The sequence below is a fragment of the Xyrauchen texanus genome, chromosome 31, assembly GCF_025860055.1.
Source record: "Xyrauchen texanus isolate HMW12.3.18 chromosome 31, RBS_HiC_50CHRs, whole genome shotgun sequence".
In the NCBI taxonomy this organism is placed as follows: Eukaryota; Metazoa; Chordata; class Actinopteri; order Cypriniformes; family Catostomidae; genus Xyrauchen; species Xyrauchen texanus.
The window spans coordinates 40,491,021-40,635,199 of NC_068306.1; the positions used below are offsets into that span (position 1 = coordinate 40,491,021).

The 144,179-nt window shown below is 38.6% G+C and overlaps 2 protein-coding genes across 2 annotated transcripts; both read left to right on the top strand.

The window, feature by feature from the left end:
* Positions 1 to 993: 993 nt before the first annotated feature.
* On the top strand, positions 994 to 74,866 carry sra1 (steroid receptor RNA activator 1). The gene is made up of 5 exons (XM_052099372.1): positions 994 to 1,063; positions 34,120 to 34,236; positions 50,565 to 50,773; positions 53,856 to 53,964; positions 72,129 to 74,866. Exons 1-5 carry the CDS (start codon positions 1,039 to 1,041, stop codon positions 72,293 to 72,295), a joined length of 627 nt encoding a protein of 208 aa, XP_051955332.1. The 5' UTR covers positions 994 to 1,038; the 3' UTR covers positions 72,296 to 74,866.
* Positions 74,867 to 90,371: 15,505 nt separating this feature from the next.
* On the top strand, positions 90,372 to 141,467 carry ik (IK cytokine). The gene is made up of 20 exons (XM_052100784.1): positions 90,372 to 90,487; positions 102,196 to 102,262; positions 102,897 to 102,989; positions 103,136 to 103,195; positions 104,168 to 104,335; positions 104,785 to 104,899; positions 111,944 to 112,014; positions 112,088 to 112,134; positions 116,771 to 116,934; positions 124,647 to 124,755; positions 132,181 to 132,220; positions 132,303 to 132,486; positions 132,638 to 132,656; positions 134,832 to 134,910; positions 136,009 to 136,089; positions 138,774 to 138,831; positions 138,927 to 139,015; positions 139,100 to 139,208; positions 139,754 to 139,788; positions 141,084 to 141,467. The coding sequence occupies exons 1-20, from the start codon at positions 90,472 to 90,474 to the stop codon at positions 141,109 to 141,111; spliced, it is 1,632 nt and encodes a 543-aa protein (XP_051956744.1). The 5' UTR covers positions 90,372 to 90,471; the 3' UTR covers positions 141,112 to 141,467.
* Positions 141,468 to 144,179: the final 2,712 nt, after the last annotated feature.

The following is a 144,179-nucleotide window of genomic DNA, read 5'->3' on the forward strand; positions in this document are numbered from 1 at the left end:
GCTGTCTGTGTGAACTCTCACAATTAAGCTGGTGCTCTGAAAAGGTCTAAAAAAAAAAAAGAAAAAGAAGAAAAAAATCTGGATTTTGGAGTTAGTTGAACCAATGTTAAAATGATAAAGTTATTTTTCAATAGACATATTTTTTGTTTTTGTGTGAAAAGAGGGTGGGTAGTGGCAGTGGGGCTCATTGGGGGAATTTGAACTTGTTGTGTATGCATATGTGTTTTGTCAGTGTGTATGCAAGTAAAGTCTGATATATATCCTAAGTGGCTCATCATCTTTATCCACTAGTTTTTAAACACTGAATAAAAGGGTCTTAACAATACACTACATTTTGATTTCATTAGAAATTGTTAATACTTGTTTAACAGCTCTTGTTTAGATTAAACTTTTTTTAAAATACAAAAAATTAACATGTCTTTTACTCTAACGAGTTAATATTAATATTTAACAAGTAAAAGACATCAATAGGCTATAAAATTATTATTTTAACAAACACACAAACAGCCAACCAAACAAACATTTAATTCTTGAAAAAACATAAATATTGGTAAGTAGTGTGAAATAATTTTTTAGTATTACTTATTACAAAAATAAGCAATGAAACAATCTTGTCTTTAAATATTAATACTCAAAAAACTTTTTTCCTTCAAATTAAATTCAGTGTGGCATAAACAACACGCAGGAAGCAATTTCGTTATCATGCGATAAGAAAACCATAAAAAGACCCTCAATTATATTTCAATCAGATATTGTTTTTAGGCACATTTTGTTCATGTCAAATTGAGTTATTCTCAGTAACTTCTAGGTATTTATGACTCAGAAATGAATGATTTTCATTAAAATTATCTTTTACTTGAAATAGTTTTTTTTATTGGAATTCTCATCTCGGACAAATCTACACAGATAAAAATAGCTCTTACAAAAAAAAAAAAAAAAAAAGGAAAGAAAAAAAAAAAAAGACTTTTATTTTGACATATTTTGATTGTGGTGAAATGCTGCAAATTTCACACACCCGGTTGAAGAGTTGACGCCGTAATGAGCGATCAGTTTGTTAAACCAGGTAAGTGAGTTTTTTTTATTTTATTATATATATATAGATAGGTTATAGACAGTCTAACTGTAGGTTAATATATAAACTATTTAGGTTTTTACAAGCGATTGTCAATGCTGTATATTTATGTGTTTTACATTCGTTTCTCTGAAGTGTGAGTAAGCAGCAGAAGTTCCGTCCGGTGTCTGCAAAAGTGGAAAACAGGGAATTGATTACGTGGGCTCACTGGGCTGTGTTCAGTTTATTGAAATGTTTTACTCAGAACGTAGATCATCTAGATGTTTTGTTTAGATAATTTTCGTAACATTTACAATCAGACGACGAACAAACAGATGGGTGAGGCGCAAGTAGAAAAGTGTGATAGAATACTGTACCAATAGATGGTCATAACAGTATCTTACAAATAACTTTTTATAACAGACCGAATGTGTTCTATGATGGCAGCGACCATAGACGCGGCGTCCACCCCGTGCTGTTTTGATAATTCTTGAAAGATGTATTGCTCGTATCAACGAAATACACGGGCAAAGTCATGTTGAAACACACACACACACACACACACACACACACACACACACACACACACACACACACCACACACACAGTGGCCCCAACAAGTGTTTGGACGCGTAAACGGAACTTAAAAATGCATGCATTCCTTTGAATTTGAGAACAAAACATCAAACCAAATTGTATTTATTGTAAAGAAAGATAACATAAGCACACTTTTCAAGCAGAACATGGAACGAAAAAGAAGCTTGTTACGTTTTAAATGATAAGATATTAAAATTATATAGAATAAGAATAAGGTGACCAGATTTCTGAAATAAACAAACAGGAACATTTCTAGTTCACTGGTGTATGTAAATTTCACAGAACTTATCTATGAATTACAAAAGGGGGACAGTTTTAATGTATTTTGACAATGGTGAATGTAGTAATGTGATGAACTATGGTATATCATACTCTGTTGAACATGTACAGAGGTAAAGTTGATAATTTTTAATTGTTTTCTGTTGCATTGATTTAATTCTTTACTACACCGTATCCAGTAGGTGAGATTGTGACATAACAGTGAACTAAGCAAACATAAACAATGATTTAATATAGGAACTGTTGCAGCTGATTCCATAGCAAAGGGGCCCTGCCCTGGTCACACTCTTTGCATCAGTCTTCTTACATGAAAATACCAGGAGATCAGCAGTAACAGAAATACTCAAACCAGCCAATCTGGCACTAACAATCATCCATGCAATTATCTAATCAGCCAGTCATGTGGCTGCAGTGCATAAAATCATGCAGATACGGATCAGAAGAGTCAGTTAATGTTCACATCAACCATCAGAATGGGGGGAAAAATGTGATCTCAGTGATTTCGACTGTGGTATGAGTGTTGATGCCAGAAGGGCTGGTTTGAGTATTTCTGTAACTGCTGATCTCCTGGGATTTTCACACACAACCGTCTCTAGAATTTAGTCAGAATGGTGCCAAAAACAAAAAACATCCAGTGAGCGGTAGGGTTGGGCGATGTCCCCTAAATTGGCAGTTGACGATGTTGAAAGTAAAACATCGCGATGGACGATGATATCGTCGGTGGGGTGGGGCGGGGCGGGGTTATATAATTTCATATAATTTTCAAAAATTATATGACAAATTATAATTTCGTTATTTTACTAACCCAACTAATGACTCGTTGGCGCTTTATCAGTAGGTTGCACGACACGTGAAGCATTTTTTTTTAGCTTTCACTTAAGAAGAGTTGTGCACTTTTTATTTTAATATATCTCTTTACATAAATACTATTTTCCACTTAAAAACTATAATTTCGTTATTTTACTATCCCAACTGACTCATCCGCGCTTTCCAATAGGTTGCACGTAAGGGGGAAAAATATTTCTTCCACTTAAGAAGAGTTGTGCACTTTTAAGCACTATTTATTTTAATATATCTCTTTACATAGATGTTTTTTTTCTACTGAAAAACTATAATTTCGTTATTTTACTAGCCCAACTAATTAGTAGCCTACTCATCCGGGCTTTTTAATATATTGCGCCTAAGAAAAAAAAGTCGTCTTTGGGCAGCCTTCTTGCGAAGAGAGCAGCCACAGCCACGCTCACTGATGAGCAAAAGTTCAAGGAAGAAATGACCATGTACCTGCAGGAAATGGCCATTGATGGGGAAGAGGACCCGCTGACTTGGTGGAAAACGAACGACAAAAGGTTTCCGTTCATGGCAAGATTAGCACGGAAATATCTGCGCATATGTGCTACCAGTACTCCATCAGAGCGGGTCTTCAGCACAGCGGGTAGTGTAGTTACTCCAATCCGCAGCTTATTAAAACCAGATAAAGTGAATATGTTGGTATTTCTGTCCAGAAACATCGAAATTTAAACATGGTCTATGGTGAAAGATATTAGACTTCTTTACGCATTTTTGCCATCCGTTGCGGAGCTATTCGATTTTGCATATTATTTTTTAAACGTTCATTTGTGTAGTTCATATGACCACTTTACAATATTTCAATAACATAATTTATTTTGTAGCCTGTGCTGAAGTTAATTGTGCTGCTAATTATAAGTGAAATGTTAATGCCGAGTTTCGGTCTGAGTGTTGTTCCGTTTTCTTGTTCTTATTTGTTGTTCTTCTATGTTTTAATAAATGTGTGTTATTCATATTCAATTTGTTTCTTTCATTTGATTTGACATTATGGATTTATGGCCAAGGAAATTTTTCTTTAAAAGTATTAACTAGACAAAAGTTATTTGACGTTCGCTGGTCTGGGTTTATCACTGCCGCTTCAGTGTATACAAGAGCTATGTGACAATGAACAAGATATTCTGAGACACTACAACTACTAATAATTAATTAATAAAGGCTATTTTCTTGTAGCCTACAACATAAAATATTTTAATCTAAATGTACAGTGTAAGACATGTAAAAAAAAGACAAAGCTAACAATCAATATTTGTGTAGCCTGCCTGACATGGTATTTTCACAGACTAACACGTCACGTCTCTGGCATATACTACAGTATTTAAAATAGCATATATGCATTAGTTATATTCTCAATTTAATTTACAGAGCAATCCCTGCAAAGTTTTTAGGTTAACTATAGAAGAGACTAGGATTATTGAGTCACACTAGCAAGACTCGCAAAAGGGGGCGTGGCATCACGATGGTGGCTCTACATCGTGATGTTGGTCAGCCATCGTCCATCGGCACAACCCTAGTGAGCGGCAGTTCTGTGGATGGAAATGCCATGTTGATGAGAGAGGTTTAACAGAGAATTGCCAGACTGGTTCTGACTGACAAATGGGGCTTTTCCACTGCACGGTACAACTCTACTCTGCTTGCATTTTGGGGGTTTTCCACTGTGGATGGTACCTAATACTAAATGTGATGTCAAAATCCTGCAGATCACTGAATGGTCAGAGAGAATAGTCACTACCAGTGTCACTGGATTTTCGACACGAGACATCAACCCACTAGTTTTAAAGTAAGCTACAGCGATATCAGTATAATTTGTTCACTTGACTTTAGAATTGTAAATAGAAATGACTGTGTGCAAAACCAAGCTGTGGTCAATAAACGAAGTGCAGACCTTCCTCTCGTTAGCGACAAACGGAAAAGTCTTTCAGGAAGTGTCCCAGCTCTTGGCCTCACAGCTGAGACATGGCTACCACCGGACCTACCAACAGTGTAAATGGGAAAAGTAAAAAAAAAATAACTTAATAGTGACTACAGAACCATCAAGGAAAAGTGGAAGTGGTTCGACCAAATGGACGCTATCTAGACCGGCGAGCAATGGGAGGCAGAGTGTCCTGGACTCGGCCATGGCTGGAGTCCACGATGGAAGATGGTACCTTAACTCTATACTTTGCTTGAAAGCTTCACTTTTAGTTGACCAGCTACTGGAAAGCTTGCTTCTAAAACAACCAGGCCAATTTAACTGTTACACTTGTGTAAAATCACCATTCAACAACTGCTTTATGTGGCACAATGAGCAAGTAGCTAACAGCTAGCTGTCGTGTTCTTGTTTATTGTTTTGTGTCATATTTAAGATGATGTCACTGCAGTAGAGGCAGTGCAACTATGAGCCTTTAATCCTACCCACATTAAGGCGGCACTAAACATCAGTGGAAAAGCAAGCTCAGAAAAGTTAAGCGAATGGAATCGAATAGTAACATGCAGTGAAAAGTCTGTGATAATACATTTTATTTATAGGTGCCTTTCAAGACTCTTACAGACATAATCAAGTTTACAATAAGAGAACATAAATGATAAAAAAAAAACTAAAATTACATATAAAAATTTGTTTTATCATAGGAATATATACCTTCATAAATAAAGAGTTATTTGTAGTAAGATAATTTAAAAATGTGGGTTTTGAGGAGGGACTTGAAAGTGGAAAGACGATCACAGTTACGGATATCTGGCGGTAAAGAGTTCCAGAATCATGGAGCAGCTCTGCTAAAGGATCTGGACCCCATAGAATCTTGTAATCAATACAAAGTTTAACAGGGAGCCAGTGAAGTTGTTGAAGAATAGGAGTTATATGGACAGAGTTAGAAGTTTGTGAATTAATCCGTGCTGCCGAGTTTTGTACCAGCTGTAATTTATGCTGAAGATTTTGTGGTAGACCAAATAGAAGGGAATTATAATAATCCAAGCTGGATGTGACCAGAGCATGTATGAGAGTGGCAGTGATGTGATTTGAGAGGGAGGGACGAAGACGATTTATGTTGTGTAAGTGGAAATAAGCAGACCGAGTAATATTATTTACATGTGCTTCAAAAGAAAGAGTGCCATCCAGAATGACACCCAGACTCTTAACTTTCAAACAGAGAAGTACAGTGGAATTGTCAATTGTCAGAGCAAAACTTTTTGATTAGGCAAGATCAGACTTAGTACCTACAAGAAGAACCTCTGTTTTATATTACTACTGAGTTTGAGAGAGTTACAAGAAAACCATGATTGCATTTTAAGTAAACAGTTATGAAGTGAAGATGGTGGGAGAGAATAATTTGGTTTGGTGGACAGATTGGTGTTATCTGCATAGCAGTGAAAGTGGATTTCAAATTTCCTAAAAATATAGCCGAGAGGTAGAAGATATATTATAAATAATAAAGGGCCTAAGACAGATCCATGTGGAACACCAGTAGTAACTGGAGAACACTGTGAACGTACATTTTTCAATTTAACGAACTGAGTGCGACCAGAGAGATGAGATTTAAACCAAGCAAGAGAATACCACTTTTACCAATGGATGCTAATCTCTCTAAAATTATGTTGTGTGAGATGGTGTCAAAGGCTGCGCTTAAACAAGAGTGAGTATAGACAGAAGTCCTGCATCAGCTGAGATTAACAGATCATTAGTGATTTTGACCAGAGCTGTTTCAGTGCTGTGATGTGAGAGGAAACCTGACTGGAACTGTTCATAAAGGTTATTAGTTAGAAGATGTGTGTGGACCTGAGAAGCATCTATCCTTTCTAAAATCTTTGAAAGAAATGGTAAATTGGAGATGGGTTGGTAATATTATTTGTAAAAAAAGTATTTGTGGGTCTGAACCAGGTTTCTTCAGTATAGGATTGATCAGAGCAGTTTTAAAAGATGATGGGACACCAGAAATAAGAGATAAGTGAATCATTTTTGTTTTAATGGGGAGCAGGGAAGGTAAACAAGCTTTAACAAAATATGTGGGGAGAGGATCTAGCTGAGAAGTAGATGATTTAGAATTACGAATAATATTGGATATTTCGATATCTGTCGGGAGATCAAAACTCATAAGACTCATGAACCTCCCCAAATTAGAGATCGGGTAAAATGAACTACAAGCTACATTACTCATGGTATTCAATTGCTGGTGAATGCTAGAGATTTTATCCTTAAAAAGGTCAGCTTTAACTCAGATAACCACTCTGTACAGTTGTTGAGAAGGTGAGAAGAAGAGTATCTCAAAATGCCATTTTGAGATGTGAGTTGGCACGAGGGGGACCTACACAATATTAGACTGGTGTTTTTAATGTTGTAGCTGAATGGTGTAAATATAATTTACATTACACTTAAGGAATCCAAGGGTTGTCATTTTACTCTAAAAATATTTGAATTGAAAATGAATTGGACCACTGTTAAAAATAACTTGCATACAAGATATGTCACTTAAGTGTATTTGAATTCATAAAAACTTCACTTTGTGGATCGTGGGATATTTCTGACCTTTGGACTTATTTTTTTTGTTTGAAATGAAGTCACACGATGCACATGGTACTTAAAATACCATTTCTGAGGTGCAGGGCTCCAGACTAACAACGATTAAGGTTTCATAAACTGAAACATTATGGAGCCAAATCACAGAATTGCTAGATTTCGATTGCTGTTCAGAAACACAACTGTTCAGTGTGTGTGTGTGTGTACTCAGCAAAAAAAGAAACTTCCCTTTTTCAGAACACTGTAATTTAAAGATAATTTTGTTAAAATCCAAATAACATTACATCTTTATTGTAAAGGGTTTAGACAATGTTTTCCATTCTTGTTTTATGAACCATAAACTATTAATGAACATACACCGGTGGAACGGTCATTAAGACACTAACAGCTTACAGACGGTAGGCAATTACGGTCAAAGTTCTAAAAAATTAGGACACTAAAGAGACCTTCTAATTCTGAAAGACGCCAAGGGTCCGTGCTCATTTGTGTGAACGTGCCTTAGGCATGCTGCATGGAGGCATGATTAGTGCAGATGTGGCCAGGTCAATAAATTGCAATGTCTGTACTGTGATACCCCTAAGACAGCGCTACAGGGAGACAGGAAGGACAGCTGATCATCCTCGCAGTGACAGACCACGTGTAACAAAACATGCACAGGATTGGTATATCCGAATATCACACCTGCGGGACAGGTACAGGATGGCAATAACAACATCCAGAGTTACACCAAGAACGCACAATCCCTCTATCAGTGCTCAGGCTGTCCACAATAGGCTGAGAGAGGCTGGACTGAGGGCTTTTAGGCATGTTGTAAGGCAGGTCCTTACCAGATATCACCGGGAACATCTTCGCCTATGTGCACAAACCCATCTTCGCTGGACCAGACAGGACTGGCAAAAAGTGCTCTTCACTCACGAGTTGCGTTTTTGTCTCGCCAGGTTGAGGGTCAGTCTCGCGTTTATTGTAGAAGGAATTAGCGTTACACAGAGGCCTGTACTCTGGAGTGTGATCGATTTCAAGCTGGAGGGTCTGTCATGGTCTGGGGCGGTGTGCCATAGCATCATCGGACTGAGCTTGTTGTCATTTGAAGGCAATCTCAATGCTGGGCGTTACAGGGAAGACATCCTCCCTCATGTGGAACCCTTCCTGCAGGCTCATCCTGACATGACTCTCCAGCATAACAATGCCACCAGCCATACTGCTCCTTCTGTGCGTGATTTCCGTCAAGTCAGGAATGTTAATGTTCTACCATTGCCAGCGAAGATCCCTATTCGCAATCCCATTGGGCATGTCTGGGACCTGTTGGATTGGAGGGTGAGGGCTAGGGCCATTTCCCCTAGAAATGTCCAGGAACTTGCAAGTGCCTTGGTGGAAGTGTGGGGTAACATCTCGCTGCAAGAACAGGCAAATCTTGTGCAGTCCATGATGAGGAGATTCATTGCAGTACTTAAAGCGGCTGGTGGCCACACAAGACACTAATACTTTTGATTTTGACCCCCCCTTTGTTCAGGGACTCTTCTGTTAGACACGTGTCTGTGAAACTTGTTCAGTTTATGGCTTAGTAGTTTAATCTTTTTATGTTCATACAAATATTTACTAGGGCTGTCAATCGATAATTATTTTTTATAAAATGAATTACATTGTGTCCCAATTAATTAATCACATATACAAATATTTGCTGAGAAAGCCCCTGATATGACAATAATTAAATGTATAATGATGAAATAATTATACATGGTTCTCTTTAAATATTAAAAAATAAATTCATAAGTCAATCATTGGCATACAGTTCACAGCAATCCATTTCACAAGTTAATTTGTCAATCAATTAGAGATTTATTATGAGGGCTTGTTTAAGGACCTGTCAATGTACACCTGCGTCTGACGTTTTTTTTTTTTTTTTTTAACAAGCCAGAGGTATACGTGGTACGCAATACTACAGATATATTTTACAATAATGCCAAGACATTATATTCATTACATAGCGCAATGCTTTTCAATGGTTTGGAGTATTTCAATAATATTTTAAGTCTAGTTTTTTTGCACTAGTTTAAAACTAGTGCAAATAGGGGCTTTATAGACATAAATTTACACTTATGTATAAAAAAAAACTTGGCAAGAAAAATAAACTTATTAATCAGAAAATATTAACTTAAGTTATAAAAACTGTGAAAACAAAATAAAACATCTTTATAAAGTTAAAATAGAGGTACGTACAAACAAACAATATTTTCTCCAAAATACTACAGCGTGGACACATTTACAAAAAAAGGTGAGGGGCAGATTCATCTACAGCATTACAGAAGAAGCAAAGTGGATCTATTTCAGGGAGCATGTTTCTTAGATTGACTGGGTAAAAACGGTGTAACAGTTTAAAGGACCCCTCCTTAACCTTGTTGGTAATTAAATTTTTGTGAGGTAAAAAACATACGACCTGCGTCAGACATGCTTGTGTCGCGTCTCGGGTGTGTTGTGTCATAAACATAAAATGTTTAGGTCACTGTGTCAAGTTAAATATAGTTAATTCTCAATCTTTAAACACATCTTGAGATCCCTTGGTTCGCATTTGCGCTCCTTCAAGTGTTTTGAACGCAAGAATGTAACACACTTTGTGTTGTGTGTCCGCTGAAGGGTTGTTAATGTTTTGTTCACTGTAATAAACTGTGTGTTGCTCACACAGCTGAAATTTCACTTACTGCCCTCTGGAGTAAACAGGTGGTACTACAAGCTTGCATTTCTCAGGAAAGCATTGTGATTTAAATGTGTTAATCTTTTTTTAACGCATTTTTTTTATAAAATTAATCGCACGTTATTAACGTATTAAATCGACAGCCCTAATATTTACACATGTTAAATTTGCTGAAAATAAAAGCAGTTGAAAGTGAGAGTCAAGTCTATTTGTATAGCACCTTTCACAACACGCATCGTTTCAAAGCTTTTCAAAACAAAGATTAGGATTAACAGAAGATAAAACTGCAATATCTAGTATGTCTTGTAGTCATCATTGTGTAGTTTGATAAAATACGATTGTGAATTGTTTAAACATAAGTATTTAAATATGATTTGTATTTATTTACCCCAGTGAGCAAGCCGAAGGCCACTGTGGCAAGGCACAAAAAACGCGTTGTTGGTTAATGGAGAAACATAATCTTTGTAGAAATCAGGCTCTCTGTGAGGGCCAGTTCCCCTCTGACTTACATCATTAATATAATCCAATATTACTTCTTTATAGTGCATGTCATGGTTTAGAACGAGTAAACTAAGTGTTTAAACAAAGATTTTGTATGAACTAAGATTAATGACTAATGTTTTGAAATCCATCCTGGATTAACTGCAGAAGTTCACATAGATGCAGTTGTCCTTGTTAGTTGGAGAATGAAGGGTTTTGTTGGCAATTAATTGATAGTCTATGTATTCCATTACAAGAGTGTAGTCCATCATTAGACCGAGGTGATGCAGGCAAGGATCAGTTAGGTGCATCGCAGTTCAAACTGGCTGGTAATTTTGGTGAGGTCTATCCTAAAACCATATGAATTATCCCATGTCTTATGGTTGGAGTTGGCATCAGTTCATCCTCTGAAGTCCATCGTAATAGACTGAAGTGATGATTGGCTGGCACCAGTTGCTATTAGTCATCATTCATGTAGCAGTGGAATCCGACACCAAGCAGGAATGGAGCTGGATCCAGCCGGTTCTGGAGTCCCGAGGTTGAGACAGGGAAACAAATAAAATATTAGCATAGATGCCATTCAATTTATTGCAGAGTTATATATCATAACTGTTTCTAGTTCTGGCAGACCTAACTAAAGCAGCCTAATTGTGAGTTGAAAGATATATTGGTTTTATGCCTGGCTAAATAGATGAGTCTTTATTCTAGACTTAAACTTGAGTGAGTACGTCTGCATCTCGAACAGTGTTAGGGAGACTATTCCATAGTTTAGGAGCCAAATACGAAAAGGATCTACCTCCGCTTGTGGATTTTGATATTCTAGGAACTATTAACAGGCCAGAATTTTGCGATCATAATGAACGTGATGGAATAGCGTTGGTAGAAGGTCACTTAAGTACTGTGTAGCTTGACCATTCAAAGCTTTGTACATAGTTAACAGAATTTGAAATTGAGCAGGTAGCCAATGTAACGATGATAAAATAGGGCTAATATGATCATGTTTCTTGGTTTTTGTCAGCAATCTGGCTGCTTAATTTTGAACCAATTGTAGTTTATTTGTTGATCTTGCTGGACATCCTTCCAGTAATGCATTACAATAATCTATTCTTGAGGTCATGAACGCATTAATTGGTTTTTCGGCATCAGCAACAGAGGGAGCATGTGTCGTAATTTAGCAATATTTCTCATGTTGAAGTAGGGGTGTGCGATATGACGATATTTGATCGTGAACTATTGAAATGTCTCCACGATTCACATTTTCGGAAATATCGTTGTATCGTGCAACAGTGCACGTTCTATCAGATGCAGTTGGCTTTTCTACTTAACAACATGCGATGCGAGGCGCGCTAGATGTTGCCGTTTTAACAGGATCATAAACTTGCTCGTGAGATTTAGCAACACAGGGACGATGGAAGAAAACACAGAGGAGTTGATTCCTAAAAAAAATTCAACATCGGTAATATGGAAATGGTTTTGATTTTCCATAACAGACACGGCGCAAACAACAGTTATTTGCAAATGTTGCAATGATAAGATTCGCACGTCGGATGGTAACACAACAAATCTTTTTAACCACCTCAAAAGAAAACACCCTAAAGAATATGCTGATAGTCAAATTGTGAGGGGAACCCGTGCGAGTGCATCAGGTACATCCACAGAGCAGCCAGAGGCTAACGTTACAAGGCTTAAACAAACAACTCTAACGAAGGAGTTATTTGAGAAGGGAACTCCGTATGACAGGACAAGCGCTGGAAAGATGTAACTGATTCAGTGACATTTTACCTGGCCAAGGATATGATCCCCATAAAAACTGTGGAAAACGAGGGTTTCAAAAGACTGCTCAAAGTTGTTGATCCGCGTTACGAGATTCCCAGCCGCAAACATTTTTCTGCGACGGCCATTCCACGGCTGTATTCCGAATGCCGCAAGATGGAACACAAAGTTCAAAACGTTAATTTTTTTTGCCACAACAGCTGACTTATGGTCTAGCCGCACTTCAGATCCTTATTTAAGTAGTTATCTATATTTTTCATGCTAGATGCTACCTCAAAAAAAATAGAAATAGAAAAAAATGCTGACATGGGTTTTGCTCAGGGTCTGTTACAGCTGTTGCCAATGTTAGATTTTTTTTTTTAAAACAATGTTCATTTTGTGATGAGAAGTCTTTGATTGTAATGGAAGTCCTGTTGAATGTTCTTACTTTGCACAATTGCACTTCCATTAAATATACACTTGATTAAAATATGCTCGAAAACGTACTTTGACATAGTCTGTCATTTTTTTCCCTTTTATGTTTTGTTACATTGTAGGGCTATGTTTTTTTAAATGGGGATATAATTTTTCCTGTGTGGAGGCTCATGTAATTTGCAAAATAGTCTTAAAAAAAACATGAAATAGAATCGTGATAAAATCGTGAATTGTGATTTTTCCTGAAAAAATCGTGATATGATATTTTTTCCATATCGCCTACCCCTATGTTGAAGAATGCTGTTCTACAAACATTGGTAATTTGATTTTCAAAGGACAGATTGGTATCAAATATGAGATGAGTGTATGAGATGGATCTGGAAGATTATTAGTGAAGCTATTTTTAGTGGTCGAAATAATAGTTCTAGCTGAACATTAGTGTGATGTAGATTAAATAACATTAGCTGATCGCAGCATACAAGAGACAAGGTAATGATCAGAGATGTCATCGCTCTGTGGCACAATTTCTATATTATCAATGTCAACTCCATATGACCGAATTAAATCTAGCGAATGATTATGGTGATGTGTTGGTCCTGTTACATTTTGTCTGACTCCAAGAGAGTTGAGAATATCAATAAATGCTAATCCCAATGTGTCATTTTTATTATCTATCTGAAGGTTGGAAGTCCCCAACAATTAAAGCTCCCTCTACAGTAACTTCAAGATCTGATAAAAAATTAGCAAATTCACCAAGGAAATCAGAATATGGCCCAGGTGATCTATATATTGTAGCAAGGGTAAAAGACGGCAGAGTTTATTTATGTCTGGCGGTGTCACATTAAGCATTATTGGTTCAAAAGACTAATTTTATAATTGATATCCTGTCCTCTGAGTAAAACCAAAAACTGCACTGTAAATTGTAGCAAAACCTCCTCCTCGAACCTTCAGATGAGGCTCGTGTTTATAACCATAAACTTGGGGAGTAGATTGGTTTAAACTAATATATTAATCCGATTTAAGACAGGTTTCAGTCAAACAGGGCACATCCAAACTATGATCTGTAATAATCTCATTTACAATTAGTGCTTTGGTAGAAAGAGATCTAATGTTTAGTAACCCTATCTTTATATGATGTTTATCTTTAATGTGTTTGTTTGGTTCAAGTTTGACATTAATCAATTTTTTTCTAAATGATTTAGTGAGGGTATTGTGTTTGGTAGTTCGGGGAACAGACACAGTCCCTACATGATATCTAGGTGATACTGTCTCTTTGTGTTGTAGTTTGTGACCTGTGTGATGTCTCAAGGCAGCTAGCAGATGTTCGGATTAACCAGTTTGTCTGCTTCCTGACCTGGGCCCCAGTTAGTCAGATTCTATCATTATTAAGACAATGAGCCAAATTACTAGAGGAGAGCGGCACGTTCCCCGGAGGGATGCAGTCTGTCTCTCTTTAGCAGGTCATGTCTACCCCAAAAACTCTTCCAATTGCTTATAAATCCTATTGTATTCTCCAGCCATTCAGTGATCCTAATCTACTATATACCTCATCACAACGACGAGCATATTACAGTGTCTGACATCATTTTTGAAAATTCACACACCTCTAATATTATCTCTAGTGATTTCAGACTGTCAAAGCCGGACATCATTAGTGCTGACATGAATAACAATTTTTTTTTTAAATAAATAGTTTTGTGTTGCTCTCTGTACTGCCCACATCTGAAACGGTATTTGCTGGCTTCTCTTTCTCACTGACCTCCAATAGCGTTAGGATGCGTGTCTCTAACTCATTAACCTTCTCCGTCAGCCTGACTAATTCCTTACATTTATCACATGTGAATCTCTCACTGCTGACGGAAAAGGCTATTGTAAACGTGACATGCAATGCAGGAAGAAATAACATGAGTGGCGTTTGTTGTTTTTGGTTGTTCCTGAGCGGTGAGGGTTTGAGATCAATTTGAATCCCCTTACGCAATTGTTTGTTGATGTTGGTTGTTCTTGATAAGCTGTACTTTGAGATCGATGCAATAATCCGTGTGACAGAGGAAAAACGGGTGCACGCAGTTAAATACACGGTTAAATCAAATTTACCTGTTATGCAACAATAAAACCTTTCACAAACATATCACAACTAAGTTTTATTGCAGCATTCGTTAGGACATGCAGTTAACATATATTCATACTTCTAAGTTGAACACAAGTTGGTAAAGTACTTGTATTTAAGTAGGTGCATGCGTGAGCCTCATCTCTGGGAGTAACCGTGTAAACTGCTGTTTTTCCTTGATGCCTAACCACAGCCAATCACCAGCACTTTTAGATTTGGGCACATCTAGCATGCTACATGCTTATCACTGATGTTGACGAGATTAACCCCTTACAGTAGGTATCGAAATTTGGTACCGAACGACAAGACATTTTTGATACTCGATTGTTTAGAGGCAATTCGGTCAGTGTCTAAAATGTATGGAACTCGATACCCAGCCCTACTCTTAACTGACCTGCGCCATGTTTCCTTGGCTCTTCTATGGTTTCGTTTTCCCTGTTGTGTCCAGTGGAGTGCTGTCCTGGGCAAGGAGTTGGTAGGTTTTCTGCTGACTTGTCCATTCCATCTCTAGCAGCGCAGCTGCACAACATCTGAGATGGTTTGCACCACTGCTCTGCTCAGGAGATCTTCAATGGGGATGATGTTGGGCCAGAAGATCTTTAATATGCTCCGGAGGCATTTGGTTTCGATGACGTCAAGCTTGCGCTCTATGATGGTAGTGGAGGAGGATGCTGAAAATCTTGATCTTGGGGTTGGTGCTTAAGATGGTGGACATCCATATACTCCACTCTGCTTTTGAGTTCTTCATCAGTTGGGTCTTTATGGTGTTGATTTAAGGTAGATAAGGTTGATTTAAGGTGCTGGCTGTCTCTGAGAGGCTTTCCACCTTCTGCTGCATATCTTGGTGCCTGCTTGAAAATAGCCCTATATCGTCCGTGTAGACCAGGTCTTCCAGCACCAAGGTGAGCATGCACTGGATCCCCTGTCTCTTTCCTTTAGTCATTTCTGTTTTGAAACCAGCTTGTTTTTGGTTGAAAATGGTATCTACTGCTTCAGAGATACGTTGGATTATAATGTGACTTTGCTGGTAAGTGATAGCAGTGTGATACCTCTCCAGTTGTAACAGTTGTCAAGGTCCTCTTTCTTTGGCATTTTGACTATGATGCCGGTCTTCCAGATGGCAGTGTATTCTTCAATGTCCCAGATTTCCTGCAAGATGTCTTTGAGGATCTGTGGTATTTCTTGATCTTCTGCCTTCAGCATCTCAGAGCATATGCCATCTTCGTCTGTTGCTTTGATGCTTTTCAACTTCTGGATGGATTCATTTACTACTATGATTTTGGTCGGTCCCATGTTGATTTCTAGGTCTATTGCCATCTCTCTTCTTAATGTCAACTGTTTGTTGTTGGCTCTAGGCAGATCAATTTGTTCTAGAAATATTGTTTGTTTAACCTGTTCTTTGGTGATGACAGTTACATTTTCTGATTTTACAGGGAGGTCGTGGGTCTGTCCATAGCCACCTTGTAGTTTCCTGGTTATCTGTTAAACTGTTCTTGTCTTGTTACGGGGCTGTCTTGGCTTCATCAAATTGGTTGATGTATTGTCATTTGTCTCTTCTTGCTGTCAACTTGACTTCCTTGTCTTTATCTCTGTACTGTGCTGAGATTATTTTTTTTTTCTTTCAGCCTAAGTGAGTTTGTGTTCAGAAGTTTCTTCTACAGTTGTCTTCTTTCTTCTATGGTTTTCCACGTTGTTTCTTAAATCCATTCCACTTTCTTCTTCCTTGATCCTAGAATGGCATCTCCAGTTTCCCTCAAAGCTTGATTGAGATTGTCAATGGTAAGTACTATTTCTTCTTGGAGGATGTCGAACCGGTTCTTCAGGGTGATGCCAAACTCTCTCTGGATTCGAGGGTCCTTCAGCTTAGCTCCTTCAGCTTAGCTATTTCAAAGCATTGACAACGTTTTCACTCATAACTGAGTTAGCTGGAAAAACAGCACAGGCACAGCTGATGAATTAAGATATCGACCTTTTGTTTCTTTTGATGGTCTGAAATCTTCAGGAGTAAATTTTTCACTGGACTAGTACAGTCCAGATATCCAGGTTCGGCGTGATAAGCCAGAGCTTCAATCACTCATGATCATGTTTAAGCAATCGATGAGAAGTGTATATGTGTTTCCCAGCGTGCATTTTCTTTGGGGTTTCTTAAAGTTGAAGCATCCGGGATAAATACACCAAACAACCATTTTGAACAATATACTTCTACAAATACAAATATCCAGCAAAGACAATTAAACCTTTGTACAGCGCTCCTCTTGTAAACAATGACTTCCTGCCGCCGCCTCCACGTGACGCGTGACCTTACTGACGAGCTGACTTCATCCCTCTTACTCATTAGCGTCAAAGAGATGTACAGACGTGAACATTTGTAAATGAAGAGTATTAAAACTTAAGTCAAAACTTATGTTTGTCTAAAATGCATAAACGCAATTAATGGAAACATAAGATCGTGTTGATGTGTGTTCATGCAACAGATGCAGATTCATATAGAGATGGAGACTAGCTCATGTGATGCGAGTTGGTCAGTGTAAAGGGAACAATGGAAAGGAGGTGGCGAGAACCGGCTTGACAATATAAATAATATTTTAATGTAAAACTGAAACCAAAAACACACACACACATATGATGGACAGCTGCCTGTAAACGTTCTCTCTCTGTCGCAACACCGTCCGCAGCCTTTATCTCTCTTGGAGGTTTGATTAGCCTGATAAGGGACCGGTGTGTAAAATCACGACCCGGCCCCGCCCTCCACCTGTCACAATCACAAATGAAGGCTAAAACATTTTAGGAATCCCATTATTAAAAGGACAAACATCCATCCATCCATCCATGAAAAATTATTTGAATTGCTCTAATGCCTGAATTATTATGAATTTTGATAATATAACTCTTGAGGAAAATACCTGAGAAAATAAACTTAAATGGCAAGAAGGCACTGTTGTTTACAGTGGAAAGTAATGTTTCTGACATCTTATTTTTTATTTCCTTGATTATTGTAAAAGCCTATATACAACATTGTGATAGATGAGTATTACCCTCAGATAGATAGATAGATAGATAGATAGATTGATTAAATGTCAGGAACTGTGAAAAACTGAGTTTAAATGTATTTGGCAAAGGTGTATGTAAACTTCTGACTTCAACTATAGATAGTGTTTTGCCTGTTTCATGGCAAAACATCGAACTATGCCAGGCCGCCACGGACACGCCATTCAAAGAAAACTCAAAAGCTTTGCAATTTAGCATCGCAAAGGCCTTTAGATTAGACTGACCGAATATCGATCTGATTTAATCTCTAGGAGTTTGTTAAAGTACAAGGTCTGCAAATGGCAAAAACTGAGAAAAAATTGAAGAGAAAAATCACAATGGCTGACTTCCTGTTGGTTTTACGATATGGCTCTAAGATACTTTTTTGTCGATGTTGAGATGTTACATAAGCTTACCGATTTTCTTACGTGTAGGTGAAACCTGGCGTGAGGGCTGCTTTTTTTACTTTTGTTGGAGGCGCTATTGAGCCATTTAGCCACAATTAATTCTAAAACTAGTATCGGATGAAAATGTCCCCCACTTTTGAGATGTGTGCAAAGTTTCATAAGTTTTCGAGCATGTTTAGGCCTTAAAAATGTGACTCATTTCATATAGAATTTTGTCAGGCAGCCACAGACACGCCCTTCAAAGAAAACTTAAAAGCCTTGCAATTTAACATCACCAAGGCCTTTAGATTAAGACGGACTGTATTTAATTTTGATCTGATTACATGTCTGGGAGGAATTTGTTGAAGTACAAGTCCTGGAAATGGCTATTGCCAGTAGGTGGAGCTGTGACTAACTGAATATTGGCACATAGATTTATTCAGGCCAGGACTATTATCAAACATGTGAAGATTGGGGCAGATTGGACATTGTATGTATGAGTTATAACAACTTCCTGTTTCATGGTGAAACATCACATGTTCTCAGACCATCACTGCCATGCCGTGCAGTGAAAACTCAAGCTTTGCAATTTAGCATCGCAAAGGCCTTCAGATTAGAATAACCAAATATGTAGATCTGATGATCTCTAGGAGTTCGTTAAAGTACGAGTCCTGGAAATGGCAAAAACATTTTAAGAGAAAAATCTAAATGGCTGACTTCCTGTTGAATACAGGGAATGGGTCCAAAAGTCATTCGATAACGGTAAGGTTTATCAAGATTCTGTAAATAATTTTTTTGTTGCGAGTGCCTCTAGATGACACAGGCCAATTTTCGTTAAAATCGGTCAAACCAGTCTAGGATGAATTCTAAAAAGTATGTTTTTCAGAAAATTCTAAATGGTCGACGTCCAAAATGACGACATAGTAATTTTCCATATCGTTGGACTCACTATACCTCACTGAATCTAATGAGACCGATTTGATTATTCTATGACAAACTGTTCAGAAGTTATAAACAAAAATTAGCTTTTTTCATATCTCGTGACCTGTACGGGGCAGTGCTCAAATCGCTACAGGTAACCTCCGGGCCTACTGGTGATTACACATACCAGGTTTTGAAGCGCCATTCGAAAACCGTATGGTTTGTCTTGAGTGCCTCTAGATCAGGGGTGGGGAACCCTGCTCCTGGAGGGCCACTGTCCTGCAGAGTTTAGCTCCAACCCTAATCAAACACACCTGCCCTTACATTTTTCAAGTAATCAAGACCATGATAAGTGTCCTCAGGTTTGTCTGATTAGGGTTGGAGCTAAACTCTGCAGGACAGTGGCCCTCCAGGAGCAGGGTTCCCCACCCCTGCTCTAGATGATACAGGCCAATATTCATGCAAATCGGACAAAGAGTCTAGGAGGAGTTCGAAAAAGTAACTTTTCTAAACATTTAAAAGTGGCGGACAGGAAGTTAGCTCTATAGGCGGCTACATATATGAAAAAAAACCACCTAACCCTAAAAAAATTCTAACAAAAGGTTTCTCATCTGTTTTTTGTTGTATTAGGTGTCTTAAATAACATACTAAAATTTACCAAAGTTTGACCACTAGAAAGGTGTAATTTTCAAGATGGCGTCCAAGATGGGCAGGAATGCCCTTAAAAATCCTAACTCCTTCATTATTTGACCTAGCCAAGTAATATTGGTGTCTAACCCAATGTTTTCTGGGTCTATGAATCCATTGGACTTGTCTAAATTGCACTGACATGATTACAAACTTATGGAATACATGATTTTGTGAGATTACTGTAAGGTTTTATCTTTGTTTGCGGTGAACCAGAGATGTAAAAGATTTAGCCTGTCATGTAACTCCTACTCGGTACGTGTTTTTGGACACATACCCTTTTTTTGCTAAAACACAGACTTGGCATTCAATGTAAAAGTTATTGCACCCAAAAGTAACTTAAATTGGATTTGTATAACTCTGATCATAAAAAACTCAGAATTAGCCCGAACAGAGGCCTGTGTGTGAACCCCCTAAAATGGTCACTCATTTCAATTTGAATAAGGTAATACATATGTAATGCATCCTCTATAGATGTTTTTGAGTATAAAGGGGCATTATACTAAACCCAACAGAACAAAATTCACAATTTTCAGCAATTGACATTGTTGAATTAGCTTGAGGAAAAAGTACACTCCAAATGCACTTTTGACCATGAGTCATGTTGTTGTAAACCAAGAAACTTGCCCCATTTGCTGTAAAAACTTAAGAGATGGCTCTGATGTGGTTGAGGTTCATCAGAAGGGAGCTGAAGGAATCAACAATGCAAGTGTACAAAGAGGTGACGACGTACACATTTCCGCTGGTGAAATAGTACACTCAAAATGTCGACAGAAGTACATAAATAAAAAAGACATTAAAATCCAACAAGAGAATAAAGCTGAGCCACCGAAAAGAAGTGCCAGAGTAGCAACTGGTCCTTTCAACAGCCAAACCGATTGTCTTTTCTGTGGGACTACGATAACACATGGAAGTAAAGACACAAGTAGTGTTAAGACTGATATGCTCGCAGAGTCCATTCTTGAGTGTTGTGACAATCGTGCAGATCAATGGGCTTTCACTGTGAAAGGCAGGATTGAGTATTATGGCCGGGATCTACATGCTGCAGACTGTGTTTACCACCACTTATGCAGTAGTAGTTTTCGTAACGGATATAACATACCGATGCAGTTCCAGAAAGACCCAGAGGCAAAGCGCAGAAAGTCTGGCCGGCCCAAAAATGAAGATCAGGAGCAGGCATTCATGAAAGTTTGCTCTTACCTCGAGAGTAATGATGAGGAACAGTTGACAATTACATATCTTCGAGACAAAATGAAGGAATCTCTGACAAACCCAGATTCTGAACCATATGGATATCAATACCTCAAGAGAAAATTGAGGGAACAGTACCAGGACAATGTACATTTCACTGAAGGGGAAGGCCTCCATGACATAGTGACAATAAGAGAGAAGACATCATAAATACTACGATCTTATTTCAGCGAACAAGAAAAGGATGAGGAATCCCAGAAACACGCGATCATTCAAACAGATGCGCGATTGATCAAAAGTGATATCAAGTCCAATGTCCCATCCATTATGGATCAGTATCCGAGCACAAAGTCACTTGAGCTTAACTCTGCCCTTTTGTTTGTTCCTGAGACTCTTCGTACACTTTTGAATTGTCTATTTGTGGGTAAGGAGACAAGCCGAAAGGTTGCAGGAATTGGACAGGCAATTGTCCAGGCAGCACGACCACGTGCTGTGGTAGCTCCATTATAACTTGGCCTTGCAGTGCAGGCACATCATATGTATCGGTCACAATTCCTGGTGGATACCCTTCATGGAATGGGGTTTGCTTCATCATACAAGGAAGTTTTGCATTTTGAAAAGAATGCAGCAGATTCAGTTGCCCCAGATATGTTAACGGATGACATAGATGTGCTGGACATGGCACTTCTTTTTGCCGGGGACAATGTTGACCACAACATCCTTACTATTGATGGTAAAGGGACCTTCCACGGAATGGGAATCATAGCAGCAATCACTCCAGGGCGAAAAAAGGATTGTATCATTCCAAGGAGACACATTACCAACCTAGATTTTGCAGTGCAAAGTAAAATCCCAGTCATCGAATATCGCTTTGCGAAACATGTGCGCCAAACCATTGTGTTCAACGACCTCCCAGCACTGATCAACTGTGACAGAACAGTTGATGTCCTGTGGCTCTCACTGAACTTCAAACAACAAACCCCAGGGTGGCAGGGAATGATGCATATCATTCATCAAGGACTAGAACATCCAGGCCAATCATCAGTTGTGTTCCTGCCAATGATTGACCTGTACTCTGGAGACAAAACGTGTATTTTGTCCACCTTGGATTTTGTTTGTGGCCTGGCTATCAAACACAATGCTCCATCCATTATTACGTTTGATCAGCCACTGTACTGGAAAGCAGCAGAGATGATCATGGATGCACCACAGAGTAGTCCCCTGAAAAGCATAGTCTTAATGCTTGGAGGTTTTCATACTTTTATGAACCTACTTGGTGCAATAGGCACACTGATGGAAGGCACAGGACTCAGGAACATTATGGAAGTTGTCTATGGATCAAATGCCGTCCAGCACATGATGACTGGAAAGTCAGTGCAAAGAGCTTTTTGTGGACATCTCACCAAGCTGGAGAGATGTACTCATCCATGGTAATGAAAGAAACAAATTTGGAGAGTGCTGCAGCATCAGATATGCTGAACCATATCAAGGAAAAGGTGGACACGAAGAGGGCAGACCTTAGCACAAGGTCAAAAACCAGCCGGCTGTGGGTAAACTATCAGAAGATGCTGCAGACAGCTCAAGCTCTGATCAAAGCAGATCGTACAGGATCTTGGAAGATGCACTTGCGCGCAGTGTTGGACTGTCTGCCAATATTTGCCACCGCTGGGCACTACAACTACCTGAAATCGGCATATTTCTACCTCCAAGAAATGTGCCAACTCGAGACCAGACACCCTGATGTACATGAGAAGTTTTCCAGGGGTTTCCATGTGATCCGCCGCAGCAACCAGTACTGGGCAGGCCTTAGCTCTGACCTTGTCATCGAGCAGTGGAGGCTTGACCCATGGAAGTGGAATGACTGAAGAAATGCGAGCATTGTGGACCATGTCTACACCCATCACATCTGAATACAACAACGCCATGCAGGAATTCAACGACCTCACCTACATGACCAGCGAGCAGCACAGAGAATCCTCCGAAGCAAGAATGAAAAGAGATCACTCTGATCTAGTAAAGATCAAGGAAAAGCTTAACATTTACACACCATTCTCTTCAGACCCATCTCTGAGAAACATTGTAACTGGTGTTGTTGCCAAAGAGGAGGTGAATGTGCATGAGTTTGAGACTGTTGGCAATGAAAAGATGATTGGAAAACCAGTTTTTGGAATATCCTTCAAACGGAAAGACCGAGCAAAAACCCTTGCAGATGACTCCACCATCAAAGTTGCCCAAGACCGAACCATTGATCCTTCTTTGCTGTTCCAACGGTTCCTGATCATGTCGAAAACTGAACAGTTTTCACTGGAAGATGTAATGAGCTATGAGCTCTGCTCATTTCCTGCAGCCCTGTTCGAAGGAAAGGAAATCTTCCGTAAAGCCAATAAGCCCCTACTAGCGCAGGCAGTCACTGAGTTCTCAAGCAAGAAATCTAACAAAACTGTCCTGGATTCCATCCCACCAACTGAGCATTATGTCCTTGACGGTGGCTCTCTGGTTCACCGCTTGGCATGGAAAAAGGGTGACTGTTACGGTGCCATTGCACAGTCATATGCAGACTTTACCATACGCCATTATGGTAAAGCAACAGTCGTTTTTGATGGTTATAGCGAAGGTCCTTCCATCAAAGACAATACGCATCAGAGACGTGGTGAAAACACTCACCTCATTGTTAACTTCAATGCAGAGACTGAGTTTGTGGGAAGAAAGGATGATTTCCTTTCCAGATCTGGCAACAAACGAGAACTGATCAATCTTATGACTGTGGAGCTGGAGAAGAAGGGCTGCACTGTTATTAATGCATCAGGTGATGCAGACGTGGACATTGTCAAAGCTGCAGTCAAGGCCTCAGAACATCAGCCCACAACCTTGATAGGGAGGATACAGACTTACTCATTCTTCTACTCTACTATGCTGGGACGAATAATAGAGGCCTCTATTTTCGTTCAGACAAGTCCAAAGCAACTGAAGTGTACAACATCAGTGAGATGAAACAAGTCCTGGGTACTGACTTGTGCTCCCAGTTGCTGTTTATTCACGCCTTCACAGGATGTGATATAACTTCACGCATTTTTAGTGTTGGCAAACAGACAGCATTCCAGAAACTTGTGAATGGTGAATCAACCATCCAGTCCTGTGCAAATGTGTTTCTGCTCCCTCATCAAGCAAGGAATGTCATAGAGGACTATGGGACCAAGGCAATGGCAGTGTTGTTTGGCGGAAAGAGTACTGATTCACTTGCCTCTTTGCGCTACAACCTTTTTAGCAAGAAAATCGATACCGCCAAATCATTTGTTACCCCAGAACGTCTGCCTCCAACTGAGTCCTCAACCAAATACCACTGCCAAAGAGTTTACTTCCAGATCATGGTGTGGATTGGAAAGGAAGGTGACATGAACACAGTGGATTGGGGATGGAAACTGCTGGACAACCGGTTCCTGCCAGTTATGACCAGTAAGACTGCTTCCCCAGAAAGCCTCCTGCAGATGATCCACTGTAATTGCACAACTGCCTGCCGAACACAATGGTGCAGTTGCAGGGCATATGGACTACCATGCATGCCTGCATGTGGACCATGTCAGGTTGGGAATTGTGAGAATCACTATAATCAACCTCTATGGGAGGAAGAGTGTGATGACTAATGGTAAATCTAGTGAAGGTCACAGTACAAAAAAGTATAAAAAATAAACCAGAATAAGAGGAAACAACTGAATACAATAGAAAAGATATGTATAAATAAAAAATATTAAAAATATATAAAAAACAAAAGGCAAAAAAAAAAAAAAACGCATTATAAAAAATATTAAAAAAATATAAAAAAATAAAACACACAAAAATAAAAGGGGTTAGCGGTACTGAGCCTTCACGTGACAGCCCTGTTTTGACTAATTTTACAGTGCCACACAGTTCTAATGAATTTATTCATTATTGGAATCAAAAGAATGGTTATGAACCACAGGAACCACAGAAACCACCAACATTAGGCAAAACGATATGAGAAAGGAGAAATATGCAATTACTTAAGGGAAATTGTACTTATTTTTCACATATATATGCTTGTAACCAATTGCTTTAATATATAATTGTACTTGAAGTCACTTATCTACCATGCAAATATGCTATTTATAATATTACATGGCCAAAACATGTATCGGGCACCAGTATTCCTGGTCTAGGAGGAATACAAAGGAGTAATGGTCATTTTAAGGACCTGATGGCCGCCATTTTGAAAATGGGGCCTTTCTTGGAGTCAAACTTTGGTAAACTTTTAGTATGTTTTTAAGTATATCTGATATCACTGTAAACCACTGATAAACCATTTGTTAGAATTTTTTTGAGGTCAAGCCATATTTGCAGCTGACTACTATCATGACATAATTGGTTTCATTGTTCACTGGTATCAAGACCAGTCTCATTACAGTAGGCAAAAGGATTCAATTGCTATAAGCATTTATAGAAATGGCATTATAAATTTTGACCACGGTGGTGCTGTCCCGAAACTTTTTCAGTCCTTTCAGAGCATGGTGCCAAAGACACACACTGAGTTTCATAACGATATGCCAAGTCGTTGGTACGGTCTTATCAATATTTGTATATGCGATTAATTAATCGGGACACCATGTAATTAATTTGATTAAACATTTTAATCGATTGACAGCCCTAATAAATATATATGTGTGTGTGTGTATATATGTATAATTTTATATTTATATATATATATATATATATATATATATATATATATATATATATATATATATATATATATATAATCACAAATCTCCATCAACTGCAAGATGCTATCCTATCAATATGGGCCAACATTTCTAAAGAATGCTTTCAGCACCTTGTTGAATCAATGCCACGTAGAATTAAGGCAGTTCTGAAGGCTGAAAGGGGTCAAACACAGTATTAGTATGGTGTTCCTAATAATCCTTTAGGTGAGTGTGTGTGTGTGTGTGTGTATATATATATATATATATATATATTACACACATACATACATATATACACACATACATACATATATACACAGGTACTGGTCATATAATTAGAATATCATCAAAAAGTTGATTTATTTCAGTAATTCCATTCAAAAAGTGAAACATGGATATTATATTCATTCATTACACACAGACTGATATATTTCAAATGTTTATTTCATTTAATTGTGATGATTAAAACTGACAACTAATGAAAATCCCAAATTCAGTATCTCCGAAAATTAGAATATTACTTAAGACCAATACAAAAAAAGGATTTTTAGAAATGTTGGCTAACTGAAAAGTATGAGCATGTACAGCACTCAATACTTAGTTGGGGCTCCTTTTACCTGAATTACTGCAGCAATGCGGCGTGGCATGGAGTCGATCAGTCTGTGGCACTGCTCTGGTGTTATGAGAGCCTAGGTTGCTCTGATAGTGGCCTTCAGCTCTTCTGCATTGTTGGGTCTGGCGTATCGCATCTTCCTCTTCACAATACCCCATAGATTTTCTATAGGGTTAAGGTCAGGCGAGTTTGCTGGCTAATTAAGAACAGGGATACCATGGTCCTTAAACCAGGTACTGGTAGCTTTGGCACTGTGTGCAGGTGCCAAGTCCTGTTGGAAAATGAAATCTGCATCTCCATAAAGTTGGTCAGCAGCAGGAAGCATGAAGTGCTCTAAAACTTCCTGGTAGATGGCTGCGTTGACCTTGGACCTCAGAGAACACAGTGGACCAACACCAGCAGATGACATGGCACCCCAAACCATCACTGACTGTGGAACCTTTACACTGGACTTCAAGCAACATTGGTTCTGTGCCTCTCCTCTCTTCCTCCAGACTTTGGAACCTTGATTTCCAAAGGAAATGCAAAATTTACTTTCATCAGAGAACATAACTTTGGACCACTCAGCAGCAGTCCAGTCCTTTTTGTGTTCTGATGCCGTATCTTGTTCAAGAGTGGCTTGACACAAGGAATGCGACAGCTGAAACCCATGTCTTGCATACGTCTGTGTGTGGTGGTTCTTGAAGCACTGACTCCAGCTGCAGTCCACTCTTTGTGAATCTCTCCCACATTTTTGGATTGGTTTTGTTTCACAATCCTCTCCAGGGTGCGGTTATCCCTATTGCTTGTACACTTTTTTTCTACCACATCTTTTCCTTCCCTTCGCCTCTCTATTAATGTGCTTGGACACAGAGCTCTGTGAACAGCCAGCCTCTTTAGCAATGACCTTTTGTGTCTTGCCCTCCTTGTGCAAGGTGTCAATGGTCGTCTTTTGGACAGCTGTCATGTCAGCAGTCTTCCCCATGATTGTGTAGCCTCAGAACTAGACTGAGAGACCATTTAAAGGCCTTTGCAGGTGTTTTGAGTTAATTATTGAGTATAATAATTGAGCACCCAGTGTCTTCAATATTGAACCTTTTCACAATATTCTAATTTTCTGAGATACTGATTTTGGGGTTTTTCATTAGTTGTCAGTTATAATCATCAATTAAAAGGAATGAACACTTGAAATATATCAGTCTGTGTGGAATGAATGTATACATTATCCAAGTTTCACTTTTTGAATGGAATTACTGAAATAAACTTTTTGATGATATTCTAATTACAGGTGAAACTCGAAAAATTAGAATATCATGCAAAAGTTCATTAATTTCAGTAATTCAACTTAAAAGGTGAAACTAATATATTATATAGACTCATTACAAGCAAAGTAAGATATTTCAAGCCTTTATTTGATATAATTTTGATGATTATGGCTTACAGCTTATGAAAACCCCAAATTCAGAATCTCAGAATATTAGAATATTGTGAAAAGGTTCAGTATTGTAGGCTCAAAGTGTCCCACTCTAATCAGCTAAACACCTGCAAAGGGTTACTGAGCCTTTAAATGGTCTCTCGGTCTGGTTCAGTTGAATTCACAATCATGGGGAAGACTGCTGACCTGACAGTTGTGCAGAAAACCATCATTGACACCCTCCACAAGGAGGGAAAGCCTCAAAAAGTAATTGCAAAAGAAGTTGGATGTTCTCAAAGTGCTGTATCAAAGCACATTAATAGAAAGTTAAGTGGAAGGGGAAAAGTGTGGAAGAAAAAGGTGCACAAGCAGCAGGGATGACCGTAGCCTGGAGAGGATTGTCAGGAAAAGGCCATTCAAATGTGTGGGGGAGCTTCACAAGGAGTGGACTGAGGCTGGAGTTACTGCATCAAGAGCCACCACACACAGACGGGTCCTGGACATGGGCTTCAAATGTCAAACGTCTTACCTGGGCTAAAGAAAAAAAGAACTGGTCTGTTGCTCAGTGGTCCAAAGTCCTCTTTTCTGATGAGAGCAAATTTTGCATCTCATTTGGAAACCAAGGTCCCAGAGTCTGGAGGAAGAATGGAGAGGCACACAATCCAAGATGCTTGAAGTCCAGTGTGAAGTTTCCACAATCTGTGTTGGTTTGGAAAGCCATGTCATCGGCTGGTGTTGGTCCACTGTGCTTTATTAAGTCCAGAGTCAACGCAGCCGTCTACCGGGACATTTTAGAGCACTTCATGCTTCCTTCAGCAGACAAGCTTTATGGAGATGCTGACTTCATTTTCCAGCAGGACTTGGCACCTGCCCACACTGCCAAAAGTACCAAAACCTGGTTCAATGACCATGGTATTACTGTGCTTGATTGGCCAGCAAACTCGCCTGACCTGAACCCCATAGAGAATCTATGGGGCATTGCCAAGAGAAAGATGAGACATGAGACCAAACAATGCAGAAGAGCTGAAGGCCGCTATTGAAGCATCTTGGTCTTCCATAACACCTCAGCAGTGCCACAGGCTGATAGCATCCATGCCACGCGATTGAGGCAGTAATTAATGCAAAAGGGGCCCAAACCAAGTACTGAGTACATATGCATGATTATACTTTTCAGAGGGCCGACATTTCTGTATTTAAAATCCTTTTTTTATTGATTTCATGTAATATTCAAATTTTCTGAGATTCTGAATTTGGGGTTTTCATAAGCTGTAAGCCATAATCATCAAAATTATATCAAATAAAGGCTTGAAATATCTTACTTTGCTTGTAATGAGTCTATATAATATATTAGTTTCACCTTTTAAGTTGAATTACTGAAATTAATGAACTTTTGAACTTTTGCAAACTTCAGTCAAGTTGCCTGGGAAATTTTTTTTATCCAGAAGGCCACACTGCAGACAATATCAGGGTGTTTTTTGAAAACATGTCGCAGAAGTGGGGCATCACCAAAGAGCAGCTTGTCAGTGTTACAACCAATAATGCTACCAACATGAAAAAAGGCATTTGACACCTTCCCCTGCCAGTGCTTTGGGTGTTTTGGCCACAACTTGAATTTTGCAAAAATTCATAAAGTGGACACAGCTGTCCGATGCTGTTGACATTTTCCAGAAGCTGGAAGAGAAAAAGGGAACTCAGAAGCAAACAAGAGGCTTTAAGAATCCCTCAATATCATCCATGATGTAAGCACTAGATGCTGATGTATGCTGGTCCATCAACTACAAATGTAATAACCTCAAATTTACTCACACTGCATGGCAATGTATGTTTGCGTTGCGTTCCAACATGAACTTAATATTGAAATCACCATTGTCTCATTGCTATTGTTAAAGGACTTAGTTTTAGCTTATTACAGCTGTATTTTAGTTGTTACTAGGGATGCTCCGATCAGGATTTTTACAGCCAATATTGATAACCACTCTTAGCAATTACCTATATCACCTTTTATCAGGATCTCTGTCATAACTGTCTGTATGCAAGCTTTCTGTACACTGTCACTTAGGGCTGCACAATTTGGACAGTCATATTGCGATTTATGTATTTATTTATTTTTTATTTTAAAATATTATGATATGAACTGCGATTTATGATGTTTTCCACATGTTCAACTGCAAAAAGGCTACTGGGGATTTCACACTTGAGCCTCTTAAAAAGAAACTAACTGAGAACTTTTTTCAGTTCAACCACAAACATATAAATATATAAACAGTGAAACAAAGTCTATTTCATATCCAAATGTTATCATCCACAATGTACCTGTTTTTGTCCATTTTGTGACAGGATCTCAGCCCACTAATCATCATCATCATTAGTTTATGAAACACGGTCAACTTGAATATTAGGGATGCTCCAATCAGGATTTTAACAGCTGATCTCCAATTTTAATCTCATCAATCGATGCTGATCATTTAACTTTTATCAGCAGCTCTGTCAACACTGGTTATATGTATGCTTTCTGCTCAATGTCACTGTTAACTACATTTCCCTGTTGGTAAAACCATAGTTGTTGCCTAGTTTTTGCTGTCAAAAATAATGTTGGTTGATTGAATAATTCAGTATACACAACATATAATTTTAAAATATACTTTTTATTCCTTATTCTAGGGCTTAAACACTAGTAGGCTTATACAAACTATTCTTTACTGTATGTAAAATAGTCCTAAAAAAGTAGGTTTTATGTCAAACTGAAGTTTAACTGATAACACATTAGTGTAATTCAATTTAAAAAGTGAAAAGTTTGGTTAGTTTGTTACCATTTCATTTAATTATTTGTATTCATTATTTTATTATTTAATTTTAGCAATGCATTATATTATAGTTACAAATATTTGATATAGATGTATTATACAGGTGAAACTCGAAAAATTAGAATATCGTGCAAAAGTTCATTAATTTCAGTAATTCAACTTAAAAGGTGAAACTAATATATTATATAGACTCATTACAAGCAAAGTAAGATATTTCAAGCCTTTATTTGATATAATTTTGATGATTATGGCTTACAGCTTATGAAAACCCCAAATTCAGAATCTCAGAAAATTAGAATATTACACGTAAATCAATAAAAAAAAAGGATTTTAAATACAGAAATGTCGGCCCTCTGAAAAGTATAATCATGCATATGTACTCAGTACTTGGTTTGGGCCCCTTTTGCATTAATTACTGCCTCAATGCGGCGTGGCATGGATGCTATCAGCCTGTGGCACTGCTGAGGTGTTATGGAAGACCAAGATGCTTCAATAGCGGCCTTCAGCTCTTCTGCATTGTTTGGTCTCATGTCTCTCATCTTTCCTTGGCAATGCCCCATAGATTCTCTATGGGGTTCAGGTCAGGCGAGTTTGCTGGCCAATCAAGCACAGTAATACCATGGTCATTGAACCAGGTTTTGGTACTTTTGGCAGTGTGGGCAGGTGCCAAGTCCTGCTGGAAAATGAAGTCAGCATCTCCATAAAGCTTGTCTGCTGAAGGAAGCATGAAGTGCTCTAAAATGTCCCGGTAGACGGCTGCGTTGACTCTGGACTTAATAAAGCACAGTGGACCAACACCAGCCGATGACATGGCTCCCCAAACCAACACAGACTGTGGAAACTTCACACTGGACTTCAAGCATCTTGGATTGTGTGCCTCTCCATTCTTCCTCCAGACTGTGGGACCTTGGTTTCCAAATGAGATGCAAAATTTGCTCTCATCAGAAAAGAGGACATTGGACCACTGAGGAACAGACCAGTTCTTTTTTTCTTTAGCCCAGGTAAGATGTTTGACATTTGAAGCCCATGTCCAGGACCCGTCTGTGTGTGGTGGCTCTTGATGCAGTAACTCCAGCCTCAGTCCACTCCTTGTGAAGCTCCCCCACACATTTGAATGGCCTTTTCCTGACAATCCTCTCCAGGCTACGGTCATCCCTGCTGCTTGTGCACCTTTTTCTTCCACACTTTTCCCTTCCACTTAACTTTCTATTAATGTGCTTTGATACAGCACTTTGAGAACATCCAACTTCTTTTGCAATTACCTTTTGAGGCTTTCCCTCCTTGTGGAGGGTGTCAATGATGGTTTTCTGCACAACTGTCAGGTCAGCAGTCTTCCCCATGATTGTGAATTCAACTGAACCAGACTGAGAGACCATTTAAAGGCTCAGTAACCCTTTGCAGGTGTTTAGCTGATTAGAGTGTGACACTTTGAGCCTACAATACTGAACCTTTTCACAATATTCTAATATTCTGAGATTCTGAATTTGGGGTTTTCATAAGCTGTAAGCCATAATCATCAAAATTATATCAAATAAAGGCTTGAAATATCTTACTTTGCTTGTAATGAGTCTATATAATATATTAGTTTCACTTTTTAAGTTGAATTACTGAAATTAATGAACTTTTGCATGATATTCTAATTTTTCGAGTTTCACCTGTATGTATGTTCCTTGCTTTTCATTTTGTTGGATGTTGGTAATATTAGTTCCGCTTTTACTTGTTTCCGCGGGGAGTGTAATAAGTTCGACACACTCTCTCTCGTGAGGTAAACAAATGAGAGGAGAATGAAGAGAAGTTTCTGGACTGTACATGTGTCACTGTTAATGCTGTTTGCTCAGCAATCATTTCATAAAGATGTTTGAATTATACCCCATCTTGTATTCTGCGTCTTTATTATGATATCTTTGCCTTGCGGAGACTGAGGTGCTGTTACCTCAGATAATAATAAAAAACGCTTCACTCAGGACGCGTCAGTTTAGTGTAAATAAAGCGTTTAGCGCAAATAAGCAAACGGAACTGAACTCAGAGCACTTCTGTTACTCTAAGCATGAGAGGGAGTTGTGGAGCACAGAACCGCTCTGAAAACACTGTAACAATGCTCGAATTTAATATAGACTGAACAGAGCAGCGCAAATAATATTTGAAGGGAGCAGAATATTTATTTATTTAATAAAATCGCAGCCTTTGCAATTTAATAATCTCAAAAGGTCAAATCGAGGTTTCGATTAATTGTGCAGCCCTGCTGTCACTATTCATTGAATTTTCTTTGTCCCAGTAATATAAATTTTCCTAGTTTATGCTGACAAAAAAGTTTAAATGGCTTAAAAAGGTTATTTTTTTACAAGTATAGGTTAACAAAATATTGTCTATATTCAGATAGATCGTACTATAACATATCTTAGCTTAGTGTCAAACTGAAGACAAATGGGTGATTTGAGATCGATCTATATTTAGCCAACTGTCCAGGATCAAGCTTTGGTTAGGGTTATAAACGTAAAAGATATGCTTTCATTTTTATTATTTTTCCATGACACCAGTGTACTAATTTAAAAGGAATTCTAATATGATATAACACCGTAAAATTACAACTTTTTGCAAAACCATATGAATGGCTTTATTATTGACACAAAGCTGACAAACATTAGCAGTGCTCTGAGAATGGCAGATAATTGTTCAGTGAGGTAGACAGAAGATTAGGCTAAACTTATTAAAATCTGTTAAACACATCATCGTCCAGACACTTCATTTGAGATGAGCTTCTCTCCCTCCAGGAGCCATGGGCTGTATCGCAGCATCAGGACCCACACCTGCCGACTCCATGACAGTTTCTTCACCCAAGTAATCAGACTTTTGAACTCTTGATCTCTCACAATCAAAATACATCATGCACTTTATTAATCTTACACTGAACTCATAAATTATATAATCTCTTAACAACACATTGGCAACTGACTATCAACCGACAGCCTGAATGTCAATACAGCACAATACAACCTACTGTATATTTTATATATACTGTTTTTATTGCTTGTACTATTCTGTTTGAATTGTGTATGTGTGTTCTATATTATGTGTATTGTATACTGTACAATGTATGTTATTATTTGTATATTGTGTTGTGTGTAATTATGTGTACATTTTGATATGTAAATTGTGTTGTGTAAATCTGATGTTTATTGTAACTGGTATATGTGTCGTCACTGTTATGACTGCTATGTTGCTCGAAACTCCACTCAAGAATTGTCACCCACTGTTGCACTTGTGTATATGGTTGAGTGACAATGAAAGGGATTTGATTTTGATTTGATAAACTTAATTTAACAGGAAACCGAAGTTCACAAAACAACGATGTGCAGTATGTGGAAAAGGCGCGACATGACTTCACCTATGACACTTCAACTTAATGTGTTTTCATTAAAGGCACTTGATTATGTTGGTGTTATGGTCACCATTAAATGTTTAATACATTATGCAAAATTCTATGTTTTCTAGTTTCCATTGGCCAAAACACTGTCCTCTGTGCATAAAATCTGTCTTTACACGTAACAGCTGTACTAGAGCTGTCAATCGATTAAAATATTGGATTGCATTTAATCTCAATATCTTATCAGTTGTGCATGAAATCACACTCACTCACATTGTTCTTTTTTGGCATAGGCAATCAGGAGCGTGGATGGAACGACCCGCCACAGTTTTCATATGGCTTGCAGAAGGATTCATGTGGACAAAAGCGGAATGTACTCAACAAGAGGCTGCACTCACCACAACTTACAGGTCAAAATTATCATACTCGTTATAATATGTTATCTATGTCTTGATTCACACATTACAATGTTTTTTTACAAGGCAATTCAATTATCTTGTTTTTTCAAACCTGTGTACAAACTGTTTATCTTGTTTTCACATTTGCATTAATATTGGTTTAAAGTGGCCCATCTGTCATCATCAAGGGTATTTACTGGCTGAAGTTAGCAAGTCAAAAGCGTGAACTCGATTGAAAAAGTATACTTAATGATACAGCAAAAAAACAGTTAAAGGTTCATTTTAAGGATACACCAATCGATTAGTAGATATTAATCTTAAACTTACATATGTTATCGGTGCTTGGCCATTTATGCTTTATTTATTTATAAAAAAAAATTATTTACTCTAATAAAATGCTTTCTTAGCGCTCATGTTGAGGCCCCTGGAAGGAGAATAGGGTAATCGTTCTAAAAGATTTGGATGCCTTTTTTATGTTTTATTTATTTAATACATTCAGATAATGAATTGCTGGATAAAATATGTGAATTTTAAAAGATATTCTTTCTTTTTCATACTGTTTCCAAGCCATAACATGGTAAAATTACAACTTTCTTATTGTAAAACCATTTGAATGGCTTTTTTTTTTTTTTTTATCACTTTTGGAACCAATAATAAAAAAATTATCCTTCCTGAGTAATCATCATAGCGGACATATAAACTGGAGCACAGCATTTTATCAGAATTGTTTTCTTCGGGGTCTTGATTACATCTCTCATGCCCTGCAAGCACGAATCATTGCTTCTTCATTTAGAATTGCACACCTGAACAGCGAGTATATTATTTTCTTCTCCCTGTTTGTGCTCCGATAATTGGCTTATTCTTTTAACATTGTTTAGATGTAACAATCTTTACATGGTCTTTTTCAAGATGTGTTTTGTAAATATTTCCTTCTATATTTGTAACTAACATTAACAAAGATTATTAAATGCTGTAAAAAATATATTATTCCTTGTTGGTTCATGATACTAATGCATTAACTAATATTAATGAATGGAACACGCATGCATATATATATACACACACACACTGATCAGCTACAACCTTAAAACCACCTGCCTAATATTGAGTAGGTTCCCCTTGTGCTGCCAAAACAGCGCCTACATGCAACTCAGAATAGCATTCTGTGATGCTATTTATTTGTTTGTTTATTTTTAGGATCCCATTAGCTGAAAGTCTGTGCCATCAGCTAGTCTTCCTGGGTTCCATTCTAAAAAATTACATTACAACAACAACACATTTCAATCATTACTGTAAACAATATATACATTTTATATATGTACATACATACACAAACACACACTCATACCTACATACAATCTAGTTTCGATTCATAAAACTAAATATAAATACCATATTATTTACAATTACCTTAATCATAACATATAAAAACCTACATCGACACACAACACCTTAGACTTCTTTTAAATGCCAGCTTATTACAAAGCTGACGAACTTCAATGGGAATGTTATTCCAGATGACTATTGCTCTATGCAGAACGGTTTTCTTCATAAAATTTGTTTTTGGATAGGGGGTCATTATATGACCATTATTTGCCTTTCTGGTGTTATAATTATGCACAGAATTACAATACACTATTTGATTAAACAGAGAAATAGGCATTTTCATTGTCAATGTGTTATATATCATACTGCTTAAAGTAACTGTTATTCTTTGGTTTAAAGTGAGCCATGAAAGAGTAGAATACATCTGATCTCTACTTGTTTTAATTGAACAGGCTAGAACCAGTCTTGCTGCTTTATTTTGCGTAACCTGAATTTTTGACAAGTCCTTTTTAGTTGCAGAAGACCACACCTCAGTGCAGTTTGACAAGTGACATAATATTAATGACTCTGTTACTATTTTTAAAGTTTCCTGATTCACATAATGACAACATTTTTTAGTTAATGCAATGCCACATCCTATTCTGTTAACAATAGTATTTATGTGTTCTGTCCAAGAAAGACTACTATCAATAACCAGACCCAACAGTTTAGCCTTTTCTACTCGTTGTATTCTTTGCCCGGCTATATGTAACTTTAATTCCGATCCAAGCATCAATTTTTGTTTTGATCCAATGATCATACTTTTAGATTTGGATATATTTAAGACTAATTTGTTTCCACTAACCCACTTATACACCGAATCCAACTCTCCAGACAGAACATGATTAAGTTTGTCACATGAGTTTGAAGCATAGTAAACAGTTGAGTCATCTGCAAACATTGTCATTGATGCTTTTTGACAGCTAAGGGCAAATCATTAATAAACACTGAAAACAAAAGAGGAACCAAACAACTTCCTTGTGGTAAACCACAAACTAAACCTTTATAATTAGATAAAGAACCATTATAAAAACCCGGCTATGTTCTTTGTGAAAGATAACTTTTCATTAGTAAAATAGCAGAAGGAGAAAATCTGTAGATCTTTAATTTCTCAATTAAAATAGAATGGTCTATTACATCAAAAGCAGCACTGAAGTCCAACATGACCACGCCAACTAATTCAGAGTTATTCATACTTCTAAGCCATCCATCGGTCATTTGTGTAAGAGCTGTACAGGTAGAATGTGCCTTTCTATATGCATGCTGAAACATAGTCATCAAATTATTGTTCTGAAAGTAATTACGAATTTGTGTATGAATAGTCTTTTCCATAACTTTACTGAGTGCAGGCAGAATACTTATAGGTCTACAGTTATGCCCGTTATAAGATAATCGATTGTTTTTTATCAACGGAATAATTTTCCCTTCCTTCCACAAAGATGGATAAATCCCACTCGCTATACACTGATTAAATGTATAACACAACGGAGCAGCAATATATTCAGATGTTTTATTCAATACTAGGCTGTCCAAGTTGTCTGTGCCTGGACTACCATGTGTTGGAAGAGACTTTAACAGGGCCATCACTTCTGCAGTTTGCACGCGACTAAAATGAAAGTTACACATTTTATCAGCCATGATTTCATTTTTGATCAGTTCACAGTAATCAAAATCTTGTGTTCTAAAACCTTTTCTTAAATTATTTACTTTATTTATAAAATAATTATTAAAATAATTTGCAATGTCTTTAGATTCTGTTATAAAACCTCCATCAGACTCTACAAAAGAAGGCGATGCATTTCTATTTCTACCCATAATTTCATTTAGGACGTGCCAAAGCTTTTTGCCATCATACTTAACACTGTTTATTCTATTTTTGTAATACTCTTTCTTTTTCCTTTTATTTATTTTAGTAACTTGATTCCTTCATTTACAGTATTTTCTATTCTTCTCACTACAATTGTACAGAGGAGTTACCTGAGTTACTGTAGACTTTGTCAGTTCGAACTAGTCTGGCCATTATCTGTTGACCACTCTCATCAGCAAGGTGTTTCCATCCACAGAACTGCCATTCACTGGATGTTTTTTGTTTTTGGCACCATTCTGAGTAAATTATAAATTGTTGTGCATGAAAATCCCAGGAGATCAGCAGTTACAGAAATAATTAAGGCATACAGTCTAGACTTAACCTGAGTGTGTCTGCATCCCGAACAGTGTTAGGGAGACTATTCCATAGTTTAGGAGCCAAGTATGAAAAGGATCTACTTCCTTTTGTGGATTTTGATATTTTTGGAATTATTAACTAGCCAGAAATTTGTGATTGTAATGAACATTACAGAATATAACGTGCCAGAAGTTTACTTAAGTACTGTGGAGCTAGACCATTCAAAGCTTTGTATGTAGTTAACAGAATTTTAAAATGAAAACAAAATGTAATGTATGCTTGTGTTGCATGTTACACTGCTTGCTCGCCTGCTTGGTGTCTACTGCTTGCTACCGTCTGCTTACAGGTTCTCCTACTGACTAGCCCCTAAAAAGGGCAAAACGAGGAACAAAGTAAGATACTCCAGTGCGTCCACACAGAAACTTGGCACCATGCAGACCAAGGCAAAATCTTGGGGGATCTCGGAGCAGCTTAGGGCCCCAGAGATGTGGCTTGCAGACCCACCAGCAGGTGGACATTCCCTGGTGCCCCTCAACCTCTGCCCAATATATGGGTTATGTAGTAAAATATGGGTAGGTGGGGTTCGATGGATGGCAACGCACCTTGCAGAAGTTCACTCTGATATAATATGACATTGACCTATAGCTCTCTGTTGCCTTAACTGTTTCAGTTTTCTGAGCTACTAGGATTAAATGCTGGAACATTCACACAGTGCTAGATTCAGGTGACAATCAGCCTTAGAAATCCTCCGCCTGGTAGCAACAGAAACTGGCTATTGACATTGCAGCTCTCAGTGAAGTCCACCTTCCTTAACAGGGGTCATTGATTGTGCAGGGGGCAGGCTACTCCATTGTTTTCCAACCACTTTTCAAATAAAAAAATATGCAATTGTTTTTTCATTACTCTATTAGCAGTCTTGCCACCTGTGACCTCATTATACAGCATACCTACGTGACTTGTGTTTTTTGCAAAGCTGAATTTCAAACATTCGAGTAAGACGGACATAAATCATGGACAAGTTATTGAAATGAAAGCTATCGACAGTGGTTATAAGTGATAGTGGTGTGCCATGGGATTTATTTAAAACAAATTTATAAGAAGTGTGTTATGGCAGAAACATTTTTGGGAATCTCTGGGCTACATTCTACATTCAGTAACAATAGAGTTCCTCATACTGGAGGAATCTAATAATAATAATAATAATAATAATAATAATAATAATAAAACCGTCAATAACAATAGATTTCCTTTTACCGGAGGAATCTAATAATAATAATGATAATAATAATAATAAAACCATCAATAACAATAGATTTCCTTTTACCGGAGGAATCTAATAATAATAATAATAAACCCACCAATAACAATAGATTTCCTTTTACCGGAGGAATCTAATAATAATAATAATAATAATAATAATAATAATAATAAAACCGTCAATAACAATAGATTTCCTTTTACCGGAGGAATCTAATAATAATAATAATAATAAAACCGTCAATAACAATAGATTTCCTTTTACCAGAGGAATCTAATAATAATAATGATAATAATAATAATAATAATAATAATAATAATAATAATAATAATAAAACCATCAATAACAATAGATTTCCTTTTACCGGAGGAATCTAATAATAATAATAATAATAATAAAACCGTCAATAACAATAGATTTCCTTTTACCGGAGGAATCTAATAATAATAATAATAATAATAATAAAACCATCAATAACAATAGATTTCCTTTTACCGGAGGAATCTAATAATAATAATAATAGAACCGTCAATAACAATAGATTTCCTTTTACCGGAAGAGTCTAATAATAATAATAATAATAATAATAATAATAATAATAATAATAAAACCATCAATAACAATAGATTTCCTTTTACCGGAGGAATCTAATAATAAAACCATCAATAACAATAGATTTCCTTTTACCGGAGGAATCTAATAATAATAATAAAACCATCAATAACAATAGATTTCCTTTTACCGGAGGAATATAATAATAATAATAAAACCGTCAATAACAATAGATTTCCTTTTACTGGAGGAATCTAATAATAACAATAATAATAAAACCGACCAATAACAATAGATTTCCTTTTACCGAAGAGTCTAATAATAATAATAATAATAATAATAATAATAATAATAAAACCATCAATAACAATAGATTTCCTTTACCGAGGAATCTAATAATAAAACCATCAATAACAATAGATTTCCTTTTACCGGAGGAATATAATAATAATAATAAAACCGTCAATAACAATAGATTTCCTTTTACTGGAGGAATCTAATAATAACAATAATAATAAAACCGTCAATAACAATAGATTTCCTTTTACCGGAAGAGTCTAATAATAATAATAATAATAATAATAATAATAATAATAATAATAATAATAAAACCATCAATAACAATAGATTTCCTTTTACCGGAGGAATCTAATAATAAAACCGTCAATAACAATAGATTTCCTTTTACTGGAGGAATCTAATAATAACAATAATAATAAAACCGTCAATAACAATAGATTTCCTTTTACCGGAGGAATCTAATAATAATAATAATAATAATAATAATAATAATAATAAAACCGTCAATAACAATAGATTTCCTTTTACCGGAGGAATCTAATAATAATAATAAAACCATCAATAACAATAGATTTCCTTTTACTGGAGGAATCTAATAATAATAATAATAATAATAATAAAACCGTCAATAACAATAGATTTCCTTTTACCAGAGGAATCTAATAATAATAATAAAACCATCAATAACAATAGATTTCCTTTTACTGGAGGAATCTAATAATAATAATAATAAAACCGTCAATAACAATAGATTTCCTTTTACCGGAGGAATCTAATAATAATAATAAAACCATCAATAACAATAGATTTCCTTTTACTGGAGGAATCTAATAATAATAATAATAATAATAATAATAAAACCGTCAATAACAATAGATTTCCTTTTACCAGAGGAATCTAATAATAATAATAAAACCGTCAATAACAATAGATTTCCTTTTACTGGAGGAATCTAATAATAATAATAATAAAACCATCAATAACAATAGATTTCTTTTTACCGGAGGAATCATAATAATAATAATAATAATAATAATAAAACCATCAATAACAATAGATTTCCTTTTACCGGAGGAATCATAATAATAATAATAAAACCGTCAATAACAATAGATTTCCTCATACCGGAGGAATCTGATAATAATAATAATAATAATAATAATAATAATAATAAAACCATCAATAACAATAGATTTCCTTTTACCGGAGGAATCATAATAATAATAATAATAATAAAACCGTCAATAACAATAGATTTCCTTTTACCGGAGGAATCATAATAATAATAATAATAATAATAAAACCATCAATAACAATAGATTTCCTTTTACCGGAGGAATCATAATAATAATAATAATAATAAAACCATCAATAACAATAGATTTCCTTTTACCGGAGGAATCATAATAATAATAATAATAATAAAACCGTCAATAACAATAGATTTCCTCCTTTCGGCCCTTCGGGACTTGACTTCCTAATAGGAAAACTAACGAAAACAATAGGTGTCTTTCGCCCCATCGGGTCTTGACCCCTAAAAAATAATTAATATATTACAGTACTGCACTTCACACTTTTCAGTCCTCCTGCTGTATCCAAGTGTAGCCTACTTCCTTAAAGTTAAGGGTCAAGCTCACCTTGGGCTGACGTTTTGTTCTTTTCACATTGTTTAGAATGGATGAGAGGTGAATAGAGACTTCTGCCCTCACTTGTGTTCTTCATTGTATTTTCTGGCTTTTATGCCATTTGAAACACAAGTGCCAGCTTTACAGGTAACACAGAGGTTGCGCTACAAACATGTGATGGACTTAGTTGTACAGTTTCCATCATGGTCTATTTCATCTGTCACATTAGTTGAATGTTCCCTGATACTTGGTACATTTTATTCTGTCTCGATATAGTCAACATTTTCAGTTAGAAATTACTTTGCATAGTAAGCATGAGTCTGATAAAACAAGTTCTATTTAATAATTTTGCAGAGTTTTTTAAAGTGTACATTATTGATATTCTGGATGAGTGTGGCAGATCTCTATCCTGCACACAAATGTATGATAGGACTAACTGTAGAGAGCACATCAATATGAAGACAAAGACAAATCCTGGACATTTAGAGGTGAATTTGAAATCCCAGCAGGATGCTTTTTCAGGTCTGAAAAAGAGGACATGTCTGGGGGAAAAGAGGACGTATGGTCACCCTATGTTATTTTTGTTTGTTTTTCATTGCATCACAAATGCCATGGACTTAGCTGGACTCGGAAAAAAAGGCTTGAATCAAGTCCAAATCATCACAATGCTATCATGGGATCCTTCTAAGAGGCACTTATGTCAGTATATGGTCCCACCTATCATACTCGGGCACTGGTTAGATCCACCGCTGGATCTATCATGCCTATTAGCCAAAGATGCTATTATCTATCTCTGTGCAAAACATTTCAACAGTCTCTTTGGTGACAAAAGGTCAGTACAAGTGTCTTCCATCTCAAAACTACAACAGAAGGAAGTAAAACAGGAGCTTGACAACCCTGCAAATCGGAAAGAGGTACAGTGCTGTGAGAAAGTATTTTAACTTTCCATTTGAGCATGAAGTTGGCTCACCTAGTAGTACACTTTGCCAAGGTTGAATGAAATTCCAGAAATGAGGAGGAAAAAAGTGATTGAAATGCATCCGTCTGGGAAGGTTTACAAAGCTATTTCAACGGCTCTGGGTTTACAACAACAGTGAGAGCCATTATCTCAAAATAGAGAAAACTTAGCACAGTAGTGAACCTTCCCAGAAGTGGCCAACCTTCCAAAACCCCTCCAAGAGCACAGCAACAACAGCATTTAAGGAACTGCTTCAATTAAGATCACTGTCCTTGACCCAGAAAGACACTGACCAAAAATGCTATCCATGAAGGAGCAGCACGGCAAAAACCACTGCTAACCCAGAAGAACATTAATCTGAATTTTGCCAAAACACACCTTGATGATCCTCAAACTTTGAGAATGTTCTGTGGACCGATGAGTTGAAAGTGGAACTGTTTGGAAGAAAGGTGTCCCATTTACATCTGGTGTAAATCAAACATTGGTGTTAATTAAACATTAAGTTTAAGGGGGCAGTTTGTATTTTCACATGAGTGATATAGGTGTTGGATAACGTTTTTGCTTCAATACAAAATATATATATTTGAAAACTGTATTTTGGGTTTATTCAGGTTACCATTGTTTTATGTTATATCTCTTTTTTAAGATCTAAAACAATTTAGTTTGAAAAATATACAAAAATAGAAGAAATCAGGAAGGGGGCAAAAAAAATGTCACAGCTCTGTATCAACCTCCATCAGGAAGGTGAAAGCCCATGGGAACGGTATGATTCTTGCTGAGGTTTACAAACTTGGTGGGGATGACCTTCTGGACAGACTAACTAGCCTTTTCACTCTGTTGGGAGAAGGGAATGTACCAAAGGACTCTAATTGTGCCGTTAAGAAAAAATAAGGGATCAAAGTTTGACGGTTAAAACCATTAATCCATTACATGCAAAGTACCATCACTGTTGGACAGACCTATACCTACCATTGCAATAGAGATTCTTCCAGAGAGCCAATGTGAGTTCAGGTCAGGAAGGGGCGTATTGGACATGATCTTTGTCCTCCGGCAACTCCAGGCAAAGTGCTGGGAGCAGAATGTTTGCCTTTTAAGCTGCTTTCATTGATCTTACAAAGGCCTTTGACTATCAGCCGGGATGGCCTTTGGCAGATACTGGCTAAACTTGAATGTCCTCTGAAATGTCTAACTATCATTAAATGGTTAAACCAAGGGCAGAGAGGCCAGGTTTAGTTCTGCAGATGCCTCTCATATGCCTTTTCCATTGAAAATGGTATCAGACAAGTTTTTTTTTTTTCATTGAGCCTTTATTTAACCAAGAAGTACATTGAGATTAAATCTCTTTTTGAGGGAGACCTGGCCAAGAAATCATACTATTACAAAGTAACAAAATTATAAAATCAAGCATGACTAAAACCGACATGGGACAAAAATGTAAACATTAATACAAAGGACTGAAAAAAATCCAGCTTATGAATAGCAATTGCACTACATAATTTTTTATCAAAGCATTGGACTCTCTCAAGCAGACAAAATTATTAAGCTCTAGTGTGTTCTGAAGGTTATTCCATGACCTGGGCACAAAATAAGAGAAAGCCTTACTACCAAGTTCTGAGCAAATCCTGGGTACCCTGTAGAATAACCATCTAGAGGAGTGAGAATCATAAAAGCTATTGATAAGTAATAGAAATTACACAGATAAAAAGGGAGTTTACACAGTATACCAATGCTGCCGTCTCCTTAAGCTTAATGAAAACAGCAACTCATGTTCAACAGAATCAAATGCTTTAGACAGATCAACAAACAGAGCAGCACAATGCTGCTTTCTGTCCAATACATTGATAATATAATTTATCAACATAGCTGCAGATATGGTACTATGACCTAATCTAAAGCCAGACTGTATTTCACTTAATATATTATTGTCAGCCAAGAATTGCTTCAATTGAGAATTTACATGAGATTCTAATATCTTGGCAAGAGTACAAAGTTTGGATATAGGGCAATAGTTGTTTAAACCCGAAGGGTCCCCACCCTTCGGTAAAGAAAGAAGATAGGCTGCTTTCAATATTATAGGGATGGCATTAGTCTGGATACTCTGATTAAAAATATGAGCAATAGGCTGCAATAAAATCAGCTGCAAGCTTTAGGAGATAGGGATCCAGATTTCGGGTCCAGGCAACTTTTGTGGATCAGTAGCCAAAGCTTTACAAAGATTTACAGATCTCCACAATAGAATTAGGTCTAAATACAAAGGGGTTCCTAGGTAAGTCTGTATATGATCAAGATACCATTCAGTTAGAATTATAGCTCACCGACCCTACTACATATGCTTTAAAAATAGACCCTGCTGATACATATGTCGTGTCCTCGCTCCTAAATTTGTTGCCATGCTTTTAAGTGTCGTGCTAAAAGAAGCAAAAATCTGCATAGACTAGGGAATCTACATCCGATTCAGAACCGATGGGGGCCTATTACATTTTTGCATATTTCTTGCAAGGACAAAAACCTCTGAACAACTCATTGAGTTACTTTTTGCAGGTGACTGTGCCTTATTAGCGTCCACTGAATTATCACTACAGCATTTAGTCAGGTGCGTTTCTGTGTCAGCCTCATCCTTTGATCTTACCATCAGCCTGAAGAAAAGAGGATTTGTACCTACCACCACCACGGTATGTAAAGTCCACCTTAAAAATAAATAACTATTAGTTAAAGAGTGTGGACCACTTCAACTATCTTGGCAGTATAATATCAAATGACTCACAAGAGATGTTGAAAACTGATATACCAAGGCAAACTGCTCCTTTGTCCATTTACACATGGATCTGGCAAAACCACTCGCTCCGTCAAGGTACCAAGATAAAGGTCTACTGAGCAGTTGTGATCTCCATCCTTTTGAATGGTGTTGTGTCATGGGTGCTGTAAAAAAGACATGTTTGACTACAAGAGCACTTCCACCAACATTGCCTCTGGCTCATTATGGGCATAGTATGGCAGGACTGTTTTTCAAACAACACTATCCTGAAGAGAGCAGAGATCCCTAGCGTCAAGTCTATCATCCTTCTTTGGCAACTACGTTGGGCAGGCCACGTCTCCAGAATGGTAGAATGGTAGAAGTGGTAATCTACTCTGAATTTGCCAGGTCAAGCAAAATAGAATGTTACAAAGACCAATTTAAACATCAATTAACCTCAATAGGCAACTACATTTATGCATTTTGCATTTACATTTATGCATTTGGCAGACGCTTTTATCCAAAGCGACTTTCAGTGCACTTATTACAGGGACAATCCCCCCGGAGCAACCGGGAGTTAAGTGCCTTGCTCAAGGACACAATGGTGGTGGCTGTGAGGATCAAACCAGTGACCTTCTGATTAACGGTTATGTGCTTTAGCCCACTACACCACCACCACTCCTAGTAGAACTAGGTTATGGATTCTGATGGGAACAAATGGGGCTGCTTAACTTGGGAGGCAGCCTTGAGGACAGAGCTGATCAGGAGTGAAGCTTTAAAGGCAAAGAGGGGGAGAAGAAAGGGAAGTCTTTTCTCTAAGTGCCCCAAACAAGATCTCATGTTTGGTCAAATACTTCTCACTGGGTTGCAGCTCTCATTACTCTCACTTATGATTCTTAAGGAATACACAGTCCCTAAAATGTTAAGGTCTATTTTGCCAGGAGCATAGCCTCCTCCTTGGTGTCTGGAATGGCATTATGATCTACAATCCCCTTAGCTTCAGCTACTGACACAGTGCCTAAAGGGCCGAATTAAAAGGGAACATCTCCATTACGACTATAACCTTGGTTCCCTGAAATGAGGGAATGAGACTCTGTGTACAGAAGCCACACTACTGACTTCTCGCTGTTAAGAAACCAAGAGATGGCTCCCTTCATTCGAAACAATCCTGATGAAATGGCTTTGTGCTCCAGTTTACATGCCCGCCATGACACGCATAAAGGTGCGTACACACTGCGAGCGACATCGAGCGCGACAGCGACTCCATACCATTCATTTTCAATGAGAGCACAGCGACTTCCGGCGACACGAGCTGTCGCGACCGTTGGCGACTAGATGTGGGCGTGTCCAGCGACGCAACAAAGTTGAGACAAGTTCAACTTTATTCAAATGAAGAGCGACTAACGGAAGCGACAGCCAATAGGAGAGAAGACGGGAGAGCTCTCGTGATCCTTCTCTCTCTCTCTCTCAGCTCCTGCAGTAACGGAAAGATGGATGAAAGGCTAATTCTTGCTGTTAGAAGTTTTCCAGTGCTCTATGATGTGTCTCTTCCCACGTACAAGGACATTTTTAAGAAAAATACTGCGTGGAAAGGTGTATCTGAGATCGCAGGGATTTTATGGACCCAGACAGACCGGCATTTGCATTTTCGCCGCAGATAAATAGCCGCTATGGCAAACAGCACGCCTTGTTTCTCATTCATCTTTGATATAAAGCATTTTATGTACTGATTCCATTTAGATTGAGTCTTTTCCCTCCAAAATGTTTGTTTTTAGTGGCAAGAAAAGAGATACGCTGTCAACAGCAATGGAATGACATCCGTGAATGTCATTTATAAACATTACTAGGCAACCAGTAGTGGGAACACCCACTAGCAACTTCCCCAGCCACTGGCGACCTGCAGCGACAAAGTCTCTGGCAGTGTGTGCGCACCTTAAGGGGCATAGTGCAAGCAGCCAATGAGATTGGTGTGATTCTATAGGACCTCAGGTCTAGTCACTCCTGGGAGGATTTCCCATAGCATTAGCTACTGATGCAGTGTCTCATTTCCTCCTGTCAGTGAACAAAGGTTACAGTAGTAACAGAGATGTTTCTCAAACTGTTTGTAGCCCAGGACCCGTTTCTTAACTCCACACTATTCATGGACCCCACCTTCTAACTTCAACAGGACGTACTGTATCTAACATAGGGCCTACTACAGATAGTTTGGGGCAATAATAAACACAATAACAAAATGACCTAAATGCAAACTAAGGTAATCAGTATGAGGGATTAGAAACAATTACTGGAATAAATATATAGTGCATAATAGTAAACTGGAACAAACTTTCAATTGCTCCAAGATTTTTCATAAAACTAGAGACAAAATAATTTTCAGCTGTTGCCTGAATTCTGTTATTGCCCACATACATTAATGAAGGGAAGACTTCACCAGTCAGTGCTAATTGTGGCTGCTGCACCAATATATTTCTGTATTTGTGTCCAATTTTATCAGCTGATTTTAATGGAAATGTTCCCTATACAATTACCATTGAAAATAAAATGTTTAAAATGAAAGAGGCCTTTATGGTTTAATAATCACACCCAGACATAATACAATTGAAATATTTTCCGCAGATTAACATGATGAAGTTTGTACATCAGATGGTGTACTTTTTTGGCATCGGAGCATTTTTTATGAGTGCAGAATCGGACCCAAATCCTTGATCAGGAAATATTAATATTATTCAATGAATTGTATCACTGTACAGTTAGATTGTAAACAATTAAAGATTCTCACTTAGAGACGCTCAAATATTTACACTTTGGTAGAAAGTTATTGCCTAAAATCTGTGGTTAATATATATCTACCACCCCCCACCCTACGACTGTGCAATACATATAAAAGAATAAATGTAGATTATCTCTTTACAAAGGCATAAAAATAAAGAGTTTAGAAGGAAAAAAATTATAGATTACAGTGGTTATGAGAAGTCTACACACCGCTGTTAAAAAAGCAGGTTGTTGTGATGTAAAAAATTAAATAAAGATGAATCATATCAGAATTCTTGCACCTTTTAATGTAAAAATTACAACCTATACAATGCCACTGAAAACCAAAGTGACACTTAGAAAAAAAACTAACCACGTAAGTGTGATCCCTGAACTAATACTTAATTGAAGCCCCCTTTGTTTATTTACAGCACTCGGTCTGTTTGGATAAGAATCTATTAGCTTGGCACATCTTGATTTGGGAATATTTTCCCACTCTTCTTTGCAAAACTCTCTTGTGTACGGCCGTCTTCAGGTCCCCCACATATTTTCTATAGTATTCAGGTCTGGGCTCTGGTGGGCCATTCCAAAACATTACTTTTTTTTTTGCAGAAGCCATTCTTTTGTTGATTTGGATGTGTGTTTTGGATCATCGTCAGGCTGAAATGTGAAAGATCTCTTCATTTTCAGCTTTCGATCAGATGCCAGAATGTTCTGTGCCAGAATTGACTGGTACGTGGAACTATTCATGATTCCCTCCACCTTCACCTTCACTAAAGCCCCAGTTTCAACTGAAGAAAAGCAGCCCCAAAGCATAATGCTGCCACCACCGCCATGCTTCACCATGGGTATGGTGTTATTTTGCTGATGTGCTGTGTTTTTGCACCAAACATACCTTTTACAATTTTTGGGAAAAAGTTCAATCTTGGTCTCATCAGATCATAGCACATTTTTCAGCACCCACTACTTGCCAGAAAGAGCTGCAGCTACTTTAATGTTGCTGTAGGCCTCCTTGACAACCTCCATGACAAGTTTTCTCTGTCTTCTCATCAATATTGGAGGGATATACTGTTCTTGATGTTACTGTTGTGCCATATTGTCTTCGTTGTGTTCCATGGTATATCTAATGCCTTGGAATTTGTTTTTGTAGCTCTCCCCTTTCAACAATGAGATCACATTGATGCTTTGTAAGCTCATTGTGGCCCATGGCTCTTGTAGTAGCATGCAACCAAGATGATGTCAGAAAAATCCTTCAAGAACAGCTGAGATTTATTTGGAGTTAATCAGTGTCACTTAAGGTGAAGACAGGTGTACTATTTCATATGAGCTTGACGATTGTTTGATTCTGAACACAGCCACTTACCCAATTATAAAATGGTGTGCACACTTATGCAGTTAGGTCAAGTTTACGTTTTTTGTATTTTTTTCTCTGAAATGTGTCACTTTGGTTTTCAGTGCAATTTCATAGGTTGTAATTTTTACATTAAAACAGTAAAAAAGTCTGATATGATTTATCTTGATTTTTTTACAAGAACATCACAAGAACCTGCTGTTTTAACAGGGGTGTGTAGACTTTTTATATCCACTGTATATGGGTATGGGTCAAATCAACCAAATTTCATGATGATCAAAACCAAAATAGGAAATACCATTGATCAATATTTACTGAGAATTCCATTATTTTGTAGAGGAGGGACAAAATCACAATTTGCACCTATGATTTAAAGTGATATTTAAGGCTCTATATAATTAAAGCCCAGAAATATAGGTTTCCAGTATGGCTGCATGTGTAATTGTAAAATGTTACACATTTTCAGTAGTCAAACAATAGTGGGTCACATCAAATAAAACAAACATCCAAAGTAAAAATTCTCAAAGAAATTAACATAAATATGAAATGCCATTTATTACAGAATTTACAAATGGACAGGGGCCATAATTGTGTACATTTTCCTCTCCTCACTGTATTTTTTTAAACTGTTCGTCACACTAAAGAAATGTGTTAAATCGACAGCCTTCGTAAATATAATTTGGCAAATGTTGTTTATAACCATGTTTTGTTATACTAGTGCACACTAATTAAAATAAGATTTTCGTCCTTTTATTCATTTAGCAAATATCTGTGGAAAACATCCCTTTGATTATTTGAATTAGACTTTTGTTGTATTTCATTTCTTGCATTAAACTTAGTAGTTTTTTTTTTTTTTTTAATTTTTAAATTTTTGTTTTTTTTTACACATTGTTCACTGGTAGGACTGTTAACCAGAAGCCTGAAACTTTATATTATTTGAGTTTGAGACCACTGCATATTAAAATATACAGTATTTCACTAAAGTGAGAATGGTGGCCAGACAAAATATTGACACTTTGGGCCCAATTTGGACATTTTCAATTGGCTGTGTGTTGAGTTATTTTGAGGAGACATCAAATTTACACTGTTATACAAGCTGTACACTGATTCACTACATTACATTGTAGCAAAGTGTCATTTCTTCAGTGTTGTCACATGAAAAGATATAACGAAATATTTACAAAAATGTGAGAGGTGTACTCACTTTTGTGAGATACTGTACGTCATCTGCACCGTTTGCAGGTTTCTAGAATCTTATCGGCATGTTTTGATATCTAAACAGGTTCTGGATCAGGGTTCCCACCCACTCCATTGGACGGGCTACCACTTCCCAGAGACAGAAAGCCTCCTCCAATGGATGGGGTCACCCCACCTTCAATATGCCCCAGTATCCCCTCAGATGTAACCATGATGGCAGAGAGTGAGCCATGCATTGAAGATGTGCAAGCACCACTATATTGGGCATTGCAAGCATGCAGACATACTGTCAAGGTAAGGTCACTGTGTTGAAAATAAAGTTCTTCACCCTGTGAGGCTGAACTGACTGCTGAATGGGCTTTTCACTCTTGCCTTTGTTTATTCATAGCCATTCTAAACATTTGGTGTACATAATCCTAGGTTATCTGGGTTATGTAATTGTCGTTGTCTTTGGCACCACATTTTGGGGTTAACCCAGCAAGATTAATGCCAACCTTGCTCTAGAGCAAGGGTTCATAACCTAGTGGTGCAACCCCCCTTTCAATATTACAATTGTGAAGCATACCTAAACCTATGATTTAACCTAGGATTATGGGCAGTCCTATGCATACAAGCAGGACATTTCATAAAACATAAATAAAAAGAAAGATAGGAGATTGTTAAAGGGAGGACTTAACACAGGCTACGTTCACAATGAGTGTACAGTGCAGCATTTCTCTCACTGTACATGATGTAACTAACAACTAGTTGTCCAGTATGGTCCCATTCACACAGCACAGATTTACCAAGAATGTGGTTGTGAGTCCTGAAAATGTGTGGGTGTCAACTCTGTTATAGACTGTGGTTGTCACTCTCCTAAATAACCAAACTGTGTGTGAACTTAACTGTATTAAGCACTCAAAACAGGTCTGCCAACCATATTCTGCTACTGTGTGAACATGGCGACGTAGATAACTTGCATTCCCTTACGACTCGGTCCACTTGACATTTGCGTTTTTTAACGAATATTGGGAGTGCCTTCATACACGACCTATTTGAAATCTCTCTTCAATAATGCCAATTATGTGTTTTAGCGTGGAACTGACCACTATAAATACAGGTGCACAGACACCATTTCCTCAGAATAACTTCCTTCAAGACAGCGATCGTCTCTTGTCTCGAAGACCTCTACCCTTTGCCGTCGATACACGTGTCAACGGATGGAATATTCAAGACAGCAAGAAAACCCTCCGCTCCCCGCAGTGCTCCGGCGAACATCTCTCTGCCTGACACTTCGCTGGTGAACGGACCTCAAAAAATCAATTGTATTTGTGTGATATAAATATATATATTTATATAATATCTAAAAGATTCACTTATGTGTTCATGTCTTTCAAAATGTTTCTTAAGTGTTCCTTGTGCGAGAGACACATCCTGCCTTCAGACAAGCATGAGAGCCACATTTTCTGTCTGGGCCATGCCCACGCAGAGTCCGCTCTCATGGAGATAGACTGTCCATCCTCTTTAATATGGATAATGGGAAATAAAATGGTTATGCCCAATTACAGCAGCTTCCCGCACAGGCTATGAGACACTTTATGCCCAAACAGAATATATTACAGCTGGTTCACCCTTGCTCCGTTTCGAGCCAGCATCCTTCTGAAAGCCCCATACCTGCTGCCTAACAGGCACTTATCAGCACGTGCAGCAAAAGCATCTGAGACATTTAAATTGCGCACTTATAAAGCGCCTATTGAAAATTATTACTCAGAAATAGATCTTATTGCATGTACGCCCACATGATTGGTTTGCGTTGATAGATCTGAAGGATGCAAATTTCTTATTCAAATTGTGTGACATCACTGGATGTTTTTGAGATTCGCGTTCGAGGGAACAGCGTATCAACTCAAAGTCCTGCCCTTCGGACTGTCTTTGGCTCCTCGCACATTCACAAAGCCCATCGGTGCGGATCTCGCCCCTCTGAGACTGAGCGGCATGTGCATCTTGATCTACTTCCCCAATTGGCTGTTACTGCTACAATCAGATGCTTTGTTATGCCAGCACAGACTTACTGCTTCATCCATTCTACAGTGGCCATCTCAGTTCAAACTGGGGAGAACATTTCCACTGAAGCATTGAGATTTGTGGCAGCGGCATCCCATAAGGTCTCTTACACATGAGACCTCTTCAGTGCTGGCTGAAGTGCCGTGTGCCACGACGTGCTTGGCACCAAGGACGCATGCACATCACTATATCCCGCCGCTGTATAGCTGCTTTAGCACCATGGACAGCTCCTGCATTTTACCAGCAAGGTGTCACGCTGGGGCAAGTTGTCAAACAGTGCCTAAAGCCATCGACTGTATTTCTAGCTTTAAATGCTTTTCAATAAGCTATATCAAACTGTCATGTCCTGGTTCTCTCAGACAACATGGCAGTTGTGACATATAAACTGCCAAGGCAGAATTCAGGAGACTTCACCCTCAAACTGTATTGAGGATTTGGGAAATATCTGGCAAAGCAGAAATGTATCCATTTGCCTTGGTGGAGAATATCCACTATCCTCTCTGTTATTCGAATTCCCAAGCCCTGCTGGGAAGGGACGCAATGGCACTCAAATGGCCGGTGAAATGCAAATATGCATTTCCTCCGGTATGCCTGATCCACTCTGTCATATGCAATGTCCGAGAGGTCAAGGAAACTGTTCTATTAGTTGCAACAAAATGGCCCAACCAGCCATGGTTTCCGGAAATGATGGTGATGCTGTACATCTCACCCTGGGAAATACCACTGAGGAGGGATCTCCTCTCTCAGGAGCAAGGCATAATCTGGCATCTGCAGCTGTGGAACCTGCATGTGTGGCCGCTGAATTGAGCGCACTACACTCGCCAGAACTGACGCGTTCAATCATGAACACCATTTTACAAGCCAGAGCACAGTCCACAAGACGCCTCTTTGCACTAAAATGGAAGGTGTTCACTGATTGGGGTCTCTCGCACAGCAAGGACCTTGTAAACTGCCCCATACGTGAAATTCTAATATTCATGAGTGAATAGATGCAGGACTCACCCATGTCAACGCTCTGTGTATGTGGCAACTATATCTGCGTATCACGCACATGAAACCGGCGCCTCTATAGGCAAGCATGATTTAATCAAAGTCTTAAAGGAGCAAGACGAATAAACCCAGTTGTGTTGTCACTCTTGCTGGAAATGCAGCCACTTGTTCGCTCCCATGTCGCAAAATAAGGTTGATACACTGTTAGTTAATGAAATCCTCACAAATATTTTCATATTTAATTTGTAATGTATTAACGATATGCAAATATTGACAAGTTAAGTTTGTAATGCATTTGTATCAATATGTTGACTTTACTAGTTATGCTGTTTGTTTTTTTTAGAAACAGATCTGTGATGATGTAGAAAGACGCCTAATGCTTTTTGAGAACATGTGGAAAAGTGGGAAACTTTCTCCTTTGGTTAAACAAAGAATGCATAGATTGTCCCAAGGTGAGTCTTGTTTTCTTAAAATAGTTGTTTCTGTCAAGTAACTTAAAGTCAGCATAACTAAAGTATGATCGTTCCTAACCCAAATGTCTTTTTTAAAACATTGCCCTTCAGGGGTGTAAAAATTACTCTGAAATTATACTTTAATTATTGATAATGAGTGAAAAATGTTACTCAATTAGTAGTCCAATTATATAACCAAATAACTTTTTGGGTGAAAGTAAAAACATATTCACATTTAAATTGTACTTAAGAATTGAAAAAGTAACTTTTTTTTTTTCCTGGCTAGTATGAAATCAAGATAGGAGATTGTGAGAGAGGATGTTGTGGCCAGTTACACTTTACATGGATTTCATTAGCAGAATAAGTGACATTTAAATTTAATCAAATTAGGCAGGTTTGTTAAGTTGCCTTTTCACTGTCTCAGACATAGGATTGTTGCGATTGTACTGTTTCACTTTTAACCGTGATTGAAATTATATGGTTAAAAAGCATTAAATGTTTTATTTACACGTGGCAAAAATATTATGTATCTAGGGGTGGACTGGCCATCGGGAGCTTTGTGTCATATGTGTGTCGGTCGAGTAGTGGGCCACCCTCCACCATTGGACTGTAAAACGATTGAGTGTCAGAAGCTTTCCTCACTCTCATTTAGTAAGCGCTGCCATTTTCTGCTGAAACGCCAAATGACAATTATTCCAAAAGTGTGACTCAATGGTGTCACCCAATTAAACCGCTGAACGCATCTGCCGGCCAGAGTGCAACCAATGTCTCTCACCCACCCGCCCAGCGGTGAATAAACTGCATTGTGCCCGTGTTGCGTCCTTGCTACCCATTTACATTCGACACATAATTATCTTTTATACATATGATATGGAATCCTTAAAGGTTCTGTGCTCAAGCTGGTTCCCATAATAAACAGCCCAAACAGCAGTGATCAGGTAAATGGGAAAACATTGTTCCCTGCATAACAATAATTACAAGCTTTTCAATCCACACATCACCACCCTTATAGAAATTCACCTTGTAGTTAGTAACACCTACTGTAGAAACTATGTTGTTTGGGCAGAAATGTTGTATATTTGTACAATAAATGTTACTTTGTATATACTTAATGTTATTAAGATAAGTATATTAAATATCACCTTAAACTGGCAGATATTGCCAGTGATCTTACGATCGGTATTGTTTGCATTAACTATGTTATTAACATTCAATTCTTATTTCATTGTGACAAACTACATCATAAGAAAGGTCTAATACTTCAGCTTTTATATTTGCCAATGTTTCACAAATAAATGTTACTGCCTGAGTAATTTCTTAATTTATGTCAACATATCAAAATATCTAAGCGAGAGTTATGAAAATGAAATCGTTATAAAGACGCACGTAACTATTCAATGATGTGATCTTCATACGAGTTATCTTTAGCGGGCTTCAGAGAACAATGTCCAATAGAGCATTTAGTCCAACAGTATGCACATTTACAGAAATTTTAACATATTTACATAATAAAGAATTATGTCAATTTTCCACTATATTTTGCGATGTGATAAGCTGACACCCTGTAATTCTTTCATGAGTTGATATCCAAACCTCCACGAAGCTAGAATGAGCTCAAGTTCATTTCTCTGTCCAAATATGGTCAAGATAAAGAGGAAGTTATGACTTCATGCATATCTCCCAGGGGCCGGTTGCACCAGCTTACACGTAAGTTACAACTAAGCGTAGTTGTAGCGTAAATGGGCACTAAGTCACAATTTACGTACTACTAAATATTTGAGTTTTGCATCATTAAACTTGGGAAGTACTTAACATATAGCTAAATATTTATGGAAGCCTCCGACCAGGAGTAACGGATGGAATAAAAAAACAGACTCATTTAATGACATCAATAAGCTCATGTTTTGGTTGACAGGCTTCTCGACATATATGATGATGTTGCATAACACACGTTTAAATTAACGGTAGAAAACATTATGTAAAAAACGTCAGGATAAACCCATTCTATTGATAAACCCATACCATTTTCCTGTGTATGCCGCCCGGTGTCAAGTTTCAACATACAAAATGGATATAAAAATGAATAAATGTCTTTTTCCAGCCTGTTGTACAGTTGAAGACAGAATGATTAGCCCACGTTGAAATATTTAGTTATTTATCAAATAATTCCCAAGTGCTGTTTAATGGAGCAAAGATTAACATAGAATTTCTAAACATAATAGTTTATTTGGGCAACTAAGGGTGTTTATAATACAAATAGAAACAAAATTATAACCAAGAATAAAAAATCTACAGGTCAAAATTATTAGCCCTCTGATGTTAATAGTCAATAGGGTATCCCTTTTGTTTGATAACAGCCTTTAATCGTTTGTTGTAGTTCTCAACAAGTTTTAGGCTTTTCTCCTGAGGAGTCGCAGCCCATTCCTCCTCAGCAAATCTCTCAAGCTCCTCCAGATTTGTTGGTCTCCTGGCACGGACTCTAGTCTTCAGTGTGGCCAGACCAGGTTCTATGGGGGTGTTTGGGCATGCTAAGCACCCTCAAACAAATGTAAAAGCACCCTCAGATGAAATTATTAATAGTGTACATGCAAACCAGATTTCGTCGCCATAGACACATAGACAGACGCACACACATGCACAAATTCACAAAATGAATGCATAAAAACAATGCATCTTTCAAATCCGATCCGAATCTTAATTTCATCATGCTTCCATGTCTCTGATATCCACTTGTTATCCATATAATTCCATTTCATTCGTGTCCTCCTCAGTTTGCAAGCATAATGCGCATAAGTGTGCCTATCTCTTTAATTGTCCACTTGACTGTTGTGCGTCCCTCTCAGGAAATTTGTTAGCTGATTTTATGAGACTGGGTTTTACAGTAGCCTTAAAATATTCATCGTCCATGTTGCACGATGAATAATTCTTATTATGGATATAAGAAATTGGCTAAATAAAGCCCAAACCACCACTATGCAAGATGCTCATCGATTAAGCTGTCAAATAACACCACCTACAGATGACGGCGCACCCCGCCCTACAACCTCACTCGCACCGCCTGACACAACTGCACACCCGGGCGGCAAACCCCAGCAAGTGCCGCCGAGTGACCTAGGTGAGGAAGAGCCCTTACAGGTGATGTGCTTAGAAAAATTCCCCAGTCGATCATTTAGTGGCAGTGGAAATAACCGTTCATTTAGTAGCTCTTGGTTCAAAAATAGAGAGTGGCTGGAATATTCTGTTGAACGGAATGCTGCATTTTGTTATGCTTGTCGTAAATTTGGCTCAACTGGGTCAGATGTTGTATTCACAACCACTGGTTATAACAATTGGCGCCATGCCCTTGTTGAAAATAAGGGACTAAAAAGGCATGAATCCAGCAAAGAACATATGTTAGCGATGGTACTGTTGAAGGAGAGGCTTACTAGAGTCAAGAAAGGCACTGCAATTCTCACTTGTTATTTCAGCACAGCTTGAAAGAAACCATACCTATATATCAGCTATTGTGGACATAATCTAATTCATGGCTGTGAGCCAGCTGCCTTTTCGTGGATCTGTAGATGCAATGGATGCAAGCGGTGAGGAAAGCTGTGGAATTTTTTTAGCTTTGATTGACTACACTCTTAAAAAAAGATAAGGAGCTTGCAAAGATATTCAGCACAATACCATCCAATGCCACATACACCTCAAATAATATCCAGAATGAAATGATTGAAAACATGAGCAAAGTTATAACAGTTAAGATGGTCCGAGAAATTGCAGATGAGTGGCACACGTTAAAAGTGGATGGCACCAAAGACCCCACTGGATGTGAGAACATTTCAATTGTGCTGCGTTATGTGGACAAGACTAACTGTGTGAAAGAGAGGCTTGTTTCAATGGCAGCGACTCAGCACTGTGATGCTATGTCTCCTGAACTACATGGTCTTAACACAACTTAAAGATAATGTATTGAGCACTGACAAAATTCTTAGCCAGTGCTATGATGTGGCGATTGTCATGTCAGGAACACGGGGGGGTGCCATATGAGAAGTGCACAGAGAATTGCTATATGTGCATTGTTTCAACCACCAACTCCACCTGGTTATAGTGCATACCATGTCTTCTGAAAGCGCACTGGCAAACTTTTTCAATGCATGCAGCTCTCTTTAGAAGTACTTCAGAAAACCTACAGTGGCTGCAGTATACACTGGATAGAAGTTGAAGCGGTTACTAGAACAGCGCTGGTCTGGGCACCTGGCCACAGTCACTGTGATCACGAAGTCCTTTAACAGCATTCTTTCCCTGCTCCAGCAGATTTAAGGCATCCAAACGAGCAGCACAGAAGTGAGACTTGAGGCCACAGGGCTATTGATGGCCATCACACAGCCCAGTTTCTACTTAATAGCCTGTATGGCACACAAAGTTTTGAGTTTGCTGGATCCTCCTAACACTCTCCACAGAGTGGAAGGAGAAAAGACAGAATGTGAAAGACTATATTTTTGTATCCTGGATGCAGGAGTTGGAGAAATGTCCACCAGATTTAGTGAGAGAAATAGCAAGTTTATACAGGCCCTGAGTGCTCTACATTCAAGGAGTGAAAGTTTTATGGATGGAGACAAAGTGAAACCACTGTTGGACTTAACAGGGATGGAGTTTAAGGAAGCACAGTTTTATGTGGCTCAGCAGTTTTTGCAAGATGAAAACTGGACAACTGCTGGCATTTTGCAAAGATACAGTGATGCTCTATCAGCCATGCCTCTACTGTGTTGCAAACACTGAAGCTTGGTTTAACTTTTGGAGCATCAACTGCTACATGTTGAGTTCACTAAAGTTTTCAACACTAAAGAATGTGTTCAGAGAACACAGAAGAGTATGCTTCACAAAAGAAAAGAAAATCTGATTCAACTTGTCGTTGAGAGGGACCTCACACGTAAGTTCACTGGACAATGGAAGGAGAAACTACTGAGAAGATTCAGCAATGCATCGTGGAGGCTGCAGCTGTTCTGAATGATGAAAAGCTTTTTGTTGTTGACTTGTATGACAAATGTTAATTGTTCTATGATTGTAAATTTCTGTGCCTTCAATATTTTGTCAGTTATTTATGTAACATGTAATACTCTTTCATGTTGAATGAATAGTTTATTTAAAATCATTCCTGATTCTGTACTGCTCCTAAATAAATTGGCACTCTGACTAACCATTCATCTGTATTTCTGTCCAATTTAGGTGATGTGTCCCCTAGTCCATGGTCCTATTGACAGCCATACTTTGCATTCATCAACATAACTCAGTATTTTCAATAAACTGTACACTTTTTGATGTCTCCTCCTTTATGATCCAAGATGGCGGCGCGGTAGCACGCAGCGGCCACTCCGGATCCACAATGGTGCTATTTTTGTTAAAAAAGCCAGACTTTTGCAACACATGGACATCGGAGCAACTGGTGTTCGTGTCTACCATCGCCAGACACTACTGAAATATAAGACTCATGCAAAAACCAAGCTGCATGATGACCTGCAGGAGGCGCTACGCGTACTCTGCTTGCTGCGGAGACCAGGCCTCCAGCCCTCGGCGTCGCCTGATGCCCGTGGCCGGGAGAGGACGCCGTAGCGGTGTGCGAAAGCGGAAGCGGAAAGAGGGCGGGGTCCATGCTAGGCTAAAACAAACCCTAGCCGGCCGGCTCTCCCATCTATCCTGCTCTCAAATGTTTGCTCCTGGACAATAAACTGGACTATATCCGACTCCAGCAGGCTACGCAGCGTGAGTTTAGAGACTGCTGCGCCTTTGTTTTCACGGAGACGTGGCTCAGCGACAGAGTTCCGGATGCCGCCATTCAGCTAGACGGGCTCGCCTCGCTTCGTGCCAACAGAAATACAGCTCTCTGCGGTAAGACTCGCGGTGGTGGCTTGTGTGTTTACATCAACACGGAATGGTGCAAGAACTCTATGCTAGTCTCTAGTTACTGTTCATCGCTGTTGGAGCTTGTGACTGTTAGATGCAGACCTTTTTATCTACCACGGGAATTCACCACGGTTTGCATAACCGGAGTTTACATTCCCCCCAGCGCTAACGCTAAGGAAGCGCTCTGTGAACTGTATGGGGCTATGAGCGAACTGCAGAACGCTCACCCCGACGGACTGTTTATTGCAACCATGCAAATCTCAAGACAGTGCTCCCTAAATTCCATCAGTATGTGGACTTTGCAACGAGAGGGGCGAATGCGCTTGATCTTGTTTACACACACATCCCAGGCGCTGCACGGCGGAGCCCCGCCCCACCTCGGCTACTCAGACCACATCTCTGTTATGTTAATTCCAGCATACAGACCGCTCGTCAGACGCACAAAACCGCTTCAGAAGCAGGTGAAAACCTGGCCAGCAGGAGCCATCTCTGCTCTTCAGGACCGTTTTGAGTGTACTGACTGGCACATGTTCAGGGAGGCTGCAACATATGGCGTATTCTACCAACTTGGAGGAATACACAGCATCAGTGACCAGCTACATCAGCAAGTGCATTGATGATGTCACTTTCTCCAAGACCATCACCACACGCTCCAACCAGAAGCCGTGGATGACTCATGGAGGTGCGCACGCTGCTGAGGTCCCGAGACTCCGCCTTCAGAGCAGGCGATAAGGCAGCCCTAAGAACAGCTAGGGCCAAACTGTCACGGGCAATCAGAGAGGCAAAGCGCGCACACGCCCAGAGAATCCACTGTCACTTCCAGGATAGCGGTGACACGCAGCGCATGTGGCAGGGCATCCAGGCCATCACCAACTACAGGACAACATCAGTTGGCTGTGACAAAGATGCCTCCCTTCCAGATGCGCTGAACGACTTCTACGCTCGGTTTGAAGTGCAGAACGACGTGATGGCGAGGAAGTCCACCCCTCCTCCCAACGACCAGGTGCTCTGGTCTTACCACGGCAGATGTGAGGAAAACTCTACGTAGAGTCAACCCACGGAAGGCTGCTGGACCAGACAACATTCCTGGCAGAGTGCTCAGAGGATGTGCAGACCAGCTAGCAGATGTTCTTACCGACATCTTCAACATCTCTCTGAGCAGCGCCGTCGTTCCAACGTGCTTCAAGGCCACCACCATCATCCCCATGCCAAAGAAGTCTTCAGTGTCCTGCCTCAACGACTACCGTCCCGTCGCGACTTACACCCATCATCATGAAGTGCTTCGAGAGGCTCGTCATGAGGCAGATTAAGACCCAGCTGCCCCCCTCACTAGACCCACTGCAGTTTGCGTATCGTTCAAACCGTTCAACGGACGATGCCATCACCACAACCCTCCAACTGGCCCTCACCCACCTAGACAATAAGGACTCATACGTTTGAATGCTGTTCATAGATTTCAGCTCAGCATTCAACACAATCATTCCCCAGCACCTGATTGGAAAGCTGAACCTGCTGGGCCTGGACACCTCCCTCTGCAACTGGATGCTTGACTTCCTAACTGGGAGACCTCAGTCAGTCCGGATCGGGAACAGCATCTCCACCACCACCACACTGAGCACTGGGGCCCCCCAGGGCTGTGTGCTCAGTCCACTGCTGTTCACTCTGCTGACTCACGACTGTGTAGCAATGCACAGCTCGAATCACATCATCAAGTTCGCCGATGACACGACCGTGGTGGGTCTCATCAGCAAGAACGACGAGTCAGCATACAGAGAGGAGGTGCAGCGGCTGACGAACTGGTGTAGAGCCAACAACCTGTCCCTGAATGTCGACAGAACAAAAGAGATGGTTGTTGACTTTAGGAGAGCACAAGGTGAACACACTCCGCTGAACATCGACGGCTCCTCTGTGGAGATAGTCAAAAGCACCAAATTCCTTGGTGTTCACTTGACGGAGAACCTCACCTGGTCCTTCAACACCAGCTCTATCACCAAGAAAGCCCAGCAGCGTCTCTACTTTCTTCGAAGGCTGAGGAAAGCACATCTCCCAACCCCCATCCTCACTACATTCTATAGAGAGACTATTGAGAGCATCCTGAGCAGCTGTATCACTGCCTGGTTTGGGACTTGCACCGTTTCGGACCGCAAAGCCCTGCAGAGGATAGTGAGGACAGCTGAGAAGATCATTGGGGTCTTTCTTCCCTCCATCTAAGACATTTACAAAAAACACTGTATCCGCAAAGCAACCAGCATTGTGGACGACCCCACACACCCCTCACACAATCTCTTTACCCTCCTCCCGTCTGGCAAGAGGTACCGAAGCATTCGGGCCCTCACGGCCAGACTGTGTAACAGCTTCTTCCCCCAAGCCATCAGACTCCTCAATACTCAGAGACTGGTTTGACACAAACGTGTCCTGAGTTGCTCTTTAATTACTGTCACTTTATAACTGTCTGCTACCTCATTAACTGCTATGTGCATAGAACACTATCTCATAGTATGTTATGTTTACATTTTTAGAAACTGTCATCTTTTTGCACTACTGAGTACTGGTCGGCGCTGCACTGTCTATTGTCCTGTTCATTGTCAGAAATTTGTTGTACTGTCCCGTACTTTTTGCACTTGTTTGCATGTGCACTTTATATAGGTATATATAGGTTTTTTATATAGGTATTTTATTTCGTTGTGTTGTCTCATGTGGTCCTGTGTTGGTCCTTTGTTGTTTTTATGTAGCACCATGGTCCTGGAGGAACGTTGTCAAAAAAATTCCCAGTGGATAATTCCATGTATGGTGGCACTATTTTCAGACTGTTGAAGATAAGGAGCCATTTCCTACACTGGGACTCAGTGTGGCCAACAGATTTTCTATGGCAGGGGTTTTCAACCGGTGGTCCGCGGCGGCATTGCATGTGGTCCGTGACATGCATCCCAGCCTACGTAATTTCACTATTAAAATCACTTTTTTCCATAATTTATTTGCGCTTTGGTGTGAATACTAAATTTAATGAAAATATCTAAAATAATATAGAGGAGTTGAGATTCAAACTGACACAGGATAGGCTAGCTTTGCACCTATCAGGTCTATCCTATGCTTTGCTAACGTTGTGTTTTGCGTCCCCAACATCATATACGTACACACTTATCTTGCGTGCGAAATAGACCAGCATCTCGGAATTAAGTAAATACATAATTGAGGTATCATTGAAAAGACGCTTTATATTGGTGAATTTAAATTTGGAGTGGAGTGGAGCTGTTAGCTAACGTTTCTAACTAAGGCCAAGTTTGCTAGTCAGCACCAGCATGGATCGCTTTTTAGTGAGGAAAGTGACAGATGTCAGGACAGATGGACAGGCTTCTGCTGCATGCTCTTCAGACAAAGCTACAACTTTGGAGGAAACGGGGAAACGTAGTGGGAAACGAAAAAGAAAATACAGTGAAGATTATGTTAAATATGGATTTACAGTTACAACTGACAAAACAGGAGAGGAGGTACCACTGTGTTTCGTATGTTCAACGTTGCTTTCAAATGAAACCATGAAACCGTCGAAACTTTCTCGTCATATGGAGACACATCACAGCTTCTTGAAGGCCAAGCCTATTGAGTATATGCAACAGATGTTGCGTGATTTGAAATGACAGCAGACGCTCATGAGAAAGAGTGCAAAAGTCAGTGAAAATGCACTGAAAGCCTCATATCTGGTGGCTCTCAGAGTTGCACAATGCAAAAAGCCTCATACAATAGCAGAGCAGCTGATTTTGCCAGCAGCTATAGACCTGTGTAAAACCATGATGAACGAAGAATGTGCTAATAAATTAAAAACTATTCCTTTGTCAGATAGCACAGTCGGACGTCGAATTGAGGAAATGGCAAATGATGTGAAAGAGCAGCTGATAGAGAAACTTCGATCAGTTCAGGGATTTTCCATTCAATTAGACGAGACAACAGATATAACAAATGACGCGCAACATTTGGCATTTGTGCGATACGAGGATAATAGTGCGATGTGCGAGGAATTTCTCTTTTGCAAACCACTGCCAGGGCGAACTACAGGTGCCGAGATCTTTTCAGCCCTTGATGACTTTTTCAAAGAACACAATATTTCGTGGCAGAAGTGTGTGGCGCTATGTAGCGATGGAGCCAGAGCAATGAGTGGCAGCCAGGCTGGATTGATTGGGCACGTAAAGAAAGTAGCACCGGCGATAATTTGGACACACTGCATGATTCATAGAGAAGCTCTGGCCGCCAAAGATCTCAGTGTTGAGTTCAGCGAGGTGTTTGCTGTTGTTAAAACTGTAAACCTGATAAAACGAAAAGCATTAAATACACGCCTGTTTGCATCCCTATGTCAAGGCTTAGGAAGTGAACACACCTCTCTCCTTTACCATTCAGAGGTGAGATGGCTGTCTCGCGGCGCGGTGCTCGCCCGTGTTTTTGAACTACGTGACGCTATCTATACTTTCTTGTGCGAGAAGGAGTGCACTGAACTGGCTTACATGTTCAAGGACAGCCACTGGTTAACTAAGCTGGCGTATCTCACCGATGTTTTTGCAGAGCTTAACAAGTTGAACACTTCAATGCAAGGGAGAGATTCAGACGTCCTGCAGCTCTACAAAAAACTAGAGGCATTTGTTAAAAAAATGTCAAGATGGATAGAAAGAGTGGAGAGTGGTAACTTGGCTATGTTCCCTTCAGTTGAGGAATATTCTGACAGCACTGACATTAAAGACATTGTGTGTGAGCATTTGAGGAAGCTTGTGCTTCAATTCTGAAAGTACTTCAATGATTCTGATGAGTGGCGCTGTGACAGCAAATGGATCCTGCTCCCATTCAGTGATGATGCAGCAGCAGGTTCAAGCTTAACTACTGTAGAAGAGGATCAGCTCATAGAGATGTCCACAGACTCTGTCAGGAGGCATATGTATGATACGCAACCCCTTGTGAAGTTCTGGATAAGTTGCCAGACAGAATTTCCAGAGCTTACAGTAAAAGCAGTGAGGTGTCTTTTACCCTTTCCAACTACATACCTCTGTGAGAGCGGTTTTTCCACACTGGCGTATCTAAAGAACAAGTACAGGGCAAGGCTGGAACCAGAGAATGATATGAGGCTGTCACTATGTACCACTATATCACCATGAATAGACAGACTGTGTGGAAGTCAACACGCCCAGAAATCCCACTAACAGGTAAGGAGTTACCCCCCCACCCACCCACACACACACACACACACACAATAGTGGGCCGCTGATTACTTGTTAGTCAGAATGGTGGTCCCTGGCACAGAACCAGTTGAAAACCCCTGTTCTATGGGATTCAAATCTGGGCTTTGTGGAGGCCAGTGTTGGGCCTCATGTATTCAGATACAAGACAAAGGCATGCCTAACAAAGTCGTAAAGCCTGACTGATAAAAAACTGTGCCAAAATCAAACAAAGGGAGAACAAAACAGACTACAAATCCCAAAAAACCTTGCTCACTTTACAACAGTGAAATTCCAAAGGATTGAACTCTCAACTCCTATTGGATGAGGCACTCAACAGAACACCCCTCAACCATGATGTCATCAGGAGTAGAAATACCTTCGAATTCCTTCTGAGCATTGCTTCCAGTGACTTTGCTTGCCGTGCGTAGACACAGCTCATCGCTGCTCTCAGGCGTTGCCTCATTGCACAAGGAAGTAACGTACGACTTGAAACTGCGGCCATACAATCTCTATCTCGCTGGATGAGTTCTCTGTGTTCCACCGAACAATTTCACGGATCCGAAGGAGACTGCCGAGCAATCTGCATCTTCATCCATTTGCCTGCAGAAGTGAAGAAGATTTCTCATCCCTCTTCAATCAAGTTGACGTCGCAGATTTCTCCTCCAGCCCACCAAGAATCAGCAGCCGTACCGCCCGCCGACAGAGAGAGGAAACGTCCTCCCGTCATCACCCGAGCCTCGAGGAACCGAGTCAGAGTCAAACGACAGATGAAAACAAGTTCTACATGCGTCCTCACGTGATCCAAGAGGTTAACGTCTGGGCAGAGATAGAGTAGTTAGGTGTGTTTTTCTTGTGGATCAAGTTTATTGTTTGTACAGTTTACAGACCGCCGAGTCCACTCGTTGTTGCTAATAATACTCAAGGTATTAATGTGACATACTGTTATCACATATGAGATTTGGACGTTGGACTGTTGTGTATTTACGCCATTGCGGATGAGACCGGCACACTGTGTTTATTCATTAAAGGACCAAAGACTGGCTACGAGCCGTTCACCGCATCTCCGAGTGGTTAACCAACAGTTGCCTTCTCTCCCACGATCGCTAAACCGACTTCGGCGCCGCCACTTTGTTCTCTCTCTCTCTCTCGTATTAACTGCACACACACGTGACCCCTCACAAACATTTGGCTAATAGATAACTTTGTGATTCAACTCAGCTTTGTCCCCAAGTTATCGTACAAGCGGATACACGCGTTAAATGGCATGACGCCATTAACCGGCTTCTCTCCGCCCACGTTCACGGCCATACTCTCTGGCCGGAAATTGTCATCATCCAAAAGCCCCTCTGAAGCAGTGATGGAAACAGTCATCTTCCGGTAGGACAGTTGCAAACTGTTCAATCTCCATATTGAAAACAAAAGGGTGGATGCCACGAGTGAAGAGATGTACAATGCAATTTTGGGCCAATGTTACTGATTAGATAGGGAAGAGGTGGGGCACTGGCCAGCATGATTACAAAAGGCTTCATGGAGATTTCGATCGAGATCGAGTTGACAAAGAGAACCACACTTACCCACAGCAGACTGCGCAAGATGAGTCTCAGTTTCATCCAAAGTGAGAAGCTCCTAAAGCTTCTGTTTGACCCAAATGTACGTTGAGGCGTCCTTAGAAAATCCCTTATAATTAATCCTGGACAGATTGACGAATTCAGTTGCAAAATGTATTAATGTGGACTGTAGGTCAATGATTGGCTTATGTTCAATAATTTGGAAATATTGGATTTTAAAGCCATTTTTTGTCTTATTAATGCTTTACATCAGGGGTCCCCAAACTACGGCCCGCCCCCACATTTGGACCGGCCCTCTGAACAATGCCATGCAGAGAAATATTTTTACAATTTAATTTTAAATATGTTTTAATCATATCATATTTGTATTTGATAATACATATTGGCTTTCAAAATAAAATTTCCCTTAGTTATAATTATTAAAGTAGCCAAATTATTTGTTAGATTCACCTGGATTAATGTTCCATCGTGATCGAGTGGGTGCACGCGATCCAGCAAGAAAATTTAAAGTGACAACAAAATGGCCAAACAGTTGGGAAAGAGAAAAGTTGATTCAGAATGCAGGGTATTTAACCAAAAGTGGATAAGTGACTATTTTTTTGTTCAATGCAAAGAAATGGCTGTTTGCCTCATCTGTCAAGAAACAGTCTCAGTGTTCAAAGAATACAATCTGCGCCGACACTATGAAACCTGCCACAGAGACAACTATGCGAGTTTACGAGGCCAAATGAGAGCAGACAAAGTGTCGAAGCTAAAAAGTGGACTATCTGCTCAGCAAAATACGTTTGTACGGCAAACCCAGTTGAACCAGTCATCCATTCGAGCTAGCTTTCAGGTAGCTAAACTGATTGCAACCTGCGGTAGGCCATTCAGTGATGGTGAGTTCGTAAAGAAATGTATGAATGCTGTTGCGGAGGAGGTGCGCCCCGATAAGAAAGACGTCTTAAATGCGGTGAGTCTGTCCGCAAGTACAATCACCAGACGAATTGAAGAAATGGGGTATAATGTATATGCCCAGCTGAAGGAAAATGTGAAAGAATTAGATTTTTTTGCATTAGCGCTGGATGAAGGTAATGACGTGCAGGACACGGCACAGCTGCTCATTTTTCTTCGCGGAGTACGACAGGGGAGGATATTTTTGGTAAGTGTGCCAAACGATAGAAGAGTTGGATCTAGACTGGTCTAAGCTGGCCAGCATCACGACTGACGGAGCTCCTAGTATGGTTGGCGCGTCAAGGGGACTGATAGGACGCATGAATAGAGAAATGGAGGAAAGAGGTCTCATGCCCCCTTTACAAGTACACTGCCTAATTCACCAGCAAGCACTGTGCTGCAAAGTTCTGAAGTGGGAATCGATTATGAAAGTGGTGGTGTCATGTATAAACTTCATCAGAGCAAACGGACTTAAACACAGGCAGTTCCAAGTCTTTCTGTCCGAGCTAGAGTCTTCTCACGGAGATGTGCTTTACCACACAGAAGCCCGATGGTTAAGCCGGGGCAGAGTTTTGAGGCGTTTTTACGCCAAAGGGCAAAACTGTCCCAGAACTGATCGACACAAAATGGAAATGGGACCTCGCCTTTTTAACAGATGTGACAGAAATGTTGAATTGCCTCAACGTGCAGCTCCAAGGCAAGGGCAAACTAATATGTGACATGTATTCCCACATAAAAGCATTTGAGGTGAAACTAGCACTGCTTGTGGGACAAGTGCAAAAGCAAGACTTCACCCATCTCCCTGTTACCCAAAGCCTCTCAGCTGAGAAACCAGTGGTCCCATTCCCAGCTGAAAAGTCAGTGGAAGCGCTGGAAATGCTGAAGGCGGAGTTTGATGTGCGATTCCATGAGCTACATGTCCACGCTAAAGAAATCCGCCTTTTTCAGAACCCTTTTGCTGCTGACATTGACGAAGCCCTGCCTTCTTATCAGTTTGAGTTGGCTGAGTTACAGAACTGTGATGTTCTGAAAGACGCGTTTAAGCCCAACAGTCTCATTGAATTCTATACTGCCCTCCCTAACGAGACCTACCCAAACATCAGAAGGAATGCAATGAAGATGTCCACACTTTTTGGCAGCACGTATATCTGTGAGCAAACCTTTTCACGCATGAAACTGATGAAAAATCCGATGAGATCAAGACTCACTGATGAACATTTGCATCAGTCTTTGAGACTGGCTGTGACAGGAATGGAACCTGACATTGGACTTCTCACCAGCCCAGAAACAAGCCCATAGTTCACACTGATTAGCCTAATACGCATGAGTAAGTAAATAATTTGATTTCAATAGCAATGAATATGAAAAAATGTCATTACGATAGTAATAATGCTCTTTTAATATGCTATATATCACTTGATATGTATGGTGCATAAATAATAAATTAATCTAGCATTAGGAGGCATAATACTGTAAATCCATTTAAAATCATAATAAAATCTCCACAATAAATCACTCCGGCCCATGCCATTTTCTGTTAGACTATGGCCCTCCATTATAGAAAGGAAAAATGATGTGGCCCTCATAGAAAAAAGTTTGGGGACCCCTGCTTTACATATACAGTGTATATTATTTATAATAGGGATGTCCTGATACGATACTGGTATCGGGTCTGATTCCACGCTTATTTACTGGTACTCATACTCGTAATAATGCTCCGATGCCAAAAACTGATAGCATCTGATGTATGAATGTCATTACATAACCATTCAGCCCACATATGAAAATCATGCTGTGTCCTAGTGAGATTGTTTAAACGCAAAAGATGCGATTTAATTAGATAAATGTATAGTTTGCATATAATTCCAATGTGAGCACTTGTGAATGTGCGGAGACAGTGTTGTGCTTACCCTGGCTGCTTATACCTTTTAAGGCTCATACAGGGAAAACCCCATCATCAGCATCGCACTCTGTGTCAGATGGCAGTAAACAGAGTGCAAATTCAAGTTGTAGCATGAGGCACATACAGAGTACATACTATATATATATATATATATATATATATATATATATATATATATATATATATATACTATATTTAATTAAATGGCACCGTTTTGCAGTTTATTGATCACTTTGAGTCACGTAGTGACTGGCTTTTCCAGAGTGGGAAGTTGCCTTCATAAGTTCAGAGATCCTTGGTCAAAATAACACAAAATATATCACTATTGTGAAGTTATGAAATATTCACTGTACTACTACTACTACTACTAATAATAATAATTAATCTGTAGTAATTGCGTTATACTTGAGCAGTATCCAACATCTGTGATTCTCTGTTATGCAGCACTTTATTTGACAAAATATAACTTCAGTGTGGTATTTTGGATTGTGCTGTGAGGTTCTGTATACAAGCTCTTCATTTGATAATAAATAATACAATATTATGTTTAAATTAGGGCTGTCAATCGATAAAAAATGTTAATCGAATTAATTACATGGTGTCTCGATTTATTAATTGCGATTAATCGCATGTACAAATATTTGCTGAGAAAGCCCCTCATATAACAATTAAATATATAATAATGAAATAATGATACATAGTTATCTTTAAACATTTAAAAATTATGTATGTATTTATCTGGTCTATTGCACTTTTTATTGTACTAAAACTGAACTTTTCTGTGAACAACTGTGTACATTTGCACATTCTGTGGTTCATATTCTGCACATATTTTGCACAACTGTACAGCTCCTTTATTAAAACCAGTCAGTTCTCTCTCTCTCTCTCTCTCTCTCTCTCTCTCTCATATATATATATATATATATATATATATATATATATATATATATATATATGTATATATATATGTTTATTCTTTATCTTACTATGTTTATTGTTATTGTATGCATCAAACTTCAAGGCATATTCCTTGTTTGTGAAAACTTGGCAATAAAGTCAATTCTGATTCATATTTTTGCTAAATGATTTTACGTGGCTCGTTGTACAGATTGCGTCAGTTTCCAAGTGAAATGAACAGTAGATGTGCTACAACAACGACTTTTATTCCCATTAATCGCATGTAAACTTTCTGGTTCATAAGCAAGTACTTTTCACTCTGGTCTGTCGGATGCCGTAAAATCACGTCTTCAGTCAAGTAAGATGAAGGAAAATTATCTGAAATAATTACACTTTTCAAGGTGTAAAAAATACTTTAAATTTTTTTCTTTGGAAATTGAATTACAGTAAGTATAAGTATGTGTTCTGTTTAAATTACAAATCCCCAAACTTTACACACTCTAACCCAGAAAACACAGTACATTCTGACAATGTAACCAGTTACTAGTCCTTTTGTAAAAATGAAAAACAAATGGTTACATTTTTAGAACCTTGGCTAACGTTTCAGACGTTCCGTACTTGGTGTCCTTACTGACGTTGCCAGTTAATACCATGGAAAAATGTATTATAGCAACATGTTACCCTGGTCTCCTGAAGAACTTTTACAAGTTGAGTTATAATTTTTATTACCTTTGTGGAGACATTCAACACTATAAAACAGTCTGCTTTTGAGTAACTCTGGATTAGTACCATCCTAGACATTGAGAAGGACACGTTCCTGCTATTGCCTATTCAGATTAGTGGTTGACTAATATTGGTTTTTAGTTGATGTACTTGTTGTAAGTCATTAAAGGGTAACTAAACACCTGCTCAGAGTCTGACTCCACCCACTAGAAATATTTGAAAATGCAGGAAAAGTGGGCAGACCCCGGCGGGGATAGAGGGAACGAATCGAGGGGCTGGGCGGGCGGGGGGCACCTGAGACTCGTAGTGACGGATTCATTGACAGCTGCTGTCAGACTCTATGTTATTATTATTCCTCACACGGTCGCAAGACGACATGTACATGAATCTGGCGTGGTGAGCTGGAACCTGCTTACGTCAGCTGTCACCGCTTACGTCACGAAGTACCGCAACAGCCAATAGGAAAATTCAACTGCAGTAGCCACCGTTCAACCTGAAGAGGGCAGCACTCAGACGTTTTTACAACATATATTGTAGAATTAAAACACTTTATACACAAATGTCAAAAAAATTACTTGAATCAATGACCAGTACTAATAAAGCCCCATGCTTACAGATCATTAACTAAAAAAAGTTGGTTTAGGGTTTAGTTACCCTTTAAAGGCTTAGTTTCAATTTGCAGACAATAAAGGGAAACATCGATTAAGTAGTTAGTCTCAGCCTTGTATAGTATGCGCACTGACACCGTATTGATGTAGCACACAAAATGGAAACAGCTGGAGGAAATCATGAACACTGGTGTTTTTGAACAAATCTATTTTGTTATCAATTCAATCTTATTAAACATAAAAAGAGAACTGGTTGCCACCTGCTGGTATAATGATTTAATCTACATCAAAATTCACAGAACAAATCTGAACATTTCTTTTTGGTGAACATTCAAAATAATCACTGGAGAAGAAAAAAAACCACTAATGTTTTTAATCTATCTTGTACAAGAAATGCATTTAGACTGTAATACAAACTTTTATCCTAACTATTATTATGATTTCTTTTCAGAGCTAAAAAGCAAAAATTGGGATACAGCTGATGAGATCCATAGAGGCCTGATGGTTGACCATATCTCTGAAGTCAGTCAGTGGATGGTGGGAGTCAAGCATCTCATTGCTGAAGCTCGGAACCTGAACCCAGAGCTGCTTCAAACTGGTGATTTGGGTCAGAATTAAATAAACAACTTCCCTGATCCAGGATCATGAGGACGGAGACCTTTTTACCTGCTTTGTTAGGATTTGCACAATACCACCCAGATCGGGTGACTTTACAGCTCATTGTTTTACATGCATCAAGAAACTATAAAGAGGAAACAAATCCATAGCAGACTTCAGATGTTATTCTAAAAAAGATTTTTTCTTTGTAATGTGTAATAAAATGGGTGTTGAAATCAGGCTCCAAATTCTTGGCATACAGTATGTGCTCTGAATTCAGTAAACCTCATGAAATATTTACATTTATGCATTTGGCAGATGCTTTTATCCAAAGCGACTTACAGTGCACTTATTACAGGGACAATCCCCCCGGAGCAACCTGTAGTTAAGTGACTTGCTCAAGGACACAATGGTGGTGACTGTGGGGATCAAACCAGTGACCTTCTGATTAACTGTTATGCGCTTTAGCCCACTACGCCACCACCACTCCTAATATGAGGAGAATCCGATCTCTTGTTTAAATAAAATTTCTAGCCATTTCAATCTTGATATTTTCATGTTTCTATCCATTTCTAACAATGCCCTGTCACAGTCATCAGAGCTGTGTGCAGCAGAATTGTGCTAAGAAGTCATACATCTGTCTCTGTCACATATGGTAGTATTTCATTTATGTATGCATGTATATTTAAGAGCATGGTGCGCATATAAAAAAACCCAGTGTGGAGTTTGATCAATTTCAGAATGCTCTGAGCGAGAAAGGGAAATTCAGTCCACTCACTCACATACACTGCTTCTGTGTCTCTGTGTGTTTGTAGACAGAAGAATTCAATGCTAGTGCCATATCCTCTCAGAAATACCGTAATACATAATTTTTCTGAAATGGTAGCACAATATTTTATTGTGTCTATATAGGGCCCCAAATATTAGTCTGGCCCTGACCACATGGTTGTTATTAAACAACTTTTGGAGCAGTAAGCGTGGCGAGCTTTTTTTCTATTGATCAACTGAAGCCTGAAGCTGCGTACACACTGCCAGCGACTTTATCGCTGCAGGTCGCCAGTGGCTGGCGGTGAAGTCGCTAGTGGGTGTTCCCACTACTGGTTGCCTAGTAACGTTTATAAATGACATTCACGGATGTCATTCCATTGCTGTTGACAGCGAATCTCTTTTCTTGCCACTAAAAACAAACATTTTGGAGGGAAAAGACTAAATATAAATGGAATCAGTACATAAAATGCTTTATATCAAAGATGAATGAGAAACCAGGCGTGCTGTTTGCCGGACGGCTGTTTATCTGCGGCGAAAATGCAAATGCCGGTCTGTCTGGGTTCACCGCCAGCCACTGGCGACCTGCAGCGATAAAGTCGCTGGCAGTGTGTACGCACCTTTATGGAACAATTCAAAGATGGCAAAGGAGGAAGCTGGGACCAGCCTGACCAACACATAGACATTTAATAAACACTATTCAGTGTGTAACAAAACAAAAACACTCACTGCTTTTCAGCCAGCTACATCTGAACATAAAAAGACACACACAAACAGACTTTATGCATCTCTCTCTCGTTTGCTGCTGTCTCCTCTCCTTAAATACTCCCTCCACCCCTCACTGGAATGCGAGACCGATTCCACACAGGTGGAACTCATTCACCACATATCTTCAGGGCTCTACAGTGCGAGTATTTCACTCGCATTTGCCCCTAAAAATAGATATGTGTACTGGAAAAATGATTTACGAGCACAGTGTGCGAATAAAGATTACAAACGTAACCCCCCTTTTTAAGATATTTGTTTAAAAATGACAAAACCCACATTCCACAAGCGGAGTTTTCTGTGATGACGTGGTCCAGTCAGAGAGAGAAAGGTGAACAATGGAAAAATGTCGGTATAGGCGACATCGCATTTTATTTTAAGCGAAAAAGAGATGAGGAGAAAGAGGAATTTGGCGAGGGGGATTCGCAAGGTTCAACTAATGAATTCTCTTCACAAGGTTTACCGGAGACGGCTAACATTAGGGATGCTGAGAGCAAAGCTACCGTGACCACAGCTGTCACTTCAACGTCCACTGTAGCTGGTGGAGGGAGAACATATAGATTCAATTCAAATTGCCTCAAAATGTTCCCATGGCTAGAGTTCGAAAACAACGTCATGTTCTGCAAATATTGTAGTGGGCAGAAACAGGTGGACATCACGTCCTTCGTGTCAGGAAACCCGCATCTGAAATGGTGATGGGTCGTTTGCGAATGAGTCGGCTCTTGTAAGTGAACGTTGGGAGCCGGCTCGCATATCAGAATCTATTTATACAAATATTATATAAAAAACACAAGATATGAATAATCAAAAGATTTAAAATAACGGAAAAAAAAACCAAATAAAATAATATTAGGCCTAAATGCTCAAGCGCACACATTAGTTCTGACTGTCTGCTCAGACTAACAGCCTCACCTGTTGTTCCTGTCAATCAGAAACTCAGTGTCAACCAATGAACCAAAGATGCGTGAGGGAGGGCGGAGCCAACATATTTCGTTCAGATTGTATTTGAATTGTTACATTTATAGGCACTTTATTTATATACATTGAAAAGTTATACTTTAAATGCACACGTGAAATAGCATCCTTCTTTTTTACATTTATTTCGATTTGTGTGATGCTGCAGTTTTGCAAATTATTTATTTTTCTTTGATATGGTGCATTATTCTATTATCAGTACCGCAATACACAGTGTTGTATTCGTTTTGAATGGTTAGATTTATATGCACTTTGTTTATATACAATAAGTTATACTTTAAATGCAAATGTTTAATAGTATTATTTTTCTGAACAAATCAATGCATTTTTAAATACATTGTGGTTAAGGTAGAGTATAATTTAATTTAATAATTTAATTAGAATTGGTTTAACACCAATTATGAAAAGAGCCGGAATGCCCATCGCTAATCTGAAAAGAGATAGTGTAGCGAATCATAACATCTCATGGCGGCATATCCAGTGCTCTGGATGAGACAGGATAAACCATCAGGCTCGGTGTCAGCAGCCTTGTAGGAGGCAAGTGCTGCAGTCTGAGGAGGAGAAGTGGAAGCAGCTGAAAATAAAGATAAACATAACATACTTCATTGTGAAAGAAGAAGAACCTTTCGTCAAATTTGGGCCGCTTATCAGACTCCACCACAAAAACTGAGTTTACATGAATCCCACATACGACAATGTGCGGAGATGATCGGTCAAATTGCTGACATAATGAGAGATCGCTGGCTGACCTCCAAGTATGCCAGACAGTCAACATACAAAAGCAGCTGGACAACTGATATCCTTTTGATTTTAGTAGGCATGGGTCAATGTGTGATTTGGGTGGTATGTGCTGTTCCACAGATGTGTGTCCCTTAGTACACGCACACACAATCATACACGCAGTATAAATATGTATGTAATAAATTATTTGTTAATAAACTCTGTATTTAATTTTCACTGTGCTCCTAAATTTCTTTGTGTGCTCCTACATTTTTTCATTTAGGAGCCCATGTACTCCTTGGGAAAAAAGTTAGCGTAGAGCCCTGATCTTGCCCAGTCTCTGCCCCACCCTGCTCACCATACATATCAAGCAAGAATAAGAAAAATTCCAAATCGGAAAAACTATCATTTGTGTCCTCAGTTCCTTACCAATTGCTGAGTAATGTTAAAAGAAAAGGGGATGTAACTGTAGTAGACAAGCTCTTTCCCAATTTTCTAGAATGATGTTGATTAGTTCAAACATTCATTATCTTGTCTTTGTGCTATTTTTTTTTTTTTTTTACATTTTATTTAATGCAAGTAAAAAGCATGTGCTTTTTACATTTTACAGTTTCAACATTTTTGTAAATGAGTTTTGCATTTTTGTCACTGTCAATGTTGTTACAGGCATTATTTACAACCCCAATTCTGAAAAAGTTGGGACAGTATGGAAAATGCTAATTAAGTCAAAAAGGAGCAATTTGTACATCCTGTTCACCCTGTGCTTGAAAGGAAAAGACATTATTTGATGTTTTACCTTGTGAATTACATTTTTTATACACTCGTTTTAAATCACATGTTTGCAACACCTCCAAAAACATTTGGGACAGACTAGTATTTACCACTGTGTAACATAATTTATTTCAATATCAATCGCATTTGGATTGCTCTTTTGGGGGCATAAAGTCAAATAATTTTATGCCATGATTTTCCATGACGTTTTTCAATTAAATTTAAGTCATTACAGCATAGCTTTCAGTAAAGCTGCTTTCAAACGATGTGTATTGTGAAAAGTGTAGCAAATTAAAATGACTTGGCTTTATTGCAAATCATGCTATAATATATATTTCTTTAAGTCAAGTCATTTTTATTTGTATAGGGTCTTTCACAACACACATCGTTTCAAAGCAGCTTTACAGAAGATCAGTAACAGACGATAAAACTGAAATATCTATAATATATTAGTCACCATTGTGTAGTTTGATAAAATATGATTTGTGAATTGTGTTTAAAAATAAGTAATTAAATAATAATTGTATTAATAACCCCAGTGAGCAAGCTGAAGGCGACTGTGGCAAGGAACACAAAACTCCATAAGATGTAGATTAATGGAGAAAAATAAGCTCCTCATTTTGGGGGCCAGTTCCCTTCTGGCTAACATCATGAAAATAATGCCAATATTACTTGTGTACAGTGCAAGTCATGGTTTAAAATTATTAAACTAAGTGTTAAGGGTCAGTGTTTAAACATCGATTGTGTTTGAACTGTAAGATTAATGACCAATGTCTTTGAAGGCCATCCTGGGTTAACTGTAGAAGTTCACATGGATGCAATTGTCCTTGTTAATTGGCTGATGAAGGCTTTTGTTGGCAATTCATTGTTCATCTATGTATTCCATTTCAAGGGAGTAGTCCGCAGTGATGCAAGCAGAGATCAGTTAAGTGCATTGCAGTTCAACCTGGCCAGTAATGGTGGTGAGTTCTATCCTAAATCCAAGGTTCAGACAATGGCATATGAAGTATCCCATGTTTGATAGTTGGAATTTGCATCAGTTCATCCTCTGAAGTCCATCATAATAGACTGAAGTGATGTTTGGCTGGCTCCCAAGCCGTGGAAGACTCGGGAGGCGGAGCCGAGGGAGGCTCTGGAGTCATCATCACTCAAGAGAAATATGGTAGTGGAGTCCAACACGAAGCAGGAATGGTGCTGGATCCAGCCAGTTCTGTGACCTCAGGATAGGAGTCCCGAGGTTGTGACAGGGAAACAAATAAAATAATATTAGCATAGATGCCATTCAATTTATTGCAGAGTTTTAAATCATGATCAATGTTTCTGGTTCCGGCAGACTAAACTAAAGCAGCCTAATTGTGGGTTGGAGGATAAATTAGGTGTATGCCTGGCTAAATAGATGAGTCTTTAGTCTAGACTTAAACTGAGTGAGTGTGTCTGCATCTCGAACAGTGTTTGGGAGACTATTCCATAGTTTAGGAGCCAAATATGAAAAGGATCTACCTCCTTTTGTGGATTTTGATATTCTAGGAACTAGTAACATTCCAGAATTTTGCAATCGTAATGAACGTGATGGAATAGCGTGGTAGAAGCCCAGCTAGCCAAATTACGTGACCATTACGTAACGGCAACTTAATCACATTACAAATCTTTCGTCGTGACAACCGGAAAAGTGAAATTCTTGGATTCGTAGCCATGCTATTCAATGTCGTGAATCAATAGTTGTGTGTTGGTGTTAGGAATGCAGACGAGGGTAGACGAGGAGTGGGGATCTAATTGCGGGTTCTTTGATTTATAATAGAGTGAGAACAAAACAAACAGGAACATCTGAAACATCCACGGTGGGAAAACAAAACCAAAACACGAAAAAACATCCAAAGAATAAACAGGCTGGGGAAACATCCACGATGGGCAAAGGTAACATAGAAACATCTGAAACATTAACATTCAGTGAAGCATACACATGCAACGATCGACCAGGAGTGAAGAAACAGCAGGGTTTATATACACAGGAGACATGATGATAACAAACGACAATCAGGTGAGAACAATGACACAGGGCTGGCAGTGATGAGGGCCAGGAATTGTGGGAACTGTAGTTTTTTAACAAAGACTAGTGAAACACAGGGCAGACAACAAGGGAATTGTAACATAACCCCCCCTCAAAGGAGCGGCTTCCAGACACTCTTAAAAAAAAAAGAATACCCAAAAAACAAAAATCGTCAGACAGTCCAAGGGAGCACAAGGGGCAAACAGACAGTCCAAGGGGCCACAGGGGGCAGACAGGAAGTCCAAGGGGCCACAGGGGGCAGACAGGAAGTCCAAGGGGCCACAGGGGGCAAGAAGGCAGTCCAAGGGGGCACAAGGGGCAGACAGGCAGTCCAAGGGGGCACAGAGGGCAAACAGGAAGTCCAAGGGGGCACAGAGGGCAAGAAGGCAGTCCAAGGGGGCACAGGGAGCAGGCGGGCAGTCCACGGGGAGCACAAGATGGGGACTGGGTCAGGTGGCCTGGGAGCTGGCCACAGGGCAATGACAGGTTCAGGAGGCCTGGGAGGCGGCCACAGGACAGGGACAGGTTCAGGGGGCCTGGAAGGCGGCCACAGGACAGGGACAGGTTCAGGGGGCCTGGGAGGCGGCCACAGGACAGGGACAGGTTCAGGGGGCCTGGGAGGCGGCCACAGGACAGGGACAGGTTCAGGGGGCCTGGGAGGCGGCCACAGGACAGGGACAGGTTCAGGGGGCCTGGGAGGCGGCCACAGGACAGGGACAGGTTCAGGGGGCCTGGGAGGCGGCCACAGGACAGGGACAGGTTCAGGGGGCCTGGGAGGCGGCCACAGGACAGGGACAGGTTCAGGGGGCCTGGGAGGCGGCCACAGGACAGGGACAGGTTCAGGAGGCCTGGGAGGCGGCCATAGGACAGCCATGGGTAACTCCGAGGGTGGAGCCGAGGTAGGCGGAGCCATGGAAGTATCTGGTAGCGGAGTCATGGAGGGCGGAGCTGTGGAAGACCCAGGTGGCAGAGCCATGGGTGGCTCAAGAGGTGGAACCGTAGAAGGCTCTGGAGTCGGAGCCATGGGAGGCTCAGGAGGCGGGGCCGAGGGAGGCTCGGGTGGCGGAGCCGAGGGAGGCTCGGGTGGCGGAGCCGAGGAAGGCGATGCTGCAGAAGGCTCAGGAGGCGAAGCCGCGGAAGGCTCGGGAGGCGAAGCGGAGGGAGGCTCGGGTGGCGGAGCCGAGGGAGGCTCGGGTGGCGTAGACGTGGTAGGCTCGGGTGGCGGAGACGTGGTAGGCGAAGCCGCGGAAGGCTTGGGAGGCTCAGGAGGCGGAACCATGGAAGGCTCTGGAGGCAGAGCTGAGGGAGGCTCAGGAGGCGGAGCTGAGGGAGGCGGTGCCGTAAGAGGCTCTAGAGGCGGAGGCCTGGAAGGCTCTGGAGGTGGGGCCGAGGGAGGTGGCTCCGTATGAGGCTCTAGAGGCAGAGGCCTGGAAGGCTCAGGAGGCGGAGCACTGGGAGGCTCGGGAGGCGGAGCACTGGGAGGCTCGGGAATTGAAGCCATTGGAGGCTCGAGGGGCGGAGCCGAGGAAGGCTCGAGGGGCGGAGCCCGGGGGGGCAGAGCCCTGGGAGGCCCGAGAGGCGGAGCCCTGGGAGGCGGAGGCTCTGGGACTGTCGAGGCTACTGGCGCTGGCTCTGGGATGGACGAGGCTACAGGCGCTGGCTCTGGGACGGACGAGGCTACAGGCACTGGCTCTGGGACGGACGAGGCTACAGGCGCTGGCTCAGGGACGGTCGAGGCTACAGGCGCTGGCTCATTAATGTTCGGGGCTGCAGGCCTTGGCTGGTTGGCCGTGGTAGGCGGAGGCTGGAGAGCAGAAGCCTTTCCTTTTCTCCTCCTCCTCCGGGCAGACGAGACTGGCAACGCTGGATCGCTGACCGTGGCTGGCGTGGGCTCAGGCTCGCTGACCGTGGCAGGCGTGAGCTGGGGAGCGGAAGCCTTTCTTCTCCTCCTCCTCCGGGCGGACGAAGTTGGCAGCGCTGGCTCGTTGACCAAGGCAGGCATGGGGGTTGGCTTTCTGGCAGGTGGGGCAGGCGTGAAAGGACGAGCCACAGACGACTGGAGGGTCACCACTGTGGGAGGAGAGGCAGGGTCCTCCTCAACAACGCCCACAGTGAACGAGCAGAGTCTCCTCCACGAAATCGCGGAGTGTCCAGACGCGCGTTGCCGGTGGCAACCGCTCCTTGAGTGAACTGGTCAGGTTGTCCTGGAAGAAAACCACCAGGGAGGAGTCTGGGAAGTCCGTGGCACTCGCTAGCTCAAGAAAGTCATGAACATGGTCCTCCACCGGACGGCTTTCCTGCCTCAAATTCAGCAAACGACAGTTTGTCCGAAGAACCGCTAGATCCATAGTGGTCGATCATTCTGTTAGGAATGCAGACGAGGAGTGGGGATCTAATTGCGGGTTCTTTATTATAAATCAGTGTGAGGACAAAACAAACAGGAACAACTGAATCATCCACGGTGGGAAAACAAAACCAAAACACGAAAAAACATCCAAAGAATAAACAGGCTGGGGAAACATCCACGATGGGCAAAGGTAACATAGAAACATCTGAAACATTCAGTGAAACATACACATTCAACGATCAACCAGGAGTGAAGAAACAGCAGGGTTTAAATACACAGGAGACATGATGATAAGAAACGACAATCAGGTGAGAACAATGACACAGGGCTGGCAGTGATGAGGGCCAGGAATTGTGGGAAGTGTCGTTTTTTAACAAAGACTAGTGAAACACAGGGCAGACAACAAGGGAATTGTAACAGCTGGTAACCAGTTGGTCATTTTAATCTTAATTAATATTCTATGGGCGGACTTGCAGTACCAATCTAATTTCTGTCCTCATTTGCCCAAAACTATTGTAGAGGCTTTTTCAAAATATATATAAAAATATATTTGCTAAAATATTTGTCTAAATACATTTACATAGATACATTTTCTACAAATACATTTTTTGGGCATTTTTGAAAATATATTTTAAATATATTTTAAAAGCATTTAAAAATATATTTTGCCCTCCATATATTTCAATACAAGAAAATACACACACATGTAAGATTTGAAGAAAATCTTTCTATGATGTCTAAAACATGAACATGTGTAACACATTTGAATAAAAATCAAGCAACAAACATATTTTACATTTCTAAAAATTAACTTTTTTTCAAGGCATCTCAGTTCCTCCATCTTAGAATTCACTGCAAACCCCAGAGCTCCTCTGGACACATTGGGAAACTTCTTCACTGCCACTGTAAGAGACAAAAATCACAGCTATATTTTAAAGGGATGGTTCACCCAAAATGAAAATTCTGTCATTAATTACTCATCCTCGTGTTGTTCCAAACCCATACAACTTTCGTTCATCTTCGAAACACAAATTAAGATATTTTAATGAAATTTGAGAGATTTCTGTCCCACCATTATCAGTCCATGCCAATTTAACTACCAATTTAACGCTTCAAAAAGTGAATTCATAACAAAAACAAATCTTCATTTGTGTTTTTGAAGATGAATTAAAGTCTTACAGGTTTGGAACAACATGAGGGTAAATTATGAAATTGTTAAAATTTTTTGGTTGAACTAATCCTTTAACTGAATTAACTTTTCAAGTAAATTTTCGTTTCACCAACTCTGTATCCAAAATCAAACACTTATCTACTATACAGTATTCAAAAAACAGTATGCCAACATGGTAGTATGTCCAAATTCAAAGTATTTAAAAAATAAATAAATAAAATTCAAAATGTAATTCATATAGTACATACATTTTTAATGGTTGTGAAGTAAATTCAAATACAAATGTAGTACCTACTCAAACAGCATGACGCACAGCAACTCTTGACTTACCATATTGCTGCCATGGTGTCCTTGTCAAGGGCATTCCTTCTCTCTGCACCACAGTCAGTTTTACTCATTCCTCCTACAAAAGACAATACACAATACATGAACATTTGAATAGGGTACAGAGGGCATGCACCATTGTCTTCAAACTAGTTTTAAATTTCCAAATATTTTTGTTCACCTTAAGAGAGGTTAAAAATAACTATAGGTATGGTGGATTTGAAAGATAGTTTTATGGGTATGTTTTGGACAGTAAAGAAAATAATGAAAGAGAGGTAGAATTAGCCAATTTTTAAACTACTCACCCAGAAATGCATAACAAATCTGTATGTACAGACCTAAATCCTCAGCAAAAATACTTGCAGAATTAGCATCACTGCAACACTAATAAAAGTAAAAATGAAAAACATTATGTTATTACAGACAGACAGTTTACAGACAGGAAGAGCTTACCTACAAATATTTACACACTTTATTAAGAATTAACAAAGCAATTACACTAATGTAACTGCACCACATATTTTTGCAAGGTGAAAACAAAATACTTACTTTGGCAGAACCAGACAGAGAAGCCTTGGATGGAGCCTTTGGCACCTGTGAAGCAAAATATTGATAGATTAAAAACAATACACATAACACTGAGCATCATAAAATCTTTGTAGAAGTATCAGAATATCAGAACTTTGCCCAACTATCTAAACATTACTGCTTGTAAGTCATGTGACTTATATTTTGATGGATGTATGACCTGAATACACCCATAAAATGCAAGTGAATAGGAGTTTCATGTTCTGAAAAAGACAGAAAAAGCTTAATTGTAACCATAAGACTCCAGTAGTTTAATAAATGTGTTCTGAAGCAAAGAGAACAGACCAAAACATTCCTCCAAAATATACCTCTACTATAAATCTTGACATCAGCAATCAACTTCATGATCATGATTAATTAAATAACTTCCTGGTTCTACCTAGTGCTCTGTGCATGTGTGAAGCACTAGGACTGTATGACTACAGTGCATCTGGAAAGTATTCACAGCGCTTCACTTTTCCACATTTTATGTTATGTAACAACCTTATTACAAAATGGATTAAATTCATTATTTTCTTCAAAATTCTGCAAACAATACCCCATAATGACAACATGAAAGAAGGTTGTTTGAAATCTTTGCAAATTAATTAAAAATAAAAACCGATCACTTGTACATAAGTATTCACAGCCTTTGCCATGACACTCAAAATTGAGCTCAGGTGCATCCTGTTTCCACTGATAATCCTTGACATGTTTCTACAACTTGATTGGAGTCCACCTGTGGTAAATTCAGTTGATTGGACATGATTTGGAAAGGCACACACACACCTGTCTATATAAGGTCCCACAGTTAACAGTGCATGTCAGAGCACAAACCAAGTCATGAAGTCCAAGGAATTGTCTGTAGACCTCTGAGAAAGAGGATTGTATCGAGGCACCGATCTGGGGAAGGGTATAGAAAAAAAAAAAGCATTGAAGGTCCCAATGAGCACAGTGGCCTCCATCATCCGTAAATGGAAGAATTTTGGAACGACCAGGACTCTTCCTAGAGCTGGCCGCCCGGCCAAACTGAGCGATCGGGGTAGAGCGATCTTAGTCGGGGAGGTGACCAAGAACCTGATGGCCACTCTGACAGAGCTCCAGCGTTTCTCAGTGGAGAGAGGAGAACCTTCCAGAAGAACAACCATCTCTGCAGCACTCCACCAGTCAGGCCTGTATGGTAGAGTGGCCAGACGGAAGCCACTCCTCAGTAAAAGGCACATGACAGCCCACCTGGAGTTTGCCAAAGGCACCTGAAGGACTCTCAGACCATGAGAAACAAAATTCTCTGGTCTGATGAAACAAAGATTGAACACTTTGGCCTGAATGGCAAGGGTCATGTCTGGAGAAAACTAGGCACCGCTCATCATCTGGCCAATACCATCCCTACAGTGAAGCATGGTGGTGGCAGCATCATGCTGTGGGGATGTTTTTCAGCGGCAGGAACTGGGAGACTAGTCAGGATCGAGGGAAAGATGAATGCCGCAATGTACAGATACATCCTTGATGCAGAGTGCTCTGGACCTCAGACTGGGGCGAAGGTTCGTCTTCCAACAGGATAACAACGCTAAGCACACAGCCAAGATAACAAAGGAGTGGCTACAGGACAACTCTGTGAATGTCCTTGAGTGTCCCAGCCAGAGCCCAGACTTGAACCCGTTTGAACATCTCTGGAGAGATCTGAAAATGGTTGTGCACCGACGCTCCCCATACAACCTGATGGAGCTTGAGAGATCCTGCAAAGAAGAATGGGAGAAACTGCCTAAAAATAGGAGTGCCAAGCTTGTAGTATCATACTCAAAAAGACTTGAGGCTGTAATTGGTGCCAAAGGTGCTTCAACAAAGTATTGAACAAAGACTGTGAATACTTCTGTACATGTGATTTTGTCATTTTTTATTTTTAGTAAATTTGCAAAGATTTCATACAGACTTCTTTCACGTTGTCATTATGGGGTATTGTTTGTAGAATTTTGAGTAAAATAATTAATTTAATCCATTTTGGAATAAGGCTGTAACATAACAAAATGTGGAAAAAGTGAAGCGCTGTGAATACTTTCCAGATGCACTGTATATGCATATATTCACCATATCTACATCAGAAAATATCTTGCTGTTATGCTGAAGAAAAAAAGTCATACAAACTTGAAACAACACAAGGGTGAGTAAATGATGAGAGTATCTATTTTAGGTGAACTATTCTTTATCTACCACAGTCATGTTCAAATCACTAGGATGCTATGAATAATGTTCCTAACTTGTACAAGTATATTTATAATAAAAACAATAGTTACAAATGCAAAACTTAAATCAAGGAAATCTGCATTTGATTCCAAAGGCTAAAATTAATACAGTAAATGGATAGCAATAGTACTGGACAATTGTTGTTACAATATAAGTTTATCTAATGATCTCAAGAAAACAGTCATTATTTTAATAGTTATGCTTCGTATGTGACATAATAGCATGTGACACAGACGTTACATAAAAAGCAGCAAATACTTACTTTAGGAGCATGTGAGATGGGAACATGAGATGGAATCTTTGACATTTGTAAGAGAGAAATTCATATATTAGAAACAAGTCACTTAATACTGTACATCAGAAAAACATTTACAAAGCAAACTATTCCTTGTTCAGATGCAGTGTACAAGAACAATCAGGGACGTCCCAGTGCAAGGGCCCCGCCCCATCCATCCGTTCGTGATCGTGGTCCTGAGTACAATGCACAAGTTTGTTTTGTTTTTTATCTATATCATATGTTCATAGATATGAACAACATGTAAAATGTACATCATGAACATCTGCAACAGATTCCACAAGCTATTGTAAACTGCACCAAAAACAACAACAACAACAACAATATTAATTATAATGACAAACAAATTAATGAATTAGATTTCAATCTTATTTCAGGGACATCTGCATTTGATTTCATGGGCTGAAATAAATAGGGAGAAATATTACTACTAAGCAAACAAAAAACTCTAAAGGTCTTAAGTTTAAAAAGGCAAGGAAATGTGGAACATTGTCATTAGTAACTGTACTTTATATCATGTAAACAATTCTAACCTCCCTAAGTGGCCAGAAGGAGAGATGGGATTTCTGTGAAAGTAAAATTAAATGTGAATATATATATATATATATATATATATATATATATATATATATATATATATATATATATATATATATATATATATATATATATATATATAAAATTAAAAAAAGACCAAACTGTGGTTAGTAAGCAAACACACACACACACACACACACACACACACACACACATATATATATATATATATATATATATATATATATATATATATATATATATATAAAATTTTATTAATACAGTACTTATGTTCAAGTATTTCATTTTTCAGCCTCTCATTCTCTTTATTTAGATTCGTGTTCTCTTCTCTCGGCTGATTTATCACACGCTGTAGTTTTTTTCTTTCATTCCATACCTTTAGATCATTTGGTAGGTCTGTGAGGTGTACCTTAAACATACATCATTGACTGTAAACAAGTACAATTATATGTAATTATAATTATGTAATCTATATATATGTGTACACACACACACACGTTCTGACCAACACTAACCTTTTTCTTAGCCGCTGGTTCCTCTCTCATTTCTGCGGCCTCTATGAGATTCATTGAAGGTTTACTCTTTCTCTTCAGTGTCTGACTTGGGTAGCTGTTCTTCAGTTTCCTTAAGTTTCATTTGTAAAGTTCTTTCCCTTTCTGAGGAGGTAGAATAATGCTAAGGAAAAGGCTAATTGTTGTAGTACGTCACAACTACATACTAACTATTAACTGATGTTATCTAAAAAAATTAAAATAACAAAATGAATAGTTTACTGACGTTTTGTTATAAATCTACAAGCGGTATACAGAATAATAGAGGATAATATAAGAGTATTATATTGGAAATAGCATAATAAAAATAGGCACCTGCTATCTTGATGATGGAGGCCTCATAGGCCGGCCACCCATCCCCCTTTCGGCTCTTTGACGCCTTGGCGCCACTCCACCAAGTAAACGTCATTTTCCTCCATATCCGCTGTGTATTCATTCTCATAAAATGTTCTAATATGTTCAGTGGGCAGAATTGTGAATTTTTCATCCTCCACCCATTTAATTAACGGGAACATAATCGGCTTGTGTGGTCACGGTCTGAATTTGCGCCTCAGGCAATAATAATAATAATAATCCTATGTCAGTATCTTGCCATGCTATTGGCTCGACTGATATAGTGAGACATATCCAGCTGCAGACCCGCAGCACCACCAGTTTCAGAACCCCAGTTTCAGAACCCCAGCGCCAAAACCTGAAGTGAGGGGCGGAGTTATTGACAATGAGACAAGCATGGCGGAGTGCATGGTGAGTTGTGTAACGTTTTTGACATGTTGTGAAAAATTATCGCATATATTAAGTTCAGCATTTATCTGCTAAATATTTAATTTGTGCATAACTTTATCATCTTAATGAAGCTTGAATATGTTGTCATACTTTACTGTATTAAAAAAAAAATTCTACGGATGGTTCGATACATCTTTGCGTGTTGTAAATGAGCCTTGCGGTGACGTTTTGAAGACATCTTGTGAAGGTGTTAAAGTGTTTGTTCCACGTTCCTCTGTTATATGCATTGTTTGTGAGTTAATGTTACCTTATAGTTGAGTTTTTTTTTACGTTGAGATTATTGTGTGGTGCTTTCATCTCTTGTAGAGACATTTCGAATGAATGAAGACCACAAGGAAAAGGCCTGCAACAATCTCCTGGAACAGTCAGAAGCTTCCAGAGAGCCCTTTCTATTTCATTTTGTGTTCAGGGATGACATGGAGTTATTTTAGCAAGAATGTAAGGACAAAATGGGCCTGAGAGTGAATTCCTCATTTGATACATTTTAAGTTTAATTTATACAGGATTGTCATGATAAAATGGGCCTAGGGGTGAATTGGTCATTTGTTGTATATATTTTTTATTGTTTCTTTTAAAATTATGCTGAATTTTCTCTCTTTTTAGTTTTTTGACATGTTTTATTTTACATAAAGAAAAATGCATGCTGCACATGTTCTTGTGAAATAAAGTATATTTTATATAAAATGCCCATAAGTTTCAAGCATTTTTTTCACCATCATGATCAGGAAGTAACTCTCATAATACAATGAAACGGATAACTATATACAATTATATTACACAAGATCAATGTTTTAAAATGCTTATTGTACTGTACCTTAAAGAATCATTATAACATACGTATAAAGTATGATGTTTCGTTTGTAATAAAAGCAAAGCACTCTCCAAAACGTTAGGTGGCGCTACTCTGTTTCGAACGTAAGCTCCGCCCCTCACTTCAGGTTCTGGCGCTGGGGTTCTGAAACTGGTGGTGTAGCCTACTCTCCAAAACGTTAGGTGGCGCTACTCTGTTTCGAACGTAAGCTCCGCCCCTCACTTCAGGTTCTGAAACTGGTGGTGTAGCCTACTCTCCAAAACGTTAGGTGGCGCTACTCGGTTTAGAACGTAAGCTCCGCCCCTCACTTCAGGTTCTGAAACTGGTGGTGTAGCCTCCTCTCCAAAACGTTAGGTGGCGCTACTCGGTTTAGAACGTAAGCTCCGCCCCTCACTTCAGGTTCTGAAACTGGTGGTGTAGCCTACTCTCCAAAACGTTAGGTGGCGCTACTCGGTTTAGAACGTAAGCTCCGCCCCTCACTTCAGGTTCTGGCGCTGGGGTTCTGAAACTGGTGGTGCTGCGAGTCTGCAGCTGGATACTATTGGATATAGTAGGCAACCGCGTTTGCCTGCATATTTACGGTCGTGCGTTATGATTTCGGGGGAAAATGTGCAATAAATGGGAGTGGCAACACTTTTCATATCGTTGAGAATAAAACAACCGTCCCAACTTTACAAATTCAGGTTCTCCCTCCATGGGGATCATCCATTTCGAAAAGTAAAGCAGATACGGGCCCTCGGCCCACCATCTACAACGGTTATTTAAAAAAAAAAAAAAGTTAAACGACGTAATCAAGCTGCTTTTTTTAATGAACGGAAATTGTGATATTTTGTTTTCCTTTACATTACATTACTTTTTTTTTTTTTTTTAGGATTCTTTAAGCATTTAATGTTTTATTTTTTAAATCTAATTATGTCTCTAACATAACAAGACAATGCGCATGCGCAGACTGTGCTGCGTGCGCGCATTACCGTACGAATCCTGCAATCATTAAAGTGTATCCCTTAATTAATTAATGTCAAAAATTGAAGTGTACATAGCAATTTTGTGCATCGTGGTTCCTTTTCAAAATGTCATATCATACAGTACACTTACTGCCTTGTTATCATTAAATGTCCTACTGTATCCCTGACAGTTAATGTCAAAGTCAACTTTGTTCCCCCACACAAAGTTAATGTGTGGGGGAATGCAAAAAATGTCAGTGGGCACTCTTACGTGTGAAGATCCTATACATTGCCTAAATTTAGGTCAGACAATAGGGGGTTCATTTTTACAAGTTACTACAAAGCATTACACAACAGTAGCAAATTAATATGTGGATCATATCAAGTGATAAATATATTGCAACCTTTAAGAAGCCTGTTTGATACAGAAAGTGTGTATACTGGTCTAAATAAAGTGCCTTCATAAAGTTGAATATATGTGTGTGTTGTCTTTATCCAGAGGACCTCCACATAGCATAGGAATTTGACATGTCAGGATCCCAAATTGTGGTTTGTATTATGTTGCAGAGGATTCAAAAATGTAATTTCCAAATAATTAATCATCTGAGACTGTAAAGCAAACGAATACAAAACAAAGAATGCATGAAATACTATTAACTATTAATACTATTAACATTTTATTTCATATGACTCCTTTTTGTCAAATGTAACTGTCTTCCAGATGTACAACACTTGGTGTTATGCAACTGCTACAGCAACAAAAACAAACAAACAAATGCAATTTGTCTTGAGTTATTACGTGAAAGGTGGTAAAATTAGGGGCCTGGGACATTGCAGTCTCATTGCCAGTAAGTCATACAATTGCGCACAAAATTACGAATATATTACGTAACTGGAACGTTCTTGGTTATCTTGCAACATTAACAGCCCGTAATGACAACGTTGTGAATTGGTCATTTAATGGTAATGAAATTACGGGCCTGCGACGTTGTAGTTACGTTACCAAAATTACGTAACTGGTACGTCGTGTGTTAGCTTGGGAGGTCACTGCGGAGCTAGACCATTCAAAGCTTTGTATGAAGTTAACAGAATTTTAAAATGAATAAGAAATTTAACTGGTAGCCAATGTAACAATGATACAATTGGGCTAATATGATCATATTTCTGTGGCATGGAATATAAATTTATGTTATTTAGTGGTGGAAAAAACCTTGGGCAAAACCTGGGTTGGAATATTAACTTGAAATATTAACTCTCTTTCGGTTCTATATGCTATATGTATGTTTTCACAATAAAAAGGCAAACAAAATGCTTGGTACTGTTTTAGGGCCACTTTGATATGGAATGTAAAATCTGTTTCTTCTGGAAGCAAGACTGTTGAGAAGCGAATATATTCTAACCCAGCTCGACAGGTGGCGGTAATGTGCTTGGACTACAGTTAGCGCGATACAAGTTGGGCGGATGTGACGTTAGCAGATGTACTCTCACTCTATATTGAACCCTTGGTGAAAAAGAGCGTGCGTCAGTCAGTTGTGTTTAAGAGCGATTTGTTAGATCCTATCATGCCTGAGCGCGAATGTAAGTATTGAATACTGTTTATTAACTCTGAGTTCAGTGTACGAGTGAAAACGTATCTTAATATGTTAAAATATGCGCTTTTTTTCGCGAGCGAAGCGACCCGCTTGTGACGAGAAATTATTCTATCTAAACTGCATTTTGTTCGACAAATATAAGATATATAAATGTACAAATATAAAGTATTCAAGAACAGCTATTTGTGCAGGTCTCTGACATAACAGTCTGAAAAGCATGAACACGCATTCAAATGCTAAACTTCTGCATTCAATCTCTTTGTTTACAAATGTGCAAAGTCGGGAAATATGTATGTGCAGAAATAATCGTTTGGATGACATTACATACTGTAAATTCTCATAAAAGATGACTTCGCAGGGCACTTCTAAGAGAGAACAATAAAGATAGCGTTCCAGTATTCTGCCTAAAATAATCTTTTTCAATTAACATTTTTTATTCCTTCGTAGACCTATAACAAAAAATAAAACACAACATATCTACATTGAATTAACATTTAATCCCCGCTATTACCCCACCCTAACCCCCAACGAACACCCCTGTGCTCACAAATAAGAATACACACACACAAAAAAGAAAATATAATAATAATCATGTATAATTAAAACTAAACTTCTCTCTAAAGCCCCTCCCCAAGAGTCCCCTAAAAGCACTTAATAACTGCCCCATTTCCTATCAAACAAATCCTGAACCCCCATCCTTCTGCTGGACATCTTCTCGAAAGCAGCCACCCTCCCCATCTCCGCACACCACTCCGGAAATTAGGGCAACACATCCAACTTCCATCCCCTTAAAATAATTTGCCTGAAAATCATAATACTGGTCAGAACCCAATTTTTTAGGCGTTTATCCCCCAAATTTATGATCGCCCAAAACACAGATTCTGGGGCAAAATAAAATTTAAGTGCCCAAAACGTCACATATAAAACTCTGACAGGGCTACCGGATGGCCCGGGGCCAGTGTGAGAAAGATTCGGGCCAGAACTGTCACTTGCCCGATTGGGCCAGTGCTGCATTTAAAACATTAGTGCAAGAGAGCACAAAAATTACAGGGAGCGAACAAAGTCTTCTAACCGAGGAGCATATTAATCTCATTAATATAATAGCATATAAATACTAACGAGTATATTAATCTCGCAAAGACGTGCAAATGCATAATATACTGGACACGCCAAGATCGTGCAGACACCGAGCGCACTCTTCTAGCACTGTCATCACTCTTTTCCAAGTGTCTTAGTAGCAGCTATTACCAATGTTTAGAAAATTGCAGGAAAAACCCCCATTTAATGAATTTAGTAGTAGGATTTAATGTGTTTTGCTAAATTTCATGTATCACCCGCTCCGTGTTCACAGTGCGAGACATCCCATCCCATTACATGTTGGTGAAAATTAGTAATCCACACAAATTGGAACAAAAGAAATCAACAGTTTCTTTCTATAGGACAGAAAATCCATGTCTCTCCATGCATCATCATCTCTCTCCGTGCAGCGTGTTTAACATGCATGTGCTCTTGTAAAGGGACAGAGCGTTAGTTTTATTCCCACTGTAAAAAAACAAACACATTTTCTCTCAATAATTTGCCTTTAGAGATGAAGCGCTGAATCAGATGTAATAAACTTTGTTAAACACGTGTCTGGGGAAAAAAGATGCTCAATATCCAAAATGTAATTAGGCCCTACACATTTAATTAAGTAATGTTTCAAAACTTAAACAATTAATTCGACATGGTGGTGGCGTTTGATATGAAAAGAAGCAAGATAACTAAAGCTATTATTATCATCAGAGCTGTTCAGCTGCTGGGTGAAGATGAATAAGATGTTTACTTCATAAAATCCTCATAATACACCTGTTACATGTATCATTTCTGGACTATACAGGTGTTTTTGTTCTTTGTGTATCAGTCAGTGTTGGTCTTGTTTGGGTTGTCTGATTTCATGTTATATCTGTGAATTAACAATGTGTATTAGGCCTAATATCTACAGTACCTACTGTATATTACACATTAGGGCTGCACAATTAATCGAAATGAAATCGAAACCTCGATTTGACCTTTTGAGATTATTAAATTGCAAAGGCTGCGATTTTATTAAATAAATAAATATTCTGCTCCCTTCGAATATTATTTGCGCTGCTCTGTTCAGTCTATATTAAATTCGAGCATTGTTACAGTGTTTTCAGAGCGGTTCTGTGCTCCACAGCTCCCTCTCATGCTTAGAGTAACAGAAGTGCTCTGAGTTCAGTTCCGTTTGCTTATTTGCGCTAAACGCTTTATTTACACTAAACTGACGCGTCCTGAGTGAAGCGTTTTTATTATTATCTGCGGTAGCAGCGTCTCAGTCTCCGCAAGGCAAAGATATCATAATAAAGACGCAGAATACAAAATGGGGTATAATTCAAACATCTTTATGAAATGATTGCTGAGCAAACAGCATTAACAGTGACACATGTAGAGTCCAGAAACTTCTCTTCATTCTCCTGTCATTTGTTTACCTCACGAGAGAGAGTGTGTCGCCCTTATTACACTCCCCGCGGAAACAAGTAAAAGCGGAACTAATATTACCAACATCCAACAAAATGAAAAGGAAGGAACGTACATATAATAAATCTAAATTAAATATTTAGATACTATACGATAATGCATTACCAAATTAAATATAATAAAATAATGAATAAAAATAATTAAATTAAATGGTAACAAACTAACCAAACTTTTCACTTTTTAAATTTAATTACACCAATGTGTTATCAGTTCAACTTCAGTTTGACATTAAGCCTCAATCTTTAGGACTATCTTATATACAGTAAAGAATAGTTTGTATAAGCCTACTAGTTTTTAAGGCCTAGAATAAAGAGTAACATTTATATTTTGTGTATACTGAATTATTCAATCAACCAACATTATTTTTGACAGCAAAAACTAGGCAACAACTATGGTTTTACCAACAGGGAAATGTAGTTAACAGTGACATTGAGCAGAAAGCATACATATAACCAGTGTTGACAGAGCTGCTGATAAAAGTTAAATGATCAGCATCGATTGATGAGATTAAAATTGGAGATCAGCTGTTAAAATCCTGATTGGAGCGTCCCTAATATTCAAGTTGACCGTGTTTCATAAACTAATGATGATGATGATTAGTGGGCTGAGATCCTGTCACAAAATGGACAAAAACAGGTACATTGTGGATGATAACATTTGGATATGAAATAGACTTTGTTTCACTGTTTATATATTTATATGTTTGTGGTTGAACAGAAAAAAGTTCTCAGTTTCTTTTTAAGAGGCTCAAGTGTGAAATCCCCAGTAGCCTTTTTGCAGTTGAACATGTGGAAAACATCATAATCGCAGTTCATAATTTGACTTTTTGTCCAAATCGTGCAGCCCTATTACGCCTCACAGCGATTAAGTAGCAAGTCTGTTCTCTCAGCCAATAATCAAATCTTTAACTCTGTGAATAATCTTAGATCCTTCTTGTGAAAACACTACACATGGGCAAAAGTTGCATGACTAAACAGGTTTTGAAAACCCATCATCTCCTCCCCAGATCTCTTGGCTTAAAAACCCATGTGTAAAAAGTAGGACGGCTGAGGTTAATATGATTTATTTTTGAATTTATATCTGAAAAAATTAGATTTTTTGTTTTGGCCGAAAGAGAAAAAAGTCTGAACATTTGAGCCGATATATATGCCTCCCTGCCCCTCAGTGCTCAGGTTTCACTCTCGATCGATCTAATCATAATCACGGCGCTGCCAAGCAAAGGCTGATATCAGCAGTGTGGAAATACTATATAATACTTCTAAGCAGTACCGCCGCAACCTATACGCATACTACGCAGTCTGTGTAGGGCACCAACTCCCTAGGAGGGCACCATCTTTCCTTAGGAGGGCACCAGAAAGTCCACCGGGTGCCCTTCCTCGCACGTTATACGTTATTCAAGGACCCGAAAGCAGCTGCGGAACACAGTCGATCGCTTCACGCTCATATTGCGAACGCGACAATCCTCTTGACTACTGGGGCATGAATGAAGATCGCTTTCCATTGCTTGCGCGGATTGCACGCAGGTATTTATCTGCCCAAGCACCAGCACAGAGAGAGAGACTCTTCAGTGCAGCATCTCATTTTCTTGAGTTGCCAGAAAGCTGAGCAACTTTTGTTCTTGAAGAGAAACCTGACACTTTTACTTAAATAGAAAGCAGTCCAATTTGCTGTGTATAGCAATTACATTAAAATAGTAATATCTTCAATGGGTGAACCATGGCATTGCTCTGTCCCTGCTGTCCCCAGTCCAAATAGACCAGTCGAGAAACACTGCTTTAACACACACACTCATGTCAGTCCCCCTCGCCTCGCTTCTCTCTGACATTTTCTCCGCTGCATTTGTGTGTGTGACGCAAGTTGACGAGTCTGACAGGCAGACAAGGAGGAAAGGAGATGCTTAACGCATGTGAGATTCTCTGTCCGGTTGATTAGTTTTTTATTTTTTTTATTTTTTATTTTTTTCTCTCAATACCAAAGATAAGCAAATGTACATGGTATGATAACCATCAAATTTCAAACCGTGGTATACCGTGAAACCAGTATACCACTGCAACCCTAGTTATAATCAACTCAAAATCCACTCTGACCAGCAGAAAGGGGACTTATTAATACATAATTTAGGATTCTTGAGGCGATATTGAACAAAATGTCAGAATTATACGCTCTGGACACTTTTGTCCATACCGAGTGCAAATGCGAGATAACGGGGTGTAACTTCTCCGATTAGTTTGATAGTAAAACAGGGGCAATAACTTTCTTTCAATTCCAAAAAAGGAAAGGGCTCCCTCAGGTGGAAGTGACCAATGAGCTAAATGTCTGAGACCGAATGCATAATAAAAAAACTAAATCTTGGGTAGGCCTTGCCCACCATTGTCAACTGGCCTATGGATCTTATTGAATTGTAGCCTGGGACGCTTTCCATTCCAAATGATGGACTTCGCTATCAAATTGCTTGAAATAAGAGAGGGGAACATCTCTGTGGTTAGTTTGTAGCAGGTACAGTGGATATAAAAAGTCTACACACCCCTATTAAAACAGCAGGTTATTGTGATGTAAAAAAATCAAGATAAATCATATCAGACTTTTTTTACTGTTTTAATGTAAAAATTACAACCTATGAAATTGCACTGAAAACCAAAGTGACACATTTCAGAGAAAAAAATACAAAAAACGTAAACTTGACCTAACTGCATAAGTGTGCACACCATTTTATAATTGGGTAAGTGGCTGTGTTCAGAATCAAACAATCGTCAAGCTCATATGAAATAGTACACCTGTCTTCACCTTAAGTGACACTGATTAACTCCAAATAAATCTCAGCTGTTCTTGAAGGATTTTTCTGACATCATCTTGGTTGCATGCTACTACAAGAGCCATGGGCCACAATGAGCTTACAAAGCATCAATGTGCATTGTTGAAAGGTATCGCTCAGGTGAGGGCTACACATTTTTTTCCAAGGCATTAAATATACCATGGAGCACCGTGAAGACAGTCATCAAAAAGTAGAATAAGTATGAGACAACAGTGACAATCAAGAACAAGACATCCCTCTACGATTGATAAGAGAAAATAGAAAACTGGTTAGGGAGGCTGTCAAGATGCCTATAGCAACATTAAAGGAGCTGCAGCTCTTTCTGGAAAGTACTGGTTGCTCCATATATGTGACTGCTATCACCTGTATCGTTCTCTGTCTGGGCTATGGGGCAGGGTGGCAAGACACCAGCCTTTTCTGATAAAAAAAAAACATTGAAGAACCGTTAAACTTTGCAAAACATATATCCAGTCTCCCAAAACATGTGGAAAAATTGTAAAAAGTATGGTTGGCGCAAAAAAACACAGCACATCAGCAAAAGAATACCCAAGGAGAAGCATGGTGGTGGCAGTATCATTCTTTGGGGCTGCTTTTCAGTTGAAACTGGGGCTTTAGTGAAGGTGGAGGGAATCATGAATTGCTCTAAGTACCAGTCAATTTTAGCACAGAACCTTTTGGTGTCTTGATAGAAAGCTGAAAATAAAGAGAGCTTTCAGCATGACAATGATCCAAAGCTCACATCCAAATCAGCAAAAACAGATTCATGTTTTGGAATGGCCCAGCCAGATACAGAGACCAGACCTGAATTCTATAGAAAATCTGTGGGGGGACCTGAAGAGTGCCGTACACAGGAGTTGCCCTCGCAGTTTGACATCTTGAACATTTTGGCAAAAAGAGTGGGTAAATATTCCCAAATCAAGATGTGCCAAGCTAATAGACACTTATTCAAACAGACTGAGTGCTGTAATAAAATCAAAGGGTGCCTCAACTAAGTATTAGTTCAGGGATGTGCACACTTATGCAGTTAAGTTATTCCAAGTTTTTTGTTTTAGTTATCTGAAATGTGTCACTTTGGTTTTCAGTGGCATTGCTTAGGTTGTAATTTTTACATTAAGGGTGCAACAGTTCTGACATGATTTATCTTTGTTCAATGTTTACATAACAACCTGCTGTTTTATCAGGGGTGTGTAGACTTTTTATACCCACTGTAGTTCAATTTTGGAATGCAACTCTTTTTAATAATATGAACCTTCCCAATCGTAGATAATGTAATGAAGCCCACCTGCCCATATCTCTCAAACTTTTGTATTAAGGGGTCCAAATTAACTAACAAATTTGCTGGGAATAAAATGCACAATTACTTAATGCCCTGTTTGGGCCACTGGAAAGTGCCCATCTGAAAAGCCATTACTGGGCAGTATGCTGTCCGAGACAAAGCTTTGGATTTAGACCAACTGACTCTGTATCTTGCAGATTTTGAAAAGGAATGAATAATTTTGTGGAGGCAAAGCATAGATCTAATGGGGTAGGATACAAATAATAAAATATAATCTGAGTAAAGCAAAAACTTATTTGCCATACCTCCCGCCACCACCCCTGGAAAATCCTCTTCCCTTATCGTGGCTGCTAATGGTTCCAGGGCAAGACAGACCAATAATGGGGAAAGAGGGCAACCCTGCCGGGTGCCCCTATCCAAAATAAAATAATCTGAAATTAATCAATTTGTTTGTACCGCCGCTACAGAGTGTCTATAAAGTAACTTAATCCATCCAATAAAAGTATTCCCAATCCCATTTCCAAAATCTTAAAGATAATCCCATTCTTCCATATCAAATGCCTTTTCAGCATCAAGTGTGATAGCAGCAACCAAAGTCTGATCATTTGCCACAGACCACGTGATATTGATGAAATGGCTAATGTTATTAGAAGAGCTGCTGCCCCTAATAAACCACACGTGATTTATGTTTGAGAGATGTCATAACTTTATTTAGCCGGTTAGCCATTTTGCAAAAGGCATACATTTAAAGCATCAACTATATGATTTATTTTTCTCCGTATGTGGCAATATCTCTAAACTCACCAGGGTGTGATCTGAGACTAAAATGTTTCCAATTCAGCAATCAACAACCAATGAAATGAAGGACTTAATAATCTATTCTAGAATAAATCATATAGACTGATGAAAAGAATGTTTAGTCCCTACCAGATGGGTTAAAAGTCTCCAAATATTTGTAAGACCAACATTTTTACACATCCTGTTAAGCGTCAATGTTGCTCTAGGGTGCTTACACACTTTTGCGTCACTATAATCAAGGACTGAGCCCATCAAAAGACCAAAGTCTTCTCCCAATATTAAATCATGAGGAGTGCCAGCAGCTTGCAGAATCCCTTCAAGATCTATTAAAAAAAAGCCCTGATTAAATCAAATGGAAAAAAGCCGCTTGGTGGAACAGCACAGAAAGAACCAAAAAAAGGCGCCCAGTTTCCTCGGCCAGTCAAGTGAATATTCAGTGAGTCAGGCCCATTCAGCTGTAATGTGAGTATCAAACAAATACTTACTCCTTTGACTTTATGATGGACAATGCTTGTTGAGGACATGTAAATACTTTGCGGCTATCCTGCATCTATTCTCAATTTGGCCGGGAACATAAGTGCAAAAGGGACCTTCCGTTGATGTAAGAGTTTCTTGCATTCCTTGAATCGATCACCAGGGTTGGGACGATTCATCAACGTAATTGACGTCATCGATTACATAAATATGTCGATTTGCATAACACGTGTCGCAATGAAATAATTAAAATGGCAGCGCCCGGTTTAAGCATGGATTCCCCCGAAGAACAAGCTGCAGATAAAAAAAACTTGCCCACGGTCATCTAAAGCGTTGGAGTATTTTAGCCAGAGACTTAAAAATGTGGTGCTGTGTAAGCTATGCAAATTGGAAATGGCTTATCACAGCAGTACAACCGGCATGAATGAACACTTGAAGCGAAAGCATCCCAGAGCGCTTGTCAAGACGGCAGCACCGTAAGTCCTGTTTACTTTTTGTCCCCACCCAAGCATGATATATATTAGTATTACAACACGCGTTTCTGTTAGTAGTAGTCACTTAAAATAGATTTTCTAAATGTTTCTTCATCGCCCCATGTTAAAAGTAATTTCTGCACCGCTGCTAACGTAACTTTGCACCATGCGTCATCTAATTTGGTTGTTTTATATTTTCTGTTTATTTTAACGGTCATGTATGAGTGTGAAAATGGCGTAAACTGTGTGACTGTTACAGTCTTTAAATCGTTTCAATTATATTCCTTGCCCCACTGAGATTTAATTCAGATTCTAATAGTTTTAGTTATTCCTGCACTTTTCTTTTACTCGAATTGAACAAGTTATTACTTAAAATCACTCCAAAATAAAATTAAAGTAAATTAAAACATTTAGCAAACCAACAACAAAATAAATGAAACCAATGTAAAATTCAAGTCTCTTTCAGGAGGAATATCAAAACATTGTGCAACCTGGAGTTAAGCAGTCCAACATAAAATCTCTCCAAAATAAAATTAATGTTGGACTGTAAAACGGAGATTACATTTAAGACAGGGCTATTTTTGTTGCAGAATAATGCCCTGCAGTGCACAATTAGTTTCTTGTACATTTAAGAGAAGATCATTTAATAAAATATTGAAATATTAATCGGACAAGTTTTTTTTATATTTATTTTTGGTTAATTAATTGTTATATTAATAAAGTAATAATACAAAATCTTTATAAAAATCGACAAATTAGTCATTAGATTAATCGACTAATCGGAAAAAGAATCGTTAGATTAATCAATAAAAAAATAATCGTTAGGTGCAGCCCTATCGATCATGTTGCTCTCTTGTCGAATTTTCAAAGTCTGGGAACAAAACAAAAAAATTTTGTGGTTCTTCCAAGAAAGCCTTCCTTTACACCTCGCCTCGTGTAACAGAAGATCTTTATAGGATTATCTCAGAAATTTGGCCAGATTTGATCTCCCTTAGCAGATCTCCGTGCCGGAACTCTGAGATCCCGCTCGATTTTCAGCTTATGGCCTGTTATGTCAAGCAGACTCTGAAAGATCCAATCCAGAAATTCCACCATATTCTGACCCTCTGCTTGCTAAGGAATTCCAATAATTTGTATATTCAGGGTTTTTCCTGCATGTAGAATTATTAGGCGACGCCTTTGTCAAATTTCGTGACACCTCCGACTGTCAGGGTAACATGCCACTGCTGTGAAATTAAACCACTATAAAATAATCTCCATAGAGCCAGCAGAACTTGCACAATAGCCCTCCATTAAGCTTAACAGCAAGCAAGCTAATCCGGTGTTGGCTCAAAATAGTGGCGTGCAGGGTCAGAAATGCCCCCAAAATTCAGTATTTGAATTGCTTCTGCTTGTTGTTATTTTATATTGATAACACACTCTTATCTGTATGACCAAAAATTGACTAAGACATCATTCTATGCTATAAAAGCTTTTATTTGTGTACACTTACAATAACAGCAAAACGTTGGGGTTTTATCAAATAAAGAAATCCTAAAGCATGCACTTTCTGCTGTCTCGGTCTCTGTGAACTTCTGTCTGGAGCGCGTCATGAAAATGAACTGGAAAAACTCTGCGTATACTTGCCTCGCAGACATAAGAAATATGTCTATAGAAAGCTTGAATTGTCTAGTTTTTAATAAACCAACAAATTGAAAACAAATATTCTCTGATTGTATAAACCATATGAAACCAATGAGAGGTACAGTCTTTCCCGTTTGAGTTCATTATCGTTTTTTGGAAGAAGACACGCTGTGAATTTAACTCTGAAGAAGAGCGTGATCCAATAAGGGAATTTTGTGAGTGAAAACTGGAGTCTGCAAAATCTATTATGTGTTTCATGGTCTTATTTCAGTGACTTAAAAATGACTAACAATGTGTAATCTTGATTTTCTCAAAAATGTAAACATGTACATCTCATGTTTGGAGGCTCTTATGTTACAACACTGCTAAGAAAGTGAGGCAGTTTATTCATTTAGTTAATTATTCATGATTGACACAATCATGGCAAGTGTATCTGGGCAAAATTTTGTATTGTTATCTCAAAGCAAGTAATGGCATTTGGAACCAAGGTAACCTTTTAGTTTATAAAATGTCCAAAAAACTGAGGGTTTTACTTAACCTAAGAATTGCTTACATTTGTAAATGCCACAATAAACCAGAAACTTAATTTTATATAAGAAGTAACAAGTAATAAGATCCAGCACTATTTCAGTTGTGCACATGGTAAATCAAGACTTGTCAGTCTAAGCGATCAGTCCAATACAAGCTGTAAAACAGTGGCCAATTGGTCTCTACACATTGTCCTTTCCCACCATACCACCCACATACCTGAGATCAGAGATGAACTTATCGGTGTAAGAGGTTAATCAAGTTTGCTGTTTGAGAACTGTAAATGAACACATTAACTGTTATGTTGTATTTAATTAATTTAATGTTGAACAGGTTAACTTTTTTTTTTAATAGTTGATAATTGTCATTTTCTTCATCTAATTATTAGAACTCCAAAAATATGTTGCTTGTAAGTGTTTGCTTAAGCCAGGGGAAGGCATGGTCCAAGTGTATGTGTGCACATGATCAGGATGGTACCACCTCTGCCTCATTTTGAGCCATGAAAAACCCTGATGTTGTTCCGCCGACTGCAATTTTCCATATCCACCAACTTTTCCCAGACATGCTCCCAAGTCTGCTTAGGTCGCTAGCAGATTAGCAGCTAATTCACTCTCCGATGACTCCAGATAATCGATCTGATTCTCGACATCCCCAACTCTTGTAACCATCTCCGTAAATTTAGTCTCCATGGCAGTGATCGATTGATGTATTGCAGCATTGACCTTCATCAGCATTGCTGAAATGTTCAGCAATTCACGCTAAATCTTTCACATCTTTGGCCAAATTAACTCCTTGGTCTGAGGCCTCTGGGGGGGCATCAGCTTGAGCACGTGTCTTTTAATGTCTCCAGAGCCTGATGATTTTTAATGATTTGACATGTCTTCCTAGAACAATTATGTATCTGGGTGTACTAAATCTCACTGGTTTATATAATTAAAAGTATCAAAACTAGCAAAGTGCACAGAGCTTGCCATTCACACATCTGAACCTAACATGGCTTCACATGACTCCTACCTAATATAATCTTTTGTGTCCCATAGCAGAAAGAAAGTTGATAGAAGAAATAATTGTAATTTGGAGTTAACCAACTCCATAACCATGCAGTATGTGGCACAGAGGAGAACATCAGGATATATTGGAGATTAATGGCTCATATATTGTGTCTCTTTCAGCTGATGTGTACTCGAATCCTCTGGCTCCAGATGGCCATGAGGTGGAGGACCATCGGTCAGCGCTGCAGTAAGTTATCTTCACCTTCACTTCTTATTAAAATTGATATTAATTCACTTCTGTCCACATACAAATTGCTGAATAAAATAAGGATTTTTTGTGGTAATGATTAACATTACGCAACAAATGGTGTCGATTGAGCTCAACTTGAGTGGAATCGTAACTTGCTTTTTATTGTATTCCATGTTACAGTTAAATATTTTTTTGTATATATTTACAAGGACCACACTCGTTTTCTAAAATACACCTTAATAAATAATTAAAATATACACTACCAGACAAAAGGTTGTCCACTCATTCCTTATGAGTTCTGTTTTTCCACATCTTAAAATAATAGTACAGCAATTAAAACCAATAAATCACATGAACTGAAGTCTGGACATTATACAGTATTTTGTTGCTAAGCAGAATCTTTAACATAAATTGAAATATAAGTTAAACTCTTAATGTTATCTAATAATTTACATGAAGTCACTCTTTGTAATGTCATTGATGTTACCACATTGTAAATGTACACAGGATGATGTGAAGAACTTGTGTTTCTACATGTTTTACATGTTTGCGAGTTCTTGAAGGACTAAGCTGTTTTGTCAATGGTTTTACCCTCTTAATCAGTTATGTCTTATCTGTTTTTGATACTCAGATCCAAGCTGACCAATGATGACTTCAGGAAGCTTCTGATGACCCCTAGAGCCACCCCATCCTCAGCGCCACCCTCTAAATCACGGCATCATGAGTACGCTCATTTACATTTGGCAGCACTTTATTCAGATCAGTTTATTCAAGTGTTGTTCGAGTTTCTCATTGAGATGTGGAGTATATGTGTGCAGCTTACGTTTGACTTGTCTCATTAAATCAGTTTTCATGTGATACATTTTTTAGGATGCCACGGGAATATAATGAGGATGAGGATCCTGCAGCGCGAAGACGGAAAAAGAAAAGGTTAGTTGAGGAACAGTCATTTAATAGTGAATAAAGCATCACTTTGTCTAAGGCACTTTGATTTCTGCAATGTGCAAAATATGGACAGAATTGCAGATTTTTGTCCTAAAAATGTGTTTGAGAGAGCGAACGCACTGTCAGCTAAGTAAAAGTGTGAAAACGACAACTTTCAATGCAAAAATAAATTATGCACTAGTTTTACAATTAATTTTCCCAAACTCTGAAAATAATTTAGCTGTTTCCCCAGACTTGCACTTGGCAGTTGTCCATGAATGTATTTTTTTTATTCAGTGAGAAACTGTGTGTATCTGTGTGTATGCATTGTGAGATGCATTAGGGAGTTTTTATCATGATATTATTGTATGAGTCCGATGTCACTTATGCATTTCAATATTTTTTGCCTTAATTTTGATTTTATTGTTTTTCAAACTTTTTCTATTGAAAAAATATTGAATGTACTAAATATTAAATAATTCTTCAAAGACAAAACGGAGCATGATTTCAATAAAGTTTTCAAGTGAATCTGACTTTTCACTGGGGACTTCATGACTTCTGTAAGGTTACAGACATTACAGTGTGATTTTCTGGGCTGCTTTGAATCATTGTGTATTGAGAAAGCACAATAAAAATAAACATAACTTACATGATTTGACATGCAGACTGTTGCAGTGGTCTTAATTGCATTTTATTCTATATATATCCATCGAAAGGCAAATGGAATTGTCATTGCATTAAATATTTTAGAAATTTAATGAAGTATTAGTTTGTCCCATATGTTTTCTGCCCAAATATTTCTGTTTCTACAAAAATATTTGCTTACTGGCCTTCCTGTTAGTTCCAGTAAGAAGTTTACAATGTAACAAGCTTGTATACATTTCCAAATGTCAGTCATAAGATGTTAAATTACACCAAATATAATAGAGAATGTTAAAGACCATGCTCTTTTTTTTTTGTTTGTACTTCTCTGTGAAGTTACTACGCTAAACTGCGGCAGCAAGAGATGGAGAGAGAGCGCGAATTGGCAGAAAAGTATCGTGATCGTGCTCGAGAGAGACGTGATGGTGTTAATAAAGACTATGAGGAGACTGAGCTCATCAGCACCACTGCCAACTACAGAGCTGTGGGGCCCACCGCAGAAGCGTGAGTTTCCTTGCCATGCATATGTTTGACATAATCTGCAGGACTTACATGCAGCACAAGGGCTTACAAAACTTCCAAACTTATGTGTTTTTTTTTAAAGGTGAAGTGCCACCAACATTTGATTTTTGCCAGACACCACTGTCTATAAAACACATTTTACTGGAATGTCCTAAGTTTATTGCCACCAGGCAATGTTTTTACGCCAAAGTATTTTTGTGGATGTTTTCAAAAATGTCTCGCCATGGAAAATGTTAAAAAAATGTATCAGATATTGAATGAAAGGTTGTATATAATGTTCATTGTGTATATTACTGTATTATATACTATATTGCACATACTACCTTTTGAAACTACCTTGATCTTGCCATGAAAATAGCCAGTAATGCTGCTATGGCAATACAAATAAATAAAATTATGATTGTAATCCGTGGCTGTGTTTTTTGGTGTAGGGACAAATCTGCGGCGGAGAAGAGGCGTCAGTTGATCCAGGAGTCCAAGTTCTTGGGTGGTGACATGGAGCACACTCACTTGGTGAAGGGTTTGGATTTTGCCCTGCTGCAGAAGGTAAGACACCATGACTGAAATCTAATACATTTGTAAGAGTCAAGTTTGTGTTAATTTAGTACAAAAACAAATAATGCATTTAATTATGCCCCTCACCCCTACTTTAATTCAATAATAAGTTTTTTTTTTCCCTTTTTTCCAGTTTACGACTATCAAAAGAATAATAAAATGGTAGTTCAGCCAAAAATTTGAATTGGGTCATTTATGCAGAACACAACTAGAAATTGTAACGAATATGCTCTCATGTCTTATTTAAATGGAAATTGATAGTGGTTTGCTTCAAAGTATTTTAAATTGTAGTTAATTTACAATAGCCATGTTTCCATCAATGTTTTTTATGCATATTTTGGGATATCCCATTAAAACATCTAGATGAAAACACAAGGTGCGAATAAATGTCCAAAATGCGCATAAAAAAATTATACGCTCACTTGAAGTGGATATATATTTTTTATTTGATAAGAAGAAATGCACAAACTATGATGGAAACTGATGGATTTACTGAATAAATTTGTTGTTTCTCCCCAATTTGGCATGCCCAATTCCCAATGCGTTGTAAGTAAACGTGCTTAGTGACTTGCCTCAATCTTTGTGGCGGAAGACAAATCTTATCACTTGGCTTGTTTGCATTACTGCAGAGACATAGCGCATGTGGAGGCTTTGCTATTCTCCGAGGCATCCACACACAACTCGCCACGTGCCCCACCGAGAGTGAACCACATTATAGCGACCAATAAGAGGTTACCCCATGTGACTTTACCCTCCCTAGCAACTGGGACAATTTGGTTGCTTAGGAGACCTGGCTGGATTCACTCGGCACACGCTGGATTCGAACTTGCATCTCCAGAGGTGGTAGTCAGTGTCTTTACTAGCTGGGCTACCCAGGCCCCCTGAATAAACTCTTATTGAATTTGTTAGGAATAAAAGCTGTGCATCAAAAAGAACATGTAACTGAATAACTTGTTCATTACTGGACTAACTGGCTGGCCTATCATTGCATCTGAAATATTGCTCTGGTCAGCCTGAAATAATGGTGTCTAGAAAATTCAAAGCCTACAAAGAGTTTTCAGAGCAAATAAGTAAAAAACAAACTTGAACTGTCCGTAAGAGAAGGTATGTTGACTCTTTTGAAAAAGATCTTCTAGATCCGCATAGTAGAGTCATACGGATGGAAGAACACTCGTATATAGCACTCCCAGTCGTTCCCAAACATGAGAAAGTTCTTTAGAGTGTTTTGTCTGTGTGCTCTAAACCGGCAGTATTTTATTAATAAAACACTCACAATGGCTACAATTTCTCTGGAAGTGATTTAGATTCAAGACGCTGCAGTTTTTTGTTTTTGTCACTTATTTCGGTGTTTTTCATTCTGGATGTCATTTGTCTTATTGCCTATGATAGACAAATGCAAACCAGACTTTTAAGTTCCTCAACGCCTATGCTTTACAAACACTGCATCGGAGCCCTTTGTCCGACCACAACCTCGAAAGAGGAAAAAGTGTAGGAGAGTGGCGTCCTCGTCAGACTGAGCTGCCACGTTAGCCGGTCCCTGCTCTGCAGCATTTTACTGCCGAATGTTGTGTCCTAGGACAACAAACTTTGAGCTATGGGCACAAATCTCCTTCCATCGAGAGACTCCGGACTGCTGCATTATGTGCCTCACAGAGACCTGGATGTCGGTGGAGGTTCAAGACTCCACTATCAAGCACTCCGAAGACTGAGCTAAAGACCTTTCAGGGAAAAGCAGAGGAGGAACTGTATATTTCATGATCAACAACATGGTGTGACCAAAGGAATGTGTGCACTATCGAGTCCTTTTGCTCCCCTGATCTGGAATACCTCACGCTAATGTGTGACCATTCTAGCTACCAAGAGAATTCACATTTGTTATTACAGCTGTGTACATTCCCCCACTGACCAGGCACTCAAGGAACTGTACAGGAATATAAGCAGACAGGAAACCGTGCACCCTGAGGCCGCGTTAATTGTTGCAGGGGATTTCAACAAGGCCAATTTAAGGACTATGACAGGGCGGAGGGTGGGGCCGGGTCGTGATTATACACACCCGGTCACTTATCAGGCTAATTAAGCCTCCGAGATGGATAAAGGCTGACTGCGGACGGTGGTGCGACAAGAGGGAGATCGTTGTGTGTGTTTGTCTTTTTTTTTTGTTCAGTTTTATATTAAAACTATTATTTATATTGTCAAGCTGGTTCTCGCCGCCACCTTTCCATTGTTCCCTTTACAAGGACAATAGCACCAAGATAATTTCAGCATGTTACATGCAACGCACAAGGAGAACTGGTTTCTGACCACTGTTTCTCTCCTTTCCGGAACGGTTACATATCCCTCCATTCGGCAAATCGAACCACTCTTCCATTCAGCTTCTGCCCACTTATATGCAGAAACTGAAACGGTAGCACCTGCCCTCAGAACGATCCAGTGCTGGTTGCACCGATTTGATTCTATGCTACAGGACTGTTTTGATCACGTGGACTGGATGTTCTGGTCCGCCTCTGATGATGACATCAATGTCTATATAGATTCTGTAATGTGTTTAATTTGAAAGTGCAATACAGATCTACCTCAACAGAAAACCGTGGATTAACGGCTATGTCCATGCAGCACATAATGCCAGGAATGAGGAGGAGCAAAAACAAGCCAGTTATTCCCTCCGTAAAACCATCAGAGCAGCAAAACATCGGTACAGGGACAAAGTGGAGTCACCGTTTAACACCAGCGACACTAGAAGCTTGTGGCAGGGAATCAATAACATCACAGACTTAAAGAATAGACACTCCCAAAAAAGCCACATCACAAGGCCGTTTGACCAGACAGTATCCCAAGTCACGTCCTCAGAGCATGCACAGGCCAGGTGTTTTCACAGACATTTTCAACCTCTCCCTGTACAGTTCCTACATGCTTCAAAATGTCCACCATTGTGCCTGTGCTGAAGCAAACTAAAATCACCTGCTTAAATGACTGGCGTCCTGTTCTTCTGACTCCCATAATCAGCAAATGCTTTGAGAGACTAATCAAAGATCACATTTGCTCTTTGCTGCCTGCCTCTCTAGATCCACTACAGTTTGCTTACCGTGCCAACCCCTTGACTGATGATGCCACTGCTTTCACTCTACACACTGCTCTCTCCCACCTGAACAAAAGTAATGCATATGTGTGAGTGCTGTTTGTGGACCACAGTTCAGCATTCAACACCATAGTGCCTTCGAAGCTTGACGTTAAGATCCGGGCTCTGGGCTTGAACAGCTTGCTGCAGCTGGATCCTGAGTTTCCTGTCAGGCAGGCACCAGGTGGTCAGAACGGGCAGCAACATCTCTACTCCACTGACCCTCAACACTGGAGCTCCACAGGGCTGTGTTCTCAGCCCACTCCTGCACTCACTACACCCACGACTGCATGGCCACTCAAAGCTCCAATGTCGCCGTCAAATTTTCAGATGACACAACGTTGGTAAACCTGATCACAGATGATGACAAGATGGCCTACAGAGAGGAAGTTTGGGATGAGTCACAACATCCTCAGAACATTCTACACATGCACTATGGAGAGCATTCTGACTGGCTGCATCACCATCTGGTACGGGAACGGTACTACTCTCAAATGCAAAGTGCTGTAGAGGGGGTTGTATGAGTCAAGTCGTTTTTATTTGTATAGCGCCTTTCACAACACGCATCATTTCAAAGCAGCTTTACAGAAAATCGTGCATTAACAGAACATGAAACTGTAATGTCTATGTCTTGGAGTCATCATTGTGTAGTTTGATAAAATATGATATGTGAATTGTGTTTAAAAATAAGTAATTAAATAATAATTGTATTTAGAATCCCAGTGAGCAAGCCGAAGGCGACTGTGGCCAGGAATGCAAAACTCCATAAGATGTTGGTTAATGGAGACAAATAACGGAGATTAATGGAGAAACAAGGCATACTGGGGGCCAGTTCCCCTCTGGCTAATATCATGAATATAATGCCAATATTATTAAATTATGTTTAATGCAAATCATGGTTTAAAATTGTTAAACCAAGTAAGCGGTCAGTGTTTAAACAAAAATGTTGTAAGAACTGTAAGATTAATGACTAATGTCTTTTGAAGTTCATCCTGGATTTACTGCAGAAGTTCAAATAGATGCAGTTGGCTGATGAAGGGTTTTGTTGGCAATTAATTGATAGTGTATGTATTCCATTTCAAGAGTGTAGTCCATCATTAGAACAAGATGATGCAGGCAGAGATCAGTGAGGTGCATCGCAGTTCATCAGGCCGGTAATTTTGGTGAGGTCTATCCGAAGTCCAAGGTTCAGGCAATGGCATATGATGTATTCCATGTCTTATGGTTGGAGTTTGCATCAGTTCATCCTCCTGAAGTCTATCGTTATAGACTAAAGTGATGTTTGGCTGTCACTGGCTGCATTTAGTCATCATCACTCAAGAGAATGATGGTAGTGGAGTCCAACACAAAGCAGGAATGGAGCTGGATCCAGCCGGTTCTGGTGACCTCAGGATAGGAGTCCCGAGGTTGAGACCGGGATACAAATAGAATAATATTAGCAAAGATGCCATTCAATTTATTATAGATCAATATTAGTGTAGAGTGGAGGGCCGGGCTGGAACCGCGCACGCCCGGTCCCAATCAGCCTGATAGGAGCATGCGAGGGATAAAGGTGGCAGAGGACGACTGTTCGAGAGAGTGGGAATTACAGGCCGCTGCCCTGTATGTGTTTGTGTGTGTCTTTTATAAAATATTATTTATATTGATAAGCCGGTTCTCGCCACCTCCTTGCACATCTAAACCCCCTTACAATTAGTTATAGATCATGATCAATGTTTCTGGTTTAGAGCGCCAGACTGTGACTAAAAATGATTGATTTTGACAATTTAAAATCTAGTCACCATCAGCGACAGTCAGTTTGTGTGCGTTCATGGTGATGACTTGGTCCTGTCACATTTTGTCTGACTCCAAGAGAGTTGAGAATATCGATAAATGCTAATCCCAATGTATCATTTTCATTATCTATGTGAATGTTGAAGTCACCAACAGTTAAAGCTCTATCTACAGTAACTACAAGATCTGCTAAAAAATTTACAAATTCACCAAAGAAATCAGAATAAGGCCCAGGTGATCCATATACTGTAGCAAGAGCTAAACACGACTGTGTTTTTTATTTATTTATATCTGACAGTGTCACATTAAGCATTATATGTTCAAAAGACTTTAACTTATGTCCTGTCCTCTGAGAAACACCAGAATCTTCACTGTAAATTGTAGCAACACCTCCTCCTCGACCCTTCAGACAAAGCTCATGTTTATAACAATAACCTGGGGGAGTAGATTCATTTAAACTAATATATTCATCCAGTTTAAACCAGAGGGCATCCAAAGTATAATCTGTATTAATTTCATTTTCAATTAGGGTTTTGGTAGAAAGAGATCTAATGTTTAGTAGCCCTGCCTTAATATAATTTTATTTATTTATTTTTTCAAGATTTACCTTTTTTAATCAGATTTTTTTCTATATTATTTAGTGAGTTTTGTATTTTTGGTATTTCGGGGAACAGACGCAGTCTCTATGAGATATCTAGGTGATACAGTCTCTGTGTTGTAGTTTATGTGACCTGTGTGGCAGCTAGTAGATGTTCGGCCTGGGCCCCTTTTAATCAGATACTATCATTATTAAGAATATGAGCCAAATTACTAGAGGAGAGTGGCATGTTCCCTGGAGGGATGGAGTCTGTCTCTCTCTTTAGCAGGTCAGGTCTACCCCAAAAACTCGTCCAATTGTCTATAAATCCTATTGTATTCTCCAGACATCCAGCAATTCATTGACACTAATCTACTTATAAACCTCGTCTCCACAAATAGCAGGAAGGCCAGAGCATATTACAGTGTCTGACATAGTTTTTGCAAGTTCACACACCTCTTTAACATTATCTCTAGTGATCTGTGACTGGCGAAGCTGGACATAATTGGTGCCAACATGAATAACAATTTTAGAAAATCTATGTTTAGCATTAGCCAGCACTTGTACATTTTATCTGATGTCAGACGCACGAGCCCGGAAATGCATTTAACAATAGTGGCTGGAGTCTCCGTTCCTTAAAATAGAATCACCAATTATCAGTGGAGAAACCCCCCGAAACGTGTGGTAAAATGATGAGGGATAAAACGATGAATGTATGAAAATAAGAATAAGCAATGCAGAGCAGGCTACAAACACTCGTGCAGCGTGTTGTCAGCAACAGGAAGTCCAGTGACAAGAACAGTCAAGTTCAGCGAGCATCTACAAACATCCCAGCACAGAACTGGAGCGGAGCTTCCCTCCCTCCATGACATTTATACCAGGCGATGTATAAATGAATATGGAGGATCATTGGAGACTCAAGCCATGGACTACTCTGATGCTGGCACTGCAGCATCAGAGCCCGCACCAGCAGACTGCAGGACATCCTTTTCCCTCAGGCCGTCAGACTGCTGAACTGCTAACAACATACCTTAGCACATAACACAGGACCTTAGCACTAGTTTCACTGGACTCAGTGTGTGTCACATCTATCATTATTAATATTTACCCTTTCACACATATCTGAGAATTATTTGTATTTACATGTGCGTGGTCCAGACATTGTAGTCATACAAGCTTTTCACACATCATTTCACTTGTGTAGTGGTGTAGTGACAAGTGAGTTGAGTCGATTTCATCCTTTTTGAAAAGCTTTATTTTGCATGTTTTTTCACATTAATTAAATTCGCAACTTTGGTGGAAGGATGGCTAATAAGAATCTTGATGTCGTTCACAGAGGGTTGTGTTTTCATGAGAAAATGCGTGCTGTTTATCACTGAAAACAATGCATGTTTTTGCATCAGCATGTGCGAATGAAAAAGCTTCTGTAAAGGGAAGAGAACATGACCCATGGCATCAAGAAAAAGTAGTGTGGTATTGTGTAAGTTGTGTGGTATTGATAGATCTATCAATAAAAACCATGACATGGTTGCATTTTTAACTTAATGTAGTTCACTGTTTTTATTTTCAGGTCAGAGCTGAAATCACTAGTAAAGAAAGAGAAGAGGAAGACATGATTGAAAAAGTGCAAAAAGAAGTCAAGTATGTTTCAGTATAACCTCGTCTCTTCATTCAGCTAAGTTCAGCGTGTCTTTAACATTTTTGTGTTTGACAGGAAAGATGAAGATCCAGAGCAGAAGATTGAGTTCAAGACTCGTCTGGGTGAGTTCACTGATTATCAAAACTTCGAAAATGTTCCCAATTTTTATGAGGGCACTAAAGGGCACTTATTATTGGGGCGAGGGTGATTAGGATTGAGACACGTCCATTCTGGACTCATGAAATGTACGTGAACTTTGCAATGTTTTTCAAGACTGAAATTGCATGCTTCATTACACATTTGGCTGGAGTTTGCAAGTGAAATGTCCAGCTGGGGGGGGCAAAATTAAGCAAATTGAGGTTGTAACTAGAAGAGGTTTTAAAGGTGAATTTTAGATGGGAGTTTTATTGAGTAAAACGTACATGCGTTAACTAACCTAAAACGTTTCCCTAAACCTAACAAATGGTGTCCTGAAAGATAAATGAGAGTTTAACTAAATGGACATCTACACCTAACCCTAACTGAAAGGGTTTTAAAATTCAAATTTGAAATGGAAAAACAAAAAAAAAATGTATTGATGCAAACAAGTCAAATGTGTATATATAGTAATGTTCATTGTAAGAGACCATGTTGGACACATCACGGGTCTTATTCAACCCTGTGAGAATCAACATGTCGAGAATATGCTAGTTCGGTCATTGTTGAGGCCCAAAATTGGCTAAATTTGCTGCAGCTTTCGACTGATGTTATTTGGTGTGGTTGTTTTGCACAGACAAACACATACAAATAATTGTAGTTCAGTTGTGTCATTTGTTTTGTTGTCAAATTGTACAGATAGTGAAATTCTGATTTTAGATGTTATGTAATCCGGCCTTAAAGCTCTTCATCGGTGCATCAAGAATACTGGACAATTGGCATAATGTCCTGGACTTGATCATTTCAACCATAATACCGTAATTTCCGGACTATTGAGCGTACCTGAATATAAGCCGCACCCACTGAATTTTTAAAAAATTATTATTTTGAACATAAATAAGCCGCACCTGTCTGTAAGCCGCAGGTGCCTACCGGTACTTTGAAACAAATTAACTTTACACAGGCTTTAACGAAACACGGCTTGTAACAAAAATAAATAAGCTTTAACGAAACACGGTGTGGCTGCGGGGGTGTAGTCAAGCGCCCGTCCGGGAGAGAAAAGCGGTAAGGGCGCTTACATCAAGTGCTGAAAACTGTCACACTGGTGCCAGTGTGACAGTTTTCCCAAGAAAGACACGTGAAACAGGGCACTTGACGTTCCAGGTAAGGCTTTTAATGGCCACAGCAATGTTTACAATCAATTTTATGAAGTTTCTCAATTCTTGGTTTTCTATGCGCCAACACTAGACTGACGTGTGTCTGTCTGTCACTCACACTCTCACTCACTCACACTCGGTCTCTGCTGCCTTTTTATGCCGCTCTACCCACACTTACTGAAATTAGACACAGGTGTTACACAATAGCTCAGGTGTAAGCGCCCTTACCGCTTTTCTCTCCCGGACGGGCGCTTGACCACGCACCCGCTGCCACACACGGCTTGTAACAAAAAATAAAAAATTAGCAGTAAACAGTAGCCTAGCAAGAAAGTCATTGGTCATTATCTTCCTCCTCTTGTGCACCTGAAACCAATGAAGTCATCTCCTTCAGTGTCGGAGTTGAATATCCTCAGCTTTAGTTGTCTTTTTGCACTGAGTCAATTATCGCGCTGCTGTTTCCAACGTCTCCCGTGCAGCAGCTCTATTTCCTTTTCCAACAGCCAGATCAATCGCCTTCAACTTGAAAGCAGCATCATATGCATTTCTCCGTGTCTTGAGGGTGACAAAATGACTACCGTAATCAGAATGATGGGAAGTTTGAGCGCGCTCGATTTAATGTAAACCGTAAACAAAAAAGTTGTTTGACCTTAACCCGTTCGGCAATTTCATTGGTCTAATGAAAGCTTCATGCCGCCAAAAAACTGAGCACGTCACAGAATGTTTTTTTTTTTTGATAAAATTTGAAAGCGGGAAAAATCCATATATTAGCCGCATCGTTGTTTAAGCCGCGAGGTTCAAAGCGGCTTAAACAACCGGCTTATAGTCCGGAAATTACTGTACTGGATAATCCCGATTAATACAGGAAAGTTGGCATCCCTGTGTTGAGATGATAGAATGTTGGCTATGCAGTTGAAATGTGTCTTGACTGTCAATATTTTGAGCATTTGTTTTACTACTGTCAAACACTTTATCAGGGTTTAACTCAGTTATACAAATATGCATGCATGTGCGAGTCCAGACCACAGATCTATTACACAGTGCATCCAGAAAGTATTCACAGCGCTTCACTTTTTCAACATTTGGTTGTTACTGCCTTCTTGCAAAATGGATTAAATTCATTATTTTCCTCAAAATTCTACAAACAATACCCCATAATGACAACATGAAAGAAGTTTGTTTGAAATCTTTGCAAATTTATTACAATTACAAAAAACGGATGACAAATCACATGTACATAAATATTCACAGCCTTTGCCATGACACTGAAAATTGAGCTCAGGTGCATCCTGCTTCCACTGATCATCCTTGACATGTTTCTACAACTTGATTGGAGTCCACCTGTGGTAAATTCAGCTGATTGGACATGATTTGGAAAAGCACACACCTGTCTATATAAGGTCCCGCAGTCCAAGGAATTGTTTGTAGACCTCTGAGACAGTATTGTATTGAGGCACAGATCTGGGGAAGGGTACAGACAAATTTCTGCAGCATTGAAGGTCCCAATGAGCACAGTGGCCTCAATCATACGTAAATGGAAGAAGTTTGGAACCACCAGGACTCTTCCTAGAGCTGGCCGCCTGGCCAAACTGAGCGATCGGGGGAGAAGGGGCTTAGTCAGGGAGGTGGTCAAGAACCCAATGGTCACTCTGACAGAGCTCCGGAGTTTCTTTGTGGAGAGAGGAGAACCTTCCAGAAGAACAACCATCTTTGCAGCTTTCCACCAATCAGGCCTGTATGGTAGAGTGGCCAGACGGAAGCCACTCCTCAGTAAAGGGCAAATGACAGCCTGCCTGGAGTTTGCCAAACGGCACCTGAAGGACTCTCAGACCATGAGAAACAAAAGATTGATCTCTTTGGCATTAATGGCAAGCATCATGTCTGGAGGAACCCAGGCAACACTCATCACCTGGCCAATACCATCCCTACAGTGAAGCATGGTGGTGGCAGCATGGAACATTTTCGTGAAGAATTTTCAGCGGCAGGAACTGGGAGACTAGTCAGGATCGAGGGAAAGATGAATGCAGCAATGTACAGGGACATCCTTGATGAGAACCTGCTCCAGAGCACTCTGGACCTCAGACTGGGGCGAAGGTTTGTCTTCCAACAGGATAACAACGCTAAGCACATAGCCAAGATAACAAAGGAGTGGCTATGGAACAACTCTGTGAATGTCCTCGAGTGGCCCAGCCAGAGCCCAGACTTGAACCCGATTGAACATCTCTGGAGAGATCTGAAAATGGCTGTGCACCGACGCTTCCCATCCAACCTGATAGAGCTTGAGAGGTCCTGCAAAGAAAAATGGGAGAATCTGTAATTGGTGCCAAAGGTGCTTCAACAAAGTATTCAGCAAAGGGTGTGAATACTTATGTACATGTGATTTTTCTATTTTTTTAATTATTATTTTTTTAATACATTTGCAAAGATTTCAAACAAACTTCTTTCATGTTTTCATTATGGGGTATTGTTTGTAGAATTTTGAGGAAAATAATAGGCTGTAACATATCAAAATGTGGGGAAAGTGAAGGTGTGTGTGTGTGTATTTTTTTTTTTTTTGTATAGCGGAGTTAAACGATGATAAAACAGCAATATAGCTGTTCAGTTTGTAGTCCCAAACCCAGAAGAGGAGCATTTCTGAGCCACATGATTTCTTGGGGTTTTCCTATGGGTTCTTATAATGTCAGTGTTGGATTTATGAGTAAAATAAGGTCTGTGATAGACATTACTTGAATTGGTCTTTTTGTTTTACAACATAAATCACACAGTCATTCCCCAGATGTGAATTTTGAAGCCACCTTATATATATATATATATATATATATATATATAGCTAACAAGTTGCTAAATAAGGACCACAACAGTGTTTTGTTTGTCAGTCACATTCTCTTGTGGTAGTTGTAGTCCTTTTTAGCAACTTTTAGCATAATTTTTTTTTTAACACAGTGGCTTTAAAATTTAATGTTTGAGGTATGACTGTGTAATTGATGTTGTAGAACAAAATGCATCTTCAAGTAATGTTTACCACAGACCACTTTTTTCCTAAAATGGACAAACCCTGTTATAAAAACCCATATGAATTTACTGAGAACCTGTGGTGAATTAGCCAAGAATTGATTAACTGATTAACTAAAATTAATTGGACTTCCCAATGCTACGTGTAAGTGAATTATTATTGAAAATTTACATTAACTGCCCAAAGAAGCCAATTTGCTGACTGTTTTGGACCTCCAATGATAAGAGACGGTTTTAGCATTTTTGATTACTGCTTTAATTTGCTTGCATTTATTTCTGCATGTCCAATACAATCTAACACAGTCACGTAGCTTTAGTACCGGTAGTAATGTTGTACCATTACCTGTTGTTAAAAGTAGTTTGTTATTTGAAAAGCAACACTATTGTGAAAATAGCTGAACTAATGTGACTTTGATAGACTTGCTTGAGTTTTTATTAGGATTATTCTGCTCTTTAGGAAGAAACATTTACCGCATCCTGTTCAAAGGACGTCAGATGGAGCGAAACGAGCTGTTCCTACCAGGTCGTATGGCGTATGTGGTGGATCTTGAGGATGAGTATGCTGACACGGACATCCCAACCACCCTCATCCGCAGCAAAGCTGACTGCCCCACCATGGAGGTACAAACTCACAACACACTGTAAACCGTTATCACAGGGATTTATTCAGAATGGAATACTAGCATAAGCAGTATTTGTTTAAATAGTATGAAACAAAAAAGCAGACTGCAACCATAATCATCACAAACAGACATTTTGTTTATTTTCATTCTGTTTTTGTTGTTTCCGTACCACTAATGTCATCAAACGGAACTGCAAATTGGATGACCGTTTTTAGGGTTGCTAACCTTGGGCCACTTTCACAGTAGCAGAATATGGTTGTCAGTCCTGTATTTGATTGCTTACTACGGTTATGTTCTCCCACCGAGAGTGACAACCACATTCTATAACCGAACTGACAGCCGCAAATTTTCTCCACTGCATTTTCTGCAAACCTTTGTTGTGTGACTGGACAACCAGTTGTTAGTCACGTCATATAATGAGAGTGCCACACTACACTGTACACGCTAGGGCTGCACAATATATAGAATTTATTGGAATATTTCAAATGTATATATCACAATATGTATTTTCCAAGGGCTTGCGATAACGCCATGATTTTAATACGTTGAAAGGTAAACTTTATGGCGTGCGATTGTCACGTGTGTGCATAGGAGCTGACAGACACATTTGATTTCATTAAGTCGTACTGTATACCTTCTGATGTTCACGTATGTTTCTTTTTTGTGCCATAACAGAGGGCGCATTCTGTGCCCCACTCCATTTAAATGGCAGATATCTCAGTCTGTCACACACATAATTAAAGAGTATCAAAACATTTGTGCAGATAATTAGACCAAACAGCGGGTTGAAACTCAAACTTGGTTTGTTTAATGGCCACTTTGAATACATGGATTGTCTTGTGAAATCATTCCTCTGTACAGCTGCAGCGTCGACTGAGAACAGGAACTTTAAACCAATGTGAATTTCTATGGCAAGCACTTCTTGACAACAATTTTCAAAATAAAAGTCCCACAATGAATGAATCAATGAACTAATTATGAAATAAATACAAACATGAATTAGTGTGTAAATTTTTATAATTCATAACACAGAATTTAACATTATATTCATATGCTTTTTAAAAATTAAATTCAAATATTTAAATATGAATTTTAATATCTGCTACATAGCTAATGGTAAAACTAAATATTATAAACAATCTAAATACAATTCGGAACAAAAGCAAAGTGTTTTTGTGATCACTGGAATATAAATTTATTTTTATTTGGGTGGTGGGGGTTATAATGTTCTGTGCACTCTGATGATATCATCATAGGAATATCATATCACATATCGAATATTGCATTATCCAACATCTTATCGGATATTGCATTTTTCCTCTATCATGCAGCCCTAGTACGTGCACATGTCTTGTGTTTCATGTGGGATTTTGTTTACTCAAAGAGATGGAGAAATGAGCTGTGTGTCATCTAAAGATACAAACACTGTCTACCACAGAGCTTGTGCAACACAAAGCTGCGCTCTGCACTCGGTTAAAACTCATTCAAAGCCACTGTCGGTAAATTATGATCTGATGGATGAACTTGTGTTAGATTCTGACATTTTATTTAGCTCCGTCTGAGTTCTGAACACTGGCTGGAATAAGGCTAAGCCTTTTGCGCTCTATCCGGCAGGGACTTGACACTGGTGTATACAACATCACAAGTTATTGAGAAAGGACCGTCTACAAAACAAACTCAAATGAGACTTGACAAAAATCAAGTTGGAATGTACCACAGAAGCACGTAAATTTTGACGAGCCAAACGTAAGATATATGGCACTGATTAGGGACAGTTGTGCAGCTTGTTAGTGGTCTCCCATGGAATCGAGGTCTGTCGACGCTCTGCTCAAATTTTATAGAATTTAAACTTTGTCTCCATTTCCTCTGAGCTTTTGAAGCTTTCTCTAATAATTACTGGACAATTCATTATCCATCTTGGATGTGGACCTCTTGCGGCATAAGCCGCTTCCAGCTGTTTTAGCTATCCAAAAATACTACATTATGCTGCTTTTATGTTGCAGGTTGGTAATATATGTCATATAATTATTATCATTCATTATTATTTGTAAAGACACATTGGTGTAGCACATCATTTTACCTTGTAATGTATTGTGAGCTTAAAACACTGAATAATTTGTGCATTTTGAGATCTGATGCTGTTAATTGCATTAATAATGAATAATGAAATAAAGCTGACTGGATCATATAGACAGTTGTTGTGTTCACTCGCTTTTCTCCCTCCACTCTGCTGCTGACCACGCACACTGTCCCTGTTATTTTCTTTTTTAATGTTGGGAGCCCTCAACTGTGCTTAAGCAGGGGGTATCATGACCTTTTTCTAATAATAGAAAGTAGCTGCCCGGAGGGGTTGCGAATATGGTTGCTAAATTACCTGACAACTATAGTGAGCGTGTCTAAATGAAAACGAGGCCAAACACATATTAGGTCATTTAGAAATTTTGACGGGACACTATAAGGTCCAAAAAAAGACGTGCTAGAAAAAGACACAGTCACCCTAGGTAAGAGGGTGTGCACACACATACGTCTCACTGCTGGTGCTTCTTCATGTCCAGTAGATGACTAGCTCCTTTGAAATGGTCACATTGTCAAGTGAGGCAAGAAATTTGACCGGTGCAAAACCTTGCTGCGTTCAGTCGAGAATGTCAGTTCTAGAGCCATCAAGCACCATAATGGAATAAATCCTATGAGCATATTTGTTACTATGTTTAATTGATTTTTACATTAACGTTGTCAAACCTGAACATTGGTTGGACAAACAGGCATTCCTGCCCTAAACTGATAGCATTATATGAGCCACTAGTTCTGTGTATCCAAACAAACAGGAGAATGTTTTGAGAGCAATGATACAACTGGCTCACTTGTCTCCACATTAAACTGGGTGACAATTAAGTTTTAAGTCAACTATGTCATTAACCCTCTGGGGTCTGAGGGTGTTTTGGGCCCTGGAGAAGTTTTGACATGCCTTGACATTTGTGCTTTTTTCAGTTGCTTAACATATTAATGGCTAATGTCTGATAATACTGTATTCCGCACAAACTGGGCTACAATAATATGTGAGCAACATGTATGTACATTTATGCTTGGTTTTGAAAAACTGAAAAGTCACTGAAATAAGTCCATATAACACATACTAAAGATTTGTCCACAAGACTTTTGAGAACTTGATCTAGAGTTTTTGCTACAAAATTATGTGAAAACCATCTTGATCACTCAAATTGATCTTTTGTAAGACAATTTTAGTGTTGATGGGTAATTTTGTGGCAAAAAAATTAACCAACCATTATCACTGCGTAAGAGACACTCTGAATCAAACAGTCTTTTAAAATAATTTATTCTTGCAAGAAGGACCCGGTCATTACACAGGAATTACTCCGTGCCATGAGTGAGACGTTGTCTGGGAGGGCTGAATTGTTTTTTTTATACCTCTTTTCCCCAAGGTCTCTAACAGAAGCAGATCCTCCCCCTCTACATTCCTTAGATACAGGGGCATTCCTTTGCAATGACTATTACTGATCAATGAGTATTAAAATTTCTACAACAGTAATATGCGAGGAGGCGTGAACTATCACAAATATTTAAGTGATTCACACCTGAGGACAGAAAGACCCCTCCTCTGGGCCCATCAATGAGGAATGTGACAAAGATAATGAATATGAGGAGACTTAATGATCAAAATCAAGTTTTAAATTAAAAGAAATCTGACTATACATTTTCTTTACATAAAGACTACTTAATATTAGACCTACCATTTAAAAGAAGTCTCTTCTGCTCACCAAAACTGCATTGATTTGATCCAAAATACAGAAACAACATTGTGTGAACTCATTTTACAATTTAAAAGAACAGTTTTCTATTTGAATATATTGTAAATGCAATTTGTGATCAAAGCTGAATTTTCAGCATCATTACTGCAGTCTTCAATATCACATGATCCTTCAGAAATCATAATAATATGCTGATTTTCTAATATGTGCATATTTAACCTGAACACATATTTGCAAGCACAAACTTTGTTGATGATAATGAGGCAACATAAACACTAGATAAAATATAATCTAAACATTCATATTTTTTTTGTCATATTACATATCATATTTATATCATACAGCATCCAATTTAAATGTCTGCTTTAGCCGAAACAGCATTTAAATGTAACTAAAACTTGCTTATTAGGACATATTTCAAATGTCAATACTCTGAATCCTGGCTGGCAAGTCTGGAAACAGTCCCACTAATAACATATATACATGTTTAAATAAAATAGCATGTCAACTAATGAAAACTAAATGACTGACTTGTCTGAAATTGTATCCTCGGCTGGATCAAGTCTCTCTTCATAATACAAACGTTCATCGGAGTCTCGCTCTTCTTCTGAGGAAAATGTTAACTCATCCTTACATCCAGGAGTTTACAAACACGCAGAAAAGTTGAGTTGTGTTGTGTTTACATCAAATCTCGCAGTCGGGGGCGGGTACATTTGCCTTGATCGTCTCAGCACATTAGCGTATGAATAGCGCCCTCTGCCTGTGGGTGTGATCACATTACCTATAATAAAGCTGAGCCAGGAAAAAAACGTACATCGCTTTGTTTCATACAGATTACATTGCAGGAGAATATTTGTTTTAAATTTGAATTGTTTTATTTAAAAGTAGAAATCTTAAGCTTTCTTTAGACATATGTTTCATGTTTGTGTGATAAGTATTCGCTGAGTTTGTTCATTTTTGTGACGTGTTTCTGAAATATGCTCGTGATCACAGAGACTGCTGAAAGCTCACACTTTTTATTTTCTTTATTTTACAAAAGCACAAGGTTTTTTTATTATTGTGAGTGTACACCAATAAAAGTAGACCCTTTATAGTCTCTAATGATGTCTTACACTTATCTGTATACCCAAAAATATTTTAAGTTGTGTCCGTTGTAATGACGAAAATATCCAGCCGGCGCGTCCGTTGACCCTAGAGGGTTTAGATGTGATGTGGGACATCAAGATGTGACTTTGGTTCTTTTATCCCACTGAAAATCAAGCCAATTTCTTGACCAAGACAGTCAAGTTCAGCATAGTGTTCTTTGGTTGTTTACTGCACAGTTTGGCAATTGTAGTAAGTAATTAGTAGGTATCTTACATACAGAACATATGGTATACCGCAAAAATGATAAGAGTGGTATGCATTCTGAACAAAGCTGTTTTAACTAGGAATGCACCAATCTGATACCTGGATGGGTATCTGCTCCGATACTGAAGCTTTTAGATGTATCGGTCCGATGAGCCCTATCCAAATCTGATACTGTGTGTTAGTCATGTTCGTTACTGTCAAGCTCAAAAAAATGACATAAAAGAACCATAAAAACACAAAGTAGTTCATATGACTCCTGCGTTTTATTCAAAGCCACTTAAAGATGTGCAATATCTCTGTGAATCACAAAAGGCTGTGTTTAAGTAAATGTATAAAATGCACTTGCAGCTCCAGCGTGTCATTGAATGGCACTGCTCTGTTTACACACACGCACTCGTGGCTTTTCACATGGCCATTACGCGTTGCAAAATATTTGAGCGCTACTCACTGATAAGATCTCAGATGTAGATTCTCAATAGTTCGGTTCAGTTATAATATGCATTTAGAATGGCACTGGAGGTGCTTTTTTTTTTTACCAGAATTTGAATAAGAAGCAAATTAAACTACCGTGAACCAGAGGCTGCGGCAGCCGATTTTGCCGGGGCTTCAGCCCCGAATGAATTTTGAAAAGCTGACTGACAAATATGAAACCGGACAATAGCCTATGTAAACCCCCGAAATCATAAGTTGCCTTATTTCATTGTGCTTTGGCTTTGCACTACTGCATACAGCCTGTAAAAATAGACATAGGCATAATCTAGCCTATAGAATAAGTTCCTTTGCTGTCGGTAGCCTGTGGGGGACTCAGTTTCTTCCTCTGTTGAATATGCAGCAGGTAGGGGAGGAGCTGACATCAACTTGCGTTACTTAGTGGCGAGTCAACAGCAGTTAGCAGGAAAGACAGCAAAAATGAAGCAAATGAGGCTTCTAAAATTTCCGAAAGAAGTCAGTGGGTAAGAATTCATATTTGTTTTTGTCCTTAAAGTCTAAAGATCATCATCTGGCTGGCTTTTACCCACAGTAGGCTAAACCTCAAGACATCTGCTACCGACTGATATCACATGTTGTAACCTCTAGCCTCGTGGTTAGCGCATCGCCTCTCATGCTGGAGACTTTGGTTCGAGTCCAGTTTGGAGCATAATTTTCTTGTTTATCAGGTGTTGTTTTCTCTAAGGATAACCAATAAGCATTAGCATAAAATGTATGTGTGACTTGTTTTGTGATATTAGTTTGTAGTAAATATACACTTTGAGGGTAGCAAAGATGTGCCAGAATCAGGCATGGAAACTGGTAACAATTAATAAGTCACTTTACTTTAGAGAAAGTTAAAAGTGAAACATTGTTTATCTCAATGATCCTAATGAAAGGATTTTGACAGATGAATTATTCTCATAGAGATGATGAGAATTATATACAGTTCGATGCCATAGTGTGTCAATGAACTTAGACTAATGTCATTCATGTATTGCTTTAACTTAGGATCTTATACATCATTTTGACTATGTCAAAAATATAAATTATTTATATTCAATATTTTTTTTACCTCACTTTACTCACTATAATATAACTCTTTTGTGATGACTATGTTAATGTACATGAAAATTCAAGAATCATGATAGATCTAAGGGCAATCCCACTGATCTGCTCCTCCCAATACATTTTCTTCAATGGTATTGGTCTACAATTTGACATATGTAGCACTTGATGAATTAGTTGCTTGAAGCTGATTTGCAATAAATTATGTGCTGTATCTGTTCTTTTGCATCACAGATGATTCAGGGAGGAGAGAGGATAGTACTAGAGTGGAAGATTTAGGAACTGTAGAAACAGGCCCAGCCAGAGCTAAACTCATAGAAAACCCTCTCACCAGCTTTGGACTACAGAGAAGTGGTTGCTAGTGTGAAAATAAAATTGTCTGGGCTAAGCCCCGGATGTCTTTCAATGCTGGAAACGCCTCTGCTGTGAACTTTCCAAAACAGACACACTTACAGAACTTCCTGGAGAGTTCATAATGTCAAAATGAAAGTGTGAGGGTTAAAGGTGCATGATTGACATATATTACTATTATAATATATGTGTTTACAAATTATAATATTTAAGTTGAATGGGTTCCAAAAAATAACCGTGTGTATGAAAAGTGAGCTGATATCTTTGATACAACTAAATTGAAGAAAAATTAGATCTGAATCCTTTAAAGTCCAGATACAAGTTGAACAAATTTAGCACAAAAAAGGCTTATTTTCTACTGATGATTTATACTGGAATTACTGTTAATTTTGCTGCTACATTATCCAGTATACTAGTTAATAATAAAGTCTTTCTTAATAAGCTGTATATTTATATTGAAATAATGTGTAGTTAGAGGTTTCTTTACATTATTGTGTGGAGCTAATTGGGTGTACTCTTTAATATGTAAAGATATTCTAAACTGATTATGCAAAAAAAAACAATCGAATTGGCATCGGCTGATTCTGAGATTTCCGATATCGGAATCTGATTGTAAGAGGAAAAAGTGGTATCTGTGCATCCCTAGTTTTAAATCTCTTACCATAAGTGTCCTGTTGAAACTCGGTGTTGTGATTTTGTTCCTCAGGCTCAGACGACACTCACCACCAATGACATCGTCATCAGCAAACTGACGCAGATCCTATCATATCTGAGGCAGGGCACACGAAACAAAAAACTCAAGAAGAAGGACAAAGGTAGTTGCTTCACTTACGTCTAATGCTGCATTCATGTGTTAATGGAATAGGTCACATTTTACCAATCATCATGTCTTTCCAAACCCGTACGACTGTAGCCCTATTCAGAGTTTATTAGTTTTATATGGCAATGTGGGACTGATGTTTAAATTATCAGGGCTTCTCTGTTAATTTTTTTTATTAATTTTTTTTAGTTCCAGTAAAGATTACAGCTCCTTTTACCTTCAAATAAAATGCCATGAGTAAAAAAAAAGTCAGATAGTCCTGCGTTAATGGACATGCTGGCAATAAAACAGTGGATCTTCACTGTCTTGCCTCTGAACCCTGTTCTGAAGTGGATGTTGATCAATTACAAGACACCACAAAATGAAAAGACATGCTGCGCAACTTCAGATAATGCTGTCTGTTGCACATGCATGTTTTTTCTAGCATTTTATGCTGTTATATTATATATATATATGTTAGTCATGTTTAATATTCCCTCCATCATAAATCAGTGTGGCTAAATGCATTTGCCTATAGGCCAGTTATGTGTGACGGCAGTGTGTACAGTGCTTTGAAACTGTATTTGCCCCCTTCCTGATTTCTAATGTATTTGTGTATTTTTCATAATAAATTTAGATCTTCAAACGAGATATAACAAAGACAACCTGAGTAAACACAAAATACAGTTTTCAAAAAACTTATTCCACACCTTTTAAGACCCATGTGACAACAAACTGCCCCCTTAAACTTAATAGCCGGTTCTGCCACCTTAAGCAGCAACAACTGCAATCAAATGCTTCTGATAACTGGAGATCAGTCTTTCACAACTTTTTGGTGGAATTTTGGCCCACTCTTCTTTGTACAACTGCTTTACCTCATCCTGTTTAAGGTCCTGCCACAGCATCTCAATTGGGTTCAAGTCAGGAATTTGACTAGGCCATTCAGGTTCAATGTTTCATACACCAGTTTCTGCAGGCGTTTGATAAACAAGTGCTTAATATCATGTAATGTGGAAACAATCTAATTTATCGATATTAAATAATAAAGTGAATGTTTCTCAATTTCTTTGTAAATCTCCCTGAGTGTCGACATGTTTGTGTGACATCATGCCCCTGCATCTCGGCGAAATCGGAGATGAGAAATTCTGCATAAGCCTACAAGTTGTAATTCTGACTTCAATATGCATTCCATTGCACTTTTCGTAGTCGGAGTTGAATGGGATGCAGCACTTCTTTTCAAAACTTGATCCGACACTGAATGGATAAGCAGCCTAATTTACACTTAGAAAACTCCTGATTTTGCTATAACAATACAAAAAGCACTTACCGATTTACTTGACGTGAATATCAGCCATCCTTTTCCTGGTTAATAAAGCAATTGCACGGTCATGCAGAACATCTCGTGTTCTTAAATCCATAAGGATCTCTTTCTCAATGGCGATAGCAGCAGTTATGACAATCTTGTGCTCTTTGCTTTCAAATTACGTCACTTAAAGCATGATTGCGTCACTCAAGGCCAGGTAGAAGGCCTCGACCGGGACATATCCTAAAGATCACACCCACCAAGAACAAATAAATCAATCTGATTGGCTGATGAATCTGACATTGATGCCTATTCATTGCAGTGTTGAGGGATTCTGTAGAAACTGAAGGCCTGGATGGGGTTGAGCACAGACTCACACACTGCTTCAGGCATGCAATTTGTGAAAAAGTTGTCAAACTGCTTGTAAGCATCAAGGAATAAATTCTGTCTGGATAAACTTTTTTAAATTTTCTCTTTGTAGATAAATTAAGAGTGGAAAGCGATTTAAAAGCACATAGGTAAAAACCTGATTGAGAATGAAAGGATGAAAAATATTTATTTGGCATGTTAGGCCAGCAGACAGGGCTTTGCTGGCCCTGAGAATGCACCACTGGTGTTATCATTTAACATTATTTGTAAACCATTATTTGAAAGGATTTATTTTTTCAGGTTAGTTGAATCAAGGCCATTTTTTGCTTTTCAAATTATTTCTCAAATGGCCTCGCGGGCCTTATACGGCCCTGAGGCCTGACGTTCCCCACCCCTGATTTAGATTGTTCAGATACAAGATAGAAAGGCGGAGAAAAGTATGACCAATCACAGTTTGTTTTGCTGTTACTTGCCATCGTGTTACCACAGTAATAGACCGGTGTGCAACACAGTCTCATTTAAACGGTCTGTATATCTGAGCCATGACATTGAGCTCAAAATGTTGAATATCAATAACTTCTATCATATACCATCTGCAAATATGCTGATACCTCATTTAAACAGATGTAACTCACTGAGAAAATCCAGCATTTTATTCCTGTCGAGTGCTCAAATAATATCTTTCTCTGAAGCGTCTATTAGCCAGCCAAAGTCAGTTCCTCTGGTTTACGAATGTTACGTGATGCTCAGTTCATGGCAATTTGGGCCATGTAAGCTTTTAAGTGTGTGTGTGTGTGTGTGTGTGTGTGTGGCGAGCAACTTCAAAGTAAAAACACTTAATGTGCACGGAGTAAAGGTTGTGTTCACTGTGCACTTTATGTACAATTGGTTTGATTCGGTCCTTTGAGAAAAAACAATTAATGTAAAAATGTCATCCATGGTTGGTAGACTACGGTGCGTTATTTCCATTAATAAAACAAAATGTTATCCTCTTTTCTCCCAATTTGGAATGCCCAATTCCCACTTCTTAGTTGGTCCTCCTGGTGGCGCGTTTACTCTCCTCAATCCGGGTGGTGGAGGACAGGTCTCAGTTGCTTCCGCTTCTGAGACATTCAATCCGTGCATTTTATTACGTGGCTCATTGTGCATGACACCGAGGAGACTCGCAGCATGTGGAAACTCATGCTACTCTCCGCGATCAACTTTCCACACACCCCATTGAGAGCGAGAACCCCTAACCATGACCACGAGGATGATAACTTAAAAAAAAATTTGCAACTGGGCCAATTTGGCTGCTTAGGAGACCTGGCTGGAGTCACTCAGCATACCGTGTATTCAAACTCGTGATTCCAGGGGTGGTAGTCTGCGTCAATACTCGCTTAGCTACCCAGGCCCCCGTTATTTCATTTATTTCTAATATATTAAAAATAAAATTTAGCAAATAAATGTACTAAAATTGGATGACAAAACCGAAATAAGAAATTAAGATCTACCATTTAAAAATTAAGATTTGTTTTTACAAAGTTAAAGTTGTGTGTGAAATTGAGTAAATATAGTGCTAAATAAGAGTACCTTTTTTTTGAAGCAATTTTATGTGTACATAAGTCATTTACTATATTAAATTATGTGATTTATATCGTATATCGGCAACAGTGTTCTTTAGATATCGGCATCGGCCATTAAAAAAACTCATGTCGGTCGACCACTAATAAATATACACTGGCGGACAAAAGTTGTAAACTACTTGGATGTCTCATCAAAATATCCTCCACGTGCAGCAATGACAGTGTAAGCCCGTTTATCGGTCCAGTGGCGGTCTCCAATAACACGGGTGACGGTCTCTGCGCGTTACTGTCTTTCCTTTTACGCAACACAACAAGATTCAATTAAATACATTTTCTTTTATGTATTACCTCATTATTTCATCTGACTCCATGAATAAAAAATATTTCAAATGACAATTATATCTGTACATCATTAAAAGTGAGCAAATGTTTGATTATTCTTTTTAACTCTTTAATTATATTTTACCCATTCAGATTAGCAAACTGTCACTTTGAGGTCCTCACATGTTTTTCTGTTTTATGCGGGTCTCACGCTCGCAAGCTCATCAGTCTTTGATCATCAAACAGAGGTAATTGCTATATACCCAAGATCGATCACGTTCACGTTTACACAATCAAAGACACTTCAGTATAGCCCCCATGGAATTGCATACACTTGAATGTAACTTAACGTTTTCTTCAGTAGAGGTCACGTCCACTATTACAGATGTAAGTTGACCAACATAACTTCCCTTGTAATAGCTTTGGATTGGCCATGTGTGGTTTCCCGCGTACACTTATCTGGAGAAACATCAAATTAAAACGGAGGTAAAACACACCCGAATTGATTGCTCAAGCAGCATTTGCTGTTCTATACGGAAATTCCCTTTTTGTCTTTGCAAACCAAGTACACTTGAATCGATGCCAAATATTAGTCGTCACTAATCTGACGCAGACTTGCGGTAACATACGAATCGTTTAATCTGCTTGGGAAAACAATTTCAGAGTCAGTCAGAATAAAATTAAATGTATACAACGTATTGACCAGGTAATGGAACAATATTTCAAAATCCAATTCATAGAGTAAAATCATCGATCAATCAAATATAATAACAATTCGGAAATTGAGGAATTTATAGAAATATTTACCTGGCAACGAAAACTACACACAGCGATCGTGTGGGAAGTCTACCTGCAGAACCTTCTGCTTATTTTCCTTTATAAACCCAGATAATTCAATATGCTTACCAAATGGTGGTGTCTGTCATTATAATTAGATTTTGGTCCTCTATTGAGGGGATCACAACTGTAGAATTTGTAATTGAATGGGTTCTTGATTGTGCAAGTGGGGTGCGAGCTGCACTGTTTGCAGCGTCTCGGATGTTGCTGTTACATATGCAAGAGAGAGTTCAAATGTTAATTCTCACAAGAGCCTTTTGTTTTTTCGGAGTAGCCCAGACTCTCTGGCACCCACCTTACAACGGCTATGCTAATCCTTGGCATTCTAGCTGTCAGTTTGTCCAGATAATCGGGTGACGTTTCACCCCACACTTCCTGTAGCACTTGCCATAGATGTGGCTGTCCTGTTGGACACTTCTCACGCACCTTACAGTCTAGCTGATCCCACAAAATCTCAATGGGGTTAAGATCCATAACACTCTTTTCCAATAATCTGTTGTCCAATTTCTGTTTCTTTGCCCACTCTAACCTTTTCTTTTAGTTTACCAGGTCGAATGACATATGCCTGCGATTTCACACCAAATCGGACACAACTGCTCTAAATATAAATCGACATTATTATTATAGGCTTTTTGTGGTGAATCGGGGTAAGACAAGGACAGGGTTTTGAAAATTGATTGTGTACTCTATCAATAATGAACCTTTGTTCATTGTAACAAACATGGACTCCCGCATGATTGATTACAGCAGCGGGCAACCACGTGCTTGGCGATCAAAATGCTACTGAGGAAGATTGCTTGATTGGTTATAGCCATTGCTAATCCCGTACTTGGCTACAGCACAGTGATTCTGCGTCTGACGGGAATGCAGTGTGAAGGGCTCTGAAGAAGCAGCGCTCATAAAACTTCTCCTTCAGTCTATTATTGGGCCATTATTGTTGTCTTTTCCGATAAAACTAAATGTTGCTCAGCAGTTTAAATACAAATTACTAATCTGTTTTGTTCTTTTAATTCTTAAATCAGTAGATTTGTAGACATGCTAATTTTAATAAAAGAGAATGTAAAGACATTATTGAAACTCATTATTAGACTATTATCTTTTGGATAAAGTCATGCTTGGCTGTTCATAAACTAAATCAAAATTATAGATCTGCTTTTTTATTATAATGCTTAATCACTATAATGTTTCATTGTATATTTTGGTTGTGAACGAGTCAAAATACCTCTTATTTTTGCAGCTAATTCTGCACAATTATGCAGGAATTGTTGGAATTAGTGCTTTCAGCTTAATTTAAAAAAATACCAAAAAACATACCAGTAATTGTCTTTTTTGCCCCTCATGAGTTTACATCCTCAGCACACAAGCAGACCGCTGTCAATGGTGACTAGATTTTAAATTATTGTTGCAGTCATTTATTAAATGCAGCCATTTTAGTCACAGCATGGAGCTCTGTTTTAAGCCATTTATATTGGAAATTATTTTTTAATCGATCTTACAGCATGGCTACTATGATTGTTCTCCCTTCAAATTGCCCACTGGAGGCTGATTCATCTCATATGCAATGCAGGAACACATGGTGTATGTTAGAAATGTTCATTTTTGGACATATCAGCAGTTTGTAAATCATTTACACCTTTGATACATTGCCTCTAATTACTCTTCTTTTGTCCATTGACTAATCCTCCTATCTGTCTGCCATAGTAACACTCATACAAATGTATATCACCCAACGTCAATCTTTGCCATAGCAATAAATGTATTTTCTTAATTAAACAAGTGTAAATAAAGTTTGTGCATTGATTATTAATATTCACACATTCCATTTATAAAATACAATAAAAGAGGAAAAAAGATGCATACTTTGCCAAAGGTTGGCATGCTAGTATTAGCTAAATGAACACAGGATGTAAATGTTACAAATTACACCTCATCTATAGCACATATCTTTCAAGTATCATCAAGTTATAATAACGGCTTCTTTTACTGATCTCGTGTGGATTCCATTCATAGAATGAAGCAGAAATTTTTTTGAATATGCAGTACACAATAAACACAGCGGATAACATCTGCACCAAAATCAACACATACAGAATGTTAGAACTGCCCATGTAAATGTAATCAGTGAAATATCTAATTAAAGGTGCAAGATACCTCTGTGGCTTACCACTACAATACAAACCACCAGCTTCTGTGGGTTATTATATTCCATTCATTGTAGGTAAACATTTCTGCTATATAAAATACAGTATTACTGTACTATAACTAAAAAAAAAAATTTTTACTTTCAATTTGTTTACAATTTCCTCAATTGCACCAAATATGTTCCATTAATTGTAAGTCCTGCTTGCTTCTGCCTGCAAGATTTCATCGTGGTGTACGCAAAAATTTTTCAAAACACCAAACCGTTCAATTCTGATGACATTTAAGAGTACTATTTTTGTGTTTTGTTAAGTATGTGAAGCATTCATGTAACTGTTGCTAAAAGCTTTTTTTAAAAGACTTCGTGGCTGTTCGGAACGAATGCATTCTTGCGCAAAAAAAATTAATAAACTAGCTACAGCTCTGCAAACTGAGCACAACATTGTTTTCTCGAGATGCATATTTAACAGTTGAAGTGCTTGACAAAATAATGGTACAAAGTACGAAGCAGATCAGATTAGGCTATTAAATGCATAGCATGATTAGATGTTTGTTTTTTTTTTATGTTCTACCTTAACTTTTAATCAGGCTAGGTTCTGGTTTGTCCCCATTCCTCAATCCAACCAACAGTCTTACTTTTGCACAAAATATTTGTACCCCCCTCTGCTGCATCTTTTTCTGGTTGGTATCCATGCTACTACTCTAACAAGCCCTTGGTTTAGAAAGATCTTAAATAGAGGAGTAGATTGCTTGAGCCTCATCAAAAATTCCATAGAATACTTCAAGACAGTTCTTATTTCTTCTATTATTGAAAAGATTACCCCAAACTGAGACCAAGGCCATAAAAATATACTACAACACTGCTGTGCAGTATAAGACTAACCTGGTATGTGCTCTTTGTGTTCAGGGCGTTTGGATGAGAAGAAAGCCCCAGAGGCAGACCTGAAGTGAGTTTATATATATGATCAGTTATTTCACCAAGTTTTATGTCAATGGAGCTTCTAAACAGTCTTGAATGTGTTTCGGCAGCATCTTCGATGACATCGGAGACTATATCCCCTCTACCTCCAAAAGTAGCAGAGACAAAGAGAAGGAGCGCTACCGTGAGAAAGAGAGGGAGAGGGAGAAGGATCGTGAGCGGGAGAAGGAGAGAGAGAGAGATGAAGAGAAAAGACGACACAATTACTTTGAGAAGCCTCAAGCTGATGAGGAGGTTAGCTAATAATTTGTGTCCACCTTAGAAGAAAATATTCACAAAATATCTACTCAAACTATTTATGCACATCTATAAATGTAAAGCTATGAATATCTACAAATATTAAAGTGACATTTACAGATTTATTTAATGTTTTTTTTTTTCTTAGGCCATGGACATTGATAAAGGTATGTGTTCACAATCATATTTTGGTTTAAATTTGGTTGAATTCTGTAACGTCAGTGTTTTGTGAGAGCAAAAGTCCCATGCATACATTATTCACCCTGCTTAAAGCTCCAGTCTTTATTCACTGTAATTGCATGAAAATGAGCCATATGACCAGTGTTACTTACTACAAATTACTAGGGCTGTCGATTTAACTTGTTAATTCTGTGTGATTAATTTATATAGAAAATTAGCAAGTTCATCTAGTCTGACACTAAGTTACCATGGCGCGTTGTGAGCGAAGCTGAGAGCGTTCAATTAATTCCTATTAAATTCGAGCATCATGCTCGGAAGTCGGATCGTAGGATTGGCAGCGGTGCGGAGCAAGCTCTCTCCTAGCGCTGTGGGCGCCTTTGAGCGGATTTCGTCCGCCCCAGTGGAAACTCAGCCTGAGAAAGCCGAACTGCTTGTGTTTTAGCGACACGCAGTAAATATAGAAAATTCCTCAAAAGCTTATCGTGGGTTTTCTTTATCGTGATATAACGATATCTTTTATCGCCCAGCCCTAAGTGCATTGCAATCATCTGATTTGAATTTAGTGTTTATTAAAAAAAAAAAGGTAAAACACCAAATAACTTGTTGTGGTGCTTTTAGTACAGCACATGAATAGAATTTACAAATCACTTTTTGTTTTAGCATTTTCCATACTGCCTCAACTTTTTTCAGATTTGGGTTGTAAATATTATCATAATTACATACCATAATTTATTAAATGTACTTACATATAGTTTATTTAACTAAATATGTTTAACACCGGTAATTTGAAAGTATTAACTTATTTGAAAGTCAGTAAATATAATATGATTAGGGCTGTCAATCGATACAAATTTAATCGAATTAATTACACTGTGTCCCGATTAATTAATCTCGATTAATCACACATACAAATATTTGCTGACAAAGCCCCTCATATAAAAATAATTCAATATATAATGATGAAATAATTATACATACAAATCTAAAAAATTATATATATATATATATATATATAATAAAAAAATATTCAGATAATTAAAATGTATTCTTATAGCAGAAGAGTTAATCATTGATAAGACAATTCAAAAACCGGCTTTAGAATACAATGTATTGTTTACTACCATATTATTGATCATAAGTCAATCATTGTCAACAGTTCACAGCAATCCATTTCACAAGTGAATTTGTCAATCAGTTGGAGATTTATTATGAGGGCTTGTTTAAGGACCCGTCAATGAACGCCTGCGTCAGATTTATTTTTTTTTTTTTTAAAGCAAGCCACATATTACACAATACTACAGATATATTTTACAATAATGCCAAGACATTATATTCATTACATAGTGCAATGGTTTTCAATGCTTGGAGTTGTTGGAGGTGCAAAGTGTATTTAAATAATATATATAAAAAAAAATGTTCTCCAAAATACTACAGCGTGACAGATTAATCTACAGCATTACAGAAGGAGTGAAGTGGATCTATTTCAGGAAGCATGTTTCTTAAATAAAGATTGACTGGGTAAAAACGGTGTAACAGTTTAAAGGACCCCTCCTTAACCTTGTTGGTAATTAAATATTTGTGAGGTAAAAACCATACGACCTGCGTCAGACATGCTTGTGTCGCATCTCGGGTGTGTTGTGTCATAAACATAAAATGTTTAGGTCACTGTGTCAAGTTAAATATATTTTAATACTCAATCTTTAAACACATCTTGAGATCCCTTGGTTCGCACGTTTGTGTTGTGTGTCCGCTGAAGGGTTGTTAATGTTTTGTTCACTGTAATAAACTGTGTGTTGCTCACACAGCTGAAATTTCACTTACTGCCCTCTGCAGTAAACAGGTGGTACTACAAGCTTGAATCTCTCAGGAAAGCATTTCGATTTAAATATGTTAATTTTAACGCGTTATTTTTTGTAAAATGAATCGCACGTTATTAACGCGTTAAATCGACAGCCCTAAATATGATGGCAATCATACTTAATATGTGCTAGTGTGTTTTGTATTAAAGTAATTAGGTTATAGTTATTAATTACTTTGTAATTAGATTACACCCAACGCTGAACATGAAGGTGAGTCAGTGATGACAACATTTTGGGGTAAACTAGCTGTTAGAATTCTGTTTGAAAGTTCAAGTGCAGTGCTGTATCTCCATTTTCTTTCAGGTCCAGACTCCGTGAAGGACCAGATCAAGTTGATCAATGAGAAGTTTGCTGGAACTGCTCAGTGGCAAGGACAGGAACTATATCCTTTACATGACTGCTCATGGCAGCATTCACAGCTGTGTTCAAAATATCAATATGACAATACATAGTCACATTCTCCTTTCCTGTGCACATATCGATTAGGGGTGTAACGGTTCTCTGTTAAAAAAAAAAACTGAACCATATGGTTTGCCACCCACAGTTCGGTAAGCATTTTCACCACGGTTCATCAAGTTTAATGATGCATCTGAATCATACATTCATAAAGCTGCAAATAGACATATGCACGTTTATCCTCTTCTAATGCATCTGTATCGCTCTGTGGATGGAAATGCTCCACCTGTTTTTCACCTGGGTCAACTTACTACGGAGCGATGCCATCCAATTAACTGTTAGTATGTTAAATCAGTTGATGACATCTCAGTTCTGCACATGTTATTTAGTAGTTGAAAATGGCAAGCGGAGAACACAAGCCACAAGGTAGAGAAGACCTTGAATGACGCGCATGCCATTTGAAAGTTTGAGAGAAGCCACATCTACCTTGCTTTGCAAATTAGTATTTTAAATGACTTAATCTGTATTAGACCTCCTCATTTAAACCAAATGACAGATTCTTGCTATTGCCAGCTAAATTACCATCTAAAATATGTGCATTATGGCATTTTGCCAAAACCTGGCAGCCTGGAGTTAGGCATGACACGATTTGAAATCCTGCAAAAATATAGCACTGGAGTAACACAACGAACTTCCATCTTCCAGTATCAAGATAAAGCTGGCTATCTGCAATTCTTTTAATCGCAACCAGGGTATGAAATTAATAGCTGGCAAATTTTGAAGAACAGTCGAAAGAAAAGTCTTCAATGTGCATGTCTGATTTGCTGTTTGTTGAGAGGTTCAAAGGTGGATACATCAGTATTCCACAACAGATGGAATAATATAACTTCTAATCAGTGGCTACTGAGAGCATTACTAAACAATTACACATCCAACTATACACCACCTGTTGTGTCTCAACTACTGCCTCGCATACCTGTAGAGTTTGCATTATGGTTATGTTGCCCATGGAGTCATGTGCCCTTAGCATCCAGATAGTAATTGTCCTGTAATTGTGAAGTGTTTTGTCTTTAACTTTGAGCACTGGAAACCGACGTGAGGAGAAGAAACATCTTGGAGATTTCTTTGGGATGTCAAACAGTTATGCTGAATGTTACCCTGCCACGTGAGTCGGGGCCTTGAAATTTGCTGCTTGATTGGAAGTATTGCACGCAATATTAATAATTCTCGCAAGTTCCATGTTCAAAATGTGGAGAATTCTCATGCACCTTTATTTACTTTAACATGTAGGAATTAGTAAACTAATCCACACAGATGAACAAACCAAATGAGTACATGTAATTCTGTTTTTCTATGAGACTGTTATTTAAATATGTCTGCTCTCTTTCTTCAGTTGGATTGTTTGCTTGAAGTTAAATGCTTGAGTTAAATGTGGCCACACTGTGAGGGGAGCCTTAAGACACTAAGCTGTTCAGGTTGTAGTCCAGCAATCTGGAAGATAGTTTGCCATTGGTTCTCTGTATTTTCGTATGGATTTTTATAACAGCAGTTTTAGATTTTGAAGATATGTTTTGTTCTTCATAACATAAATAATATTAATTGCACAGTTTCATATCTCAAATGTGAATTTTGAAGCCATATTGAATTGCATAAAATTGTAATAAATACCTAAAAATGAAAAAATTCATTTTGAGGTATGAAAGTGTGCAACTTATGTTGTAGAACAAAAAAATGTTACTCATAAATTGAAAAACCCCATAGGAAAATCCAGAGGGATCCCATGGTGAATTTGCCTTCTGGGTTCACCTTCAAATAACAATGCTTGCATATTTGTTAAAGATGGATACATAGGTGAATCACATGCAAACTTACTAATTTGTCACGTTAATGGCTACCCAATAAAACTATCGCGTGACGGTGGAGCGATCTAGTTTTACTACTTGATACAGTACCACTTGCTCATAAAACAGACTTTCATCTGACTTATACAGGTATTTTCTCTGCCTTGCAAAACGTTTTAATAATAAAATGTAACAATATATAAACAAAATCATTATTAAATGTATTTAAATAATGTATATGTGTGTATATACAGTTGTCAAATACATTTAAACTCAGCTTTCACAATTCTTGACATTTAATCATAGAAAATGATTGTGACTTGATTTTAAGAATGTGAAATATCATAATAATAGTAGAGAAAATGATTTATTTCAGCTTTTATTACTTTCAGCACATTCCCAGTGGGTCAGATTTTTATATACACTGTTAGTATTTGGTAGCATTGCCTTTAAATGTTTTACCTTGGGTGAAATGTTTTGGGTATCCTTCCACAAGCTTCTCACAATAAGTTGCTGGAATTTTGGCCCGTTCCCCCAGACAGAACTGGTGTAACTGAGGCAGGTTTTTGGGCCTCCTTGCTTGCACATGCTTTTTCAGTTCTGCCCACAAATTTTATATCACATTGAGGTCAAGGCTTTGTGATGACCACTCCAATACCTTGACTTTGTTGTCCTTGAGCCATTTTGCCACATCTTTGGAGGTACGGTTGTGGTCATTGTCTATTTGGAAGACCCATTTGCGACGAGCTTTAACTTCCTTGCTGACATCTTGAGATGTTGCTTCAATATATCCACATAATTTTCCTTCCTAATGATGGCATCTATTTTGTGAAGTGCACCAGTACCTCCTGCAGCAAAGCACCCCAGAACATGATACTGCCACCCCCATACTTCACGGTTGGGATGGTGTTCTTCAGCTTGCAAGCCTCACCCTTTTTCCTACAAACATAACGATGGTCATTATGGCAATGCGGTTACATTTTCAAATTCATTAGACCTGAAGAAACTTCTCCAAAAATTAAGATATTTGTCCTTATGTGCACTTGCAAACCGTAATCTGTTTTTTTTTTATGGTGGTTTAAAATGCATTCCATTCCTGTAGCAGAAGAGTTCATCATTAATAAAACAATATAAAAGTGGCTTTAGAATACAATGTATTGTTTACTACCATATTATTGATCATAAGTCAATCATTGTCATACAGTTCACAGCAATCCATTTCACAAGTGAATTTGTCAGTCAGTTGGAGATTTATTATGAGGGCTTGTTTAAGAGCCCGTCAATAAACAGATGTGTCAGACTTTTTTATTTTAAAGCAAGCCACATATTTTACAATAATGCCAAGACATTATATTCATTACATAGTGCAATGCTTTTCAATGCTTTGGAGTATTTAAATAATATTTTAAGTCTTTACAAAAAAGTGCAAATAGGGGCTTTATAGACATAAGTTTACACTTATGTATAAAAAAACTTTGCAAGAAAAATAAACAGATTAATGAGGGCTTTAAGGACCCGTTCTACGTTCTCTTCAGTCATGTACTTGTTTCAACAAGAAGTTCATACTTTTTTGTAAATTTAGAATATAAATTAGATACAACTCTTAGTACTCAAAAGTCCGGATTGCCTTGGAAACAATGAATGTGTTAAGCTGAAGTGTCTTAATAATATTATTGTAAGGTTATTCAGTTTCTAATGCGTTCTTTCAGAGAAGCACAAATGAGGTGCATTGTAACACTATCTGGTATAGGTTTGGCAAATGCAGCTTGGATAGTTTTTTTTTTAGAACAGAACACTTGGTTTTCTCAAAGACCTTGAGAGTTTGTCTTTAGAGCGTTGTGCTGAAGGCCCCGATATGGAGATTTGTCTTGCCACGTATTGTTCATTTCCAACTGCGGGCACATGCTCCCCCATTTAGAAAGATCAGAATTATATGCAATTATTAGTGAATGTGGCTATTAAGTATTTGGTCTTTGGCAAAAAACAATCTTTATTTGATGTTTTGTAGAATGGATGATCTTGCTGTAGACAGTGATGAAGAGGTGGACTACAGCAAGATGGACCAAGTGAGTGTTACTCTCTCTGGATCAATAAATGAATTTGTTGTAATGGAGTTGTTTCTCTGATCAGTCATATACACAAGCATGTCTTTTGTGTGTAGGGTAATAAGAAGGGTCCTCTGGGCCGCTGGGACTTTGACACTCAAGAGGAGTACAGTGACTACATGAACAACAAGGAGGCGCTGCCAAAGTAACACACACACTCTCTCTGCGTTCATTAATGTGTGTTTGTTTTGAGTGATGTTTGATTTTAACTTTTGATTTTTGTTTGTAGGGCTGCCTTCCAGTACGGTATCAAAATGTCAGAGGGCAGAAAGACTCGTCGCTTTAAAGAGACCAATGAGAAGGCCGAATTAGACCGTCAGTGGAAGAAAATCAGCGCTGTGAGTTCATGATCTGTTATTATTCATTATGCAAGATATAATGTCAGCCAGCTGGTTGTTATCGCATTTGTTTATATTGAGAAAATGACATCTGACTGTCAATTATCCTGCTTAGTACAAGAAATCCTGCCAAATAAAGAAATGGTTATGAAACATTGCTTTTAGTAGAATTTATATTATTAGTTTACTTCTAGAGGATGCATGGAGGTGGAAAGATAACTTGCAGTACCTGGATGTCCAGTATGGTATTACTTTATCCCCAAGTGTGTGGTTATGCTGAAATATCTGAATGCAAGACTGCATGATTTGATGAGCCAGAATCGGGTGTTCTAGAGAGTCGTGTATTACAAATAGATGATTCTACTCATGCTAAAAATAGTTGAATAATACCCTTTACAAACAATGATTAATAGAAGCTGCAAAAAAACACAGTTTGACATCTGTGACGTTTTTGTTCATTAACAGTCATTTATCACACGTATGTGGAGGAAATGTTCAATTATATGAACGTTCTCCAGGACTAACATGCCTTCATAATGTTTCAGATCATTGAGAAGAGGAAGAAGATGGAGGCAGATGGGTGAGTCTCAGCATTTACTCGCTCTCCAAGCCAGTCATTATGGTGGCGCAGTGCTGCCACAAACTTTTTCACAAAAAATTGTAAAACCGTTTTTATTAGTCATATTTTCTAATAATAACTAGTTATGTCATAAAAACGATCATGGTAACTAAATACATTTCTTTAGCAATAATCAAAATAAGTTATTACACTTGGTGGCGAATAAAATGTCAACCAAAAACAGTATTTTATTATTGTCATTACATTGCCATTGTAGTTTAATTTGCTTAAATGTCCGACAAAACCTTAATTACATATATATTTATATATTTGATGTTTAAAGGATAATTAATAGACCAGTGCTCGTATGATGAACAATCTCTCTCAATGTTCAATATATTTTTCCAAAGTGACCAATGAAACTCTTGTATTATTTTGGAATTGTCATTACAATAGCTGCTTTTACAATTTTACACTATCATAGCTTTTTTTAAGATAAATTTGTGTTAGGTAGCCCAACATAGGTTTATGGGTTATACACTCAGTCTATTTAAATATTATTATAATTTTTTTTAATTATATTATATTATCTTTTTGCCAGCACTCCAAAACGTCTGTGCCTGCAGTTTACACGAACTTGGTTAAAAAAAACATTTGAGTATTTTCTTCTAAAACCTTGCGATTCCTTAGAAAGATCCCCAGATCCATGCTGACTTCATAAAATGCTACAAAATAAAACAATTTTATGTGTAGGATTCATTTACTGCCGAGTATCCTACACTTTATTGTAAGCACAGGTGTGTTGTGACACGTAGTCCAAGTTAATTGTCAGATGCTCAAAACATCTTGCTAAAATTACAGATTTTGTAATTTTTATGACATAACATTTTAATCTCAAGAAATCTTACTTTTTAAAAAAAATTGTGCCACCGTAATTCATCATACCAGTTTTTAAAATGCTTCATAATTCTGGGGCGTTTCCTCTTTAGAACGCTTTAACACAATTATTGTAATGCTTCTATTCAACAGTTCAAAAAATAATTAAATATTGAATAACTTGCCTTTTAGACAAAAACCTTTTTTTTTCATCATCATGTTAGATCAAATGGGATCTTGGTATATCACAGCAATACTCTTCAAACTGTCTGTTTGGACAATGATATACTTGTACTAGCCCAGTTATTTAATGTCTTAATTGGACTGGATTCATTTACACTGTTTAAGACTAATCATGATTAGAAGTCAGTTTGCTGTTATGTACTGAAATTACTGTATTCATTGAAAGGTGACCGGTTTTTATTTATTTTTTCTTACAGGGTGGATGTCAAGCGGCCAAAATATTAAAGCTTCATTTCAACATTATGCTGCATGTATATGACATGTGTTGTGTGCATATATACATATAAAACAGTGAGTTATCGTATTAGTTATGAGTCATAGTTTTCATGTTTGTTCCATTATTTCATTGCTAAAATGAATTTGAAAGCCCAAAATAACCCCATTGTCTGTTTTTGTTCCATCTGAACTGTGGCTTTATTTCATTATATATTCCTCTAAATAACCCAAAAAATTATTACTGGTACTATATTCTTTTAGTATTCAAAGAGCTCTTGTATGGTTAATCAGTGATTCCAGGCCAGGAGTATTTCTTTGAAATATTGTGATTTTTGTTTGCTTATTAAACAGAAACATTCAACTTGTTTAAGTGTTGTGGATTAGTGGTTTGTCTGTGGTATTTCATACTTTGATGATAATTCAATGCCTTTAACAGAAGTACTTTGCAGTCTTTTATAAAGCTAAAGTGTGTGATTTCTGCACCACCATTGCCACTTAACGTAATTGAAAAAAATAAACATTTTCAAAGAGCTTTCAGAATACGCCCCATCTGCTGTCAAACAAGCAGTGAGTTCTGCCCCAAGGGGACCGCTATTTGTATAGCAATGCCGAGACCATTTAAATGGCTTTGCCTGTGAACTTTGCATATTAAGCTGGGACAGGAAAAAAGATTTTAACACCAGAAATGTACACAATTCAGCTTTAAATGTCTTGTTTTCTTTCTCAAAGGAAATTTAAACTGTCACAAGTGGTAAATAGACAAACTAATTTACCACTTGTGAACTAGACAAACTAGACAAAAAGGTTGAGGAACTTGAGTGTTTAGTTTAAAATTGTATCATTGCTAACTTTTTACTCTAATAATAATATATTAATGAGAATACTAAATTATGTGCAGTATGGTTTATGGAAAGAACACATTTCTGGGTTGTGGTGAGGAAAGGGTTCTTGTGCCTTACTGATGGCGCTGTGGGGTACATGATAGAATAAAATGTTGGGAAGCACTTCAAGATCTATTCTTATAGCAATACATTTCGATTAAACTCAATTAACAAAAATACTTCTAATAAAGATTAATATTAGTGTTTGCAAGTTGTCAGTATAGAGAGAGCTGCTGCAACATCTAGTTCAGCTGTGGTGTGTGACACTAATGAACGCCGATCCATCCATTAGACCATGCAGAGAAATGGCAAGTTCTTCACAATACGGTGATGATGTCTCTTTCCTCATGACTCTGTACATCATATCAGATGACATTTATTTATAATTTGACAATGAGATGCCGGAGTTTAAACCAAGTTTTATACATTAAAGGAATGTATAAAAATTCACCCAAAAATGATAATTCTCTCGTCTTACGTCATCTCTCAAACTTCTGTGGAACAAAGATATTTTAATGGATGTAGATATGTTTTGTTTTTTTTTTTGTTTTTTTTCACACTATACATTTTGACATCAAGCTCCTTGGTTATAATTTAAGCTTGATTTTACTTGAAAGTGCCGTCAAGCTCTAGCTAGTGTAAATCCCGTTCACACAGCCAGTGACGTCACTGGATATTACTAGTCTCTGTACTGTGAAGTCGCTCCAACTTTATTGGTGGACTTCACTACTGGCCATAGCTTTCAAAAATCTGATCACAGATGAGATGTACTGCCGGTTAAACCAAGATATCATTCTAATTTTTCAAGCAATCAGTTCTCTTGCTACTAAAAACGAACATTCTGCAAAGGAGAGGGTTTTATATAACCTGCTGCAATGCTCAATAAATTGTTTCATTAACAAGAAGAATGATCTATCAATGTATGAATCAAAATCACTCAGAATACCGTCAGTTTCTGACACACTTTACACACCTCCTGTATGTGATGATGTAAATGATGCAGAACAGTGAAATTCCTCACAACATTATAACTTCTGTCTTTCCTGCACTACACACCAGTATGTTACAGATGACATGAACTCTGCTGTCTTCACTGTCATTGGTAGTTGCTGCCAAATCCTGCTTGTAATTTGCATAAAGATAAATTTTTCTCAACTCGCTGAAAATTACTCTCATTGAAATTGAACGAGATTGTGTCACTGTCACTGGCGGTGTGAGCAAGGCTTAATTGAGATTAAAATCATGATTGTGCCTTGAAACTGCAAGGGCAAGATGTACAGTGAAAAAGGAGTACAATTTTGGTCTGTTCTCTCCCAAAACTGATAGCTTCAGAAGACATGGATTAAACCACTACAATCTAATGGATTACTTTTATGCTGCCTTTGTGCTGGTTTTGCATTGTGTGCTTTAAAATGTGGTCACCATTTGAAATTTTATGGGCAAACAAAACCAACGTCTCAGCTAAAATATCTTTTGTGTTCAATTGTGTAAAGAAAGGCATACGAGTTAAAGACAACATTGGGTGAGTAAATGAGAGAGTGCACACTTCATACAGAATGAAATAACAAATGCATGTGACATCATTTAGAACCAAAACACTTTTATACACCCATCTTTGCAGTAGAATCAATGTCATCATAAATTACGATAACAGTGTGACATCGACTACACATATTAAGGCATATTAGAGTATGTTAGCGCATTAGCACCATAAATGCATAAGATTAGCGTTACAAATGACACATTTTCTACTGCAAATATATTACTTAAATCATCATCAAGTGATTAATACAGCTTTTTTACTGATCTTGTGTGAATTTTACTCATGGAATAATTCATGAAGTCAATGATAACATATTTTACCTGTAGTCTTGAGCATCCTCGTATTTAAATGTACATCTAAACACTTGCCCCAATGGTGTGGCCAGTGTCAGACACGAAGAACGAAGAAGCACTTCACGGAGAGTGCGCCAGTGCCTTCATTTAAGATGACTGCTCACCATGAAGATGTGGGTGTGATGTATGATCAGCTCTCTGGTGAGGTGTACCATGGTTGTGTTCATTGCGAGCTCCTGAAACAATGTGGCCACAAACACCACAGCTAGATTATAAGCAGTCATGAGGTTGATCTGACTGTGCAGCTGGACACCGAGAGCATAAAAACACAGATTCAGAAGAGCTGTTTCACAACTGAAG

Coding starts and splice junctions, on each gene's coding strand:
- sra1 (XM_052099372.1), top strand. CDS start 1,039: ATGAGCGATCAGTTTGTTAAACCAG. Junction 34,237..50,564: donor GCACTCACCACAACTTACAG/GTCAAAATTATC, acceptor ATATCTAAACAG/GTTCTGGATCAGGGTTCCCA. Junction 53,965..72,128: donor AATGCATAGATTGTCCCAAG/GTGAGTCTTGTT, acceptor ATTTCTTTTCAG/AGCTAAAAAGCAAAAATTGG.
- ik (XM_052100784.1), top strand. Junction 104,900..111,943: donor ATTTTGCCCTGCTGCAGAAG/GTAAGACACCAT, acceptor TTTTATTTTCAG/GTCAGAGCTGAAATCACTAG. Junction 116,935..124,646: donor CTGACTGCCCCACCATGGAG/GTACAAACTCAC, acceptor TTTGTTCCTCAG/GCTCAGACGACACTCACCAC.